At 43.8% G+C, this 126522-nt stretch overlaps 1 protein-coding gene across 1 annotated transcript; it reads right to left on the reverse strand.

Annotated features, from left to right (window-relative positions):
* Positions 1-6220: 6220 nt before the first annotated feature.
* Positions 6221-79283, reverse strand: UCK2 (uridine-cytidine kinase 2). The gene is made up of 7 exons (XM_068965653.1): positions 79185-79283; positions 22987-23146; positions 22100-22196; positions 15292-15434; positions 9905-10002; positions 7825-7873; positions 6221-6510 (listed from the first exon to the last, which is right to left on the reverse strand). The coding sequence occupies exons 1-7, from the start codon at positions 79281-79283 to the stop codon at positions 6371-6373; spliced, it is 786 nt and encodes a 261-aa protein (XP_068821754.1). The 3' UTR covers positions 6221-6370.
* Between the last annotated feature and the right edge of the window lie 47239 nt (positions 79284-126522).

Below are 126522 nucleotides of genomic sequence, written 5' to 3' on the forward strand. Positions count from 1 at the left end.
CAATACTTTGGCCACCTGATGCGAAGAGCTGACTCATTGGAAAAGACCCTGCTGCTGGGAAAGATTGAAGACAGAGAATGAGAAGGTTGGATGGCATCACCGACCCAATGGACATGAGTTTGGGTGGGCCCCGGGAGTTGGTGATGGACAAAGAGGCCTGGCGTGCTGTAATCCATGGGGTCACAAAGAGTCAGACACGACTGAGCGACTGAACTGAACTGAACTGAACCAAGTGATGATGGCAAACTTTGGGAAGCACCACAGTAGATTGAAGCAATAGAGAAACTGAGAAGTAGGAGCTGATGCTCCTGTCTCCCTAGTGAAGACTTTATTTAATAAAGACAGTCTAGACTTCTAGGCCCTGAAAGCTCTCATAAATAGCATTAGTCCAACAACCCAAGGCCATCCCCTATTGAGAAATGCGTTCTACCACTAGATGGCACACATGTGCCAGACAGCCTCATCCTACAGCTTGACCCACTTCCTAGCTTCCTCTGTAAAACTGGAACAGGACCACATTGCTTACATACTTTGCAGGACGGAAGACTGGTAACGTCCCAGGAGTTATCATCAAAGTCAGGAATTTCAGGAACTGAAAAGAGAGTACATGGTGCCCAGGGCACTCACTGATAAGAGGAATCTGGAAACATCCTCAACCCTAATGCCCTTGGTAAGAGCCTCTTGGGCCTGTCAGATAAAACCCCATGTGACACATGAGCCTGTAAGGAGAGGTTAGGCTGGCTTTCCCTGGTCCAGAGCAGTCAGCGCTCAACTGTGGTGAGCCCAAGGCCACTTCATCCTCACTCAGCAACACATTGTGGGCACCTCATTGTAAAAGGGCATGCCAAGCATAGATTGCCCTATGTGAAAAATGAGTTTATGTAACGCACAATTTCACATTCTCCCATGCGTTCATTCGAGGAGATATGTCTGGATAAATCTTCATTGTTGTTTTGTTGCTAAGTCGTGTCTGACTCTTTGTGACCCCATGGACTGCATACAGCCTTCCAGGCTCCTCTGTCCATGGGATTTCCCAGGCAAGAACACTGGAATGAGTTACCATTTTCTTCTCCAGGGGATCTTCCCAGCCCTGGGATCAAACCCAGGTCTCCTGCATTGACAGGTGAATTCTTTACCACTGGGCCACCAGGGAAGCCCCAGATAAATCTTTACTCCTGGCTCAAATTGATTCCACGGGCTAATTTGTTGTTTCAGTTCACGGTTTATTGAGAAGATAAACATGGAAAGTTTTAAACTGTTTTAAACTGCCCTCAGCACCAGATGATGACAGAAATCGATCCCTGTGGTTCCCGCCTCTCAAAGCTACTTTCCCACATCCTAGGTCTCCTTCCCCACCTCTCATCTGTAGATCTTTTATGCAGGTCCTAACAGGTTTCTTTCCATCTGAGTCGAGGTGGTTTGACTCAAGCAGCACTTACTCACTCATCAAACTGGTGAGTCCAGGCTGTGGAGCAGTAGGTGGCTCAGAGGACATTGTGACCGATGGGTGGGGAGGCAAAGAGAATGGCTCAGGAGCTTCACTGGCCTGCACCACTGCCCCTCCAGTTACAAGGAAGCAGAACTGAGTTCTGAGAAATGATTGAAGTCCCAAGCAAACCATCCAGCTCCAGACGTGGTACACAGGTCGGGGAGATGTGAGAGCAACGTGCAGAGAAAGCTGGATCTCAGCTAAAGTGACTGTAAAACCATGACTCACAAGGGCTTCATCTGCCTGCAGATAACCACCAAGCTTGATAATACACACCTATGTGTTACTTAAAAACACACCAGCCTTCTGAGATGGATTCCTCTCAAATTCAAGTTCTTTTAGACCCAAACTCCTCGGTGGGTTTGCCTCCGTCCTTGGGACATGCGGCTGGATATAGCAGGGCCGCTCTGCGCACAGATGAGGGTCATGCGGTACCTGGGGACAGCGGGTGAAGGGACGAAAGGGACACTGAGAAGGTGTGGAGCGAGGGGGGACTGGGGTGCTACAAAGAGGGCAGAAGCCAATCATTTTAATTATTTTAAGATCTCTGGTGGTGGGTGGCCTAGATCTTTTAATAACGAGGTCGATGGTTATCTGCGTTAATTGTATGACTATAAACTAAATAGGTATAGTCACTTAAGGTAATCACACACATGGATGTCTGTGTACTCAGCTTGAAGTTGTTCATTATAATGCCAACTTTCCTCCAGCCAATAAGGGTTTAGAATGTTTTGTTTTGGCTTTTATTATTAAAGTTGAGGAAGGGACGGCAAAGGGAGGGGATGGAGGGAAGACACTGCACAAACTGGGTGACCTCAGAGGAAGCAGAGCCAGTGAGAGCCAGAGAAGAGAAGCCTCCCAGGGACGCTGGCCTGGCTTTCAGGGATGGAGCAGAAGCGCATGCACGGAGGCCTGCGGCGCAGCGGAGGATGGGGAAGCTTAGCCACGACAGGCCGGTGCCCATATCCAGCCAGCGAAGGCCTAGAGCGCTACCCTCCCGTCGCCTGCTGGCCTCAGTCACTGCTCCGCCTGCACAAGCACCACATAGAAGGCAAGAGTGGGTTCTTTTCTGTTCAGTCTTTATTTACAGCAAAGTACAGAGTACGTGGTCATTTAAGTGAGTGCTAACAAGTAAGTGCAGGGCAGTAGAAGGAAAAGGGCAAAGTGCAAGCATCTGAAAGACAGAAAAAAAAGAGAAAAAAGGCCTACATCTCTATTTACCTACTCACCCTGTTCCTGAGGCAGGACCAGCCAGGCACTCACCACCTCTAAGGGTGGCCGGACACTGCCTTGAAGCCAGCCCACTGCCTGAGGAGGGCCGCAGAAGGTGCAGAGACCAAGCCCATGGCGGGGACTCAGCTCCAGACTCGCCCCGACGGTTTCCCGAGCATGCTCGTCTCACTCTCGTCTGCTGGGACACTGAGACTTTGCCCCTCTACCCTGAGGTCAGGGGGAAGCCAGCCCTTTCCCGAAGCCCAGCCCTGAGACCCAGAACCACCCTCGCCTGCCTCACGCACGTGGTCGTTGACAGGCAGGTGGGCGTCTCCAGGGTAGAGGAGAGCGTTTCCCTGCAAGAGGCTACTAGTTCCTGCCAGTGGCTCTGGGCCCTGGGGCAGGTCAAGGCTGCTGAGTCAGGGACGCCGCACAGCAGTGGCAAAGGAGGTGGCGCACCAACCAGCTGGGCTCCGGCCCCTCCTGCACACAAGCCTGACCCTGCAGCCTCACAAGAGGCTGGCATCCCACCCTAGGCACCACGACGAGCGTCCAAGCCAGCCCAGAGAGGCAGCAAGCCAAAGTCCCTGACCGTCCAGCAGCCAAGACCACAGTGGGTTGCTGCGGTTCACAGGCTCTGAAGCGTGAACTGGAGGCTTCTGCGGTACCCTTCACAGCCTGTTCTTCACAGACCATCGCCTCTCGAGGGCCCACCCTATCCACTCCAAAACCAATGATGCCTGAGGCAGCAACACTGCATCTTCCTTACACACACTCCTAGCTCTCTGCTCCTGTTGGTCCCAGGATGGCAGAAGTTCCATTATCATGAAGGCGTGTGGGACCAGGACTTCCCACAACACAGCGCCTGTCACCTAAGCACATGGTCCTTGGACAACACCTGTACAGCGGGAGAAGCAGGCGCCACCGGGCGTCTCTAAAGCCAAGAGACTCCCATGCATACGCAACCAACACTGCCCTACTCTGCTCCTGTGTGTTGCCTCCCCAGACAGCAAACAGTATCCATTTCTGGCCTAATAATTCTATCTGATGCTCCAGCAAAAACAGATCCAGTGGCTATTTAAATGCCAATTCCTGGATTTGCCACATAGAAAGTTCAGGTTCAGATAGATACCCAGTTGGCTAAATGCTGGGGTCCTCACAGGGCAGAGCTTCCTATCCCCTCCTTGCCCCAGACTTTCTGTGTCACAGAAACAGAGGAGTCATTAGCACGGCCAGCGAGGCCCCAGCCAAGAGGCCAAGATATCAAGGGGTGCGGCTTCCCTGGTGGCTCACACAGTATAGCGTCTGCCTGCAATGCAGAAGACCCAGGTTCAAACCCTAGGTCTGGAAAATCCCCTGCAAAAGGGAATGGCTACTCACTCCAGTAGCCCCACCTGGAGAACTCCATGGACAGAGGAGCCTGGTGGGCTACAGTCCATTGGATGGCAAAGAGTCAGACACGACTGAGGGACTAACACTTTGACTTTACCAAGAGGCAGGGCAGCCTGAGAAGTGTTTCCCACCAAGGACAGGGCTACTCAGAGACCCTGGAGGCTTGGTCCCAACACCACCAGTGGATGAAAAAGCAGCTAAGTCAAGGCTCAGAGATGAGAAGACTCCATCTTCCAAGGCAGTAGGATAGACAGCCAAGGCACTGAATGGTTTGGCACCTGGGAGCTTCAAGTAAAGTTGAGCGTGCTACCCACCCAGGGGCCAAGGCTCCCCGAGACAGGGAGCGGCTTCCCCTGAACACAGGCCCCAGCAAAGCAGCAGGCCCTTGGGTCCTCAGGATCCTAACCCAGGCCTGCCATCCACCCTTCACCTCAGAGCTACACAAGGCATGACTGGAAAGATAATCAATACTGGTTTGGAAATGCGCACTTCAGAACTCAGCCAACCCACCGGGCACTGGCCTTCAGAGCAGGCACCTTGGGGGCCTTCCCTTGCTCCGACTCAGCAGTTGCTACTCTCGGGGCCTGTAGTCCAGTCTCCTGAAAGTCTCGGGGTGGCAAAGCCCTGTTGCGGATTAGGTTTGACTTTTAGACACAGCCCAACAGAGTTAGTCAAATGGAGTCCAGAAAAGGGGAAGCAAACCGGGTGAGGCTGAGCCTGAGCCTACGGGAACAATTCGATGTGACTAGAGTTAATGGTGTTGGATTTATCAGAATGGCTCCAACGGGCTACAAAAGCAATGGAAAGAGAAGGGATTCCCAAAATGTTTCAGGCTGTGGCAGCCACAAAGGTGTAGCCTATCGAGCACTGAGATGGTCCACGCCGAGATTAGAAGGTTCTGGCTCTTCTGCAGTTAAAAGATGAGGCTTTAGGACACTATACTCACAGCTCCTCCATCTCATTAGGCCCCCTGCTTCCTCTGGCCCTCCCCACCAAGAATCTTCAGGAATCTGTACTGCTTCCAAAGAAGGAAGTTTCCACCAAGAGAGAGCCTCGGGGAAAGCTAGAATTCTCCACCCCAAATGCTTTCAGCCTAAGACTCCAACTTGTAATTTAAAAACGCTACTCTTCCTCCCTGCCTCTGTGCCCAGCTGCCAGGTGACGTGGCTGCACGGCAAATAAGGAAATCAGCGTGGCCGTGATACTGCCTGTCATGGCCCCTGCTGACTTCACCTTGCTGCAAATCCCTCAGGGTGGGGAACAGACGCTACAGCTCCCTATACAGCAGAGCTCTCTGGCTGCCCTGGGAGGGGCTGGCTGCCAGAAGAGGTCCTCAACCAAAGCCCAGGCTGCTAGGGTCCACTGTGCACCCCACTATCTGGGGAAAAGCCCGAGGACTATCATTGTGACCTCCCCAGAAGACGTCAGCATCTCAGACACTACGACAGGCATGGTCCTTCTTTCTCCACTCTGTCAGGAAGCAACTCCATCGCATCCCCACCAGGGAAGGAGAGCGAAGCCGCTCTGGTTTTCGGAAGCGGGTGAGTAAGGAAGGAAACAGCGAGCTGCCTGAGCAGCCGGAGGTGGGGTCGGGGCAAGAAGAAAACACAGAAGACTCGTTCCCCTCCGTGGGCTTCTTCCCTGAGTTTGATTTTTTAATTGAGGTCTTGCCTAATTTCAACTCAGAAAAAAAAAGAGAGAGAGAGAGAAGAAAAAATAAAAGAGGATATCTTATCCACATTATCCTAAAGCTCCAGCTCCAAGAAGGTAGCATCTGGCAGGGGAGGCGATCAAAGGTTCCAAACTCCACTTCCAATGAGTCGTGCAGACGCTGAGAGCCACAAGCCCCAAGCCTCCCTTCCACAGCCACCTGAGCCTGCCCCACAGGGCACACACCGGGTACCAGGTGTGAAACCCCAGGTCCAGCCCCCAACACACTCAAGGACAGGCCCTCCTGCAGAATACTTACGGCAAACAGCTGTACAGTATTTGTACATTTACACAAAAATAGATCCTTTTATATATATATATATATGTATTTATAACTGGTTACACGTTGGACTCATAATTAGGCATCACCAGTAGTAGTTGGCACAGTTTGTCATTTAAGCTCAGGGTCAGCTCCTGTTTCATTTCGTCGCTCCAAAGTACCAAAAAAAAAAAAAAAAAGGCATTTCATCTCCATGGTGTTTTCTTAAATACAGCAATGTCTTAGGAAACCACAAGTATAGATGCGCAGTGCCTCCTGCCCCCTCCTCCAGCCCTTTGGAGATGGGGTCAGTGCGGCCGGCTGCTCGACTCCGAGGCCTGCCTCTTGCGTGAAGGGGTGTAGCCGTTGAGATAGCCATTGGTCTGTCGTTTGGAGAGGCCCCCGTTCAGGATGTCCTGGATGTGCTGCACGATGAGGTTGATGGCCACTGTGGAGCAGAGAAGGGCAGAGTGTCAGGGGCACACAGGGGTAGGGGCAGGTCCGCGGGGCTGTTTGGGTGGAAGGCACACAGGAACCGGAGATGAAAAACTGCTCCAGGAAGCCGGCTCTGCTGCTTGTGGGCAAGTCACCCGACCTCCCCAGACCTCTATGGGGACTAATATGACCCCACAGCAGAGTTCTCAGAGTAGGATAACCCGGGACACAGTAAGCCCTGAATGTGAGGCTTCTTATCAGGATGCGATCAGAGGCAAGAACTGGATGGACGCAATCAACCCAAATTCTGTAGACGTGAGGACTGGCCTTTGTTCTGACACCATTCCACCAGGGAACCTACCAGCTCCCCACCCCAAAGACAGGGAACCCCACAGAAGGCCCTCTCCCCCAAAGACTGGACTCTCCTTCCTTAGCCTTAGAAACAAATCATATGCTTCAAGCACATGATCAATGTTAACATTGCCAAAAACAAGATAAACAAGTGCTTTCTGGGGTGATACCCCCAAGAACATGGCTCCCCCAGCATATTCTCCACGTTGTAGGAGCTGAAGCCAGTCATGAGGACACAAAGGCAAACCCAAGCTGAGGGCTGTTCTATAAAAACAACGGGCCTGTACTCCTCAAAAATGTAGTGTTCCAAAACACAATAAAGGCTGAGGAAGGTTAAAGGAGTCGGTATTAAGTGTCCTGGATGTGACGAGTGCACTGTGGCTTGAATGCACCTCTAGTTAGTCATTGCTGTGACTAACTCCCAAATGGCTCAGCAAAAAATTAACTTTTTAAACAGAGGAAAACTGAAATAAATTATAAAGAGAATAGGAAAACAGGGTCTTCTCCCAATTCAGCTCTGCCCCATTACGCCTAAATCCAGACAGTCCTACTTTCTAGCCAAGGCAAAGCTAATGCATGAATAAATGCACATGGTAAAAATCCTTTCCACCCCAGGAAAAGCCACCTTGAGCTTTCTAAATGAAATTAGGAAGGAACTCTGCTTTTACTAGAAATGGCCTTAGATACAAGGTGCCCAGGTATCACTGGGAACAACAGCAGAAGGTATGCACCGCCCTCCGATCACTGCCAGAGAAGCAAGAGCAAGTTCACGTCTGACCCCGCTTATGTACGTGCGTAAACACAGTGGCCTGTCCTTGACGCCGGGTGTGTAGATATGAACCCCCTTCCAGCTCAGAGCAGCAGCCAGGGCCTCCGCCACACCCACAGAGCCTTGTTTGGTTACCACGTCCTATCCAAAGTATAACTGACAGAGGGAGGAGTCATGCCCTATGCAAGGCGCCCCACGAGGACTCACCGAGATTATCTGCACCTCTAGGAATGATCACGTCAGCGTATTTCTTTGTCTGTGGAGAAAGATATTTATAACACATTAGATGGATTACAGTGCATTAAAGAGAGAAGATGGCCCAAGCCCTTCTCCAAGGGAATGTGGAGAAAGGGCCAGCCTTCGCCTACTAATCCCAGAGGGCAATAATCTGTTACTTCCAATGTAATATATTTTATCCACTTTATCGAATTTATAATAGATCAGCTTTTTCCTGAGTTCTCATTAACATTGAACACTTTTTCAGCTTACAACCTGCACAATGAACATGGTCTTGGAAACTAAATATATATCTGCCTCTTCACCATTATGAAAAGCCTTAATTCGTAAAACCCAAACTTATGAAGAAGCAGTTCACCTTGGACTTCAACAGTTTGTCTAGTCAGAAAAAGTGTAAGTCCCACTGATGACCATTTTCACTGGCTCTGTTATGACACAGCCTTAAAAAAAGAAAAAATAAAGTGCACAGTGTTTGGGTTTTTTAGTTTACTGAGACTTTGTGAACCATTTTACAAACTACTGTGTCCTGGTGAGGCTGTGTAAACAATGCCTTAGGACATGGGTCTTCACCCTGCGCCGTGTCCATACTACAGCTGTGGAATGGCCAGAGGCCCAGCGTGAACTAGGCAGACAATGTATCAGGCCCAAGCTCACACACAGTGGGCTGCTCTTTCCTAAGCTGAGTGGCTGCACAGTGGGAACTAGCAGAAACAACCTAGAAAATACTTACTTAAAATTCTGAGTTCCACTACAACAAGTTAAACGGCAGAAAGTTGGCAGTAAACTGTAATCTATGTCCAAAAAGAATACTTTGTATTCTTATTATTAAGCTAGAAAGAGCAGAGAGGTCCTCAGATGGATGGGTAGAACTTCAGAGCGCTACAGCCACCTCTGCCTTCTCCTCAGAAACCTAATCCTGTGACCCAGGCCTCTCCAGGGAATGAGCAGGGCATCAGGGTTACTCAGGCTGACTCACACAGCCTGCCTGGTTCCGGATATGAAACAAAAGTCAAGTTGGTTTTGAAGCAAAACCTACTAACATACTTGAAGAAACAAAGACAGCTTGGGATCATATTTTTCCAGCACAGAAGAAAGAAGTTAATTATTAACATTAAGAGAAGTAGAGAAATCCCCACTCGACACTACTTCCCAATAGCCCTACATGAGCCAGTCTCCCTAAAGGCATCAGCCAAGATTAGGTGAAGACCCAGCCTCTCTCACACTCCCAGGACTGAACTCTGAATTCTTAAGGAATGAGAACATGGTTTAGCCAACCTGAAAAAGACGTATGATGAGGTATGAGTCTCCTGAGCTAAAATTCTTTCCAAAGCTAGGCTCTCTCCCATGCCTTCCTCTTTCACACCCCACCACTCCACCTCTTGTAACCCTGACAGCCTTCCCCAAACGTTCGCCTGACTTTCCTCAGGAAGCTGGGGTGCTTCCTAGGCTGAGGGCTGATTCACTAAAAGCTGAACACTGCCCAGTCTCTACCCTTCCTTCTGGGAAAGTCATCTCACTAGAGAGTTCCCAGCTCATGGGGAGGCCTGACGAGCCTGGGCAGAAGTACAGGAAGCCTGCTCCTCCATGGTACACCTCCCACAGGGGAACTTACATAGGGACCAATGACAAGCTCAAAATAGGGCTCAAAGGGGGTGGCAGAAGAGATTCAGAAGGGAAGACTCTGCAGCTGAGAGCTCATGCACCAACATGCCAACCACCACAAATCTTCTGAAGACCCAAGTAGTCAAGTCTATCCTTGGATACGATGCATCCTTAATAAAATGCCTCCCCATGAGCTCACCAAGCGAGAAGTATACAGCTTGCAGGAATATCGGACAGCAGGATCCTGCAGGGCCACCCCAAAAAAGAGTGGCGGGGCAGAGCCCCAGGGCAGGAGACAAAGCACCAGTGACTGCCTTTCTTAGGACTCGACAGAGGAGCAGCCAGAGGGGCGAGTGAGATCCTGGCTGGGGAGCTCAACTCAGAGACCTTTATTTGTTTCATTACATTTTAAACACTAAATTCAATGAAAAACAAGAACACAACTCACTGGCAAGCAGAATTCCTCAAAGGCAGGCTTGACGAATGTAATGTACTGAGATAAAATCTGCTCAAGGTCCCTCCCTCTTTCGCTGATGTCCCTTAATACTAGAAGAGAAGGAAAAACAAGAATCAAGAAAATGGTGCAGTCCGCCCTTCACGAGGCTGATCAGGATCATACAAGCTCCACGAGGACTCTGGATGAGTCACATGCCGGATTCCTGAGAGACTGGACCAACCGCCGGTCAGCAGCAGCTTTGGGGAAAAACAAGTTGCATTTTCAAGTCTTGCTACAGTCAAACTCAGCTTTGACAAAACACTCTCTGAAGCAAAAGGTTTCCGGGAAAGGCCATTAATCTTCTCATTTCAAGCAACACTTGCCCCAAATAAAACTTCATTGTGAACCCCCCCAAAAAGGTAGGACAGACTCATAACAGGAAGGAGACTAGGCCCAGAGAAATGGTGGGGCTTCCTGGCAAAAGGGGCAGGTTGCCAGAAGACGTCCTTTGCCCGTCCTCATCCCATTACCCTTGCACGCACTCACCTGTGTGCAGGCTGGCAACCCTCTGTGGATGTGCCACCACTGTCTGCCTGGTTCCCGGCCACACTGGGGCCCCTCCACCGGGTGGAAGTAGGGCAGAGGGCCCAGCTGCAGTCAGCCACACCTGCCCACCTCAAACACAGGAGACCACTAAGCAAAAGATGAGAAGACTATGGTGTCAGAAACCATGGCCAGAGCTGTGAAGCAGCCCAGAGGGACCCAAACTTATCATCTTCCACCTTCTTCCTCCTCCGGGTGGGGGGTGCTTTTAACAGAGTCTTTTGTCAAAGCACAGAAAAGGGTCCAGAATCCTGGTTCTGCCACTGTACACTAGCCTCCCTGGGCCTGAGTTTCTCCCAAACTCAGCAAGTGAGTTCGATTCCCATATCAAAAGCAACCCCTTCCTTCAAATGTTTTCAATCATGACTATTAAAATCTTTCCCTCCAACCCCAGAAGGGTATTAATTTATCTACAATCATTTGCAGTGGACCCTTGGCTCCTCTCAATCACTTGTCAAGTAATCGTTTCAGTATGGGATGAAACTCACTGTAAACAAACACAGGGAATACTTGTGAGTGCATTTCTGGAAAGTTGTGTCTGTAAATAATTCTGTGGACATGTATGCACGCACACAGGAACACACGCACGTGGGGAGGGGCGGGAAACAGAGCTTCTCTGGTTACAGTCCAGGCTGGTGTGAAGTCTGTAAGATCAGAAGGCTGGAAAACTGTCAGGAAGACCCCATTTCAGAAACCCAGGTAATACACTGCTACCACCACTGACTTCCAGCTCCGCGATTCACAAGGGTCTTCCCCCCATGAGCCCTGCTAATAAAATGGTTGGTTGGTCCCTAACTTGTCAGGATTTGCCTCACAAACCCAGCTGCCTGCATGCCCAGCCCAGCCAGGAAATGGTCTTCTCGGGCATTTGGACATGGGGCCCTGCTCCAGCTGCTGCCGCTGCTCTGCCAGGGACACTCAGCGGCCAAGTAGGAGTTCCAACAGCTGCCACGTGGCCAAGCCCTATGGGCCTCCAGAGTGCGGGCCTGTGGGCCAAGGGGCTAAGCTCGCCAAGACACACAGCCCGTGTGGCCTCTAGCTCTTCACATGTCTCCAGATAAAGCCCAAAGGAAAAAGGAAGTCAGACCAAAAGGGCATCAGAGCTGGGGGGGAGCAGGGGGCAGGGGGGGAGCGGGGAAGCAAACACATGCCTGCACTTCAGCAACTTTGACTCAAAACCGTGCAAGAGCTTGATGCTGGATTTGTTTTGCAAGACATGCATTCCCCACAGCTGCTGACAGCCTCAGCGCCGTGGAAATCTCCATCCTCCCTCTAGGACACACACGCACAGACTCTCCCCTTTCACAGTGCTCTGCCGCTGCCCTCAGCCCACATCTGCAGCTCTCCTCTGCCTTGCGGACCTAGAGCATCACTTGTCATGTCACGGGAGTGAGGACCACGAGGGGAGAGACCGGGTGGAGCAGGTGAATCACACCCGCCTCTGCTCTGGAGCCCAAAGCTGCTTCTGGCCCCATCATCTAGAGCAACGGAGGCAAAACCTTCTCTATTTGAATCCTGACCCCATTAACTACTACCTTTGTGGCCTCAGACAAAAAGCTCATTTTCCTTAACTGTAAAGCAGAGACCACAATAGCACCTTGTCTCACAAAGCTGTCACTTAGGAAGACTGGAGATGTGCGTAAGATTCTTCAGCACCATGACTGGCACGTGGTGTGCTTTCAGTAAGCCTAAGAGACACGATCACGACGCTGACAGGACCTGAGGAAGCTCCAGGAGAGGGATGGCTCCCTGATAAAGCAGACCATCAGGAGGACACGAGCCGGGAACTCAGCTAAGCAGGCTGGACCCAGCGGGGGTGGGGGTGGAGTCCCAGAGAGCAGCCGGGAAGGAAGGGGTGGGGCTCCCGGGGGGAGGGGAGGGCAGACACATGGAAAGACAGGACGGCGAGGGGGAAACAGGCAGACGGGAGGAGACGTCCCGCAGCTTCCACGCTGGAACAGGAGACGGCAGTGGGCCAGAGGGCTGTCCAGACATGCGAACACACAAAACAGAAGGCTTCGTGCACCTCTGCTCCCAAGAGCCTCCCATCCAGTTACCACCTTAGACAGACGGGACCCCTCCTTGGGCCCAGGACACCTGGGGACCAGCTAGTTCACTACAGTGAAGTGCCCTCCTCCTCAGAGTCAGGAAGCGTAACCAAGCCAACCACTGAATCAGAACAAGGTCTTGGCACCATCCGGAAACTCCAGAGACTCAAAACCGTCTGTAACCCCGGCACACTTGCTGGGCCGGGCAGGTCATCTCAGAGCGCCCTGCAGGGTAAAGGGCAGGAAACTCCAGGCCTGCTCTTCCCTGCCTGCCTTCCACTCGGCCCTTCCAAATCAGCCTCTGCTGCTTCTGGTCAGCCAGAGCCAAGAACCAAATGCAGAAGGACCAGAATAAACACAGTTCCTCCACGGTTGTCAATTCCCTTTAAAGATCAGTTGAGCAGATGTGTTATTCTAGTAAAAGAACCAACTGCCTATGTCAAGGCTCAGCGAAGCCCTAATTCTATGTAAGCTGGAAAGAGGGCCGTGGCAGGCGGGCCTGAGGCCAGCGGTCCCAGGGCCCCACTGCAGGTCCTCTCTGATCCTGCCTCAAAGCTAGGCTACACTCACACAGAGGGGACAGCAGGCTTTGCTGGGAGGAGACCAATCCCCTAGACACCAAGGGGCCCCCTGGGAAGGAAGGAAGTCTTTCCAAAGGCTATGAGACTCCCTCCCTTCCACATGAGGGTCAACCTGGAGTGTGCCCGGGAGGATGTGACCCACAGACAGTAAGACCACGGCACTCACTCAAGTCCCCAGGAATGTCCTGCTCCACAGCTCCTGACCCTCCTTCCCTCTCCCTTACCCCCACCCTGCCCCAGCCCACAGAGCATGTTCTCCTGCCCTACAGAGACAGAGAGGGAGTTTGTAGAAACAGCATTTGGGAAGTCCCACTCGACCAGCAGAAGGGTAACTCGGCAGTAGGTGACATGACAGGATGGCAGATCTGAAAGAAGACAGTGAGCCGCCGCAGGGGCACCGGGGAAGGCGAGGGGTGCAGAGCTGGCCCCAAGGTGAGCCGCCGCAGGGGCGCCGGGGAAGGCAAGGGGTGCAGAACTGGCCCTGAGGTGAGCCGCCGCAGGGGCGCCGGGGAAGGCGAGGGGTGCAGAACTGGCCCTGAGGTGAGCCGCCGCAGGGGCGCCGGGGAAGGCGAGGGGTGCAGAACTGGCCCTGAGAAACCCTCGGAAAGGCCACCGTCACCTCAAGCCTCTCCTCCATCTCACGGGAGGATCCTGGGATGAGACCTATCTAATCCATCCCAGAATTATCCATCGAAAATCAGGCATGTCACACCACAAAATGTGGTTCCAATTTCCATATTGTTTGTACTTACGTCTCTCTCTCAGGCATCACGCCATCCCCTGGGACGTTAGTACCACCTGCTGGACTAATGGTATCAGCCCAGGTGTTACCAGCTCCCGAGGACATGTCTCCTGAGGTTCTGACAAGTCCTGACGGAACACTAGGGAAAACAGAACATCAGCTACCATCTCAAATGAAGCAGGTTTCTGATCTGCCACGGTGACATTTATCCACTAAAGCCACCACCAGGCATTGCCTCTCACAGCACAACTATCCTAGGAGTACTAACCAGTCATTACATGATCCACCAGTAGGAAAATAAGGTGCAAACAGGTTAAAACACAACCTACTCCAAGTCACACATCATCTAAACAGTGAAAAGTGAAAGAAACTAAGTGTTAGTCGCTCAGTTGTGTCCAACTCCTTGCGACCCCACGGACTGTAGCCTGCCAAGCTCTTCAGTCCATGAAACAAATTTGTTTCATGAACTGGAAAAGGGAAAACTTCACACACTTTGAGGCTGGAAGGCTTTGGGTTGGGGCTTACGAAATCTGAATCTGCCACTGACTTGCTCTGTGTCTAAGGGCTAAGCCTGGAGTATCCTGTGTCGCTCCTCCTCCACATGATGGGAAATCAAACCTTAGTCACCCTTCATCCCTCTCCTCAGTCACTTCCACCCCACTGCCTAGGCTGCGTCCTGTTGGCTCCAACTCTGCTGGGTTCCCCATCTCTCCTCAATGGTTCATGCCCCAAGATGCCACCCACAGACCTCAGGCCTCCCTGTCATCCAGATCAGAAAACAGTCCTAACCAGCCACAGTGTCTATTTTTGCAGCGAGCACCTTCTCGGGTTGCCTACGCCATCAGACCACCACATTCAAGTCCAGACCCCACTTCCCCCACAAGGCCTCCGGAGCTCTCTGCTCTGCGCCCCAGGGCTGAGTCCACGGGCCCCCGCCTCTCCAACGAGGCGGCCTCCGGAGCTCTCTGCTCTGCGCCCCAGGGTGAGTCCACAGGCTCCGCCTCCCTGCCAACAAGCACTTCAGTGTCTTCCGCACAGGCTCAAGGTGTTCAGAGGGAACAACCAACTGTGCTCCTGAACTGTCTGGACAGAGTGACCAAAGGTTCACAGAACTTTCTGGACAGCAAAGGGCAACCGGAATGGGGAGATGGGACCAGCTGCCCAGAGCTGCCAGCAGAGGTGTTCCTGCAAGATGTGCTATAGTGAGTCCCCATCTTGACTGGGACACCTATGGGGAAATCATAGGGAGCTAAGCACTTAGCCAAACTTCTCCCCAGCAAAAACAGAAGGTAAACTTCTTATTTCAGGTCTGTGACCTCATGAACCTTTAACAAAACAGTGAGTGAAACTAATCCCTTCTCAAACGTCACTGGGCCCCAGGGACATGAGGCCACCGATGTGCGGTCGGCAGCTTCTGGAACGCACCTCTGCGGGAGAGCCGGGTGTCCGCATCTGTGTCCACAAAAAGCTTCATCTGGAACAGGTCTCGCACCTCCTGGGAGTAGAAGGCCAGGATCCCTTCGAAGAGCACCACGTCTGCGGGGTAGACAGTGACTGTCTCCTCCTTCCTGCAAACCAGAGGTGGAAGAGGGGCTGGGACGGGTGGGAGCAGCAGGGGAGGGGGAGTCTGGAGTCCCAGCCCCTGGACTGGAAGGGTTTACGCATAGCCTCACAGAGCCCTGGGGCCACTATGCAGGCCCAAGAATGAGCGCCGTGCGGCTGGGCCAAGGCCTCCTGGAACCAGCTCTTGGGAGCTTTCACTGTAAAGCAGAAACAGTGGGCCTACATCCCTCTCCTTGGAATAAAAAAGCCTGCTGCTAAATGAAGAATAAAGACACACAAAAGGAGACGTGAGCACTTTCCCCCCTCACCCCGCCGGAGGCATCCCTAGGAACGCTCTGAGTCCTGGCATGTATGGAGCCTCACACTCTGAACTTTCAAAAACTCAGTTTTCTCCCAAGAAGCCCATCCCGTCCCCCTATGCTGAGGCAGCTGGGAGGAAGACAGAAGGGGCAGAGGGAAAGGTGGGGATAAGAAAGCTTTAGATAAGAGACTGGGAAGGGGAAGGGTCTCTGTGGGAGGAGGAAACAGCCCCAGACCTGCCTGGTTTGGCTCTCTTCCTCATCAGCAAAGCAGAGACACACATTACTCAGTCATCCATCTGCCCACGGGGTTGGGAAGCCCCAGGCAGAGAGATACTAATGTAAACATGACTTTTCAAAAGCTGGGGCAGTGAAAACAAGTGGAGGGGCCTGATGGGGCCTAGCTCTGCCCTGCCTCAACTCTCACTGCACTCTTTTATCTTTTGCTTCTGTCCTAAAACCACATTGCACCTCATTTCAAAATTCACTGGAAGTAAAGTAAGGATACCACTGAAGGTTTACCACTGACCCTGACTGGCAGAGCAGAAAACATTTGTGAAGAAAACCAAACATTTATTTCAAAAGCTCCTTAAGATGACAGGTTTTATTTGCGCAAACATAGGGAAGTCCGTCGCAGCTGCCTGCCAAGGAGGAACTTCCTCCCCATAAACATGCTTCAATTCTTTACTGGCTTGGTCCCCTGGGCTCGGGTCTAAATTCTAAGGGAGTACTGCTGGAGAGCTACCAAGGTGGCAGCACACGGAGCAGAAAAGACGGCAGGAAAGGGCCAGGTTAGAGCAGTCAGGAGACTCCAGAGCAGTGGTGTAACTCTTGATGCACAGAGAATCATCTGGGGAGCTTTTAAAAATATTTATTCCTGGACCCTACTCCCCTGGGCTTCTGATTTCATTAGTCTAGGGTGTAGCTAGGGCATCAGTACTTTTTAAAAGCTCCCCAGGTATTTCTTTCTTTCTTTTTTTTTTTTTAAGGCATGAAACTATTTATTTAACAGCAGAGGTTTGCAGTATATTGAGCAGATAAAAATACCAAGAGAAACTGCATCCACATTCATATTAGAGAGACTTCTAACTTCTTTATTTTAGAAACTGACAGATAAAGAAGGAAATGGAAAGTCTGAATAACACAATTAACAAAATGTGGTTTGAGCATACACATAACTTTGTACAAAACTTTAAAATACAACTGCAGCAGGCACAAAAATTAACTGTCAGGCCACAGTGGAATATGAATCAATTCCAAAAAGCAGAACTCACTTGTACTTTTGTTTTTTTATCTATCCTGTTTGGGATTGCAGGGCATGAATCCTATGGATTTGATTTCATTAGTTCTGGAAAAAAATTAAGCTAGTATCTCTTCAGATATTGCCTTTATTCTCTTCCCTTTCCTTCTGATTAAATATTTTTCAGGTCTGAACTACCTTCCACGTCTCTTAATCTTTTTTTTTTTTTTTTCTGTCTTTTTCTTTCTTCATCCATTAAGGCATTAATGCATTAATGGAGGATTTCTTCAGATCAATCCTCTATTGTCTGAATTGAGTTTTTCTTTCCACTTTGCTGCTAATACCTCTACTGAGTTTGAAAATTTTGCCACTGTGTTTCCCATTTCTAGAAGCAATTTCTTTTTTCATACTTATACATTATTTTTTTAAATTTACATTTGCTTCCCCCGATTTTATTAAGATATAAAGCACTGTATGAGTTTAAGGTATACATATAATGATTTGACTTACATTATGAAATGATAACCCTAATGGGGTTAGTGAGCATCCATCATCTCATATGAAACAAATATCAAAGAAATAGAAAAAATATTTTGTGATGAGAACTCTTAGGATGTACTCTTAACTGCTTTCACACAGAACGTACCTATACTGTGCTGTACATTACATCCCTAGTTCTTAGGTATCTTTACAAGCTGGAGCATGTACCTTTTGATTATCTTCATCTAATTCTCCCTCCTTCACAAACCCTATCTCCCCATTCCCCAACCCCCTATGGGGGTAGCAATAATCTGATCTCTTTTTCTATTAGTCAGTTTGTTTTTCTGCAGTATAATCAAGCTACAATACTGTGTCAGTGGCTAGCACACAACACAGTGATTTGACATTTCTACACATTTCAAAATCATTAAGTCTAGTTATCACCTGTCACCACACAAAGACATTGTTATTGAGTAAATTCCCCATACTGTACACTTCATATCCGTGATTCACTTATTTTGTAGCTGAAAATTGGCACCTCTTAATCTCCCTATTTCTTTTTCCCTACTCCCTTCACTTCTGGCAACCACCAGTTTGCTCTCTGTAGCTATGACTCTTGTCTCTGTTTTCTTGTCTGTTCATTTGTTTTGTTTTTAGAGTCTACATAATCCATAAAATCATACAGTATTTTCTTTGGCTGATTGGTTTCACTTGGCATAATACCCTCTAGGTCCACCAACCTTGTCACGAATGGCAAGATTTCAGTTAAAAAGCTTCCCCAGCTATGTCTGCAGCCAGGGTTGAGATATACCAGTCTCTGGGATAATGTCAGGTACTGGAAAACAGTGCCCACTGTGGTTCAGGATAAGGAGCCAAACTGGGCAGAATTCAGAAGCAAGATGGATAGAAAAAGAGATCAACAAGTGAGTGAAACAATGAGTCACTCTAGGCAGCTGCCCTGGGCCAAGAAGAGGGCGGAAAGGCTCTGCTGGGAAACAAAGAAAATGTGTTTTCCTGGGATTTCTAGGGTTCCATCTGCAAAACACACAGGCTGTGCTTACACAGACTGACACTGTCTGGCAGTGCTGATCAAGACTAAAAAGACTGTTGACTATTTCAATTCAGTCATCCTCTTCAATCCTGGGACAGGAAGGAGAACAGAACTGCCTGCCCCATGGGTGGTACCCCCGGAAGCTGGAATCAATCACTTCCCTACTCTCCGTGAAGGTCTAGGTGAGAGAAAACTTTGAAGCAGTTTAGAGCTAAATGCAACATTTATTGAGCTAGCCCAAGATGTGCCAGAAGGCACGTATGGTGCAATGTCCTGTTTAGGAGTCTGGAGATGGGCTGTGAGGTTCACATAAGAAACCTGGAGTATTAGAGTATTTGGGATAACCTAGCACAAGCTTCTCACTTGAGAATTATTCCTTACAGTGAAGAAGGGGAAGATCAGAGAACGGTATTTACAGAGAACAGGTGATTTCTCAGTTTCCGCCCAACATTCATTTGTAGGCACCACAAAAAACACAAGGGTGGAATGGGATCAGTTAACCCTGAGTGGCTGGGTCCCTCTCAAGTGGCTGGGGGACTGTTGAGGTCTTAGCTGGTCACAAAGCCTCACAGAAGAGTTGGACTCTGGGCCACTAAAGAACAGGATTTTGAAATAAAATATATGAGACCAGAATTAGGAGAAAAAAGTAAAACACGTCTGGATGTGCAACTCTGTGGGGTTTTTTGTTAATACATGACCTTGATGGAGCTCATGCCAAGAAGATACTCATCTTCACCTCCTGCACCTGGTCAGGCCCAGACTCCTCCCAGCTCCCCTCACTCCACTCCCTTCCATCGGGCCCTTATCGGTGTCTCACCTGGGCCACTCCAAGGGCTTCATAACCAGCACTGTGCATCCTCTTTCCCCGCTACTACATAATAGCCGTCTTTGGCTCCCTACTGCCAACACGTTTGTGCCCTGGCTCTGAGGTCTGTGCCCTTCCTGATCTAAGGCCTATCTACCTCCCAGCCTCCTCCACCTCCTGCCACTCTCCCCACATACCGACCCCCTTCCCTCCATACCCAACCCACTGCAATCTCCCACCAAGCTTGCCCCTGAAATGCCTCCCTACCCATCACCTTGGAGATCCCTTTCCCAATAACTTCTTATGCTTCTCAACGCACAGCTTAAGTACCACTTCCTATACGAGTGCCTGCTTCGACTACGCCAGCCTCCTTCCTCCTTTACATCCCTCCACAGGTCTGTGCCTAACCTGTCAGGCTGCAGGTTAATTCTGTAGCAGTGCCCCACCCCAGGTGGGCTTGACTGTCTCTTGTCAACCTGATGTCACCACCAATCTCTGCTAATGCTGCTGCTGCTGCTAAGTTGCTTCAGTCGTGTCCGACTCTGGATGACCCCATAGACGGCAGCCCACCAGGCTCCTCCACCCCTGGGATTCTCCAGGCAAGAACGCTGGAGTGGGTAGAAACTACAATTTCCAGAATCTCTTTCCCTAAGTGGTTCCAGCTACTTTGCCAAAGGAAAACTTAGAAGATGAAAGTGAAACAAAATCTAAAATTTTTAGGAGATCGTAACAGCTAGACAAGGAAACTGTGGACACTCCACATAGAGGCTGTGGGGACTTCCCTGGGGGGCCCAGGGGCTAAGACTCCACACTCTGAATGCCCCCCCCCGAATCCTTGGTCAGGGAACTAGATTCCACATTCTGTGACTAAGACCGGGTACAGCCAGGAAAAAAAAGGCTGTGGGCCCAGATGCAGCAGATTCACGGACTTGCCATGAACACAGTCTCTTTTCCAGTGGCCTAGTCTGCCGTCAGTGGGAACTCACTTCTCTGATTGTTCACCTGCAGCCTCCCAGATCTTCGCTCTCCCAGCCCCTCATTACTTATCTTAGTTCCAGTTTCTATCTAAACATCCCTCTAGTCCTGCACAGTCTGTAGAGGCAGATACAGGAGGGCTATTTTGTTCTTTGAATGTCAATAGAACCGGGTTCATAATAGGAAGTGCTTCCATAGATACCAGAGAGGTATGAAGGTGAGAACCAAAGCAGCTGGACTTTCCATCACAATGTCCTCCTCCAACCAAACCTCTGCCACACCCTCAAGTTCTGAGAAAGCTCCAGAGAGCAGCACAGAATGTGTGAGCTAAACTGCATTAAAAGCTGAGATGTGTCCTAAAGGAACACACAGGGAGATAAAGATTGGGCTTTTAAATGGAGAAACAGACATAGAGAATAGACTTATGGACATGGGGAGAGGGGAGGACAGGGCGAGACGTAGAGAGAGAGTAACATGGAAACTTACGTTACTGTATGTAAAACAGATAGCCAACGGGAATTGGCTGTATGTCTCAGGGAACTCAAACAGGGGCTCTGTATCAACCTAGAGAGGGGGGATAGGGAGGGAGGTTCAAGAGGGAGGGGACCTATGGCTGATTCGTGTTGATTCACACTGATGACAGAAAGCAACAGAATTCTGTAAAACAATTACTCTTCGATTAAAAAATAAATTAATTAAATAAGATCAGGTTTTTAATCATAGAAATACTTGGTAGTAACAGTTGCATGAGATCTAATTTCCCATTTAAGAAAAAAAAAAAATCAACTCAAGAGAGAACAAGATAAAGGAACTAGGAAAGAAAATGAAAAGTGGGAGGGAGAAACTCTCAAACACAGCCCCGAGCTGAAAAAGCACTTACTGAGCCATCACGAAGCCCAGGCTATGAAGCACTTTGGAGTGTCAGATGTGCCTGGGAGGCCCCGAAGTGAGCAGAGAGCCCTGGGCAGCTCTGAAGGAGCTCTAGGCCAGCAGGAGGGAAACCCTCCAGAAGCCCCTTTTCACCGCTCAGAGGGGAGGAGGCTGTGATGGAAGTCAACCCACTCCTCTACTGATCAGGAGCACTGCTGTTGCTCAGACGCTCAGTCAGGTCCAAATCTTGGCGGCACCACAGACTGCAGCACGCCAGGCTTCCCTGTCCGTCACTGCCTCCCAGAGTGTGCTCAAACCCATGTCCATTGAGTGGGTGAGGCCATCCAACCATCTCATCCCCTGTCGCTCCCTCTCCTCCTGCCCCAAATCTTTCCCAGCATCAGGCAGTCTTTTCCAATGAGTCAGCTCTTTGGATCATATGGCCAAACTATTGGAGCTTCAGCTTCAAACAGAAGCATGAAGACTGACAAATGGAAGGACAGATCTGCCCTGAGAAGCTCCCTAGAGGGTCTATCTAGTCCTGGAAACTTCAGGACTCTCCGAGCTCTCCACACAGCCCAGTCCACAGTGAACCAGAGAGCAGAAGTAACAGCTTCCTTGTTCTTCTTCTCGTTCTCCCTCCACCCTGGCCCCTCGCTTTTTATTCTAGGAGCAGCATCTCGGGCACGTGGATAAGGAGGAACGTGCAGTCCCTCACCTGAGCTCAAGTTCACAAATCCATCCTTCAGGGTAACAAAGCGGGATGAGCGCGATCGGACTGTTCCAGGAAGCACTCAGATGAATCCCTGAGCTGTGCGCCTGCGGACACCCTGGCGTCACTGCCCCACCGCAGACAGGCTGCTGCGGGCACCAGGCGGCGGGAGGGGCAGGAGGCTGGCACTTCTGAGGAGCAGCAGGCAGCGGTCCCCAGCCCGGAACAGCTCACTTACCGGGAATGGGAAACAAAGTCGTACACGGGGATCTGGACAGTTTTCCCTTCCGTGATCTCTTTGAGTGTCTTGAAGATGAGTTCATTGTCAAAGGCATCTGAAGGAAATCAAACTGTTAAGATGTCTGCTAACTGTAAAATGATTTCTCCTGCAATGATGAACAGGCATCCCTTTAAGCCTGTGTTCTACCCATATATGCGTAGATAAGCATCCCCTCTCCCCAAAAAAGTCTAATTTCAACCCAAAGCAGGATGCAAACTCTCTACATTTCAAACCAAAATGTGTGAGTTCTGAGAACTAGAAGTGAGTTCTTTTCTTTTGCCTTAATGTCCCATCCCTGGCCTGTATCTCTCGCCTCTCTCTAAACCCAGCATATGAAAGATAACCTCACGACTAGGTGAGGACAGCAGGCACTACGGCAGTTTTGACTCCTGCAACTGAAAGAACCCTAAACCAGCTTAAGAGGCAGTGTGCTGACCTAGGACTGACAGGGCAAAAACCACTGGACCTCAATCTCCCTTTCTGCCTTTGGGTGAGTTTAACACACAAGCCGTGCACACCCATGTGCCAGGTGGTAGCAGGAGGTGGGGGCCACAGGCTGTGTAGACCAGAGGAGGCAGGAGAACCAGCTGTTCTGGCCTGTGTTTGTTCCGCCCTGAGTCATGGGTTTCTCCAAGAGTCACCCTTGTTCAGACGCAGATTCGATCAGTATTTAAGGAGCCAAGCATTGCAGAAGCCTCTGTGGAAGCCCTTCTGTCCTATAAGCCCACAGCAAGCCTGCAAGGTACCTAACAGCCCTCCATTCAATGGCTAGGAAACAGACTCAGAGAGGTTAAGCCACTTCTTCCATCAACACCTCTACAGGCCCTTCCGATGGGCCAGCTCACCTGGGTGATCGAAGTTGAACTGGCCCTTCAGGGCTTTGGCCTTCTGCTCTGAAGTGAGGGCACGGTAGAAGCTGTCCTGGCTCAGGATGACCACCTGCTTCTGGCGATAGTCCACCTCGTTCTGCCCCAGAAGCTGCACGATCTTAGCACAGACGGAAGACTGCAGGGAGAGAAGAGAGCAGCTTAGACCACAGGGTGAGGCCAAGCCACCAAGCTGACTGTGTGCCCCGAGCAAGGGCCTTTGCAAAGAAGAATGCAAAGGCTACCACCGCGGATGATGCAGTAGGGGAAGGGAGGATACGTGTGCTGAGAAGGAATTCAGGGGCTTCCTTCCCCATTCCTTAACACAAATTACTATGCTGAAGTATCCACAGTGACGACGTGGGGACGAGGGCAGTAATCTCTACTTCTATTCATAAAGCCTTCCCCAAAGCCGCAAATAAAAGGTGATGCTATTTTATCCTTTACTTCCACCCTAGTATAGAGACACAAAAAAGACAACAGAAATTAGGGAAAGGGCACAGTGACGATGTGCTAATGGGCCAAAGGGCTGCTGGGTCATGAAATGACTGAGCATTTACACAACATCTCAGTCCTTACACATCTCTTTATATCAAAGGAATCTCAGGTTGGCAGTGAGGCCAAGGCCTTGGCTTCCATCCTTCTTCAGTCTTTTGCTCTGGTCTACAGCCACGGACCTCATGGTCCACACAGAACACCAGGCAACCTTTTCACAGATGTATGCCTCCACTTATGGAGCTGGAGACACAAACGTCACCAATACTAGAAACAGCAGGGCATCCTAACTAGGAGTAGGGACACCAGCTCCCAGTGAACTTGAACCTACATACTTGTAATACACATATCTGACTTCTTTCCTCTCCAATGAACGAACATACACTCTTAGAAAAGTATAAAAACAAGTGCATTCAAAAGAATGAGATAGTCGGGACTTCCCTAGCAGTCCAGTGGTTAAGATTTTGCCTTCCAGCGCAGGGAGTGTGTGTTTGATCCCTGGTCAGGGAGCTAAGATTCTATGCGCCTTGTGGCCAGGAAAAAAAAAAAAAAAAAAACACCATAAAACAGGAGCAACATTGTAAAAAATTCAATAAAGAATTTTAGGACTTCCTTGGTGGTCCAGTGGTCTGCCTGCCTCTTACCAGGTTCCATCCCTGGTCCAGGAAGATGCCACGTGCTGTGGAACAGCTAAGCCCATAGGCCGTAACTACTGAGCCGTGCACACGGCAACAAAGCCTCCCCGCTCACCACAGCCAGAGAAAGCCCAAACACAGCAGCAAAGACTCAGTGCAGCCAAATTTTTTTAAAAAATAAAACAAAAATTTTTTTAAGAATTTTTAAATGGTCCGCATCAATAAAGATCTTTTTAAAAATGAGATAGTGAAGGACTGTATTTATCAAATAACTGATTTCTTCCTCACTTGCTACAAAGATTAACTGAAAAGTAAGAATGTCTATATCACAGAACCTCTAGAAGAGGTAATGGAAGTGCCCTTATGGAACTGGCTGGCCTGATGACAAGCACAGTTTAAAGGTGAAAGAATGAGAGGATTCTTGGGCTCATCCTTCGAAGTCTTACAACTGAGACTATTTTACCAACTGATTTTAACAGGGAAAAACCAGGAAACTTTTAATTAAAAGTTACAATTCATATGAAGAATGTATTTGATTTGTCCAAGCACAAGGAAAACTCACTATTCCTTACTATTTCGCACAGTATGTCCTGTTGTGTAAGTTGTGAAACACACTGTTATTTTATAAGGATCTGCAGGAGAATAATATTTTGACTCCACTGTTAGTTATTAGAAAGTTATTTTACTTTTATGACATTTTTGCATATTAATACACAAATAAAACACCTAAACTACTTAGGATTTTTGGAACGACAGATGTGCCATAAAAACAATCATAGGAGGATATAAAGCTTGCATATGACTTAAACTAGATTCAAAAATGAAAAAGCTGTAACAGAACCAAAGGTTCTATGCAGTTAAAAACTTTTGAGTTTTTATACTTGTATAGATTCATAACTTCCTTTTCCTAGCTTCCATCTGCTTCTTCTACCATAAGGCTATGAGTGGGGAACGCTTACACCTGCAGTTTTCACTAGTAAATAGAATTCCTTCTAGAAGTCCAAAGAACTGGGGCTTTCCTGGTAGCTCAATGGTGAAGAATCCACCTGCCAACGCAGAAGACACAGATTTGATCCCTGATCTGGGGAGACTCCACATGCCTCAGAGCAACTAAGCCCGAGTGCTACAACTACTGAGCCTGTGCTCTAGAGCTCATATGCCTCAACTGCTGAGGCCCACGGGCCTCGAGCCCATGCCCTGCAACAGGAGAAGCCACTGCCATGAGAAGGCTGTGAGCAGCCCCCGCTGGCCACAACTAGAGAAGAGCCCACTCGGCAACCAAGGCCCAGCACAGCCAAAAGCAAACTCACGAATAAAAAATGTTTAAAAGAAAGTCAGCAGGAGGAAGTGAGATAAATTTGGAGTTTGGGTTAACATATACACACCACTGTATATGAAGTAGATAAACAATACGGATTTACAGTATAGCACAGGAAACTACCGTATCTTGCAAAACCTACAGAGGAAGAGAATCTGGAAACCAGAAGTATAACTGAATCACTTTGCTGCACACCTGAAGCTAACGCAACACTGTAAATCAACTATACTCCAAAAAAAGAAGAAGAAGGCAATCAGAAGTTTCAGGCAGGGCTCCCGTGGGGGCTCCTTCCTTCCTTCCTTGGAATAAGGTGGTAAAGAATCCACCCGACAATGCAAAATGCACAGGGTTCTGCCCCTGGTCCAGGAAGATCCCACGTGCAGCTGAGTCCCTGCGCCACAACTACTGAGCCTGTGCTCTAGAGCCCGGGAGCTGTGACTCTGGAGCCCACGTGCCGCAACTAGTGAAGCCTGCACGCCTACAGCCTGAGGTTCAGAACAAGAGTCGCCACGCAACTCCACTATAGGAGAGCAGCCTCACTTGCTAAAACTAGAGAAAAGCCTGTGCAGCAACAAGACCCAGCACAGCCAAAGACAAATAAGTAAACAAACGAAATTAGTTTTTTAAGTACAAAAAAAGAGAGAGAGAAAGAAAGTTCCAAGGCATAAGAAACCCTTCATCATTCAGGAGATAAACACCACCGCATCAACAAGCAAAGAAACACCAGCCTCTAAGTTAATCTACATTTTTCTAGTATTTTGTTCTCCCTGAAACATTTGTTAAAAATGGGCCCAAAATATCTAGATAACTGCTGAATCAGGGAGAGGGTCATTGTATTATTCTGTCTTCTGGCGCTTAGGTCTGAATCTTCACACAGTCAGAAGGAAGAAGTGCAACAGAGGACTTCTGCAATGAGTAAATGAGTCCCTCCTTTCATGTCTTTTTCACTTTCAATTTCCCTTTTCTCCAATCCTGCTGTCTTCAAAAGGATGAAATGGAGCTGCAAGGTGTCTTCTTCTCTTAGGAAAGGGTTTGAGACAGGAAAGAAATTAATGACTCGGGCTTGAGAAGAAGGCAAGCAATCATGAGCTTCTAGAATGCTAAAGATGGGAGACAGTACAACTGCTGTGGTGAGCTGCTGCTGCTGCTGCTGCTGCTGCTGCTGCTGCTGCTGCTGCTGCTGCTGCATCGCTTCAGTCGTGTCTGACTCTGTGCGACCCCAGAGACGGCAGCCCACCAGGCTCCCCCGTCCCCGGGATTCTCCAGGCAGGAACACTGGTGTGGGTTGCCATGTCCTTCTCCAATGCATGAAAGTGAAAAGAGAAAGTGAAGTCGCTCAATCATGTCTGACCCTCAAGGACCCCATGCACTGCAGCCTTCCAGGCTCCTCAGTCCATGGAATTTTCCAGGCAGGCGTACTGGAGTGGGGTGCCATTGCCTTCTCTGGTGGTGAGCTAAGACTTATTAATAACTATAGTTACAAAAACACAAGTACCATATGATGCCACTTACATGAGGTATCTAGAGTAGTCAGATTCATAGAAAGTAGAATGGAGACTGCCAAGGGCTCGGGGGAGTTGCATAATGGATATAATTTTTTATATGATGAAACAGTTCTGGAGATTGGGGCTCAAAGCAAATATACTTAACACTACTGAACTATATGCTTAAATATGATTTTTAAGACAGTAAATTTTATGCTATTAGGTTGGTGCAAAAGTAAATGTGGTTTTGCATTGCTGAACTTTGCTGTTTGATATTGGAATACATTCTTAAATGTGGTTATGTTATACATCATTTTAATGCACATTTCTCCATTTTCATGCAATAGGAATAAACAAACATTTCTTATTGGCAAATATGTGTTGATTATAATGGTTCCTATTTTCATTCATAACGATGTGTTTGAGCCTAGTTATAATGATTTAAAATTCACTTCCAAAACTGCAATTACATTTGTACCAACCTAATATGTATGTTTCATCACAATTAAAAATAATAACTGATATAAGAAGAATGTGCCTTTAGAGGCAGCTTCTTTCCATGTGCTAGTTGTGTGGTGTGTGCTCAGTTGTGTTGGAATCTCTGTGACCCCATGGACAGTAGCCTGCCAGGCTTCTCTGTCCATGGGATTTCCCAGGCAAGAATACTGGAGTGGGTTGCCATTTCCTCCTCCAGGGGACCTTCCCAACCTGGGGACGGAACCCAAGTCTCTTGTGCCTCCCTGCACTAGCAGGCGGATTCTTTACCACTGAGCCACCAGGGAAGCCCACACTGGGCTCAATATTTTTAAATCATTCCATTTCCCATCACAACTTTGTATGCTGGCCGTTATTATTATACCCACTCAGTGCAGACCGAGATGAAGAGAGGCACAGCCCAAGGCCAGCTGCAGGGGAGCCAGGACTCTCACCCAAGGAACCCCACTCTGGAGCCACTTACTCTCCTTCCAGCTAAACCTCACCAGCAAACTGGCACCGCTCATGGGGCTGGGAGGAAACTCAGTTACACATAATGCAATGTATCCTGAACAGATTCTGTCCCTGCCACTTTTAGCACACTATTTTAACTATTTTAAGGGGGAGGGAGGGCCAGTTTTGCAGGGACACAGTAACAAGTCAGCTTAGGGTTGCTGTCTGAATACAAAATTAAGATCAATATGGGGTTACTTTTAGAAAAAGAAAAAAGATTAAATGGAAGAATCAGTGAAGACAATTTACAATTTCTTCACTACTGTGCCATTTTGAAGATATCATCTCACTTAATTCTATTACAAAAGATATAGTTTTATCTTTTTTTTCCACCTTAATGAGGAAACTGAAGCTTAGAGATTTCAGTTAAGCAAAACAACTTGCTCAAGGGTCATGGAGCTGAATCTCAAGCCTAACTGCAGATCTTCTAACTGCAAAGGCACAATTCTTTTCACTATTCTAGAACTGAAGCAGCTTTGGCATCACCCCCAATATTCTATATACATTTACTCCACTTCCAGGGAACACGGAGGGGACTACTTAGAAATATAATACTGTTTAGTCACACTGTATCATTAAAGTCAACTTCCACAGAATTTCATGTAATTCAAGGCAGTCAAGTGATCTGTATATCAAAAAGAAGCTAAAAAGCACACACACACATGTTCAAAGTATTTAGTCTTAAGGATTGTGTTCAAAGAATCCAGCCAGTAATGCTGGGGGGCCTAGAAAATTCGTTTAAGAAAAGTCTATAGGATTAAGTCTCACAAACAGCTACGGTGATGGAGAACCAACCACTCACAATGCCTTTCAGATTCCTTCCTGTGCTGTAGTTTCTAGAACATGCCAACCCTGGACTTCATCATTAGGCCAGTGCTCAGATGTGCTGACCAGTGCGGCAGTCTCTCTTCCCAGAGACCCCTCTCACTTGGGAAGCCCCAGGAGAGCTCAGTCACCAGCGAACCAATGGACCCTTCCAGCTAGTGGTTTCCAACAGGGCGGATGTCCTCACTGGTTCCCATTTTGCTCCAAGCAGTACAGCGATTTCCTCAATTGACTCTCAGAAGAAAGGGCTCAGACAGCCTAGACACCATCTCAGTGTGACACTTCTAGTGTGTCTGAGTGTGTCTTCCAAGACCTTCCTTAAGATTCCCTTGCCCACCCCAATACTGCCCAGTGAGGAAAACAGAGCCGAGGAAGCACCAACCACCCCACCACACAGCCTGGAAGAAGCCCCAGCTGGTCAGCTCAGAGCAACTCAGGTCCGCACTGCAAAGGGCTTCAGGCTGGTATGTCCTCAGGCGACGGCGTAGGCGTCTCTCAAGGCCACCTTACAGGAGAGTGCGGGATGCCATCAAGCTGTCTGTGCTGCTCAGAGTAAGCGGCTTCATCAAAAGAGAGCTCAGGTGGAGGAAAATCTAGCAATGACACGGCCTGGGGCTTAAGACGGCCAGCCAGCCCCAGGTGAGGCACCTGTGGCATCTCTCCCTCCCAGCCCTTCAGGATGGGTTGTGGATATCAGTCAGTGCCTGCCCTGATGGCGCCATCCAGCAGCCAAGAGTGCAAGAATCTAACTCCTTCACTCAGGGACTGCGTGCAAGTTACCTCAATATATCTTGACAGAAGCTTTCCCTGTCACTATCACTAAGAAACACACAACTAACCTGTATGGTGTCCAGCATGCCCCCAGACATTACATCACTCCTTTGAAGGCAGGGATTCCTCTCCATGCAGTTCAGAAGCTCTAATTCACAAGTATGAGAAAACCAAAGCCCCAGTAATCTGCCCTGAGACAGAACAAAGCTCAAACCTGCTGACTCAATTCCTGGTCAAACCATCTATGCGGAAGCAATAGGGAGGCGCCACTCAATGCTTCCCGGGGAATATCTGTAAGGCCAACCAACCGTGGGGCCATGGATGATCCCAGAACCCATGCACTGCTAAGTTGGTTCTGCTAGCTCCCATACAGTTATCACCACCACACACAAACACAAACAGCTAAGATCTGAACCAGAAACTCACTAAGTTGCTATATAACAATAACTAAGAGCTCCTGGAGCACAGGAACCAGTTGTGACTCAGCTTTTATTCCAGGGCTTGGCAGGCTTTGGCACCTGGTGGGCTCACTCAAATGTGGTTAGATGAATGAACACAGGGACTGTCTGAACTGATATCCAGCAGAGTATCTTTTTCTTTTCCCTTCAGGTCTGGAGTTTCAAATATATAGCTTACCCTGTTCATCCTTACCATCAGTCTTGATTCCATCCTGTAGTACATAACATACTCAAACAGAGATAACTAGTTGTGTAACCAAATCTCAGTCTCTGAGTTTTAGCCGAGCACATGACCACATTTCCCAGCTTATAGCTTGTGATTGTGCTAAGTTCTGACCAAACAGACAAGTAGAGGTGTGAGGCAGAAGCTTCTGGAATCTCCTTAAAGGATAAGAGTCCCCTTTTGACTCTCTTCTTCCTGTTGGCTAGAAGAAGACTTGATGGCTGGAGCTCAAGCAGCCATTTGCTACAAGCATCCCCTCAGCCAAATAATTTCTTTGTTGTAAAAGGTGAGGTGGGAACATTTGCCTCAACCACTGTCCCAGACCACTGGGTACATTTCTGCCACCTGCCAGCCTCTCTCTGTGTATTTACCCTGATGTGTCAGAGTAACATCATCCCCATCTTTCAGCACCTTGCTTGTGCTGCAGCCCAAGCTCTCCACAGGGGAAGGCATGACTGGGAGGGGGGAAACCAGATTATAAATGGTACCAAATACAAAACTTCCCACGATATAAACTCTCATTTTTAATTCCTGATTCATGTTCGTACTAAAAAGGTAGTCCAGCCTAGAAAATCCCAGGTGTTTTCCCACCTGAGAAAAACTCTGGTTGATCAACAGTCACTGACATATTCCCAGGATTTTTCAATGAACTCTGAATCCAAGCTCTACTCCTAGCAAAGACATTTAAAATAATTCATTTCTAGGTTTGTAAAATTACATAGTTGGCTCTGTTCTCTTTGGAGTCATGAACCCCGACAGAGAAACTCCTTCAAAGAATACTTACTCGTGAAACTAAACTGGTTCAGAATCAACTGAGGGATGACGAACAATAGTGAACATACAAATGCCAGGGGCTGTTCTAAGGATTTTACATTTACTACGCTATTTAATCTGCAATTTTATGAGGTGCACGTTCTTCTTATGCCCATTTACGCAGAAGAAATGGAGGCACAGAGGAGTAGATTAAGTGACGTGGCCCAAGATCAGACACCAAGAGAACAGCTGAGCTGGTCCTCAAACTCATGCAGGCTAGCTTCAGGACGCCAGACCTCAACAACCACACACACCGCCTGCCTTGCCGCTGCATCAGAACGGGACGCAGACCTCTTCTCTTCATGAGAGACACCGTGACCCTACCACACAGGTGCAGCGGCCACAGTGTATAATATAGGAGCTACTGGGAACACACACTCTCAGTAAGGCTCTGTAATTTCCTCTCCTTGGGCTCTGCAAAGCACAGGCTTGCTGGACTTCCTTAGAAGTTAGTTTTCCTGAGAAATATTTTACTAGGAAAACAGTAAGACAAGTCACTTCTGACCCACACTTTGCTGTACATGTGAAAATAACACAAAATTGTAAAATAACTATGTTTCTATTTCCTATATCCTATTTCCTATTAGGAAATACAATATTTCCTACACTTTTCCTATATAGGGAAAACTATATATTTCCCTATTTTTCAACAGGAAAAAAAACAGGAGAGGGACTGCTGCCCATGGTCCTCATGCGAAGCCAAGCTCCACTTTAATCCACAGCCTGGTGGCAGGTATTAACCTACCATCCAACACGGGTGAAACAGCAGGCAAGAGACAGGGCCTCTGCTCAAGCAGTGATGCGGGCCTCACCGCTGGCCTACACTCATTCAGTACGAAACTGTGACTGACTTCAACCTCCTGTGCTGATTCTGAGCCTGAATATAAAACCTGTGGACACTTCTTTGTATTCCCCACAGGACATACACAAAAGACACCACCTCCACTCTCCCCTCCACCCCAAATTTGATGCATCTAGGCTGATTGCTGGCTTTGATGAATTTGCTCCTCATGAAGCCCTCTGCAAAAGGTAGAAGCCAAGAGGAGGAGTGCTGGAGGGTCAGCTCCCACTGCCTTGTGGATACACGTGAAGCTGGATCTCTTTCCTTCCCCTTTTACTTGAGGGGCAGGAGGTAAGCTAAGAGGGTAAAACCCAGACAACCGAACCCCCTGTTCGAGGGAAAAACGAGCACACCCTTGGACAAGGTGTACCAAAACCCACCCACTTGGTACAGTTTGGCTTACAAAGCAAGGATAATATGCCCGTTGCAAAAATTATGGCCCAAGACTTGAAGTCCTTCTGGAGAGAAGCACAAAAAGAAAGCCGACTCCCTTCTGTTCTTAGAAAAGTGAACGGATAAAGGCAAGCACAATGTGCCAGTGGGATCCCCGGCTGAATCTCTGCAAATTGAAGCCCACACATGAGTAAACATTTAACAAGGACTTAACAGCACAAGAGTGCTTTGTTGCACCAAGTATATTTGAGTTAACTCTTCCTTTCCAGCAGTCCTTATCCAAATCGTGGAAAACCGGAAGTTAGACTATCTGGCTCTCAAAAGATTGTTTTTTTCATTTTCTCTTTAAGTTTCCTCCAGCACCCGTGTCTAACTGCAGCACAGCAGGGGGAGGAAACCGAAAGTGTGTGCCAGACACCCACTTCCCCTTCTTTTTGGAAAGGCTCTTTCACTGTCCTCGAAAACCCAACTTCCCATTTATCCCTCACAGCCTCTGAAGAAAGGGGATCAAATCTTCTATTAGGAGATTCAACTTCCTCAAGTTGTCCTTTCCAGATTTTGACAGATTCATCATTCATCAGCCACCTCCTTGGCCCCAAAACTCCTCTGAAATCCAAATGCAAGTAAATAAATACAAGAATTGTTACAGACCATGTTACTCTGTAAAGGACTATAGTGAGGGGACTTCCCTGGTGGTCCAGGGATTAAGGATCCGCCTGCCAATGCAGGGGGCACGGGTTCGATCCCTGATCCAGGAAGACTCCACATGCAGCAGGGCAACTAAGCCTGGGGGCACAGCTACTAAAGCCTGTGCTCTAGAGCCGGTGCTCCAGGACAGCAGTCACCACAGTGAGGAGCTTGAACACCACAACCAGAAAGCAGCCCCTACTTGCCGCAACTAGGGAACGCCGGCATGGGCATTGAAGACCTAGCGCAGCCAAAAATAATTAATTAATTAATTTAAAAATTAAAAATAATTTTAAAAAAGAAATGTAAGTGGCTCACCTCCCCAGGAAAACAATTTGACACTTTCCTTAAAGACTAAACACGCATCTACTATATGATCTTGCAATTGTACTCCTTCCTGGGCATTTATCCCAGAGAAATGAAAACATGTTCACACAAAGACACGTACACATATGTTCACAGAAGCTTCAGTCCTAACAGTCAGAAATGGGAAATCACCCAGATGTTCTCCAGTAGGTGAACGCTTAAACAAACTGGTGTACCCACACCACACAGCACCACTGAATAATGAAAAGGAATGAACATCTACCCGAAGCAATCTCCAGAGAATTCTACTAGGGCGGAAAAAGGCAATCTCAAAAGGCTACAGAATGTATGCTTCCATTTACATTAACATTCTCTCAACGACAAAATTATGGAAATGGAGAAGAGGTTACTGGTTGACAGGGATGAGGGGATGAGGCGGAAGGGCAGTGGTGGGAGAAGGCAGGGATGGCTAATAACGAGCAACATGAAGGAGGGATCCTGTGGTGATGAAACATTCCGTGTTTTCACTTTATCCCTGTCAGTGCCCTGTAAGATACTACAAGATACCACCTACCACTGGGGAAACTGAGCAAAGGGCACGTGGGATCTGTTTCATTTTTTTAAAACTATCGTATGAATCTACAATTATCTCACACAGAAGTTTATTTATTAAAAAAAAAAAAATCAATGACCATCCATCTTTTGTGATTCAACTATTGCCAGGGGTTGAACTGTGATCCCCCAAAAGCTATGAGTATGTCCTAACCCCTGGAATCTCAGAATGTGACCTTATTTGGAATAAAGTTCTTTGCAAATGCAACTGAGACTGAGGCTCCCGAGATGACGCCATCCTTGGAACAGAGGAACCCTAAACCCAATGACAAGTGTCCTTGTAACAGAGCGAAAAGAAACAGAGGCGTGAGGGGGTGCCAGATGAAGATGAAGCTAGACTGGAGAGAGGACAGAAGCTAGAGACTGAGGAACTCCGCCAGAGCTAGGAGAGAAGCATGTGCCAGAGACTCCTGCAGAAGACCCAAGGCTCTAACATCTCCATTTTGGACTTCTGGCCTCCAGAAATACAAGAGGATAAATTCCCATTGTTTTAAACCACCGACTTTGTGATGATTTGTTACTGCAGCCCTAGGAAACTAATACATTTGACATTTTTCAATGACTGGGTTCAATTTCTCTCTTCTTTAAAAATCACAGAATATGAGCATGTTTTTAACTTCTATTTATGTTTATTCCTGGACATAATTTTTTCCGCCCACAGAGGATATAGGCCGTAAGGACATGTATCATTTCACTCAACAATCTTTTCTGCGGGGTTTTCCCTGGTATTTTATGTTTGTTCTAACTATAAACTATTACTAGGTGGGATATAGGAGTGTCCACTCATCAAATATCCTGGTTAATAATTATCATATGTGCTCAACAGGCTCAGTCAACTTTCAAAGGTTTCTTAAAAAAAGCCATACTGACTAACAGGCTAAATCTACTGTTTCCTTGGTAACTAAGAATTTGCTTTTGGATCTTGCAATGTGCTTCAGGGTCTTCAAAATGAGTAGTAATTACTAGGCTGAAGATATACAAAAAGTACCGTTTTGTATCTTGAGAGAAACACCCTAAGCTTCTGGCTTCTGAGCAGACAGATTAAAAAAAAAAAAAAAGGCCAAGATGGACAAAAACCACCCATTAACCACGAAGTTTTAAAAAGGTAGAAAATGGATATTTTGAATCAGGCTTGATTTCTGACTGTGCCACACCAGTTATGTTCAGAAAACACGACCTCTCAAGACGGGTAACTATCCTTGTGGTACACAGTGGGACTGACAGCCATTCTATAAGTGAGCTCTAGAGGTTATCAAGTTAATATACACAGCAGTGGCTAACAGAACAAACATGCTCAATAAAAATTATTCTTGTCTCTAAATTTCCTTAAACTTTCATTTACGTATATTTATAAAAATATGTTAAATGGATAACCAACAAGGACCTACTGTACAGCACAGGGGACTCAGCTCAATGTTATGTGGCAGCCTGGATGGGAGGGGAGTTTGGAGGAGAATGGATACATGTATATGTATCACTAAGTACCTGAAACTATCACAACATTATTCACTGGCTATACTTCAATATAAAATTAAAAGTTTTAAAAAATAAAAAACAAAATCTGAGCCGAAATTCTGGGTTATGTATTCTTTGCTTTTAGTTTTTAATCTTGGTGGGGTTTTTTCTGTTGTACTTACTTATTTCTATTACCCTTTCCAAGGCAGTTAGGTTTTTTTTAAGAGGCAATATCTATGGTACATAGTACAAGATCTAAAAGGTGTGACAGCAGAATGTGAATTTGCCTTTTTCCCACCCCATATCCAACCACCTTTGACTTCCTTGGAGCCACTGCTTTCAGTTTTCATATAGATCCTTTGATAGGTGGTCACGTCACATAAAAACGTAAGTGTGTACAATTCCTCACAAAAAACACCCAGTATACTGCAATGCTGTGTGTGCCTTCACTTACTCATGCATTCTGAAGACTTTCCCAGTGCATGTAAGGCCACTTCCTTTACAAGTACATCCATTCCACTGTAAGAAGGAACTGCAGCTAGTCTTCCACTGATAAGGATTTTAATTGTGCTCAACTTTTTCTAAAACAAGCACTCTGTATGGCCATATGTATATATCTGTGAGAAATGGGATATTTCCTGCCATACCAGTAAGCAAAGAATGTTACAGTCCGCAGCAATTACAGCCACAGATGGTGAGCCTGCGACCCGAGGGAACTCAGGAAGGAAAAAATACCTGCCATCCAGCAGTTATCAGACTGCTGCCACTACCTACAGCGAGTCCTGAGGAAACTGAAGACGTGAAAACAGGATAACTGAGGGACGTATCAGAGGAATGGCTTCAGTGAGCCCAGGTTCCTGCATCTTCCCATACACAGAAAAGCATTACCTCTGTTAACTTGGGATTCCTGGTTTTCTTTCACTAACAACCATCTCTGGGGACTGCCCTGGTGGTGCAGTGGAGAAGAATCTGCCGGCCAAGGCAGGGGACACAGGTTTGATCCCCGGTCCAGGAAGACTCCATAGACCAGCTAAGCCCACGCACCACAACCACTGATCCCGTGTTCCAGAGCCCAGGAGCCACAACCACTGATCCCGTGTTCCAGAGCCCAGGAGCGACAACCACTGATCCCGTGCTCCAGAGCCCAGGAGCCACAACCACGGCGCCCACGTGCTGTGCCACTGAGCCACAACCACTGAGCCCGTGTTCCAGAGCTCGAAAACCACAACTACTGAAGCCCACGCACGTAGCACCTACGCTCTGCAACGAGAGGAGCCACTTCAATGAGAAGCCTGTGCACTCCAAGAGGAGACCCTGCTCATCACAACGAGAGAAAGCCCAAGTGCAGCAACAAAGACCCAGTACAGCCAAAAATAAATAAGATTAAATCATCTTCTGATACTTTTTGCAACTCCGTTGTTGCAAAACTTCTATATAACATGGATCTTCTTTCGCTGCCTCAGCGCAGCTCTCTCAGGGTTACTTGAGATGCTGCTTCCCAGGCTCGAAGTCCTAAATATTCCCACAGGATAAAACAAAATATTCCCAAGGGATAAAATATAATATTCCCACAGGATAAAACATAACTCTTCAACTTTTAAGTTGTGAATACTTTTTTTAAGCCAACAACTGTCAGATAAATTTCTACTACTGGATCTGCTAGGGCAAAGAATCTGTATTTTACACATTTCCATACATAAGCCCAGATAGCGCCCACCATCAATGATGTACATACACCTATTTACTCATAGCTGAAATTCTAACTTAATCCTCTCTGCTGCTGCTAAGGCGCTTCAGTCCTGTCCGACTCTGTGCGACCCCATAGACAGCAGCCCACCAGGCTCCCCCGTCCCTGGGATTCTCCAGGCAAGAACACTGGAGTGGATTGCCATTTCCTTCTCCAATGCATGAAAGCAAAAGTAGTGACCCCCTCTCTACCTATTTAATTTACATTTCTATTTTATATGAGGCAAAGCATCATATGCCTTCTGTTTTTCTTTTTCTGAAACCTGTCTGTTGATATCTTCTCCTCACTCTCTGTTAAGGTGCTGGTCTTTTCTCATTGAAAAGCTCTTGATTTGCATTAAGAAAACGGACTCATTTCTCATTTGTATCACAAATATTCTTTCCAGTGAACTGCCTTTTTCCTTTAAAAAATGTGATGTCCCTTGAAGAAAATCTTTCTTTGTACAGTTAAATTGACTAGCTTTCTAAAAACTTTTTACCTTGTTCTACTTTAAAAAGTTGCATCTACGGGGATTCCCAGGTGGCTCAGTGGTAAAGAATCTGCCTGCAATGCAGGAGACGCCCATGACACCACTTCTATCCCTGGGTCAGGAAGATATTCTCACGCAGAAATGTAGAGTAAACTCTCCCAAATTTTCTTCTTCTCAGGTATCCTTTCTTTCTCTTCAACTCCCAAGATGGAACCAGCTCAAAGGAGGGCCACAAGAGGGCACCAGTCCAGCGGCTCTCTGAACCCTGAGGCTGCAGGCGGGACACCAGGGAACACCCAGGGCAACAACGGAAAGGAAATGAGATCTAACCAAGTGGGTTGTAAGGAACTTCCTGTGCACATACAAAGAGCTACAGAAAAACCTGCAGCTGTGTCCCTCTGGAATTCATCCTGAAAGAGACAGAGGATCTGTTTTCAACCCTCTGGCCCACAGCTGCACACATGATGAGATCAGACTTGAGCTGTGGCACAACTTTTAGGGCAAAAATCTGCAGCAGGTTTAGAGTCCATCATAGATCAAGGCCATGTGTAAAGTGATTTTTCTTTCAAACACAAAGTATGTTTTCTCACCTCACACAGGGTATTCCATAACAGTGTGAAATCCTGTTTCTTCTCTACTGGGTCAAACAGCTAATGTAAGTACAGACATCCTCACAAAAAAACCCCTCCACAAACTAATGGGGAATTTCAGGCCAAACAAACCTCCTATAAAGAACACATATATAACTTAAGATAGTAGATTAAGAAGCACATTAAATATCATGTATTATTTTGGGAGAAAATTGCTTTACAATATTGTGTTGGTTTCTGCCACACAACAATGCAAATCAGTCATAATTATATATATATATAATATATATTACATTATATATAATAATATATATTTTATATATATATATATATATATGCAAAAAGGAAAAATGGCTGTCTGAGAAGGCCTTACAAATAGCTGACAAAAGAAGAGAAGTGAAAGGCAAAGGAGAAAAGGAAAGATTTGAATGCAGAGTTCCAAAGAATAGCGAGGAGAGTAAAGAAAGCCTTCCTCAGGGATCACTGCAAAGAAATAGAGGAAAACAGAATGGGAAAGACTAGAGATCTCTTCAAGAAAATTAGAGATACCAAGAGAACATTTCATGCAAAGATGAGCACAATAAAGAAAAGAAATGGTATGGACCTAACAGAGGCAGAAGATATTAAGAAGAGGCAGCAAGAATACACGGAAGAACTATACGAAAAAGATCTTCATGACCCAGATAATCACGATGGTGTGATCACTCACCTAGAGCCGGACATCCTGGAATGTGAAGTCAAGTGGGCCTTAGGAAGCATCACTAGGAACAAAGCTAGTGGAGGTGATGGAATTCCAGTTGAGCTATTTCAAATCCTAAAAGATGATGCTGTGAAAATGCTGCACTCAATATGCCAGCAAATCTGGAAAACTCAGCAGTGGCCACAGGACTGGAAAAGGTCAGTTTTCATTCCAATCCCAAAGAAAGGCAATGCCAAAGAATACTCAAAGTACCACACAATTGCACTCATCTCACACGCTAGCAAAGGAATGCTCAAAATTCTCCAAGCCAGGCTTCAGCAATACGTGAACCATGAACTTCCAGATGTTCCAGCTGGTTTTAGAAAAGGCAGAGGAACCAGAGATCAGATTGCCAAGATCCGCTGGATCACTGAAAAAGCAAGACAGTTCCAGAAAAACATTTACTTCTGCTTTATTGACTATGCCTTTGACTGTGTGGATCACAACAAACTGGAAAATTCTGAAAGAGGTGAGAATACCTGAGCACCTTAGTGGCCTCTTGAGCAATTTTTATGCAGGTCAAGAAACAACAGTTAGAACTGGACATGAAACAACAGACTGGTTCCAAATCAAGAAAGGAGTATGTCAAGGCTGTATACTGTCACCCTGCTTATTTAACTTATGTGTACAGTACATTATGCGAAATGCCAGGCTGGATGAAGCACAAGCTGGAATCAGGACTGCTGGGAGAAATGTCAATAACCTCAGATATGCAAATGACACCACCCTTATGGCAGAAAGCAAAGAAAAACTAGCATCTCTTGATGAAAGTAAAAAGAGGAGAGTAAAAATGCTGGCTTAAAACTCAACATTCAGAAAATGAAGATCATGGCATCTGGTCCCATCATTTCATGGCAAATAGATGAGGAAACAATGGAAACAGGGACAGACTTTATATTTTTGGGCTCCAAAATCATTGCAGATGGTGACTGCAGCCATGAAATTAAAAGATGCTTGCTCCTTACTACAAAAGCTATGACCAATTTGCGTCCCCATTCCATCCCTGCAAATAGGTTCATCAATACTATTTTTCTAGATTCTATATGTATGTCTTGACACATATTTATTTTTCTTTCTGACTTACATCACTCTGTATAACAAGCTCTAGGTTCATCCACCTCACTAGAACTGACCACTGTTATTAAGCCCCACATCTTTCTTGCCCGTCCGTCTGCCGATGGACGTCTAGGTTGCTCTCATGTCCTAGCTCTTGGAAGCAGTGCTCCTGTGAACACTGGGGTGTGTGTGCTCAGTTGCTCGGTCTGACTCTCTGAGACCCCACGGACTGTAGCCCACGAGTCTGCTCTGTCCATGGGATTTTTCAGGCAAGAACACTGGAGTGGCTTTACATGTGTTTTTTCAATTATGGTTTTCTCAAAGTATATGCCCAGTAGTGGGATTGCTGGGTCATACGGTAGCTTCATTCCTAGTTTTTAAGGAACATCTATACTGTTCTTCATAGTGGCTGTATCAATTTACATTCCCACCAACAGTCCAAGAGCGGGGTCCCTTTTCTCTACATCCTCTCTAGGATTTACTGTCTGTAGATTGTTTTGATTATCGTCATTCTGACTGGCATGAAGTGATACCTCATTGTAGTTTTGATTTGCATTTCTCTAATAATTAGTGATGATAATCTCCCTTTCCCCCTTTCTCAATTGAAATAGCTCTTACAGATACCCAGGAAACTGCACAGCAGTCCCCTCAGGGAAGCCTCCTGGAGTGTGCTCCCTCACCATAATGCAGTGAGAGGCTTGAATCGCTTCCTCCCAGATCATTCCAACGGAACCTTCTTGCCAGATACCATGACTCAGTAACTCCTGTGAGTTGCAGCTAAGCATCTTCTTTCCCATGATAAAATTATCTTTCAACTAACTGTATTAAAATGAAGATGTAATCCTACCTTATACAATATACCAAAATTAACTCTACATGGACCCAAGGCCTAAACCTAAGATTTGAGACGACAAATCCCAAACCCTTTCAAGAAAACAAAGGAGGAAAGCATACTGACACTGGATTCGGCAAAGATTTTTCTGGATATGACACCAAAACCACAAGCAGCAAGAGAAAAAAAATAAGATGGACTTCATCAAAAGTAAAACCTTTTGAGCATCAAAGGACACTATCAACAGAATAAAAAAGCAGCCTAAGGAATGAGAGAAAATATTTGCAAATCACATATCTGATAAGAGACTGGTACCCAGAACACACAAAGAACTCTTACAACAACAACAAAAACCGATTAAAAAATGATCAAGAACTTTCCTAGTGGGCCAGTGGTTTAAGAATCCACCTGCCAATTCAAGGGACATGGGTTCAACCTGGTCCAGGAAGAAGCCACATGCTGAAGTTCCTCAACGACGGAAGCCTACACGCTCTAGGGTCCAAGGCCGTAACAAGAGCAGCCACCTTAGTGAGATTCCTGCGCATCACCGCAGTTAGAGAAAGTTTGCACCCAGCACCGAAGATCCAGCTCAGCCAAATAATAAACAAATAAATAAAACTGGGGGGGGGGGAGGGAGTGAGATATCAATAAAAAAATTTTATTAAAAAAAAAAAAGATCAAGAATCGAACAGAGACTTCTCCTAAGACTGTATGAGTGCCCAATAAGCGGGTGAAAAGATGTTCAACATGACTAATCATTAGGGAAATGCAAACCAATACCACAGCGATGCCTCTTCACACCGATTAGGAAGGCTATTAGCAGAAGAAAATAACAAGGGTTGACAAGGATATGGAGGCACTGGTGCCCTGTGCACTGCTGCAAAATGTAGCAAAGGACTGTGAAACAGTACAACCGCTGTGCAAGACAGCACAGTAATTTCTCAAAAAGTTAAGCACAGAATTGCCATAAGATCCAGCATTCCAGGTCTAAATATATACCCAGAAGAACTGAAAGCAAGGAACAGATATTTGAACAGATATTTGAACATTCATGTTCAAAGCAGCATTATTCACAATAGCCAAAACGTGAAAGCAATCACAGTATCTATCGATGGATGAACGGATACACAAAATGTGTTGCTATATTACTACACAATGGAGTATCTGTTTACCCTTAAGAAGGGAGGAAATTACGGCACATGCTACAACATGGATGAACCTTAATTCCTGGAGGAATTAAGCCAAATGAAACAAACCAATCACAAAGACAAATACCATATGATTCACTTATGACATACTTAGAGTAGTAGGTCCTCCATGGGCTGGAGGTAAGGGGAAATGAGGAGTTACTGTGAAACAGGCAGAGTTTTAAGCTGGAGAAGGTGAGAAAGCTCTGGAGATGAACGGTGGCAATGGCTGAACAACAAGGTGAATGTATGTAATGCCACAGAACTGTTCACTTCAAAACGCAAATATTCTGTTACATATATTTTACCACAATAAAAACTTATCTACTTATATTACTAATCTCTTATCACCAAACTACATAAATTATGGGCAAGGGTCTGAGCTCATTCATCTTTATACACCTATCCCAGTGCCAAGCCCTCAATAAAAGTATACTGAGTCAAAGTCACATTTCTCAAGTAGAGTCTAAAACCAGGATGTTTTCCAGGTTCAGAGTCCTGAAAGGTAGCCCCTGAAACCTTGATGCAGAAACGCACACACACACACACACACACACACACACACACACACACCCCATATCATATAACCCTTTTCTCAGTTACAGACATCACTTCTCTCACTAACAAATACTTAACAAAAAATAAAAATCAACAGCTTGCATTGCTATTTATCAACTTAAAGCCAAGCTCATGCATGCATGCTAAGTCGCTTCAGTGTCTGCCTCTTTGCGACCCTATGGACCATAGTCCGCCAGGCTCCTCTGACCATGGGATTCTCCAGGCAAGAATGCTGGAGTGGGTGGCCATGCCTCCTCCAGGGGATCTCCCCGACCCAGGGATCAAACCCCTGTCTCTTATGTCTCTTGCACTGGCAGGTGGGTTCTTTACCACTAGCGCCACTTGGGAAGCCCACTTAATTCCCAGTACATCCTTAAAACACAGCATTACTCTAATCTTGCAGAGTTAACATCCTCTTCCAGGAAGACTTGAAAGATTGCGCCTAGAAAGTGCCCTTGCCCCCTCCTCCTCCTCTTTTCCTTCTCCCTGCTCCCATACTAGCTACATACAGGTTTCTGCAACTCTTCCTCAGCTTGCCACACACCAAGTCCTATGAAGAAAGCCTGGATTACTGGAAAAGGATAGATCTTTCTGCTAAGGAGGTGGGAAGCAACAGGCTTGGTCTCAGACCTATATAAGAGCAAAAGTCTTGGCACCGAGTCCTGCCACCACTGTGGAAGTCAAGTCTGATGCGATGCATGCTCTATAATTAGTTATCATGGCCGCTGTTACCCGAGGTAACCACCCACTCACTTTTCCAAGTTCTTTCACAGGGACTTGGGTTATGAATTCATCTGTATCATTTGCTTTTTGATTCTGCATATAAGTGATATCATATGTCTTTCTTTGTCTGACTTACTCCACTTAATATGATAATCCTGCTATATTTAGAGTGGATAACAAGCAAGGACCTACTGTTAATCAGGAAACTCTGCCCAATATTCTATAACAACCTAAATGAGGAAATAATTTGAAAAAGAATAGATGCCTGTATGTATAATAAGTAAATAAAACAATATAGGTCTCTCTTTTCACATGAAAAAATAAGGAATATATAAATTAGGGTTGTTTTCAAGAAAGAACTTACCCCACTTTCAAGAAAGAACTTACCCCACCCCATCTCCAGAAAAATGCAAGAGCAAAAAATGCTAGAAACAAGAGTTTTCTCTAGCCCTTTCTTCTGAGGCGCTCACTGCTGCGCTCACCATGCCTGCCAGGAAAGCTTATACACTGCCGTCCCAGCAACACACTGCATCTGGGACCCAGCTGTCCTGAGAAAGTACTCACAGTGGCGCCAACAGCAAGCACTGAGGACCCTGTCCCAGTTTGCCAAGAGTGTGAAAAACGTTCATCCTTTTAACCTATAATTCAACCTGAAGGAATTTACCCTAAGGAAAAAATCAAAGTGGAATGCAAAACTTATAAAAATGTTCATGTTCATCATTGCAAAAAAGTTGATGACAACCTACTTAGTCAACAATGAGGGGGGTGGGTTTATTAAATAAATCCTGGAACACTGCACATACAATATAACACAGGTACCAAATCATGTCTGCAGAAAATAAATTTGGTAATATGGGAAAATTCTCAGGATATGTTAAGTTTTAAAAAGCTCTGTTTATCTCAATTTTGTCCAAAGCCAAAATAAGTTCCATGGACATATATATTAAATTCAGAAAGAAATGTAATAGTTTTAACAATGGTTAGGTGTGGGTGAAGCAAATACAAAACACTTTTCGTATTCCTTATACAATTTTACTTATTTTTATACACTAAATGATAAAGTTCGAGCAGAACCCATAAACGTAAAACGACATTTGTTTCTGAAATGTTACTTTTAAAAATCTATTTATTTTGGAAAGATTGCTAAAAGGAAAAGTTGTACACTCTGGTAAAGTTTACAATCCATTATCACTAGGACAGGTAGAGATGGAAAAAATCCTATGGTTTCCTATTCTCATTTGGCACCCTGAATCTGACCTTGAAAAAAGCCAAAGAATGCACAAAAACAGGAGGCAGACCCAGGACCCTGATATGTGGGGTCACTTACATTGGAAAAATAAAGGGGGAACTATTAAAAAATAAAAGACACAATTTTTTATAGTACAATGTAAGGTGGTTGCTGTATTTCACAAACACATGATGCAACTGACGTACACCATATAAGCTTTCTACAGGCACTCAGAACTTAGTGTTATTACAGACCAAACTGGTCTGCAAACCAGCAATTAGGAAGCATAAGATGATCTCTGTGATCCTACTACTAATACTCTGAATTTCTAAACACTGTTGGAAGTCATTCAGGCTGAGCCATACTACAATCGAGACCAAAACTAATTTCAAGCATGCTTTTTTAGCATCTGGTTCCAATGACTTCCCTTTAATCTACAAAAGGTCCTGGCTTGAAAAAAATGTTTCCTTCTTTACAAAATACCCTACAAGCAATCCCCAAACTGATACACACACACACACACACACACACACACACACACACACACACACACAGAGACACTGCCACCGAAACGTTCACTGGCTGTGCAAAAGTAAAACACATTTTTCCATATGAATGAGTGAAGACTGTGTTCCCAGTACAGTTTCTACTGTCATTTACCACATACTGATGATCTGTCTACAAACAGGAAAAAGCACTACTGCTGCAATTCTACGTAAGTGAAGAAGCTGGCGCCTGCTGGTGCCTGAGGGCGCAGACCCATGCTTCTGGGGCTTTGCTCTTCACGCCTCTCACAGAAAAGGGCCAACGTGACTGGTTCTCCAATACTCAGTCTGGCCATATGTCTCCAGAGGTCCCTACTCCAAACCTCTCTGCCTTACTAGTTTTCTGTGTGTCCCCAGAGATGAGCCCTCAAGCGCATAAACCCCTCTCAGGGTCAATCTGCAAAGCACATCTCTAGTACAGGAGGGAGCGCCCTCTAGATGGAGGTCCCAATGGCCATGCAGTTCTTTCCTCAAGGCCCAAAGGCTCACACATAATTACATGTTTTCCAAGTTCCAGATCTGGCTGAGGGCAGCTGAGAACCAGACAGTAAAATTATTTCTAAGTAGCCAAATGCCTAGCAAGGTCCCGGATTTAGATAAAACTCTGCTTTTTCTACACAGGGAAATCCTCAATTATAGTTATTTACTCTTTCTTTTTACCCACAAAACTGAGAAGCTTCCCTTCCAGATTTCAGTTCAAAGGGACAGTAACAATTGCTGAGTGCCTCTGTGTGCCACTATTTTACTCTCACTTAAGTCTGTAAGTGTCTTATCAAGGCCACTGGCAATGAGGCGGCCCATGACCTGAAACTCAACCCCATCTGGTGGCTCTCAAGTCTGAGGGGGGCAGAGTCGGTGCCAGGAGCCCCAGCCAGCTGAGTGTACTATTAAGGTAGTTAAAAAAAAAAAAAAAAAAAAACCAGCTGACACAAGTCTCAGACTGCAGCAGCTCCATTCACTAACTGCTCCTGATGCAAACAAAGAGTGCTGGGGATTTTCTTCCCTAAAATTAAGTTTTCCCAAAGTGTTGGTACTTACCTGGGTTTCTCTGAAATGTTCCAACCTCGAGGTTTGGGGGAGGGGGGTGCTGGGGTTTTTACTCCGGAGGACCTCATACTCCTACTAGGCAGCACAAGGCACCACTCCCTGAGCAGCGGTGATGCGGCCAGACTCGAGTCCTGCGTTCACTCAGCTGCACCTGCTCACAGTTGCAGCACGCTAACCTTCGCTCTTGCCTATGGCACATGAAATCTTCAGTTGGGGCATAGGGGGTCTAGTCTCCTGACCAGGGATCGAACACGGTCCCCCCGCACTGAGAGGACAGTCTTAGTCACTGACCAGCAGGGAAGTCTCGGCCCTACAGGGGCCGTCGGATGCGGACGCAGCCCTCCTGGCCCTGGCTGCCTTCGCACAGGCAACCGCAAGCTTCCCTGAGTATTAGTGAAGCAGCGAGAAGAGACACTAGAGAGACAGGTGACAGGACGAACGCCTGAGGATTACACCGTCAGAGATCACCCAGTAGGAAGGGAAGACAGAGCGAGAGACTACGCGTGAATACAGAGACCAAGAATAGCACACGCCCCAGCATCTGGTAAGGATTTCTACCAAGGCTGACAAGAGGACTTTATGGCTTTCTCTTCTATAAGCAAGAGCTTTCAAGGGGCAACCATTAAAGAATAAAAAAAATGAGGAGGGTCTCTATCAGAACTCCTCTCTCTCGAGGGCCATTCAATAATTATCAATCAGTTTAATGAAAATGATAACATAATCTACTAAAATTTAAAAGTAGGTTCAGGAAATTGGGATGTATGTGAGGCAGAAGAGCACAGCGAGGACAAAACAGGCTTGCTTACAGACCTGAGTTTGAATCCGGATGTGGATGGCTGACCTTGAGCAAAAGCGTTCACTTTCTTTAGCCTCAGTTTCTTCATCCACAAGATGGCCAGGTAGGAGCCACCTATCTTATAGGAATGTATAAGCATCCAATAAACCAGAGCTAATTCATTTTACGGGTGATAAGACACAAACTATACTTGACAAGTTCCTTTCTTTTTTTTTTTTTTTAAACAAAAGGAGTTTTAAGCACTTACTCTGCCTGGTAAAGTATGGGGCATTTATGGAAAATCATGTAGAGCTTATCATCACAATCCCAAGGATATTAACAAGGGATATTGGATAAGATTCGATTTTTGGATAAGATTAAGAATTTACATGAACATCATGTGTAACTGTAGGGAGGTGAGCTAGAGACCTCTGGTCATAGTCCTTTTAATAACACTGAGAAGACTTTAACAGAGCAAAAGACAGCTCAATGGTGGTGGTGTGACAGCCTTAACAACTTCAGGAAGGAGGGGGACAAAGGTAGGGGGAAAGAAAGACTCAGAAGTGGATCCTGAAAGGCAGGTGGTGCAAACCTGGAGTTAAGGTACAGAAGGCTTCAGAGGAAAGTCCAGTGCTCCCGCAGTACTGGCGAGGTTTTCCTACTGTGATGTGATGGTGATGTGAGCTGACCCAAACCTGGGAGTGACGAATCCAGACAGCCCTGGCCCCACACAGCAACCTACATGGAGGCTGGGAGGAGGGGGCTGGGAGAGCTACTGTCAAAGGCAAGGCAAGGTGGGCAGGGAAGGCAGAGTGTTCACAAGAGAGGGTGAGGGACCTTCCACCCAGATTTGAGTTTGGAAAGGACTTTCTCCTTCACTCCAGTTGATCCTGCTAACAGGTGCAATTTGGGTCTGAAATGCAGGGGGAGGTTTGTATATAGAAATTTATATAGATTTCATTACAGTCCTCCAATCACTGTATCATAAATGTCACAACCCAGTGAACTGCCTTCTCTTTCTCAGTCTTCAAACCAAATGGCAGGGAGTTAGCACCAACATCACTATAAACTTGTAGAACAGGATTTGCAATGGACACTGCTAGTTCAGCAGATTCTGTGATATGTCCAGACACTTCTGCTTCGAGGCCTGGTGTAACCTTCCTGGATGTGGCCGTTCCCTCCAGGGACAAGTTCCCAGGCCTATCAGAGCAGCTGCTGCTGGCTCATTCATCTGGCAGCAAAAACCAGCTAACGTAGGCAAGGCCGCCAAGGGGGCAGACTGAGGAACCGCAGCCACCTTCTGCACGACACCCAGGGCCGCACTGCCAGACCCGCCTGCGGCAGGCACAGGGCGTGTGGGAGAGGTGTACAGACCCAAGAGCGAAGCCCTGGGTCCACCCCGAACTGGCTGAGCAACTTCAGGCAGGCTGCTTAACCTCGCTGAGTCTCCACTCCCTCCCCTAAAACAGAGGACCAGAACCTCCCATCTCAGGATAAAAGTGAATGGGCAGCTTTTCATCCTTAGGGGCACCCTGCATGCTGCCTGGAAAGCTCCACGAAGCTGGTGGTGGCCCCTATACCAGCCTCATGCACACACCTCGCGTGCCTATCCTAAGATTTTTTTGCGATGGTCTGGAAAACAAACCTTCTCCAGTCCTCCGACCATTCACCTTCCTCACTTTCTCAGAGTGCTGATTTTAGAGGCCAAGATCCTCAGAACTCCCCCCTGTACCGCTCTCCCCAACCCCTAGGGGCCACACACACACAGGGACAGAGCTGGCCTGCTGAGAGGGTGTCCAGTGTGTTAGTCATTCAGTCGTGTCTGATTCTTTGCAACCCCATGGACCATAGCCCGCTAGGCTCCTCTGTCCATGGAATTCTCCAGGCAAGAGTACTGGAGTGGGTTGCCTTTCCCTTCAACAGGGGATCTTCCCTACTCACGGATCAAACCTGGGTCTCCTGGCTTGCGGGGGGATTCTTTACCATCTGAGTCACCAGAGAAGCCCTGGAGTAACCCTTGAATGTGGGAGACTGACACTGACAGTCCAAGAAAAGGGCTGGGAGAGGGGGACTACAAAAGGAGAGAGGAAAGGGAGACAGAAGGACAGTCAGACAACAGCCAGAGCAGCAGGTAAAGGACATGTGGGGTGCACTGGAATGGGACATCACTCGGCACACAGAGCTGCCAAGCTGGCGCTGACCGGCGGCTCCCGCCTCTCGCTCCTGCCGCGTACCGGGCATGAGCACACGCTGCTGTTCCCAGCCCTCCAGTTCCGTCTGCAACACCACCCTGCAGGTGTCCCCGCAGCGTTCCAATCTGGCAGACTCACTCATCTTTCCTCCTTCAGCTCAGCCATCATCCCCGCCTTCTCCAGCTCCCCAGCCCTGCACTGACGTCTCCCTGTGGGTGTTTCCAACATACTGTGCGCTCCACACCATGTCACTTACCAAACTGCACTGCCTGCCATCACTTGCGTTTTATCCGTCTTACTCATCTTTGCTGGCCAGATACAAGGGACTCAATAGGCTCCCAAATGGCTGAATAAACCGACGACTCAGGTGGCACTCAGTAAGTATCATAGCTTGCCTCCTGCTCTGTAAACCTATAGCTGATTCATGTTGATATCTGACAGAAAACAAAAGTCTATAAAGCAATAATCCTTTAATTAAAAAAAATAAATCCCTAGGTGAGCCCAAAGCTGAAGAGTTAGGAAGGTTAACAGTTAAATCACCACCTAGGCAATTAAATCAAGAGTGGAATGGTTAAAAAGAAGAAAAGTTTTTTATAAACTCAATGCCTTTAAAGATCATTACAAGTTACACAGGGGAAAAAAGTTGAAAAAAGACAACAAACAAAACTCACCTAACACCTAAAATGCCAGGTGTTAGGGACACAACACATTGTTGGCTGAAAAAAAGTATTGGATGGCGCCTAGTGCTATAAGGTGCCTACTCCTCTTATGGACCCTGATTAGCTTAGTAGAAACCAGGCTTCAAAGGCAAGATTCAAGTGCTAGCTATGCCATTTACTGGCTGAGCAAGCTTCTGAACCTTAGTTTTATCATCTGTTGTAAGCAGGACAGGGTACCTATTTTACAGACAATTTAAAACACTGTTTAGAACACATAATGGGGCTTCCCAGGTGGCGCTATTGGTGAGAAGAAAAAAAAAATCCGCCTGCCAAGGCAGGAGACATGAGACACCGGTTCGGTTCCTGGGTCAGGAAGATCCCCTGGGGGAGGGCATGTCAACCCACTCCAGTCTTCTTGCCGTGGATGAGGAGCCTGGCAGGCTACAGTCCACAGAGTCACACCAGTAAGACACAGCTGAATTGACTCACCGTGCACGCAGAACATATAATATAGAATACCCCATACACTAAAAACACCTATGCATTACCATGGAGAGTTCGTTAGGATTTAAAAACATTTTCATATTTCATATTTTATTTTCATTGACTCCTGGGTGCCACAGAGTAGATTCCTTTCCCCTTTATAGAGATGCTCAAACATCTGGGAATTCAGTCAACCTGCACCACAGCATACCAGAGGCTAAGCAGAGTGCAGATTCAGAGCATTTTGACCTCTCTGCTCTGTGGATCTTCCCAGGAAGCAGAGTTCCAAGCCTCTCCCAACAAGGCTGGCTCTGGGAGGCTGCACAACGCCCTCTCCCACCCCCGCTGCCCAACTCGGCCCTCACCACATTCCATGTTCTACATTATGGGGCGGGGGTGGTGGGGGGGTTCCTGCCTCCACACACCAGTCTCAGACCCCAGCACATCACCCAAAGCAAGTCTCAAACAGCACATGTTCTACCACCCTGCAGGTGTTCAGACATCTTCAGAAATCCTGGGGTGTGCAATTCCGCTGACAGAGGTCACTTGGGCCCCAGTCAGGACAGAAAATGCAAAGACTGGCAAGTGACTGAGCCCATATGTGAGCACAGTTCTACTTCCCCCCACAGCGGATCCTGCGCCGACTGAAGGCATTCAACTGTGAGCTGTTCTGAAACAAGATGCAGGAAGTATGACCTGCTGCTGTATGTAAGTGCCTTATATGAGGTCATCTTTGCTGCCAAGTAAATGGAGATTCAGAGGGACTAGAAACAGGCATCTATGGAATGAGTTCAGAAAGCCTGACTCACTGGAGCTCACCTTTACACGCTGAGGCCCACGATTTGTGGAAAGAGGTTCTGAAGAGAGCTAGCTAGACCCTACATCATTCCAGAGATAAAGACCTAGCAAACTATTACTTACTTTTCAAACCCAGTTAAAATCTTTTCAACTATATCTTTCTAAAGGAGGCTCCAATAAGTGCTGAGAATCTGTAGGAAAAACAGAAGTATAAAGAAAAGAATTTGGGGGCTAAAATAAAGCAAGTAAGGTATTATTTACAGACTCAAAAAGATATGGCACAGCCAAAAAAAAAGAAAAAAAGTATGGTGAAGTAAGAGCTATGGATGCAGGGAGCTTGCTTCAGGGTGAAGAGCTGAACAAAAATCAGAACATCAACAGAGCATAATACAGATTTCTTTTTTTTTTTTTAATCTATAAAGATTCAAAAAACATCTTAAAAAAAGAAAGGAGGCCGAGTTAGCAATGTACAGTTGAAGAGGCTGGGGGAGGGGACATACAGCTACACCAGCTGCAACGGCCACAGGGCCTCACACCACCAGTCAGTTCTCTGGTGGCCCCTGGAGCTCCCAGACTCAGGACTGGGACCCAGATATTCACATGACATGTAACTCACACAACGGAAGGGGCAACTGAGAGAAAAGAAACTAGCGCCAGGGCCCTGGGAGGGGCACAGCCTGGGGAACCAGAGTCTTCAAGTGGGAGACCTCGCTTCGATATTTTAGAGATGTCTGACTCAAAATCACAAGAGCTGTACTGGCTTGAGTTTGATTCTCATCATCCTCTAAGAGGACTTTTCAGAATGTCCCACTTAAGCCAGACTGTACCGGGTTTCCAGTTTGGGCACTGAAGTTTTCCCTAAAATCCACACTCAGATCCAGGAAAACAAAAACCAGCGGCACAAAACAAAAGCTTCCGTACAAACATTCAAAAGGAAAGTAAGACAAAGGAAAGAGCCTGAGAATCTGCGTGCTTATGAAGCCAGGAGACAAAAAAATAAACCAGAGAGAACCATCCTCACAATGCTTCCCCCAGGGGCTGGCAGGATGACCTAATCTCAGAGATACAGTGTGCTGGGTCAGCTCCAAAAGTGAGACACATCACAGAGGGAACAGAATCTTGGGTTTACCTTCCCAACAACTTGGTACTACATGACCTGGAAGGGACTTTAAGGGCTAAATTCCTAAGGAAGGAAAGCGTCTGTTTGGGGATATGCAGCAATCTCTGATTCTTTTCCTGGCTTTCCATACTGTTTCTGGGTCATGGCAGTCACACCTCTCACCTGTTAACCCAGTCCATCTCTCTGAATAATGACTGTTCGTTATTATACCTATTTGATATGGAATAGGGCTTCCCTGGTGGCTCAATTGTTAAAAAAAAAAATCTGCCTGCAATGTAGATGAGATTCAGTCCTTAGGTCGGGAAGATCCCCTGGGGAAGGAAACAGTAATCCACTCCAGTATCCTTGCCTGGGAAATCCCATGGACAGAGAAGTGTGGTGGGTTATATTCCATGGGATCACCAGGACTCAGATGCAACTTAACAACTAAATCACCACCAGCACCACGATATAAAAAATGACCAACCAACTTACAGACCCTTATGATTTACTAGTAACTATTCAGAAAAACCTGGTAAAGGCTGGATGAAAAATGTGGAGGAAGGCATCACCCCAAGAACAGAAGGGCAAGAACTACTGTGAACCCACACCTACTGTGTAGCCCGCTGCTACTCACTCCAAGAGACATGCTTTTCCAGCTAAAACCAGCTTTTCCTGTGTTTACAAACCCTCACTACAATCACCCAACAAAACTGGTCACTAACCTCCAACACAAAAAGGTTAGAGCTAAAGATGGGACAAGCAGAAAGGAATCTCGTGTTTCTCTCTCAACGCTGACCTGACCATTCTATATAAAACAGTAATTAGTAAGACCACTGGCTTCCTCCTGTCTCCACCTTACCACCCCCATGGCCCTGCCCCTTCCCCTCCACATCTCAGAGGCCAGGATCCCTTTAGGACTACTTCATTAACTGCAACTCCAGAGAAAACTTCTGCTTTGGTTGCGGTTTTCCCCCACTCCTTTCCTAGATCCAGAACCCACAATTTCACCATGTGCTATACACGGTGCTGTACAAAGAGAATGTTTTGTCTGCAGCTGGGATTCTCAGAGCAGAGGCACCACACTGCCTGACCTCCTCTGTCTGGTTCGCTGGTAAACACTTGAGATCCACAAGACCACAACTCCAGCTTTGTCCTTATCCTACGCCCCTGCCCCCACGCTGGGCAAACTGTACCAAGTAAATCAACACGGACATTCCTTCTATGAGAATCTGCCTAGCCATTCTGTTGAGCACACTTTGGAGACTCAGCTTTTCCCCACTATCATTCGTATTTCCTTTTCATAATCATCTTACTTGTCTGTCTTTTCCCACACTGGGCTCATTTCATTCGACATCCACCTAGGCAGTCCCAACTTGTATTGTGGCAGTCCCAACTTGTATTGTACAAGTCCCAACTTGTATAATACAAGTCCCAACTTGTATAATACAGGCAGGCCCACTGTATTTTCTGAAGCCTAAGGCTAAGGTAGCTAGTAACAAGAGCTGACAGACCCACAGACATCCATGTCTGCTCCAAGTTCCCAGTCTATCTAAAGCCCAACATTTTTTCTTAAAGTTTAACCTCTACCAACTTCTTCTCAGATTCCAGTATGGTAATACAAACAAATGAAGTAAAACTAAACAGCAGAGGAGAAAATTAAGCAAGTCACAAAATAATTCTAACAGCCAGCAACCATTTGACAACCTTTAACTTAATAAGCAAGAGCAACTGACAATAACCTACCCATTATTTTTCACCTCAGAATCAGTTCAGTTCAGTCACTCAGTCGTGTCCGATCTTTGCCACCCCATGAATCGCAGCACGCCAGGCCTCCCTGTCCATCACCAACTCCCGGAGTTCACTCAGACTCCCGTCCATCGAGTCAGCCATGCCATCCAGCCATCTCATCCTCTGTCGTCCCCTTCTCCTCCTGCCCCCAATCCCTCCCAGCATCAAAGTCTTTTCCAATGAGTCAACTCTTCGCATGAGGTGGCCAGAGTACTGGAGCTTCAGCTTTAGCATCATTCCTTCCAAAGAAATCCCAGGGCTGATCTCCTTCAGAAAGGACTGGTTGGATCTCCTTGCAATCCAAGAGACCCTCAAGAGTCTTCTCCAACAAAACAGTTCAAAAGCATCAATTCTTCAGCGCTCAGCCTTCTTCACAGTCCAACTCTCACATCCATACATGACCACTGGAAAAACCATAGCCTTGACTAGACGGACCTTAGTCGGCAAAGTAATGTCTCTGCTTTTGAATATGCTATCTAGGTTGGTCACAACTTTTCTTCCAAGGAGTAAGCGTCTTTTAATTTCATGGCCGCAGTCACCATCTGCAGTGATTTTGGAGCCCCAAAAAATGAAGTCTGACACTGTTTCCACTGTTTCCCCATCTATTTCCCAGGACGTGATGGGACCGGATGCCATGATCTTCGTTTTCTGAAGGTTGAGCTTTAAGCCAACTTTTTCACTCTCCTCTTTCACTTTCATCAAGAGGCTTTTTAGCTCCTCTTCACTTTCTGCCATAAGGGTAGTATCATCTGTATATCTGAGGTTATTGATATTTCTCCCGGCAGTCTTGATTCCAGCTTGTGCTTCTTCCAGCCCAGCGTTTCTCATGATGTACTCTGCATGTAAGTTAAATAAACAGGGTGACAATACAGCCTTGACGTACTCCTTTTCCTATTTGGAACCAGTCTGTTGTTCCATGTCCAGTTCTAACTGTTGCTTCCTGACCTGCATATAGGTTTCTCAAGAGGCAGGTCAGGTGGTCTGGTATTCCCATCTCTGTAAGAATTTTCCACAGTTGATTGTGATCCACACAATCAAAGGCTTTGGCATAGTCAATAAAGCAGAAATAGATGTTTTTCTGGAACTCTCTTGCTTTTTCCATGATCCAGTGGATGTTGGCAATCTGATCTCTCGTTCCTCTGCCTTTTCTAAAACCAGCTGGAACATCTGGAATATGTTCATGGTTTACGTATTGCTGAAGCCTGGCTTGGAGATTTTGAGCATTCCTTTACTAGCGTGTGAGATGAGTGCAACTGTGCAGTAGTTTGAGCATTCTTTGGCATTGCCTTTTTTTGGGATTGGAATGAAAACTGACCTTTTCCAGTCCTGTGGCCACTGCTGAGTCTTCCAAATTTGCTGGCATATTGAGTGCAGCACTTTCACAGCATCATCTTTCAAGATTTGAAATAGCTCAATTGGAATTCCATCACCTCTACTAGCTTTGTTTATAGTGATGCTTTCTAAGGCCCACTTGACTTCACATTCCAGGATGTCCGGCTCTAGGTGAGTGATCACACCATCGTGATTATCTGGGTCATGAAGATCTTTTTTGTACAGTTCTTCTGTGTATTCTTGCTGCCTCTTCTTAATATCTTCTGCTTCTGTTAGGTCCATACCATTTCTGTCCTTTATCAAGCCCATCTTTGCATGAAATGTCCCCTTGGTATCTCTAATTTTCTTGAAGAGATCTCTAGTCTTTCCGATTCTGTTGTTTTCCTCTATTTCTTTGCCTTCTTCACTGAGGAAGGCTTTCTTATCTCTTCTTGCTATTCTTTGGAACTCTGCTTTCAGATGCTTATATCTTTCCTTTTCTCCTTTGCTTTTCGCTTCTCCGCTTTTCACAGCTATTTGTTAGGCCTCCCCAGACAGCCATTTTGCTTTTTTGCATTTCTTTTCCATGGGGATGGTCTTGATCCCTGTCTCCTGTACAATGTCACGAATCTCATTCCATAGTTCATCAGGCACTCTATCTATCAGATCTAGTCCCTTAAATCTATTTCTCACTTCCACTGTATAATCATAAGGGATTTGATTTAGGTCATACCTGAATGGTCTAGTGGTTTTCCCTACTTTCTTCAATTTAAGTCTGAATTTGGCAATAAGGAGTTCATGATCTGAGCCACAGTCAGCTCCTGGTCTTGTTTTTGTTGACTGTATAGAGCTTCTCCATCTTTGGCTGCAAAGAATATAATCAATCTGATTTCGGTGTTGACCATCTGGTGATGTCCACATGTAGAGCCTTCTCTTGTGTTGTTGGAAGAGGGTGTTGGTCAGGGGCAGCTGCCGGGAGGAGCAACCCCACGTCCAAGGAGCAGTGGCTTCACGGGTGCAGGAGGGCCTAGAGGAGCTATTCCATGTTGAAGGTCAGGAGGGATGGCGGTGAAGAGATACCCCTCATCCAAGGTAAGAGAAACCCAAGTAGGACAGTAGGTGTTACAAGAGGGCATCAGAGGGCAGACACACTGAAACCATACTCACAGAAAACTAGTCAATCTAATCACACTAGGACCACAGCCTTGTCTAACTAAATGAAACTAAGCCATCCCTGTGGGGCCACCCAAGACGGGCGGGTCATGGTGGGAAGGTCTGACACAGTGTTGTCCACTGGAGAAGGGAATGGCAAACCACTTCAGTATTCTTGCCTTGAGAACCCCATGAACAGTATGAAAAGGCAAAATGATAGGATACTGAAAGAGGAACTCCCCAGGTCAGTAGGTGCCCAAAATGCTACTAGAGATCAGTGGAGAAATAACTCCAGAAAGAAGGAAGGGATGGAGCCAAAGCAAAAACAATACCCAGTTGTGGATGGGACTGGTGATAGAAGCAAGGTCCGATGCTGTAAAGAGCAATATGGCATAGGAACCTGGAATGTCAGGTCCATGAATCAAGGCAAATTGGAAGTGGTCAAACAGGAGATGGCAAGAGTAAACATCAACATTCTAGGAATCAGCGAACTAAAATGGATTGGAATGGGTGAACTTAACTCAGATGAGCATTATATCTCCTACAGCAGGCAGGAATCCCTTAGAAGAAATGGAGTAGCCATCAAGGTCAACAAGAGTCCGAAATGCAGTACTTGGATGCAATCTCAAAACCAACAGAATGATCTCTGTTCGTTTCCAAGGCAAACCATTCAATATCACAGTAATCCAAGCCTATGCCCCAACCAGTAATGCTGAAGAAGCTGAAGTTGAACGGTTCTATGAAGACCTACAAGACCTTTTAGAACTAACACCTAAAAAAGATGTTCTTTTCATTATAGAGGACTGGAATGCAAAAGTAGGAAGTCAAGAAACACCTGGAGTAACAGGCAAGTTTGGCCTTGGAATTCGGAATGAAGCAGGGCAAAGGCTAATAGAGTTTTGCCAAGAGAACACACTGGTCATAGCAAACAACTCAGCATAGCACTCGAAAAATCTGGTAACACCCAACACTCTCAAACACGATCCCACAACTCAGTATGAACAAAGTCTATATGATCATAATAATACAAAACTCTAAATGTCGCTCTAACCAAAATGATACACTTAACTATATTAGAAGAGACATAGGGAAAGTTTAAGTGTTAGCTAAAACCTCACCATCTACAAGAGGAAGTCAATAAAGCACGCTTAATATTGAGAGGAGAGAAAAGCTGAAAATATCAGTGAAAATGTGATTTTTTGAAACAGCAAAATAATCAAAGGAATTGGAAGTGCTTGTCTCTGGGGAGATGGGATGGAGTGGAAGAAGGACTTATTTGGGAATATAACCTTTGCTGAAGGGGTAGTTATCCTCACTGTCATCGTCACCATCACCTTCTTAAGAGCTAACATTTATTGGCTGTTTACTATATACCAGGTAACATTTCAGTGGCTTTGTCTATATTATTACTGCATGTGTTATTTCACCTCTTTTGAGAGGTACTATTTTGGTGCCCATTTTACAGATGAGAAAAATGAGGCATAGCAAGCAACTCTGCCCAAGACCACTGCACTAGGGAGTAGCAGAGCTGAGGCAGGACTATTTGTCTTATATATCAAACACATTTATTTTTTAACTTTTACCACAGTAATATACAGGTTAAATTTTCAATCAGATACCTGCACACAAGCAGCAGCATATGGAAATAAAAATAGCCAGTTAAATATGAGGGTGTGTGCTATTTCCAGTGTACATGACAGAAGGCTCAGATGGGGAGAAAAGCAGGCATGACACTGCTATCACACCAAAATGGTTAGTTAATCTGAACAGGTGCCCCCTGTACACAGGCTGAGTCCACATGTTCCCTCAATCAGTGAGAACCTCTGTGCCCTAATGAGGAAAAGTCCAAACGACCCTCTCTGAAGTTTTACTCACACACACCTCATTTTCTCAGATTAGGAAATATACTTCTAATCTCTAAATGAAGTCAGTCTCCAGGATCCCTGTCGCCAGAGAATGAGAGTGTGTTAATTCCTATATCAAAAAGGGCTTTTTGTGTCCTCACACTTGATTCTGGGATAGAAAGCTCCTCCAGCAAAATATGCACACAAGATGCTACAGAGTTTAAGAAATTGATGGTCTTCTGGCAGCTGACCCCATGCTAACCTAAGAGTCCCTATCCCACAGGGAAACCCTCTGCTCCCACTGGAGGGGAACAGAAGGAAAGATGATAATCACTTCTCAAACATTATTATAACATGTTATTACACAAAGAAAAAATAACTTTAATTTTTTAAAAATGTATTTGGCTGTTCTGGGTCTTAGTTGCAGCATGCAAGATCTTCACTCTTTGTTGCAGCAGGCAGGCTCTCAGTTGTGGCATGCGGGATCTAGTTCCCTAAGCAGGAATCCAACACTGGCCCCCTGCATTGGGAGTGTGGAGTCTTAGCCACTGGAGCACTAGGGAAGTTCTACAAAGAAAATTTTAAGCAGTCTTTTTTTCTCATCAGCACAACTATAGGAACTGGGAAAAGATCAGAGTCAGTAACCAACACACTCAAACCTCCAAGTATGTATGCATGCTAAGTTGTTTCAGTCGTGCCCGACTCTTGACCCCATGGACTATAGCCCGCCAGGCTCCTTTGTCCATGGGATTTTCCAGGCAAGAGTACTAGAGTGGGTTGCTGTGCCCTTCTCCAGGGGATCTTCCCGACCCAGGGATCAAACCTGCATCTCTTACATCTCCTGCATTGGCAGGGGGTTCTTTACCACTAGCGCCATCTGGGAAGCCCCTTTCAAGTAGGCATACCCTCAGAATTTAGCACCATTAATTTTCTTTACAGGAATGACAACTCCCAGCAAGAATCAACAGAAAACAGGTGACAGCAGCCATCCGGAGGAGCACGCCTATCCCCAGGATATTGCTGATGAGGCTAAACTGTCTCCCACATCTTAAGGAGACTAACATTTAGATAATATAAAATAATATCAGTCCTGTCTATTCTTGCATAGCTAAGACAATGTCACATCTTGAGGGACAGAGTCCCCAAGTGGTCATGGAGGAATAGAAATGTTTCCCAAGACGGTAATGTTTATGTAAAAGGACTTTATCTATGAATAAGTGTATGCTTATAATTGAAAAGAAAAAGCTTTTTGAGGAAAACAACCAAACTGCACTGTAGAAGGGTGCTGAAAAAATACTTCATTCTTACTTTTTGTTTGGTATATTTCATGTTCATTCCATGCACCAGTGCAGAGCATCATGCTGGGAGCTGCAAGAAGCAAGCCGCCTGCCCTATAGAGCTTACACTGAGACTCAGCAGAGCAGAGTAGGGTTTAGGACACTGGGGTCAGGGGTGTGTGCATGTGTGTATGTGTGAGAGAGAGAGACACTGGAGTCAGGGGTGTGTGTGTGTGTGAGAGAGAGATACTGGAGTCAGTGTGCATGTGTGCACACGTGCACACGGCTCAGTAATGTCTGACTCTTTGCAACCCCATAAACTGTAACCCACCAGGCTCCTCTGTCTATGGTATTTTCCAGGCAAGAATACTGGAGTGGGTTGCCATTTCCAACTCTAGTAGGAATCTTCCCAACCCAGGGAACAAACCCTCATCTCTTACATCTGCATTGGCAGGTGGATTCTTTACCACTGAGCCACCAGACACCCTGCTTGGATTTAAATATCATTCCCACCATATACTGTTTATGCACTTAAGACTTACTTAACTACTCTGTAATATAAGCTCCTCACCTGGAAATCAGGGATAATTACAGTAACTTACCTTTCAGGGCTCTTAAAAGGATTAAAGGAGTTAATACATATATGATACTTGGAACACACAGTCAGTGCTCAGAAAAATATTCCCTATTATTTTTAAGTGTTTTGAAAAGAAATAGATAAGAAACACACATACAAATAATTTCAGGTAGTATTAAGTGATACAAGGAAAATAAAATAAGGTAGAATAGAGTGACTGCAGGCACTCCAACATGTCATGTCAATGTCTTACACGAGCATGTGTTACTTTTGATTAAGAGAAAAAGAAGTGGCAAAAGATAAAAGTTTATTCTTTCTAACAAATAAATTATAAGACTGTGCCACCCTCAAAATACTTGAGCCCAACAATTTGAAACTGAAATATCCACCTAAGAGCACAGAGAAAAGTAATGGGTTTTTCCTATAAATACAGAGTTCATTTAAAGCTGACTTTCTTTTCCACAGTCATGTATAGTAACTTTGACATGCACTAGTAGCTCTTAGATCCATGAAATCAGTTTTGCACACTAGTCCTATGTTCCAAAACCTCAGAGCACAGTCCATCTGCCGTCCCAATGCGTGCTCTTCTCCCTCCACACAGCTCAACACTCATGTGCCAGGCAGAGCAGGGGGTCAGCCAGATGCAGTGTCAACAAGCATGGCTCCTGCTGGTACAGGACCTACCAACATTAGTCTAACATTCAGCTCTGCAGAGAGCAAGTACCGTGAAGATCAACCAAGAATTATATATACATACATAAGACAAACTTTTCAGACCTCAAATTCTGATGTTAGAATGAAAAAAAAAGTTATCCAGATAAATCCATACAATAACTTAATGTTATACTCATGGCCAAAAAGGGGGGAGAAAAAAAAGAAACTCATTATGTTCACTCAAGTATTTTGAGTACCTGTGATCTCCTAGGCACAGATAGGTTAATAGAGATGAAAGACATTGCTCAGTCTGCTGGTGGCCGGTGGTTCAAGATGATGGAGCAGAAGAACACGTGCTCATCGTCTCTGCAAGTACCAAAACTGCAACTAGCTGCTGAACCACCATCAACAGGAGGATGCTGGAACCCACCAAAAAAAGATACCCCACGTCCAAGGACAGTCACGATAAAATCAAATGCCGTACACATCAGGTAGGTGACCCACAAACTGGAGAACAATAATACCTAAGACATTCTCCTATTGTGAAGGTTCTGAGCCTGAGAATCCGGCAAGGGGACCGGGAACCCCAGAGAACCGGACTTTGAAGGCCAGTGGGACTTGATTACAGGTTTTCCACAGGACAGGGGACCGCGATCAGCATGCTAGAGGGAGGAGAACGCAGGATAGGAACCTCGATTCGGAGCACAGAAGACAGAGAACACCTCCCTTTGAAGAGATCAGACAAAAGCGGAGGGGACAACAGAAGCAGCCACACATCCAGAAATATGGAGGTGAGCTCTCTTGAGATCTGGGAACTGGAAGCTGATGACTCGGTAGGAAAGGACAGGCCTGGTCTATGGAGAGACACAAAGTAAGCCTGGAGAGACTAAGCCATAGCTTAGGTGGGAGGCAATCCTGTCAGCAAGACTGAAGGCAAAGAGCCACACACCAAGAATTGTGGGGGAGTGACAAGCATGACCCCCTCCTGGAAACCGGAAAAGGTCAGTTTTCATTCCAATCTCAAAGAGAGGCAATGTCAAAAAATGTTAAAACCAGCACACAAGTGCACTCATCTCACAAGCTAGCAAAGTTAGGCTGAAAATTCTCCAAGCTAGGCTTCAACAGTACATGAACCAAGAACTTCCAGACGTTCAAGCTGGATTTAGAAAAGGCAGAGATCAAATTGTCAACGTCTGTTGGATCATAGAAAAGGCAAGAGAGTTCCAGAAAAACATCTACTTCTGCTTCATTGACTACGCTAAAGCCATTGACTGTGCGGATCAAAATAAACTGTGGAAAAATCAAGAGATGGGAATACCAGACCACCTGACCTGCCTCCTGAGAAATCTGTATACAGGTCAAGAAACAATTAGAACCAGACATGGAACAACGGACTGATTCAAAATCCGGAAAGGAGTACATTAAGGTGGTTTATTGTCACCCTCCTTATTTAACTTATATGCAGAGTACAACATGCAAAATGCCAGGCTGGAGGAAGCACAAGCTGGAAGAGTGACAGGAGAAATATCAACAACCTCAGAAATGCAGATGACAGCACCCTTGGCAGAAAGCAAAGAAGAACTAAAGAGCCTCTTGATAAAAGTGAGAGAGGAGAGTGAAAACGCTGACTTAAAACTAAACATTCAGAAAATTAAGATCATGGCATCTGGTCCCATCACTTCATGGCAAACAGATGGGGAAACAATGGAAATAGGGACAGACTTTATTTTTCTGGGCTCCAAAATCACTGTAGATGGTAACTGCAGCCATGAGATTAAAAGACACTTGCACCTTGGAAGAAAAGCTATGACAAACCTAGAGAGCATATTAAAAAGCAGAGACACTACTTTGCTCACAAAGGTCCGTCTTAGTCAAAGCTATGGTTTTTCCAGTGGTCACATATGGATGTGAGAGTTGGACCATGAAGAAAGCTGAGTGCCAAAGAACTGATGCTTTTGAACTGTGGTGTTGGAGAAGACTCTTGAGAGTCCCTTGGACTTCAACGAGATCAAATAAGTCAATCCTAAAGGAAATTAGTCCTGAATATTCATTGGAAGGACTGATCCTGACTAATACTTTGGCCACCTGATGCAAAAAACTGATTCCTTAGAAGAGACCCTGATGTTGGGACAGACTGAGGGCAGGAGGAGATGGGGACAACAGAGGATGAGATGGTTGGATGGCATCACCAACTCGATGGCTATAAATTTGAGCAAGCTCCGGGAGTTGATGATGGAAAGGGAAGCCTGGTGTGCTGCAGTCCGTGGGGTCACAAAGGGTTGGACAAGACTGAGCGACTGAACTGAACTGAGACATGACCCCTCCAGCAACAATGTGGAGAATGTTTTGAAAAAAGTCCCAGATTGGCTGCTGGGGCATCTGCCACTGGAGAGTTACCCAAGCAAGAAACGATAGGTGCAGGGGAGGAGCTATGCAGTACTTAGCCGCTCAGTTGTGTCTGCTTCGTTGTGACCCCGTGGACTGTAGCCTACAAAGCTTCTCTGTCTGTGGGGGTTCTCCAGACAAGAATGCTGAAGTGGGTTGCCATACCCTCCATGAGATCTTCCCAACCCAGGGATCAAACCCAGGTCTCCTGCATTACAGGCAGATTCTTTACCACCCGAGCTACCAGAGAAGCCTGCAGGGAAGGAGGGGAGGGGGGTAAATCCAAGAGAAATTCAGCAAGTGGAACTGCTGGGACCCTGGGAGTCTGGACGGATGTAAGGGAATGGAGGAGGCTGGAGAGTGAGAGACAGGACACACGGTTGCTGCCCCTTGCATTTATGTGGAGAGAAAATACTTGTAGTACAGCACCTGTGACTGGAAGCAGATGAGGTTAGGTACTAGGGTCTAGTTCTGAATAAATTTAGTTCAGGACCATCAGTGGACAATGCCCAGGAGACAGCTGCATAAGTGGGAAAGGAACCCAGGAACAGGCTCAGGGCAAGAAATCACTTGGGAATCACCGACAAATGGAGGATACAGAATATGCAGAGGGTGAAAACCAGTGAGCCAAGAGGGGGTTCTAAGGCATAACACACGCACAGGCAGAAAAAACCCTCAGAGGTGACTGAGGAAGAGCAGTGGCACAAGGAGAAAACAAGCGAGCCTAAACAAGTGAAATCAAAAGACTTCCCAGAGAAAACGGTCATTGTCAATGTTACAGAAAAGTAAACTAAGGAATCAATAGCTTGAATGGGCTTAGGGACTAGGTGACTGCTGGCGACTTTAGCAAGAAAAGCTTTACCATAGCCATTAACACTCTCCAGCTCCTCTGAACCTCTAACAGTACTTACTGACGGTACTATTTACTTGGCACTTGTCACACCTTCAATAACCAGACTAAGTCCTTTCTCTGCAAGAGGCTAGAATGGATAACCTACATTCCAGGATCCTGGAATCTAGAGGTCAGGTCTTGGATGGACTGAGGTATCAAGCTGAGTGAAATAAATCTGACAGAAAAAGACATATATCCTCTGTTACCACTTATGTGCAGAATCTGAAAAATGAAATGTGAGTGAATATAACAACAACAGCAGCAAAAAATAGACTCATAGGTATGGAGGACAAAATAGTGGTTACCAGTAAGGGAGGAGGGGCAAGACAGGGATAGAAGATTAAAAGGTACCTACTACTATGTATAAGATAAATAAGCTACAAGGATATATTGTACAGAACAGGGATTATAGCCAATATTTTATAGTAACTATAAATGAGAGTATCATCTACCAAAAACTTGAATTGCTATGCTGTGTACCTGAAACTAATATAATATTGTAAATCAACTATATCTCAAGAAAAACCAAAAGTTTTAAAGATATGGGAAAAGAAAATCAGAGGTCTAACAGCTGACTACAAGACGGTGAATGCCACCGGAGAGGAGTGCAGGGAGTATTTTTAGTTGGGTTGAGAAGACATTTACTAAACAACTGCCACGTGTTTCGGCGCTAGGTCAGCACTGGTGAGTAAGACCTCGACACGTAAGCCCACTGAGGCCAAGGGCTTTATCTAATCACTGCTGTATTCATAGCATTTAACCGCATACCTGGCACTGTGTCAAAAGTTAATAAATGTTTACAGAATGAACCAGTGAATGGAAACATGAGCTTTTCTCTTGGGGGAAGACAGTCTTGAAAGCTGCGGTAGCGTATTTACATACGTGTGTCTCCTATGCAACGCCAAGTTCCTAGATTCCAACCCTACAGCTATCAAATACTGCCTTGCCTCTAACAGGCAATCAAAACACAGCTGGGACGAGGGGTAGCGATAACAAGGAGCATGAGGACCTACACAGGTGTAGTCAATTTGTCATAATTCAGTGAACCTCACACCTGTAATTTACACACATTCCTGTGTGTTCTATTTTTAATTAAAAGGGCTTTCAAAGAAAGTAACGTTGAAAAATTGCTTCCCTCTCCCACCCCTGCTGCTGCTGCTAAGTCACTTCAGTCGTGTCCAACTCTGTTCGACCGCATAGACAGCCGTCCACCAGGCTCCCCCGTCCCTGGGATTCTCCAGGCAAGAACACTGGAGTGGGCTGCCATTTCCTTCTCCAATGCATGAAAGTGAAATGTGAAAGTGAAGTCGCTCAGTTGTGTCTGACTCTTAGCGACTCCATGGACTGCAGCCTACCAGACTCCTCCGCCCATGGGATTTTCCAGGCAAGAGTACTGGAGTGGGGTGTCATTGCCTTCTCCGGCTCCCATCCCTAACTACCCTTTATAAAACAAGTTCACTTCTTCAAAAAACGGACCACCACAGGAATTTCCTGGCAGTCCAGTGGTTAAGAATCCTCACTTCCATTGCCGAGCGTGCAGGCTCCATCCTGGTTGGGGAACTAAAATCCTGCAAATTTGGGCCAAACCAAAAAAAGAAAAGAAAGTAAAAGGTTCACCTTAACAACTACAGAAAAAGAAAGGCCAATATCTGACTAGTCATGGCCTTATCAGCATAGAAGACAGGTCGCGGTCTCAAGGAACCAGCGTCACAGTGAGCAAGTGGAATCACACACCAGCGCTATCGTTGCCGCCAAGCCCGGACAGCACCAGGCTCATGTGCCACGGTGCCGTGCTGTCGGAAGGGGCAGCACGACGGCCAAGAGCCTGCAGTGCCAGCACAGCTGCCGCGGAGCGTGAGCCGCAGTGCAGGCAGGCGACGTGCCGCCGCAAACCTCCTGCCATGCTTCTGCGCCTTCTCGTGGGATTCTAGCAACTCTCCAAACTAGACACCATTTCCTTCTCACAGACGTAGAAAGGGGTTCAGAAGAAACAGGTGAAGAGTGATAGACCTGGGGTCTTAACACAAGCATGCTGACTTCAAAGGCCATGGAGCTATCTGGAGCTACAGGAGTTCTACTTCAATGCTTGCTGGAAGGAGAGACATCACAAAGGTTTGATTCTATCACATCAACAAGACCCGCAAAAGGAGCCTTGTGGCAGGTTGGGGATTTAGCCTTTCTCAGATGTCCAAAACACAAACTTCCCCCCTTTAAGAATGATGTCTCCTGATCTTGTCCCTCCAGAACCCAAATGGTCCATCCAGCACAGCCTCTGGCTTACGTCATCCAGAGGCAGACAAGGAGGGCTCCCCTTGCATCACCTTGCTGACTGCCTCTTATTCAACTACGATGTATCACTCAAGAGTCTGATCCCTATGCTTTCAAACGCTTACTTTCTCAACAGAGCGGGCAGAGGAAAATGAAACCAGTGACTAATCAAAATGGCATGCTTTACAATCCCAATGTCCACTGGCAGATGAGTAGATATAGGTGCTGTGTGTGTATATATATAAGTATATACACACACATAGACACACAGTGGAATACTACTCAGTCATAGCAGAATAATGCCACTTGCAGCAACATGGACGGACCCAGACATTAGCCTACTAAGTGAAATAAACCAGAAAGATAGAGACAAACATCACATGATATCGCTTCTATGTGGAATCTAAAATAGAACATAAGCAAATTTATCAACGAAGCAGAAACAGGCTTACAGATATAGATAACGAGATTGTGGTGGCAGAGGTGGGAAGGTAAGGATGGACTGGGAGTTTGGGATTAGTAGACGCAAACTATTATAACAGAATGGATAAACAACAGGTCTGACTGTATAGCACAGGGAACTATATTCAATATTCTGTGATAAACCATAATGGAAAAGAATATGAAAAAGAATGTATGTGTGTGTTGTCTGTATGTCGTCACGAAGTCATGTCCGACTCTCTGCGACCCCATGGGCTGTAGCCCGCCAGGCTCCTCTGTCCATAGGATTCTCCAGGCAAGAGTACTGGAGTGGGTTGCCACTTCCTTCTCCAGGGGATCTTCCTGACTCAGGGACTGAGCCCGAGTCTCCTGCTTGGCAGACAGATTCTCTACCAGAGCCACCGGGGAAGCCCATATATGTCTGTATGCATTATCTGTATATATCACGGAGTCATTTCGCTGTACAGCAGAAATAGATGCAACACTGTAATCAACTACACTTCAATAAAAAATGTTTCTTAAAAAAAATCAACAGATCCCCAGGAGATTCAGCCCACCCGAAACAGCAGTCTCCTCACCAAATGCAACTTTCGTAGAAATTCTGGAGACGGTGCCCACAGACAACCAATACACCACACAACAGAGACAGACCCTCCAAAAACCTCCACTAAAACAAAGGGTGATCACGTCACAGCTGCTCTGACAAACGCCAGGCTGGTTTCAAAGGACCTGTTGGTAGAGGTGCCAGCTTGTGAGCCACACAGACCGGCAGGCAACCTGTGGCCCAGGGGTCTCTGCCCTGGGTTCCCAGTTCTGTTCCTGCTCAGAACTACTTCTTAGTATCAGCCCTATCATAAATTTACTAGAATAATAAAGACCATAACTGTTTCAGTTTACAAAGTATCTGCACTTCTTTTGTCAAAAAAAAGAAAACATTTTAAATGGCAACATCTCAGATCTCAACCTGGCTGTTTCACAGCAGAAACTCAAGTAATACATATAATCATCTGTGTTGATGAGAACACTAATAACCCCAACGGGATAACACAAAATTACACATACGGCTACAGGCCGTGTCTCTCATGTCAAATCTATTTCAGAATGTTGCCTACAGGCCGCCCTAAATTCAGAAGAACCTAAAGAGCCACCTACAGTGTTTTCTCATCCTATGGCTCTACTCAGCACGTCACCAACTCCACTCCATGCTACAAAAGGCCTACATTCAGATGGATCCAAGGTGCCTAAAGCAAAGATAGTTTTTCTCAAAAGACGATGCATCTGCCTCCCTCTAAGATAATAACTGTGGTTTAAAAGATCTAGCGTTCTAGCATTTCTTGAGTTTAAGATCTAGTTTATATCAACAAGCATTTCATTAAACAAAATTAGGAGGCATTGCTAGTAAGACTTGACAGTAAAGTACTAAGGTTGATTATATATATTTTTTTAAATTAAACAAGGCTTCCCTTGTGGCTCAGCTGGTAAAGAATCCGCCTGCAATGCAGAAGACCTGGGTTTGATCCCTGGGTTAGGAAGATCCCCTGGAGAAGGGAAAGGCTACCCACTCCAGTATTCTGGCCTGGAGAATTCCACGGACTGTATAGTCTGTGAGGTCACAAAGAGTCGGACACAACTGAGCAACTTTCCTTCCTTCCTTCCTTCTTAAGTAGGCACCTAAGCCATCTACCATGTACAATGATGCTGAGCTGAGCAATGAGCCTACCATCCAATCCTAGTGAAGAGATGCCCAAGAAGAGGAAGCACAGATGTCACCAGCAAAGGAACAATGATCTCCTAGCAACAGCCAAAGCAACTGGGTTAAGGGCTGAAAACTAGCATTAGAAGGGCTAACTGAGCAAGGGACTGGAAAAACCCAGTTCAGGTGGAAAATACACATGGCCCCAGGACCTGCTGGCCTGGAAAAATTGAGTTTCAGGTGGATGCCGGCAAGTGGCGAGAGACATCAATCAGTCTTTCAGAACCCCAACAAAAGATTACAGATGCTTATGCAGGTTCGGAGTTGAGGATTCGAGAAGTACCTCGTCTGGGTGATCACTGGTAAGAAAACAAGGATACTCAAGGCAAGTTGCAGAACTGTGAAATGCTACGGTCTGACAGGACCCTCGAACATAGCTAAGAAGTAACTGGCAAAGCTGGACTGGAGCCCAAGTTTCCTGAATCAGTGACCAGGATGGGTGACTTGAAATACTAGTGCTGAACTGAATAACCTAATTAGGGGGCAACAAACCCTTTTACAGTCCGGAGGTTTCCAGATTTCTGCTCTCAACAAAATTAAAGGGAGCTAAGTGTTGAGTTGGTTGATTCATAAAGACACATCAGGTTGCGACAATTTAAATAATTTTGATAATTTAAAGGATTACAAACTAAGTGGCCGGGGCAGGAATACAGTCACAGATGTGGAGAATGGATCTATGGGCAGGGGTGTGGGGTGAGTTGAGAGCAGCCCTGGCATCTATACACCACCATGTGCCCACACACAGCGAGTAGGGAGCTGCTGCACAGCGTGCGGGGCTCAGCTCTGCGTTCCGTGGGACCTAGAAGGCTGGGACGCTGCGGGGAAAGCAAGGAGGCGGCTCAAGAGGAAGGGAATATATGTATACGTACGGGGCATTTCTGTTGTTGTACAGCAGAAACTGACACAACAGTGTAAAGCAACTATATTCCAGCTAAAAATAAAAATAGTAAGTGAACCTGATATAACAAAAGTTCTTCTGATCCTATCTACTTCTGTCAACAAGGTTTCTCAAATTTACATCTACGCAAATGAAAAACCTTATTCTTGCATGAAGTAGTAATCATTCCCCAGTACATGAAATAATTCAGTGTTGCAGCTCCATTTGTCTCAAGTTGCTTTCCAACATAATTCTACCTTTCATGTTTAATTACCTATCCAAAACGTATGCCTACTTGTTCTGATTAATTTATGTTAATAACCATACTGACACAAACCAAAAGAAATTAACACTGAAGAGACTTATGAGGATAGAAAATAAAAAATCATTCCCATCACTCCACATTTTTGTTGCAGAAAGATGACAGAATGATCAATAAAAGATTTTCAAGTATAAAAATAAATTAACATGTTTGTGGAGGAAGTGGAACTGAAATATCATTTCAAGGAGAAAAAAATGAAAAATTTACATTTTTGATTCAATGAAAAGCTTAGTCATGTATTTTTTAAATGGATGACAATAGGTCAGCTTATAACAGTATTTAGAGCCCACTAGATTCATTTTAGAAGAATGAGATAATTGTTGCTTTAAAACATCAACATTTACAATATATCAAAAATTACATGATTTGCTACTCTACTTATGTGATGAAAAATCATGTGATGGGGATAAAGAATTCTCCAAAATTCTCTTAGCAGAAATGTATGCAAACATTTAAAGGCCATAGTCCAAAATCACAGGTCAACAGTCTTAGCATCCCAGTACCCTACAAGCTCCCTGTGCCAACGTGCACAGGGCAGGGACAGAGCTCACCCTCCATCTAGGAAGAGATGACTCTAGAGACACCTGCAGAACTCTGGACTTCCTTCAAGACAGGCAGGCAAACAGAGGATGTTTGCTGAGATATGAAGCAACAGCTCTTCAGCTGAGGGGAGGGAAGAAATGGGGACGGGAGGGGAGATATCAGACCAGACAGCATACTTACAGACTGATTAAAGTGATTAAAGAAAAGAAGCACAGCTCAACTTCAAGGACACATACAAATATTCTTATGCTTCCATGTGCGTACTAGACAAAAAGTCGTACCTTACTGAAGCTCTAGACAAAGGTGCCACAAGTCATACAAAAGGCCAAGTGGCAGAATCTTCTGTCACCATTACTGTGAAAATGAATGCTCAGCCAAAATGAATGTGGGACCACACAGGATAGGACTAAAACGCACTGCTGGACACACCAGGGCACTCAAGGCTACTATGTAGGGCTCTCAAGGTTACTATAGGAAGTATGAGTGGTTCAGAGATACTCTTGACACTTTTCCTGCAGTTTCACACGGGGTATCCATGTGAAAATAACTGCGTTTTATTAATAAAAGAACCACTTCCCTGGTGGTGCAGTGACTTAGGAATCCAGGTTTGATCTCTAGTCAGGAAACTAAGATTCCATTCGCCTCTGAACTCCTAGTGGCTGAGATGATAAAGAGTCTGCCTGCAATGTGGGAGACCCAACTTCAGTCCCTGGGCCGGAAAGATCTTCTGGAGAAGGAAATGGCAACCCACTCCAGTATTCCTGCCTGGAAAGTCCCATGGACGGAGGAGCCTGGTGGGCTACAGTCCATAGGGTCACAAAGAGTCTAACACGACTGAGTGACTTCACTCTCTCTCTCTCTCTGAACACCTCAGTCTGTGCACCCCCATGCACCGCAAGGAAGATCTTGCATGCTGCAACTAAGATCCAAGGCAGCCAAATAAATAAATTTTAAAAAATTTTTCTTAAAAAAAAAAAAAAAGGAACCCTATGCTCTGAAAAGATCATTTTTAATAGCCAGGTGCCAATGCAAATTGATCTTTTTTAGTATTATTATCCTCTTCCATCATCATTCAAAACTCTCAAAGCATACATGATGCGTTTTAGAACCAATGTCCCCAGGACGTCCCTGTGAGGACTCTGTGCTTCCACTGTAGGGGGCCTGTGTTCATTCCCTGGCAGGGGAGCTAAGGTCCAACAGGCCACACAGCATGGATGAAAGACAAAATAGAAGCAATGCCCTCATACCTAATCAGAGTTCTGCTTACACGAGGCCTGAAAGTCCACCGTTTTATACAATTCTTCATAGTTCTCAGGTTAAACAGTGCACTGATGGTACTGCTGTGACTGTAAATGCTTTGCTTTCGGAGTCAACTCTCCTGTTAGACTTTACTGAATGCTGATGAGTCTGCTCTGTTAACACCTGATGACCTTTATACCTCTTACTTTGTCTTTCAGAAAGTCTGTCTTTTGGGACTCCCCTGGCAGTCCACTGGCTAAGACTCTGTCTCTCAATGCTGGGGCCCTGGGTTTGATCCCTGGTTGGGGAACTAGATCCCACGCCACAGCTAAGACCCTGTGCAGCCAAATAAATAAATAAAAATAAATATTAAAAAAAAGAAAGTCTGTCTTTTCTTTATTATCTTCATGTAAATTTTTCAGTGCATTTGAAAATATTTCACTTTCAAAAGAAGTTTTTGATTTGCTGTTGAAAGAAAATGAATACATGTATTAAAATCAAATTAAATATTAAAAATAATACTTTGAAAATGTTCCCATTGTTAGGTAACTTAGTTGCCAAAAACTACGCGTGCAACTATAAAACTCATAAATAGAAAGCTGTAAACGCCTGTAAATAATTCCAATGAGGGTTTTCAGTGGGTTTTGAATCCACTAGTTAAAAAAAATAAATAAATGGAGCACCTTGGTTTGCAAAAACAGCTGATGGACAACAAAGAAGATGAAAATTTCCTAGCTATAACTGGGGGATGGGACTCTCATAACTAGATAAATACTACAAATGATGAGTTTCTTGTACCTGGATCATTTTGGGCAATAACTTTTTCAAATACAGTCATTAAATCAAGATTTGAGAGACTTATTAACAGAAGCAAAACTTCAGCCTTATATCATCACTAAGAGTAATATCACCAAGATCATGAATCATCACATTTAAGTAAGGTTTTTAAAAATCAAACATTCAGTAAGAATCAAAAGGCTTTAAAGAAGCCACATTTTTAAGTGTATATCTCATCTTTCCTATCATTCCATAATCCCTATTTTTGTTTTGAATTCTATTAATTATACTGACAGGATTTACATATTCAGGTACATGATACTTCATAACAACATAATCAAATTCTTTAATGATAAATCAGTTTAATGATAAAAAGTTTGCTGGACAAGAAAGCACATACATATATACATACACACACACAGATTATTCCCTCAAACTTTAAAAAATTGAGACACATGTCTAAAAAATCTTAGGGATATTAAGCAAATCCAACAGCACCATCTCTACAACCTGTCTCCATCACAAGACCTCATGAGAATAAGACTCAATGAAGAAATAGTATCAATGAAAAGACACAATCAAAAAATGGGAGGAAGAAAAAGATAAACTATTAAAAAATGTTTGAGACAAAAAAAAAAAAATGGGTAGAAAACCTAAACAGATGTCTCTCCAAAGATACAGAAACAGCCAACAGGCACGTGAAAAGATGTTGTTCAACATTGCTAATTATCAGAGAAATGTATATCAAAATGGCCATCATAAAAAAGTCTGCAAATAACAAGCGCTGGGAAGGGCATGGGGAAAGGGGAACCCTCCTACACTATCGGTGGGTACTTAAAAAAATAGTTTTTAAATAGTATTAGGCAGAAGACCTAAGCAAATGCTATAGGCATGGTGAGCTGGAGCTAGGTGACCAGACAGCGTGCATCAGGAACACACTTCAAAGACTTTCCAACAGGAAATAAAGGAGGCAACAGCAAGCAGCATGCCCTGCTGTCTGGGCTTCATTCTAATAGGCACGTGCTAGACGCGCTAGCGCAATGAACAAGAGGGGAATTTCAGCCAGAGCAAACAGCAAATGTGAAGAGCCCCGGGTGTTGGGGGCAGGGGGCCTGATGGACCAAGACAGGAGCGTGGCCAGAATCAAGAGCAAAGAGAAGAGCGGCAGGAGAGCAGCAGGGCCAGATCACGCCAGGCCTGTCCCGCAGCAGCTTGGGGCAGTACAAAGCAGACAATGTCAGCTCTGTTTCTCACAGCAGGACTTCAGTCCCATGGTTCTGGAAGCACCTGATGGAGGGACGGTATGGACTAAGTGATCTGGTTGGATAGGGATGGCTGCTGAGGTTCCAAAAACCCAGGTCCAGGGAGCATTCCAGGGCACTGCAAAAGCAGATGCTGACTCATGGTCAAGCCAAGCTGACAGCTCCCACCTCTGAAGGGACTGTGATGTCCTCTCTTGGGCTGTATTATTCATACACTGTCCAACCGACCTGCCTTAAAATAAATACCTCTGAGGTCTAGTCTCTGCTGGCAAAGAAAGTCCAAAACAGGAGTAGGTTTAGTAAAGGAAAAACCTGGATTCCTATCCAGCTTCTGTCACTGACTACATGACCTCTCCCATTGTTACCCATCAATGGGGAAGATACCTGCCCCACTTCAAAGGGAAGAGACAATCAAATGCTTTAATGCTAAACTGGCTGGCTGGTAAAAGCTGTTTAAGCAGTTTTACACTATACTGACAGAGACGTTCTCTCATATTTTCTTACTTCCTGAGTTCCTCTCAAGTCCAAGCGCTTGATACAGTATTCTGCACAGTGACATTCAGCAAATATCCATTTAGCACACATTAAATAAATACTAGACTCTGAATAAGCAATACCAATGAGTTAGGGTTCAGGTGGGCTTTTTATTGTCTATCATTGCAACACAAATAGGACAATTAAATATGGTTTCAACTGTGGCTTCAAAAGCCTATTTCAAATAGTCATGAATGAAAAGAATAAAAGGGTAATTATAAACTATGGTTTGCCTAACTCAGTCCAACAAATGCTGAATGACAATGCTGTATAAAACACTGCAACGGGCATTAAAGCAAAAATAAATGAGTTGCTCTTACAGAACTTTTATTATAGTGAGGGAAGCAGTCAACAAATAACCCCAGCAATTGGGGGCTTCCCTGGTGGCTCAATGGTAAAGAATCTGCCTGCTAATGCAGGACATATGGGTTAGATCCCTGACTTTGGAAGATCTTATGGAGAAAGAAATGGCAACCCACTCCAGTATTCTTGGGGTTCCCAACTGGTGCTAGTGGTAAAGAAGCCGCCTGCCAATGCAGTAGGCATAAAAGACAAGACTTCGATCCCTGGGTCAGGAAGATCCCTTGGAAAAGGGAATGGCAACCCACTCCAGTATTCTTGCCTGGAGAATTTCAGGGACAGAGGAGCCTACAGTTCACAGGGTCTCCCAGAGTCATGCACAACTTAGCAACTAAACAGCAATGGCAAAATGTGGTGAAACTACAGAGCATTAGAGAGAAAAAAAATAATGCTGATTAAGGATATGGATAACAAGGTTCCCTGGAGGAAGTATTAACCTAACTGAACCCTTAAAAGGACTATAGGCCATTCCAGAGAAAAGACCAGGAGCAAAAGTAGAACTGAAAGCAAGGGAGGTTCAAAAGGGTGAGGATATATGCATACCTATGGCTGATTCGTGTTGAGCTTTGACAAAAAACAGCAAAGTTCTGTAAAGCAATTATCCTCCAATAAATAAATAATGAATTTTTTTAAAAAAAGTATAACTGAAAGCAGCTCCACAGATGTGTGGTGTATATTTGGGTGTGGGGAAGCAGGACAAGGGTAGAAAAATAAACAGTCTGGGGCCACATCTTGAGGGCAGGGAACTGTGCAATGTGCTGAAATACCTGACTTGTAGTCTGGGTGATGGAGACGCATTCAAGGTTTCCCAAAGGAAGAGTGACCCAGTCAGAGCTAAGCTAAAGAAGACCTCTCTGAGGAAGTGCAGAAAAAGAAACTATTTTAACCGGCCAAAGAAGAAGCCACAGGGCATTAAACAGCTAAAGTGAAGAGAACAGGGAATGGCAGCTAAAGTCAAGGGTATATATGCAGGTAAAGAAATTTAAACTGTCATTTTTCCCACCAACCATGGTTACTTGTTGCTCTCTAGACCTGTCCTTTAAGAGGAAATATGAAAATCTGGTCTTCAACAAACATCCAGATTACTTTCTCAACCCACCACAATTTTAGATGAGTTTTTAGCAGTGATTTGTCATGTCGACCCAGTAAAGCTTACTCTGGAGTTCTAATTCATCTTCATTTGTAAAACAAACTTTTAAAATGTGATATATGGAGCAGCAATCACTATTTTTGCCTTCCACAACCAAAATAATTTAGGCTAAGATAAAATACTTGCAACTCAGGGCAGCCACAACACTTAGACAAATTAGAGCTCTCCAGAGAAGCTCAACAGGGAGTTGTTTTCTCTTATAAAGCAGGGGAGAGAGCAGTGAAGATCTATACTATGTGGCCAAGGTGCATTTCCATTTCCTTTTGGGTCAAGTACCTCTGAAACCATTCTGTAGCCATTTCCAAGTAGCCCCTTTCCAGGTTGAAGGTGTAAACTTGTGTTCTCCAGGCATGCCTTAGTCAAGTCTTCTGAAACAAGAACAGTGACTAGGACATAGCAGTACCTATCTAGTTCTGGCTCCACCACTAAATATATGATCTGAATTCATTATTTTCCTCATCCATCAGTGATGAGATGAAGTGCTGGACTCCAGGACCTCTGAGGTTTCTTCTAGCTCTAAAAGATGCCCTTGGACCCTTTCAGTTCAGTTCAGTTCAGTCGCTCAGTCATGTCCGACCCCATGAATCGCAGCACGCCAGGCCTACTTGTCCATCACCAACTCCTGGAGTTCACTCAAACTCACATCCATCGAGTCAGTGATGCCATCCAGCCATCTCATCCTCGGTCGTCCCCTTCTCCTCCTGCCCCCAATCCCTCCCAGCATCAGAGTCTTTTCCAATGAGTCAACTCTTTGCATGAGGTGGCCAAAGTACTAGAGTTTCAGCTTTAGCATCATTCCTTCCAAAGAAACCCCAGGATTTATCTCCTTGAGGATGGACTGGTTGGATCTCCTTGCAGTCCAAGGGACTCTCAAGAGTCTTCTCCAACACCACACTTCAAAAGCATCAATTCTTCGGTGCTCAGCCTTCTTCACAGTCCAACTCTCACATCCATACATGACCACTGGAAAAACCATAGCCTTGACTAGACGGACCTTTGTTGGCAAAGTAATGTCTCTGCTTTTCAATATGCTATCCAGGTTGGACCCTTTGCCTTCTCCCAAATTCCTTTAACAAGCCCAGAGCAAACACCCAGGAAGCAGAGTATCAACCTGGCTTCCAGAGCCTCCTGTACTAAAATGTTCAGGCTTGAGACTCCCAAACGAGGTCCAATCTGTTGATAGGGACCATCCTTTAAACAAAAACAAACCCCCCACCCCTGGCAAAAACAAAAATTCAAACTCCTTGGAAGAAAGATGCTAAAGACTGGATTATAGAATCACGACATAATTGCCACAAACTGACTACAACACAAAATTTTCAAAGTCCAGTGCTCCTTGGGGCTTTTTTAGTAACAAAAAAATTATAAAATAACTCTAAGCAATGACAAACTACTTGTGATTGCCCAAAAGGTACAACATGCTTTAAAAACTGCATGAGGGACTTTCCTGGCAGTCCGATGGTTAAGACTCCACATGCTGCCAATGCAGGGAGTGCATGCTTGATCTCTACTGAGGGAACTAAAAGCCCACATGCCACTTGACACAGCCAAAGATTTAAAACTGTGTGAAAACAGACCCTTTTTGGGGAGTATCTTCTTCCTTGATTAGAAACAGGGACAAAAGAGAGCTCGCTTAAGAGCCCTATTACTAGCTCCTACCTGACGCCTTACCAAAATAGCACTTACATGTATACTGATATCGACTGAGAACAGGCGATCGTTCAGGAACACAAAAATAAGAAGGGAGTTATTTCATCTTTCAGGATCTCAACTTCTACCTCTGTAGTAACTATTTAGTTGATTACCAAGGTCATTTTGTTTCTAAATGCTACACTCAAATGTCAGTTTGTCTCCCTACCCCTAGGAGGGCTGGATCTCAGGTCAATATTTGAGTCCAACTATACCCCACGTCGGCTTCCCTGATGGCTCAGACGGTAGAGAATCTGCCTTCAATGCAGGAGACCCCGGTTCGATCCCTGGGTTGGAAAAATCCCTGGAGAAGGGAATGCCAACCCACTCCAGTATTCTTGCCTGGAGAGTTCCATGGACAGAGGAGCCTGGCGGCCTCCAATCCACGGAGTCGCAAAGAGTCGGACACGACTGAGCGACTAACACACGCACACGCGCACACACACACACACACACACACACGCCTGGTATTGTGGTAGGAGCGCTACAGTCCATGGAGTCACAACACGACTGAGCGACACGCACACACACGCCAGGTATTGTGCTAGGAGCGCTGGGAATACAGCCATCAACAACAAAAAAGGAGCCGCGCGACACGAATACGCTCGGGGGGGTGGGGGGTGGGGTGCTGGTTCTAATGTAACAGTTAAACTTCCTAAAAGAACTGGCATCCTGGTTTGGCTTTGGCTTAACATGGAAAAAATTTCAAAATTAAAAAAGGCATTCAACCAGGGGCAAATTAAACATAAACTTCTGGGCCCTAAAGCAGGCAGATTTCCTAACGCTGGGAGCCACGGACGAGATTAACTAATCAATAAAGAAGTTCCACAGCGCCAGCTGCCGCTTCTGGGCCCCACGCGCCGAACTAGTCCAGACCTGGAGGGAAACGTGTAAAACCAAAATGGAGGAGGGGCTCCGGCAGAGTCAGATCCGGAGCGAAAACCTCGTGGCTCTCCTCTCATGGCGCCAACCAGCCTTCCTGCTCCGCTCTCCCCAACCCTAGGAGGCATCATCTCGCCTCGCCAGACGCAGCGCGCAGCACCCATGTCTCGCAGGCTCCCCTTGAGCCCGTGCGCAGAATCAACTTGGAGATTGTTAAACAGTAGGGGAAACAAGTAGCCACCTTAAAGGAAGGGGAGCAAAGAAAGAAACCTCTGTGAGGACTCCACCCTTCCCCACCTGCAGAAAAAGCCGGGGGTAAAGCTAGGAAAGCATATCCCTAGCTTTGCTGATCAAACAATAAAGCAGGCTGCTAAAGGGGTCAGACACCTAGAGGATGACCACTTTCCGCGGATCCGAGACGCCTGCGGCCCCAGACATCTAAGAGCCCGGGGCCAGTACAACTTTCTCATTGAAGCTGACCGCGTTTCCTCTTAAAACCAGAGAGGGAGAGAGAGAAAAGCCCTGGGTATGATCATTACATTGATGTCACCTCGCTTATTTTGGCTCTTATTTGGATTTTCCCCGGAAACCCCTGCAATCCCCGGCCCCAGCATCCAGTCCAAGCGGGGCTCCTCTTCTTCCTCTGGACGCTGCCTCGTGCTTTCTCGCAGCCGTCCGGGTAGGGCTGCGCGGCTCGCTCCGCCCTTGGCACCCGGGCTGCGCCGCTGGGCGAGCGCATCAACGCCAGGACAGGGGAAGACGGGTGTACCGCGGGGGTCGTAGAGGACCCTGCTTAAAGCCCTCTCCCCCACGTCGGACTTGCAAAACAATAAGCATCCGTTTTCTCTGCCCCTCCCCCACAGGACCCCGGCCACGAGTCACTGCCGCCCGGGGAGCGTGCCAGCCCTGCGATCGGTAGCCGGGGTACCTCTGGAACCTTGGTGGCCCGGCTCCCCGCCCGCCCGTCCCCCGCAGCGGCGTCCGTAGTCCGCGCAGGGAGGACTCGGCACTGGAGCGCTGCCAGGAGCGGAGGCGCGCGGGCCACGCGGTGGCTGCAGCAACTGACACGGCCCGCGGCCGCCGGCCACATGCGCCGCCGCGGGGCCGGGACCCGGGAGGGGAACAGAAGGGAGGGGGAGAGAGCGCGGCCCCAGGGCCTCGCTGTACCTTGCCGCTGGCCGTGCCCCCGCTGACGCCGATCAGGAAGGGCTCGCCGCCGTTGGGCTGCTGGTGGTTCTGCAGGGTCTGCTCGCTATCCCCGGCCATGGCTCGCGCGGCCCCTCCTCCCGCTGCCTGTGCGAACCGACGCACGCTCCCCGCCCGCGCCCGCGCCGGGCTCCCTCTGCTTCCCGCAGCCGCCACTGGGCGCTGCCCAGGCCGAGGCTGCCGCCGCTCCCAGCTCGGAGCCCGGTGCTGCCTTTCCCTAAGGAGCGCAGAGCCTTCCTCTGCCCGCTGCGGCCGTCCCGGTTTACATCCCAGGCAGAGGTCAGCGTGATGCTGCTGCTCCAATCCGGGCGGGCAGCGCACTGCTATTCGCCGAGGCGGCGGCGAGGCGTCTGGCCCCCGCCTCCGCCCCTCCCGGGCCCGGCCGCCACCGCCCGAGGTCTCTGGGAAAGGTGTGAGCCCGACCCTCCTCCCTACCCACCCGGTTAACCCTATCAACGACGACGGCCTGCCCAGGACCAAGGGAGAAGAATGGAGCCTTCTGCGTGTTTTAATTGGGTATGCCCCCACCTATTTCTAAAGGGATAAAAAGCTAAAAGGGCAGATCAAATAATAGAGGGGATGGATGCCTCAGGTTTGAGAAGCAAAGTCAGAACAAGCTTGGAAGAGTAAGATGAAACAAAGAGTTAATGTCATTTCTCCATTATCCAGACTAAAAACTTGTGTTCTGAAAATGAATTTTTTTTTCCCCTCCCGTTTGCCAAAATAATATTTCAGTCTCTGGCTTTAAATGTTTCCTCTCTTGGAAATCTCCAAACACCATCCTCTAACTTAACAGGCGACTTTCCGTAGCCCTTCTTCCGAAAGAAAGGCAATTTGAGGGGGCTCTGAGGAACGCCCTCCCTCCCGACATCAACGCCCCTTCTAACCATAGTTTGAAATCCCAAACACGGAGGTTCCTGAGGCGTTAAGGCTGTGGAAACGTTAAAACTATGCATGTCGATTTATTAATACCTTTAAGTGAAGTGGTTTAGGTGGACAGTTAGGCACTTGGTTACAAAAGACAGTAGCTGCTGGTGGCCAAGAGTGGGGCCACCTCTGGAACCAGATTTCTGTATTCGCTGCAGTTCCCTGAGCAAGTCACTCAAGCTCCCTTGCTCAATGTTCTCATCTGTTAAATGGGAATAAGGGCAATTACATGCTAGGATTATTGTATTAAAATGAACTTTCATATTTACAGTATTTAACAGAGGGCGTGACACAGGTTCAAGCCTTTCTATAAAGGCGCTGTGAGAAAAGGCCCCGAAAGGGCTGAAACTGGAGAAGCAGCCTTTGCTGAAGCACAGGAAAGAGAGGGAGGACCAGACGAGCCACTTCCAACCTCTGCTCCTGTGAGCGCGGGGCTGCCATCCCTGAGCTCCAGGCCCTGCCATCTAAAGGAGAACTCAAGTCTGTTGCATTCTCTTTCAAAACTTAGTAAATTATCTTAAATTCAGAATCACTTTGAAAAAATTACTAAAGAAAACTAAGAGTATTTGGAAAAAACAGATATTCTTTTCATTTTTTAAATATTTAAGGTTACCATCCCCAACCAAACTCCACAGAAGCTCAGACAAGAACCTAAGCTGGGGAGAGGAGCTTCTTGGAATCCAGAGGCAGGCATTTGGGAGAGGTTAGCAAGAAGGCTTATCAGATTGCTGAGGGGTGTGTGGTTACGTGCTGCTTCTCCAGAAGTTCTTCCCTCAGTGAAAAGGTAACAATCTTTTAGGGTTATGGCAGAGCTTGTCAGAGCCGAGAAAGGCCAACTGGAATTTGGAACTTGATGGACTCATAGCTAAGGGGATATTAGGTTATTGAGAGGAAGAAGAATAATGAAACAATGCCACATTTTCCATGAACTTTTCCCAAATTCCCATCTTCTTTCTCATTCCAATAACTTTTTTCTACAACACTGTAATCATACAAATTTTCAAACTTAAAGTTGAAAGATTTTACAGTAAAGACTGATATAGCCACCACCTAGATTCTCCTGTTAACATTGTGTTATACTTGCTGTATCACATCTATACATTGTACCTTTTGTTTCCCTTTCTTAAAGTGACTTACTACAAACTGGCTTACACATTTCTTGCTTTGTGTTTGTTTTCTGTCCCTAGCACCTAAAACAGTTTCTGACACATAGCCTTAGGGAGTAAAGAGACACCATATCTCATTTCTACATTCTTAAGGCCCACAGAACAGAATAACTGAGGGTAGGAGGCACTCACACAATACATGTTTGTTGAATATTGGATGAATGAATGAACAAATATGAAAGAGGTAAGAAAATGTGCTGTGCTGTGCTTAGTCGCTCGGTTGTGTCCAACTCTTTGTGACCCCATGGACTGTGGCCTGCCAGGCTCCTCTGTCCATGGGGATTCTCCAGGCAAGAATACTGGAGTGGATTGCCATGCCCTCCTCCAGGGGATCTTCCCAACCCAGGGATCGAACCCAGGTCTCCCACATTGCAGGCAGATTCTTTACCAGCTGAGCTACCAGGGAAGCTCAAATACCAAGTAAATATCACTTCCACCATTTTGGAAGAAAATGTATTTTTCCCTAGATTGCATTTATGTGGTTACTATTATTTCTCAGTGTTTTGTTTTCCTGTCATTCCAAGTAACTGTCTACCTCTAATCCTAGTATGTGCATCTGTTAACTAGTGGAACTAACTCCTTAACTGAGCTAACTCATTACACTTATCTGCACCCTGTTTAATAATAATAATATTTCACATGAGTTAATATACATAAAAGTGCTCTGAAAAAAACAAAAGCTCTCTATAAAGGCCTAATCCAGCTGTTCTCTGTACTCCCTGTTTTCACTTTGCTATTTTCCTTTTTTCTGTTTGTCCCTAGGGCAGGCTTACCTACACAGAAGGAAGTTCCCCTGTCCATTTAAATTATTAAGAATATTCTCAGCACTGGTGGCCTCAACAAGGACTTCTGCATCTCTGCTCTCTATAAAGCACGGTAGGCTGTCTATGCTATCCCCTGTGCTGTGTCATCCTCTCTTGGGAGCCTGGTCACCAAATCCCACAGCTTAGGATGTTGAAATCACGTTTGAGCCTCCTGCAGCAATTACACTGCAGATTCTGGATTAAGTGATTTCCAGATGCCCTCCTTCCCCTCCCACTAAGAAGAAAAAAAAAAAAAAATCAAATGTTTTCAGTAAAATCCAGAGCTAGAACAGATGCACAGGAATACATTTTCTTGGTATCTGTGAGAATCTTCTTATATGTACAGAGATTCAGTCTGATCAAGTTCTGGCCTAGTTAACATTTGGGAGTGAAATCAGCATGAATGTGCAACTACAGCTGTAGCCAAAGAAGGAAAGGACTTGCTGCTGACAGCCTCAGCCTCGCTTCTACCCTTAAAGTAGCGACAGCTCTGAGCTAGACGAGCAGCCTTACATCTCGCCTCCAGTTGACAAATGCTACCCCCAGGTGCTTCACACACCATAGCTAATTCTCTAATTGCTTGTCACATTTCCCAACCAGAAAAAAACATTCTCACACTTTAGTATGTCTTCTGCAGCATGTTAGTTCCCCGTTATGCCTTTCCATTTACCTCCTCTCTTTCATTAATCAACAGTTACTTTGACAGGTCATAAGTACTGATCTGAGAAGATGACCATCTGATATGAAAGCTCCCTCAACATCTGGCTCTGTAATCTTCAGTTCAGTTCAGTCGCTCAGTTGTGTCCAGCTCTTTGCGACCCTATGGACTCCAGCACGCTAGGCTTCCCTGTCCATCACCAAATCCCAGAGCTTGCTCAAACTCATGGCCACCGAGTCAGTGATGCCATCCAACCATCGTATCGTCTGTGATCTTAATCAGTCACATTCTCAGATAGATACTGTTAGGCAGCAGGACATAGCAGTCTTAGAGCAGCATCAGCAGCCTCTGAAGGCAAATCCATGGTCCCCACCCCAGAAGTGGTAAACCTGAAACTTCATGGGCCAGGCAATTTGTCTCTCATGAACTGTACACATGATTCAAGTGCTTGCCAAAGTTTGAGCACTCCTGATTTAGTGGAAAGAAGACAGTGTGAGCTCTAGTTAGAAAAGCACAGTTTACATCCTTGCTTTGTTACTTACTCATTTTATAACCTTCAGCAAGTTACTTTCTATACACCTCAGTTTCTTTACCTGTTAAATGGTACCTGGCTCATAGGATGGTTGTAAAAAATAATAAAAACATTATCAGTATACATATAACGGTTGTTAAGTTGGTATCATTTCTCTTTCCCTCCTGTTTCTGTCACAAGTCTCTAACTATTGCAAGAGTCACGCCATTAGAAATTAGGAGTTCCAAAGGTAAGGACTTCTAATCCCTGTGGACACTTTAAACTAAAATGAAAAAGATAACGTCCAAAATAGGGAACCCCACATGTAGTGCTTGCCTGCAGTTGGAGAAGTTGCGGATAAAGGGAGACTGGCGGCTAATGGGCCTGGGATCTCTTTTCAGAGTAAAGGGAATGCTCTGAAATTGTCTGGTGGTTGTGCAACTTTTGCATAAGAACCTTTTAATCATATAAGTTAGTGAATTATATGGTATGTAAGTTGTATCTCAGTAGAGAGCAGTTTCAAAAAATAGGTCTCAACCTGCAGGGGAAAGAGGTTTTTCAGAATTGGTAACAGAAATGACATAGGCACAGGGGAAAAAAAAAGACAATGATAGGGGATTTTGTAACCTATAAAACAGTGCCCAAATGCAAGTCATTAATTTTTTTATATTCAGTATACTGATTTTTCCACATATGCCCTTCCCCTTCCTCAGAAAGATGATAGTCATACAAGGGCCCTTAAACTTTAGTTGGCCCAACTTCAGAAATCCCACATGCCCCCAGAATTCTTCCCAGACTTTGAGAAAGTTAACATACAGATTTTAGTCCTATAGTGATTTATTTTCTCTCCCTACCTCATAACATGATTTGTTAGTGTGATTCTATGAAAATGAAGTTAGGAGTTCAGTTGTCTTGCCCAGCAAGCTTCCAGCATCCTTGTTTTGTTCACACTCTGTGTTCTAAGCCATTTACCTTTATTCTGTTCCCAGTTCTTATCCCAGACCTGTATCTGACCCTGTGCTTCTTTTCCTATCACCAGACTACCACCTTGTCCATCTCACTTTTCTGCAGTGACTTCCTTCACCTTCCTCAATTAGCTCCAAGGTCACTTTCTCTGTAAATAATCTACTCTTACCCCTCCCCCTTCACCCTAGGGCTGATGCTTTGTTCATTACACCATAATCGACATTATGGCTGGTGATGTACAGTGCTGGGACTAGGGTGACACAAGGGTGTCAAAATGTAAGGAGGCTCTGACTCTCGGATGGAGCAAGTGCTAGAGTAGCTGTGCTGTGCTTAGTTGGTCAGTCGTGTCCAACTCTTTGCAGCCCCATGGACTGCAGCCCACCAGGTTCCTCTGTCCATGGGGATTCTCCAGGCAAGAATACTGGAGTGGGTTGCCATGCCTTCCTCCAGGAGACCTTCCCGACCCAAGGATCAAACCCAGGTCTCCTGCATTGCGGGCAGATTCTTTCCTGTCTTGAGCCACCAGGGAAACTAATGTAGGGTGGGCCTTAAAAAGGAGTCTTCCATATGTGTTTGTTCTAAATGTTTTCTTTGTCTCTCTCCAGTTCCAGCCCTAGTAATTGTCAACAGGAGAAGCAGAAGATGGTACAGCTGATGGCATCAACCTCAGAGGAATAGCTACATTTAGTTTGGTGGCTTGTCTTTTATTTAGACTGATGGCCAAGGATGGCAGGTCTGACTGTCCTGGAGGTGATGCTGAGGTGCCAATTTGTGTTGGAGGCTAAATGAGATTGCAGATTTAGCAGATTACTTTTTGCTTGGGGTTCAAATGGTATGTTGCTGAAAAGTTACTTCGGTATCTCAAAGCAAACTCTCCTCAGATCATTAGGAGAGAAAATTAATTCAACTCTGCTTCATAATGAAATTACAGCTGTTCCTTGTGGCAGAGAGGCCTAAAGGTTTGAGTGGTAGAACCTAGTGTTTCAGAAATATTTTCAGTCAGAGACTGAGAAAACTAAAAAAAAGCAACAGATTCCCCAGGAACACACACACACACTCACAAGTAGAATTTTGGGTGTGTAATTTACTTAGGTCTGACACAGCCTGCTGGCCAGGGGAGGTGGTGGGGGTGAGGGCAGCTTCAGAGAAGGGCACCCACTGCCAGCACAGTGGAAGTGTTAGCTCTCTTTAAGGAATATGGGTCACCTCTGCCAGCACAGAGGCCCCAGGGGCATGGTGGTTTGCAAAGACAGTATCCTCAAAGGCACCTATCCAGATGTCCCCACCCATATCTTAGGATCTTAGGTTTTTGCCACCAAGACCCTGACATCTTGCTACCAGTCCTGCCTTGGCTGACCAATACAAGCTCAGTTTTGAGCGCTAAGCCTATAACAATTAGGTATTGAGCCGGCTGAAATGACACGCACTATCCCAACTCGCTGGCGGTAGGGACATTAGCTGGGCCTCTCAGTCAGTTATGTTGCTTGCAGGCTGAGTTCTTTGAGGTGCTTCTCGTGGTCACCATATATGGAGAGCAAAGTCTTAAAATCTCTGATTAAAATTGTTGAATTATCAATTTTCCCTTTCAGTTATGTCACTTTTTGCTGCATGTATTTTAGGACTCTTTTGTTAACTGTGTATACATTTATGAGGGGTCACATCCATTATGAAATGTCCCTGCTTATCTCTCAGAATATTCTATGTCCTAAAGCCAATTCTGTCTGACATTAATAAGCCACTCCACCTCTCTTATGATTACTGACTGCATGGTATACGGGTTTCCATCTTTTAATTTTACCTTATTTGTATCTGTGAATCTAACGTGTATGTCTTATGAACTGTATATACTTGGATCTTGCTTTTTTATGTAGCCTGACAGTCTGTAGTAGATCTAACAGTATAGTATAATAAGTCTGCTAGTCTCCTCTCAGTTTTTGCTTATCTGATAATATCTTTATTTCAACTTGCTTTTCAAAGAATGGTTTTATTGGATATAGAATTCTTGGTTAAGAGCATGGTACTTTTTCCCCAGCCCTTTTAATATGTCATTCTGCTGTCCTTCTGGACTTCATTATTTCTAGTGAGAAGTTAGCTATTGTTGTCCCCCTATAATGATGAGTCATTTTCTCTTGCTGCTTTCAAGATTTTTCTCTTTGCCTTTGGTTTTCAGAAAATGTCGAGGTGTGGTTCTCTTTTATCCTGTTGAAATTTCATTGAGTTTTAGGATTTGTAAGTTAAGGTTTTTCATTAAATTTCGGATGTTTTTTGGCCAGTTTCTTGAAATATGTTTTCTACTCCTTTCTCCCTCTGCATTTTGGGACTCCCATTAAAGTTGAAACACTTGACTCCAAGGTTTCTAAGACTCTTTAATTTTCTTCAATCCTTTTTTTCTCTGTCCTTAGGTGTGGACAATTTCTATTAGTCTGTCTTCAATTTCACCAATTATTTCTCCTGTCATCTCCGATCTGCTGTTGAAACCATGTAATCAATTTTTCACTTGAGTTACTATACTTTTCAAATCTAGGATTTCCATTTGGTTCTTTGTAATACTATTTTCCTATTGAGATTTGCTTTGTGTTGATTCATTGTTAGCATTTCTAAAGTTCAGTTCAGTTCAGTTCAGTTCAGTCGCTCAGTCGTGTCCAACTCTTTGCGACCCCATGAATCGCAGCACGCCAGGCCTCCCTGTCCATCACCAACTCCCGCAGTTCACTCAGACTCACGTCCATCGAGTCAGCCATGCCATCCAGCCATCTCATCATCGGTCGTCCCCTTCTCCTCCTGCCCCCAATCCCTCCCAGCATCAGAGTCTTTTCCAATGAGTCAACTCTTCACATGAGGTGGCCAAAGTACTGGAATTTCAGCTTTAGCATCATTCCTTCCAAAGAAATCCCAGGGCTATCTCCTTCAGAATGGACTGGTTGGATCTCCTTGCAGTCCAAGGGACTCTCAAGAGTCTTCTCCAACACCACAGTTCAAACGCATCAATTCTTCGGCGCTCAGCCTTCTTCACAGTCCAACTCTCACATCCATATGTGACCACAGAAAAAACCATAGCCTTGACTAGACAGAACTTAGTTGGCAAAGTAATGTCTCTGCTTTTGAATATACTATCTAAGTTGGTCATAACTTTTCTCCCAAGGAGTAAGCGTCTTTTAATTTCATGGCTGCAGTCACCATCTGCAGTGATTTTGGAGCCCCCCAAAATAAAGTCTGACACTGTTTCCACTGTTTCCCCATCTATTTCCCATGACGTGATGGGACCGGATGCCATGATCTTCATTTTCTGAATGTAGAGCTTTAAGCCAACTTTTTCACTCTCCTCTTTCACTTTCATCAAGAGGCTTTTTAGCTCCTCTTCACTTTCTGCCATAAGGGTGGTGTCATCTGCATATCTGAGGTCATTGATATTTCTCCCGGCAATCTTGATTCCAGCTTGTGTTTCTTCCAGTCCAGCGTTTCTCATGATGTAATCTGCAGAGAAGTTAAATAAGCAGGGTGACAATATACAGCCTTGACGTACTCCTTTTCCTATTTGGAACCAGTCTGGTGTTCCATGTCCAGTTCTAACTGTTGCTTCCTGACCTGCATACAGATTTCTCAAGAGACAGGTCAGGTGGCATGGTATTCCCATCTCTTTCAGAATTTTCCACAGTTTATTGTGATCCACAGTCAAAGGCTTTGGCAGTTATTTGAACATATTTATAGTGGCTGCCTTGGAGTGTTTCCCTGCTAAAAGTAAAAGCTGGGTCTGTTCCGAGTTTCTTCTCCTTTTTGTTTTTTTGTTTGTTTGTTTTTCTTGTATATGGGTATAACTTTCCTAGGTTTTTTTGCATGTCTAGTAATTTTTGATTTAAAAAAACTGGAAATTTTAGATAATATTTTAGCTACTCTGAGTTCCATTTTATATTTTTGATGGTTATTGGGTTTTTCATATTTTGTTTAATAAGACGCTTAAAGTGCAGACTCTGTTTTCCTGATGTACAGCCTCCAGTCTCTGCTGTCATATTGATTTTTAATTAATTGGTTTTTTTACTTTTGGCCTAATTCCGTGGCATGTGAGACCTTAGTTCCCCGACCAGGGACCAAACCCACACTTCATGCATTGGAAGACATAGTCTTAACCACTGTGCTGCTGGGAAAGACCCTCTGCTGGTTTACTTTTGTTTGTTAGTTTGCTGTGTTTGCTTAGCCTGGCTCCCTAGTGATTCCCTCTGTGACTAATTGCTTAGTGGTCAGTCAATGCTTTGGGCAGAGGTTGTGCTCAAATACCTTGAGCCAGTTAGGCTTTCACCCTCTGCTGATTGATATGTGTGGATTAGGGAATGCCTTCAAAGCTTCAGCCTGGACTCAAGTCTCCCTCATCTTTTAGTTTTTGCTGGATCCTCCAAGGTCTGTTGGATCTCCTTTATACATGTGTAGTGTCCCAGTCAGCCAAGGAGGTGAGCAACTTATCTCAGCTCTTCTATGCCTGCTTCAATTCCAGGATCGCCCTGTTAAATTTCTGGCTGCTTCACCACTTGCTCCGAACCTGAACCTTATCTTCAAGCTGGCAGGGATGCTTGAAGCATTTTCCCTTGTGTCCAACTAAAGTGAAAGTGAAGTCGCTCAGTCATGTCCGACTCTTTGCGACCCCATGGACTGTAGCCTACCAGGCTCCTCCGTCCGTGGGATTTTCCAGGCAAGAGTACTGGAGAGGGTTGCCATTTCCTTCTCCAGGGGATCTTCCCGACCCAAGGGTCAAACCCAGGTATCCCGCATAGCAGGCAGATGCTTTACTTTCTGAGCCACCAGGGAAGCCCTGACTAAGTCCAGCTAAGTCCACTACTTGTTACTGGAGAGATCGTAGGACTATGGTCCCTACACTGAATAGGGTCTGACTCCTCTTGCTGATATGAGATTCTCTTGCAAAACTGAAAACTGTCCAGTGAAATAAAACATAGCAAGATAAAATTCCAGGCTCTGAAACTTTATTCAGGGAATTCTACCAAACATTCAAAGGAGAGTTAATACCAAGATTTCACAAACTACCAGAGAGAAAAAAAAAAAGATGGAACATTTAACAACTCATTTTATGAGACCAGCAAGAAATTTAACACCAAAGCCTGACAACACAGGACAAGAATGGAAAATTAAAGGGTTTTCATATAAGCATATTCTCTCCTATAAGTGTAGTAAGTAAAAATCCTAAATATAAATCACAGTTTTAAACATGCATGCTCCTAAGTTGCTTCAGTTGTGTCTGACTCTGTGAGACCCTGTGGACTGTAGCCCTCCAGGCTCCTCTGTCCATGAGATTCTCCAGGCAAGAATACTGGAGTGGGTCGCCAGGCCCTCCTCCAAGGGATCTTCCTGACCCAGGGATCAAACCTTGTATCTCTTAATGTCTCCTGCATTGGCAGCCACTAACGCTACCTGGGAAGCCCAATTTTAAATATATCAACACATAGTCTATCACAAACAAGTTTATTTTTTAAATGTAAGGCTAGATTAATATTGGAAAGATCTATACGTTCAATGTTCTAGATTTGGCTCAAAAACGATGTGCAGAGAGCAGTGTATATTTAGATATGGATAAATCCTGCAATAAGAAGAGGTAGTGTCCTTCATTACCTATCTCTATGAAATGAACTCTTTCTTTAATATCCTGCAGCAGTATTTCCCCAAATATTTGCCTTGGAACAGTAGTTTTGGGAGGAAAAGAGGTATTGGAAATCAGTAAGTTTGGAAAAACCTGTGTACTATCCTCTGTTCCCACTTAAACTTCTAGGCGGGAGTGACAGGGCATATTAGCATATTAAACACCCTGAGAAATACTGCAATAAACAAACTTACTTATGTTTGTTGAAGCCAGTGCTTTACCAAAGTGCAGAATCCTTTTCTTGGTATGCCTATTACTAAAAGGCAGAGCCAATATTTTGTGGAGCTCAAAGTGCTAGTAACCAAGAGTCCATACAGCAAATTATCTCTTATAAAGAACAGTATTTTGCTAGCTTGAAAGAGGTCCTAAGAGACCTATTTACACTGAGAAAGATATTTATTTACTTCAGCTATTAGATATCACATATTTAATGTTGTTACTAGTATTCATTATAATTGTTTTCTAGCTTAGGTTATAGGTATTTAGTGTATAAAAATCAAACAATGAAGAAAATTTTTATATAGAATATTGAAGTTCTCTAATTCCCTCCCTTAGAGATAATTGTTATTATCAGTTTAATGTTATTAGTTTTTAATATTCACATTTTTTGCAAAGCTTTTTTTAGAATAATTGCTCACTAGCAGAAGAGTTCATCAGTTTCTGCTAATGAAAAATAGACATATCAATACCTCTACAAATAAATATGAAAATATCAGTTTTAAAAATATGTACAAAGGAGTTCTCTGGTGGTCCAGTGGTTAAGACTCTGCCTTGAGATGTGGGGAACGCAGGTTTGATCCCTGATCTAAGAACTAAAATCCCACATATTGCAGAGCAACTAAGCCTGGACACCACAACTGTGGGAGCCCACGCTCCACAATGAAAGATCCCGCATGATGCAGCCAAGATCCCACATGCCACAGCTGAGACCTGATGCAGCCAAATGCATATATATACACAAAATATGCACAAAAGAGGAACACTAAAAGTACAGGGACTTTCCTTGTGATCCAGCAGCTAAGACTCCACACTCCCAACGCATGGGGCCCAGGTTCTATTCCTGGCTGGGGAACGAGATCCCACATGCCAAAATGAAAACTGAAGATCCTGCATGCCACAACTAAGACCCAGTACAGCCAAATAAATAAAAATAAATATTTTAAAATGTTAAAGGTAAAAGGAAAGATAAAAGAAGGAAAAAACCCTCAGGAAAGGAAACCGGAACACTATGACATCAGATTAACTTTAAGGAAGAAATGGAACACACCAAAGATGGGAAACAAACTGGGATAATTTATTTATTTTTGGATACACAAAACACTTTTTTGAATGTTTCGACAGTTTCATAACAAACAGTTTTCACTATGGCTATTACAAATCAAGGCATACTTACACAGGAAAGCATTCACAGGCATAAAATTAGTCTATGCAGACAAGAGAAAATGGATAAAAGACATCAGTAGTTGACAGTTATGACTGATGGAGAGAAGGTGTCGCTCATTCACAATAATCCAGGATTTGGAATGAAATGAAGGTCAACAGAGGAAGAACTCTAAGTCAGTGTCGGCCTGTTGGCAGCTGGAGCATCACTGTTGCCAAGGGAGACAACTAGGCACTCATTGTCCCTTCTCCACTGGTGACGTTTCCAGGGATCAGGCGGGAGTCGAAATGACAAGAGAAAGGGCTTTGTAAATAAGGCCACAGAAATTATCATACTGCTCAGTCTTTTGGATCATCCAATTCATTGCCATATCTGACAGTGGCATCCAGGCCTGTTTTGTGGAAGGGTCTCATTTTCTTCTGTGCTGCAACTTCAGAAGTTTCAGGTCCAGTCCCCATATTTATTTTCCTTTGACATCTCAGGTTGAAATGTCAGAACGTTTATTTCCTATTCCTCCAGCTGTCAGATTAGTTTCATGTTCCCCTGCGGTTCTTCTCTAGCTTTAGCGTACCTTTCCTCCGGTGTGGCCACAGAACTATGTACAGTATTCTGGAGGTGACCTCTTCTGTTTCTTTTACAATGCCCTTCCTAATGGCCTCACATTGGTGTTGCTCTCTGTGGCCAAAGAACCGTGCTACTCTGGACTAGCATGTTCAAAGAACAAAAGGATTGCCTCTGACACCCCGCTAGCTTGCTTGCCTTGCTTTAGGTGGAAAAGAGATCTAGACAAACAAATCAGGAGACCTGGCACATAGACTGGTATTATCAGTAATGAGCTATGTCACCTTGTAAGTTATTTAAATTTTATTGGTTATCATTTATTCACATATTAAATGAAAGGATTGACTTTTAGATGCTCTTTAGTTCCCTCCCAGCACTGAATTTATATAATTATGATATGTAGCTTGAGCTTCCCTGGTGGCTCAGACGGTAAAGCGTCTGCCTGCAGTGCGGGAGACCCGGGTTTGATCCCTGGGTTGGGAAGATCCCCTGGAGAAGGAAATGGCAACCCGCTCCAGTACTCTTGCCTGGAAAATTCCATGGACTGAGGAGCCTGGTGGGCTACAGTTCATGGGCTCGCAAAGAGTCAGACACAATTGAGCAAGCTTATCATTATTCTCTACATTGTTATACCTCATAGGAATTTTTAGTAGTATATTTGTATTTTGGCATTTCATTTACTGCAGTTGGCTAGTGTCAACTACAAATGTAAATATATCACCTTAAAACCTCAAATCTTAATGTAACATATAATTCTGCATCAGTGTGTAAGGAACCATATCCAGAGTGCATTTCAAAACCCCCACCCTTTATTTTCTTGTTCTAAATTACAATTCTAACGGCCATCATCAAAAAAATCTACAAAAAATAAATTGTGGAAAGTGTGTGGAAAAGACTTACACTGTTTGTGGGAATATAAATTGGTTCAGCCACTATGGAGAACAGTATGGTGGTCTTAAAAAAACGAAAATAAGCTGTCATATAATGCACTCCTGGGCATGTATCTGGAGAAAACCATAATTCAAAAAGATATATGCACCCCAGTATTCACTGCAGCACTATTTCCAATAGCCAGGACATGGAAGCAACCTAAATGTCCATCAATAGTGGAATGGATACAAAAGATGTAATACACATATACAATGGAATATTACTCAGTCATAAAAAGGGGAATGAAATTGGGTCATTTGCAGAGGTGGCAGATGGATCTAGAGAGTGTCATACAGAGTGAAGTAAGCCAGATAAAGACAACTATCATCTGATACTGCTTATCTGTGGAATCTAAAAAAATTTATGGTTATGGTGGGGAGGAGGGAAGCAAAGAGATAAATTGAGAGATCAGGACTGACATATACACTTTCAGTTCAGTCACTCAGTCGTGTCCAACTCTGCAACCCCATAGACTGCGGCACGCCAGGCTTCCCCATCCATCACGATCTCCCAGAGCTTGCTCAAACTCATGTCCATCGAGTTGGTGATGCCATCCAACCATCTCATCCTCTGTTGTCCCCTTCTCCTCCTGCCTTCAATCTTTCCCAGTATCAGGGTCTTTTCCAACGAGTCAGTTCTGTGCCAAAATATTGGGGCTTCAGCTTCAGCATCAGAACTAAAGAGCCTCTTTATGAAAGTGAAAGAGGAGAGTGAAAAAGTTAGCTTAAAATTCAATATTCAAAAAACTAAGATCACGGCATCCAGTCCCATCACTCCATAGCAAATAAATGGAGAAACAATGGAAACAGTAAGAATCTTTATTTGGGGGGGCCTCCAAAATCACTGCAGATGGTGATTGCAGCCATGAAATTAAAAGACACTCACTCCTTAGAAGAAAAGGTATGACCAACCTAGACAGCATATTAAAAAGAGATATTACTTTGCCAGCAAAGGTCTGTGTAGTCAAAGCTATGGTTTTTCCAGTAGCCATATATAGATGTGAGAGTTGGACTATAAAGAAAGCTGAGCACCAAAGAATTGATGCCTTTGAACTGTGGTGTTGGAGAAGACTCTTGGAAGTCCCTTGGACTGCAAGGAGATCAAACCAGTCAGTCCTAAAGGAAATCAGTCCTGAATATTCACTGGAAGGACTGATGCTGAAGCTGAAGCTCCAATACTTTGGCCACCTGATGTGAAGAATGACTCATTGGAAAGGACTCTGATGCTGGGAAAGATTGAAGGCAGGAGGAGAAGGGGACAACAGAGGATGAGATGCTTGGATGGCATCACCGACTCGATGTACATGAGTTTGAGCAAGCTCTGGGAGATCGTGATGGACAGGGAGGCCTGGCGTGCTGCAATCCATGCAGTTGCAAAGAGTTGGACATGACTGAGCGACTGAACTGAATAACTGATTCAATCTGCTGTACACCTAAAACTAACCGCCCAATGTTGTAAATCAACTATACTCTAATAAAATGTTTTTTAAAAATCACAACTCCATTCATTTATACATTCTTTTTTTTTTTAATGTTAAGTTCCTATAATTTGCCAGTAAGATAGATATTATTTCTGTTCTTATTGAGCTTACAATCTAAAGACTGGTACAGGTACTTGAATAAGCCATGACAAGAAAATGTGATCCTATGGAAAACACTAGGGAATATTTAGCAGAGACATCTAACCACGTCCCAAAGCAACCTCAGTTTTTTAAAATAACCTTTGACTTCACTATTTGAAACTTTGAACATTTAAACAAATTACATCTGAAGCTCTCTCTTTTTTTTTTTTTTAGTTACACACTTAGTTGCTCTGTGGCATGTGGGATCTTTCTGGATCAGGGATCAAACCCATGTCTCCTGCATTGGCAGGCAGGTTCTTAACCACTGAGCTACCAGGGAAGGCCCCAGTTCTCCTTTATTTAAGATAAGATAATTTAAGTAATAACATTAGAAATTCTCCTTTCCCTAAAAAAATAAGTACATTCAGACACCTCCATATCAATAACACCTGACAACCCAGGAGAATATTTTCCAAATGGCTTTAATAGTAGCTTATTTATTAGTTGATAAACAACCCTGCAATTTTTCTAAGTTTCTAAGTACTGTGCAAAAGTGGCCCGCCATAGGTGAAAAAAATCCAATATAATTTATCCATTGTGTATAGAAATGTTTCAGTTGTATTCTACATGGGATGCCCTACAAATCAGTGTAATACATTTGTTACAAAGGAACATAATTGGCCAACACAGACAAGTCTTTTGTGTATTAAGACTGTAAAGCTTCACTGTTATTATTGCTGAGTATTTTTAATATTAAATGTAATAGTTTTGACTTTTATTATTTCTCCATTATAAAAGTAATATAGAATTATAGTCAAATTAGAAACTCTTAAGTGAGTATAAAGAAAACAATCGCCCTTAAGGTCCCAGTCAGATATAACTCACATTAACAGTTTAGTGTATAACCTGCTAGGTGGTTTTTCCCCTTTCTTTTCTTTACTTTTTAAAATGGACTTCAACTGTACAAATTTGAAATAATCAAAACCCTTACTTTGTAACACATTCTCATCATTGACTCTCTTTATTATTTATCTAATAAGCTAATAAATATTTGCCACTATATGCAAGACCTACAGTGAGCTGTGCTATGCTCAGTCGTGTCTGACTCTCTGCAATACCATGGACGGTAGCCCGCCAGGCTCCTCTGCTCATGGGATTTCCCAGGTAAGAATACTGGAATGGGTTGCCATTTCCTTCTCCAGGGGATCTTCCTGACCCAGGGACTGAATCCATGTCTCTGATGTCTCCTGCCCTGGCAGGCGGATTCTTTACCACTGCACCACCAGGGAAGCTCAAGATCTAGAACAGAGACAACCAATGACAAGTTATTGTCAATATTCTAGATGTTTTTCTATGCATTATATGTATGTAGAACTTTTTTTAAAGTGGTCCTTTCTAGCCAAGATCTCATCAGTCTAGTATCCACAATTAAGAGATTGAAGCGAGAAGCAAAGATGGTCTTAACACATTTTTACCAATGAACTACTAGCATACCAATGAACAGATTATAAACTCTCAATGTAACCAATAAACATTTCTATCATTTGAAGTATTGAACAGTATTCCACTGCACAAATTTGTTACAATTTATTTAACAGTCTTTTTTTTAACATTTAGATACTCTGTTTTTTAAATTAGGTAAGAATGTGAAAACATCCTTAAATATGCTTCTTGACTCATATCTTGGCCCATATCTTGACCCATCTATCTGATTATTTCCACTTGTTGGATCAAAGGGTATGCACATTTTCAGGGCCTTTGATACAACCTGCTAAATTGCTTTTAAAGTTTAAACTAATTTAGCTTCCAGTGATCTCACTAGGAAAGTAAGGTTCCAGATGCCAGAAAACCTCAGGCAGCTGGAAGTTGGTGGTATAAATACAACAATCAGACCTGAGGATGGGTAGGGCACTGACAAAGTATACTATGCTTTAGGAAGAAATCATATATGCAACATTTAATTAGAATATTCTAGCATATTTTTAGGTTATATATGCAAGAATACTGTAAAATCCATGATGGAAAAAAAGCAACATAAACAAAACTTTGTGTGGCCAGAGGTCTAGTTCAGTTCAGTCACTCAGTTGTGTCCGACTCTTTGCGACCCCACAAATCACAGCACGCCAGGCCTCCCAGTCCATCACCAACTGCTGGAGTTCACTCAAACTCATGTCCATCAATTCAGTGATGCCATCCAGCCATCTCATCCTCTATCGTCCCCTTCTCCTCCTGCCCCCAATCCCTCCCAGCATCAGAGTCTTTTCCAATGAGTCAACTCTTCACATGAGGTGGCCAAAGTATTGGAGTTTCAGCTTCAGCATCAGTCCTTCCAATGAAATCCCAGGACTGATCTCCTTTCGAATGGACTGGCTGGATCTCCTTGCAGTCCAAGGGACTCTCAAGAGTCTTCACCAACACCACAGTTCAAACGCATCAATTCTTCGGTGCTCAGCTTTCTTCACAGTCCAACCCTCACATCCATACATGACCACTGGAAAAACCATAGCCTTGACTAGACAGACCTTTGTTGGCAAAGTAATGTCTCTGGTTTTTAACATGCTGCCTAGGCTGGTCATAACTTTTCTTCCAAGGAGTAAGCATCTTTTAATTTCATGGCTGCAGTCACCATCTGCAGTGATTTTGGAGCCCAAGAAAATAAAGTCTGACACTGTTTCCGCTGTTTCCCCATCTATCTGCCATGAAGTGATGGGACCAGATGCCATGATCTTAGTTTTCTGAATGTTGAGCTTTAAACCAACTTTTTCACTCTCAGTCAACACCAAAATCAGATTGATTATATTCTTTGCAGCCAAAGATGGAGAAGCTCTATACAGTCAACAAAAACAATACCAGGAGCTGACTGTGGCTCAGATCATGAACTCCTTATTGCCAAATTCAGACTTAAATTGAAGAAAGTAGGGAAAACCACTAGACCATTCAGGTATGATCTAAATCAAATTCCTTTATGATTATACAGTGGAAGTGAGAAATAGATTTAAGGGACTAGATCTGATAGACTGGCTGATGAACTATGGACAGAGGTTCGTGACATTGTACAGGAGACAGGGATCAAGACCATCCCCATGGAAAAGAAATGCAAAAAGGCAAAAGGGCTGTCTGAGGAGGCCTTACAAATAGCTGTGAAAAGAAGAGAAGCGAAAAGCAGAGGACAAAAGGAAAGATATAAGCATCTGAAAGCAGAGTTCCAAAGAATAGCAAGGAGAGATAAGAAAACCTTCCTCAGAGATCAATGCAAAGAAATAGAGGAAAACAACAGAATGGGAAAGACTAGAGATCTCTTCAAGAAAATTAGAGATACCAAGGAAACATTTCATGCAAAGATGGGCTTGATAAAGGACAGAAATGATATGGACCTAACAGAAGCAGAAGATATTAAGAAGACGTGGCAAGAATACACAGAATAACTGTACCGAAAAGATCTTCACGACCCAGATAATCATGATGGTGTGATCACTCACCTAGAGCCAGATGTCCAGGAAAGTGAAGTCAAGTGGGCCTTAGGAAGCATCACTACAAACAAAGCTAGTGGAGGTGATGGAATTCCAGTTGAGCTATTTCAAATCCTGAAAGATGATGCTGTGAAAGTGCTGCACTCAATATGCCAGCAAATTGGGAAAACTCAGCAGTGGCCACAGGACTGGAAAACAGGTCAGTTTTCATTCCAATCCCAAAGAAAGGCCAGAGGTCTAAGTTTCTTTCAAAAACCAAATTATATGATGAATAAGTAGAAATATTTTTTTAAAATAAAAAATATAACTATTAAATCCTATCCAATTTTTATATGTCTGTAACCAGTCCTGGGTGTTCATTGGAAGGACTGATTCTGAGGCTGAAACTCCAGTACTTTGGCCACCTCATGCGAAGAGTTGACTCATTGGAAAAGACCCTGATACTGGGAGAGGTTGGGGGCAGGAAGAGAAGAGGACGACAGAGGATGAGATGGCTGGACAGCATCACCGACTTGATGGACATGAGTTTGGGTGAACTCCAGGAGTTGGTGATGGACAGGGAGGCCTGGTGTGCTGCGGTTCATGGGTCGCAAAGAGTCGGACACGTCTGAGCGACTGAACTGAACTGAACCCTTAGGCCAACTTGAAATGTTCAATAGGTAAAGCTTCAGGCAAATGAAGACCTAGAAAAAATATTTTTTAAACCCTTACATGCTTCTATATATACATGTAACAAACTCATATTAAATATTTTTCTAACATGAATTTAGTAATTTAGCAATAATCCCACATCATTCCAGTCCTCCTGCTTACCATTTATTTTGGTTTTAGAAATGGTAAAAAATTCATCAAGTTATATATATATATATATATATATATATATATAAAACATGCACATATGTTTATATATTCACAAAGTAAAAAAATAAGCAATAAAAAGTATACAATGAAAAATAAATCTTATGTGTATTCCTAATGTTACTATCCAAACACAGTCACTCTGAATGGTTTCTTACATATCCTTAAGACTGTCTAAGCAGATATCAAACACACAGACAAAAAATATGTGTGTGTATTCTCTCTCCAATTAAAAAAAAAAACATATGCTACAAACTACTGTATCTTAGAGACTATTCCATATTACTACAGAGGTATCTGCCTCATAAAAAAATTTTTTTTTTATTGAAAGCACAGAATAAAACATTTTCAGGGCTTAGGGGAAATTACTTTTGAGGAAGGCTCAGTAGATACCCTGAGATTACTGTAATAAGCAAAAGTTGAAGGAGACATTCATTTATTCATTCCTTCACTTACTCATTCACCATGATTCGAATATTTAACAGCTATGGGGAACTTACTGGGTATTAGGAGTATAAAAATGAATTAGAAATCATTTCTACCTTCTAGGAGTCATAGGCTATTAGGAAATATACCCATATAAACAATTCAGCAATCGTAATACCATATGATATGATGTTATGCTATACACTGGCAACACAAAGAAGTAATTAACTGTATTTGTACCAGGAACAAATGTTAAGCATTCATGGGTATTATCTCATATAAAACTTACCACAACCCTATTACATGCCTGCAGGGGTTCTTTATTAGTCAAGGCTTTATTAAAAGTCCAGTTGAGAGATTGAGCAAAAGTTGCCTTGCTATATATTTACCAGTAAATCAATCACTTATAAAATTAGTCATTAGATATCCTTCCTTACATAACATCTTTCTGTTCCTATTAGCCTGTTTGAAAATTCACTCCAAACTGTTTGCAAAATGAAATTGCGAATTTCTTGCAAAAGATGTAGGACTTTCATGAAGTCTTGGAAAGTAATAGCGGAGAATTGCTCAGATTACAAGCAAAACCACAGATGAAAATAAGAATGTTGTGGAAGTATCCTAGTTAATAATTGAAGAAGAGAAATTCCAAAAGGGTAGTGGCATTTCACAAAAAAATGATTTGAATGGAAAAGAAAAGTAAAATATCTGTTTTATGTATCATGGTGGTGGTGGTGGTGGTTTAGTCACTAAGTCTTGTCCGACTCTTGCGACCCCATGGACTGTAGCCCACCAGGCTCCTCTGTCCATGGGATTTTTCAGGTAACCTAAGGCAAACCCTATAGCAGGTATACAAAAGATAACAGTGGTACCAATAAGCACAGGACTATGGAAAATCACCAAATCAAAAGGAAGAGAGCAAGAAAAGAAGAAGAAAGGAACAAAGAAATTACAAACAGCCAGAAAACAATTAACAAAATGCCAACAGTAAGTCCATACCTAAACCAATAATTACTTTAAATATAAAAGAATAATTATCTAATGAAAAGACATAGAATGTCTTGGGACTTCCCTGGCAGTCCAGTGGTTAAGACTCCATGCTTCCACTGCAGGGGCCACAGGTTTCATTGCTGGTTGGGGAACTAAGATCCCACATGCTACCCCCTAAAGACATAGAGTGTCTGAATGGATTAAAAAAACAAGACCCAACTATATGCTGCCTATAAGAGACTCACTGAAGCTCTAAGGAAACAGACTAAAAGTGAAGAGATGGGAAAATGTATTATTTGTAAATGGAAACCAAAAGAAAGCAGGAGTAAGCTATACTTCCCCTGGAGGAGGAAATGGCAAGCCATTCCAGTATTCTTGCCTGAAAAATCCTCATGGACAGAGGAGCCCAGCAGGCTACAATCCATGAGGTCACAGAGTCAGGCACGACTGAGCAACTGAGCACAAGCACAAAGCTCTATTTCAATCAGATAAAACAGGCTTTAAGGCAAAGACGTATAAGAAGAAAAAAGGAAGGTGATTATATAGTGATAAAGGGGTCAATCAAAAACAGGATGTAATATTTGTAAATATTTATGCATCCAAAATAGGAGGAGCACCTAAATATATAAAGCAAATACTATCAGACCTGAAAGAAATAACAACATAATAATAGCAAAACAATCCTTTTCAACAATGGATAGGTAATCCAGACAGAAAGTCAATAAGGCAACACTGCATTTCCTACATTAGACCAGATGACTTTACTGATGAATTCTACCAAACATTTAAAGGAGAATTAATACCAATCCTTCTCAAACCTTTCCAAAAAACAGAAAAAGAGGGAACACTTCCAAATTCATTTAATGAGGCTAACATTACCCTGATACCAAAATCAGACAAAGATGCTACAAGAAAAGAAAATTACAAATCAATATCCCTGATAAACATACATGCAAAAATCCTCAACAAAATACTGGCAAATCAAATTTAACAATATACTAACAGGACCATATACAATAATGAAATGAGATTTATTCCAGGGATGTAAGGGTGACTCATAATCTGCAAATCTATCAATTTGATATATCTCATTAACAAAATGAAGGATAAACATTATATGATCATGTAGAAAAAGCATTTACAAAATTCAACATCTATTCATGATAAAAAACTTCAAACAAAGTCCGTATGGAAGGAATGTACTTCAACAAAGTAAAGGTCATTAAGATAAACTTCCAGCTAACATCATACTTGATGGCAAAAAGCTGAAAAGTTTTACTTTAAGATCAGAAACAAGCAAAGGATGCCTACTCTTGTTACTTTAACTCAACATAGTACTGGAAGTCCCAGCCAGAGCAATTAGGCAAGAAAAAGAAAGAAAAGGCATTCAGATTGGAAAGGAACATGTAAAATTGTCTTTACTTGCAGATGACATAATATTATATATAGAAACCCTCAAGGACTCTAACAAAAACTGATAGAATTAATAAATGAATTCACCAAAGTTGCAGGATACAAACTCATATGCAAGCATTAATTGTATTAAAAACACTGACAATGAGCTACACAAAATGGAAAATAACAAAACAACATGACTTAGTTTCATCAAAAGAAATAAAATATCCAGGAATAAATTTAACCAAAGGAAAAAAAGTCTGTATACTAAAAACTATAAAATATTGATGAAAGAAATAAATGGAAAGTTATTCTGTGCTTACAGATTGGGACAATTAATATTCTTAAAATGTTCTTTATACTACCTAAAGAAATCTCAAATTCAGTGCAATCCCTACAGAATTCCAATGACATTTTTTGTAGAAATAGAATGAATAATTCTAAAATTCATATGTAATCACAAAAGACCCAAACAGCCAATGCAAACTTGAGAAAGAACAAAGCTGTAAGTATTACATATTCTGATTTTAAACTATATTACAAAAGTATAGTAATCTAAACAGTATGGTTTTGTTATAAAAATAGACACATAGCTCAAAGGGACAGAATAGAGCCCAGAAATAAATTCATGCATATTTGGTTAATTAACTTATAACAAAGGAGCCAAGAATATACAATGGGGAAAAATAGTCTCTTCAATAAATGGTGTTGGGAAAGCTGGACAAGAATGAAATGAATGAATGAAATTGGATAAGAATGAAACTGGACCCCTATCTAACATTATACACCAAAATGAATTCAGAATGGATTAAAGACTAGAGTGTAAGACCAGAAATCATAAAGTTCCTAGCAAAAAGCATAGGGAGTAAGCACTTTGACATCAGTCTTGGTGATGATTTTTTGGATTTGTCACCAAAAGCAGAAGTAACAAAAGCAAAAATAAACAAGTGAGACTACATCTAACCAAAAAACTTCTGTACTGCAAAGGAAACAAGCAGTATAAGCAGTATAAGCCCACTTATAGAATGTGAGAAAATATTTGCAAATCATACATTTGATAAGGAATTAATATCCAAAATATATAAAGAACACACAATTCAACAAAAAACTATCAAACAATCCAATTAAAAAGTATATAGAAGAACTGAATAGATAATTTTCTAAAGACACAAAAAAGGCAAGTATATAAAAAGGTGTTCAATATCAGTAATCATCAGGGAAATGCAAATAGAAACCACAATGAAATATCACCTTACACTTGGTAAAATGGTTATCAAACCAACAAGTGGTGGTGAGGATGCAGAGAAATGAGAACATTTGTGCACTGTGGGTGGGACTGCAAATTTGTGCAGCCAGTAATATGGAGGTTGCTCAAACAGTAAAACTAGAACTACCATATGACCTACCCATTCTACCTCTGGATATATATCCAAATGAAATCAAAATAGGATATCAAAGATACGCCTGTTGACTTATACGTCATTCCAGCATTATTCACAGTAGTCAAAATATGGAAACAGCCTGTGTCCATAAATAGATGAAAGAATAAAGAATGGATAAAGAATATGTAGCATGGACTTTCCTGGTAGTCCAGTGGTAAGAATCTGCCTGCCAATGCAGGGGACATGGGTTCGATCCTTGGTATGGGAAGATTCCAGACACAGCAACTAAGTCTGTGGGCCACAACCATTGAGCCCAAGCTCTAGAGCCTGCGGACGGTAACTACAGAAGCCTGTGCACCTAAAGCCCATGCTCCACAGCGAGAAGCCACTGCAGGGAGAAGCCCATGCATAGCAACTTACAGAGCAGCACCAACTCGCCCCAACTAGAGCAAGCCCTCAGGCAGCAAGGAAGACCCAGCACAGCCTAAATAAGTAAGTTTTACACACACAGACACACAGTTCAGTTCTGTCACTCAGTCCTGTCCAACTCTACGCACTGCCGCACATCAAGCTTCCCTGTCCATCACCAACTCCCGGAGCTTGCACAAACTCACACACATCAAGTCAGTGATGCCACCCAACCATCTCATCTTCTATCGTCACCTTCTCCTCCTGCCCTCAATCTTTCCCAGCATCAGGGTCTTTTCCAATGAGTCAGTTCTTCGCATCAGGTGGCCAAAATATTGAAGCTTCAGCATCAGCCCTTCCAATGAAGATTCAGGACTGATTTCCTTTAGGACTGACTGGTTTGATCTCCTTGCAGTCCAAGGGACTCTCAAGAGTCTTCTCCAACACCACAGTTCAAAAGCATCAATTCTTTGGCGCTCAGCTTTCTATTTGGTCTATCTCTCATATCCATACATGACTACACAGTGAACTATTACTCAGTTGTGAGAAAGAAGGAAATCATTTTATTCGTGACAATATGGGTAGACTTTGAGGACATTGTGCTAAGTGAAACCTATCAGACAGAAAAAGACAAATAATGTATTGTTATCACTTATCTCTGGGTTGGGAAGATCCTCTGGAGAAGGAAATGGCTACCCACTGCAGTATTCTTGCCTGGGAAATCCCATGGACAGAGGAGCCTGGCAGGCTACAGTCCACACGGTCACAAAGAGTTAGATGTGACTGTTTTCCAAACACCATCTGCTCCCTCTATGTCTCATGTATCACTTATATGTGGAATCTTTAAAAAAAAAAAAAAAAGACAAACACGGAGAAGCTGAGTAAAGAAAAGTTGTTGCCAGGGCCTGAGGGTGGGGAGAATAGAGAGAGGTTAGTAAAAGTATACCAACTTTTAGCTATAAGATTAATAAAGTCTGAGGATCAAACATAAAACATGGTGACTATAGCTGGTAGCTGGTTTAAAATAAAAACTTCAAGTAAATTTTAAAATCTAATTGGCTTTATTTAATATAAGGCAATTCATGAATTGGATAGGATCCCATCTAGCAACTAATGGGCTTCCCAGGTGGTGCAGTGGTAAAGAATCTGCTGGCCAAGCAGGAGTCGCAAGAGATGCAGGCTTGATCCCTAGATTGGGAAGGTGCCCTGGAGAAGGAAATGGCAACCCATTACAGTATTCTTGCCTGGAAAATTCCATGGACAGAGTCTGGCAGGCTACAGTCCACAGGGTCACAAAGCGTCAGATACGACTGAACACCAGCACAGACCTGGCTCTGGCTGCCTCTTGAACATCATCTCTCCCAAGTGGGGCGGGGTTATTCTGAAGGATACAGTGCAAGAAAAGAAGAAAAAGAAGCCATCTAGCAACTAAGAGTGCTTTGAGGAGTTGTATGAAATGGAGGGTTACAAGGCAGCAGGCAGCCTTGGAGGGTTATAGGCAGCAGGAGAGTGGGGCAAGAAGGTATTAGCAAAAGAACAGAAAAGATTGTCTCCCTCCAGGCCACCTTTTTGGGTGGCTGGGAGAGGAAACAGCAGAAGTCTTTATCTTGTACTATCAGACCAACTGTTTTAAAGGTCACATTTCTGTGGAATGCTAAAATTGCAATTACAGACATACTTCAGAGATATTGTGTGCTCAGTTCCAGACCACCACAATAAAGCAAATATTGCAATAAAGTGAGTCACAAGAAACTTTTATTTATACAGTGTACATAAAAGTTAGGTTTACGCTATACCATAGGAAAAGGAGTGCATCAAGGCTGTATATTGTCACCCTGCTTATTTAACTTATATGCAGAGTACATCATGAGAAACGCTGGACTGGAAGAAACACAAGCTGGAATCAAGATTGCCTGGAGAAATATCAATCACCTCAGATATGCAGATGATACCACCCTTATGGCAGAAAGTGAAGAGGAACTAAAAAGCCTCTTGATGAAAGTGAAAGAGGAGAGTGAAAAAGTTGGCTTAAAGATCAACATTCAGAAAACGAAGATCATGGCATCCGGGCCCATCATTTCATGGGAAATAGATGGGGAAACAGTGGAAACAGTGTCAGACTTTATTTCTGGGGGCTCCAAAATCACTGCAGATGGTGACTGCAGCCATGAAATTAAAAGACGCTTACTCGGAAGAAAAGTTATGACCAACCTAGATAGCATATTCAAAAGCAGAGACATTACTTAGCCGACTAAGGTCCGTCTAGTCAAGGCTATGGTTTTTCCAGTGGTCATGTATGGATGTGAGAGTTGGACTGTGAAGAAGGCTGAGCACCGAAGAATTGATGCTTTTGAACTGTGTGTTGGAGAGGACTCTTGAGAGTCCCTTGGACTGCAAGGAGATCCAACCAGTCCATTGTGAAGGAGATCAGCCCTGGGATTTCTTTGGAGGGAATGATGCTAAAGCTGAAACTCCAGTACTTTGGCCACCTCATGCGAAGAGTTGACTCAATGGAAAAGACTCTGATGCTGGGAGGAATTGGGGGCAGGAGGAGAAGGGGACGACAGAGGATGAGACGGCTGGATGGCATCACTGACTCAATGGACGTGAGCTGAGTGAACTCCGGGAGTTGGTGATGGACAGGGAGGCCTGGCGTGCTGCGATTCATGGGGTCGCAAAGAGTCGGACACGAATGAGTGACTGAACTGAACTGAACTGATAGTCTATTAAGGGCTTTCCTAGTGGCTCAGATGGTAAAGAATCTGCCTGCAATGAGGGAGACCTGGGTTCGATCCGAATTGGGAAGATCCCCTGGAGGAGGGCATGGCAACCCACTCCAGTATTCTTACCTGGAGAATCCCTATGAACAGAGGAGCCTGGTGGCTACAGTCTATGGAGTCACAGAGTCAGACACGACTGAGTGACTAAGCACATAGTCTGTTAAACGTGCAATAACATTATGTCTAAAAAAAATATGTATCTGTGTTATTCATTCAATCATGTCCAGCTCTTTGCAACCCCATGAACTATAGCCCACCAGGCTCCTCTGTCCATGGAATTCTTCAGGCAAGAATACTGGAGTGGGTAGCCATTCCCTTTTCCAGGGAATCTTCCTTACCCAGGGATCAAACCTGGGTCTTCTGTATGCAGGCAGATTCGTCACCATCTGAGCCACTGGGGACACAAGGTTTCCACAAACCAATTGTCAAAATCAAAGCACAATAACATAAAGTGCAACAAAATGACATAGGTATGCCTGTTTCAAATTAAAGAGAAACACTCAACATAAAAGTTGTGAGTTGACTTTTATTCAGGGACTTTACAGAGAACTATTGCCCAGGAGATAGCCTCTCGGTAATTCTGCGGGGACTACTCCAAAGACATAGGGGAGGAGCCATTATATATATGATTTGGGGGGCCTGAGAAATAAATACATGTTGACAAACATATTTCAGGTAAAAGATGACTGCTAATTACAAAGAACAGATATCTCAAGTTAATAATTTTCTGTGTATGGGAAGTTTCAAGAATTGAGGGTCATTAAAATTCTTCCTTAAATATGGATCTTATTATCTACAGGCCCAAAGCAGAAAATGTTTTATGCTGTTTCCCTCACTCCATTTCAAATCCCCTTCAAAGAGTGCACAGATGGCGGGCAACGTCGGTGAGTTGCAACTTAACCCTTTCATAAATGGGGTGATGAGCCACGATCTTTGTTCTCTTTGTTCACACTTAAAAGTCTTGGATTGCTGCCTTGGGGAAAAATGACTCCATTTTGGGGCTTTTTAACTTGATGCTGTATTGCATAAACAAAATTTGCTTTGAAAGTAGAATTTAAATGTTCTCAACACACACATGCACACAAAAAATATGTGAAGTGATGGATATGTTAACTATCTAGATGGAGGGAATCATTCAAAATGTGCATATATATCAAATCACTACAATGTACACTTTAAATATCTTATGATTTCATTTGTCAATGATACCTCAATAAAGGTGAAAGTCTTTTGAAAAGTAAAATATCTTTCAAAAATGACCCTCTGGGGACACAGCAGCAAACTTGGGCAGGTATTCCTTTTCCAGACTAGCTGTAAAAATCCCATAGTAGAAAGAAGGATGTTGACAGGTTCCAGAATTTTACATAATTGCTCTAAGAAAAGCCTAGGGGAGAAAAAATTGTGTTATCAGTTCTTGAACAGGAAGAAATGACAATCTGAATATGTAAGAGGGCCAGTATCATGAAAGTAGATATTCTAGGAAAGAATTGTGATTTTTTTCTTTCCTTCTCACATTGTTTACTCAAAATGGTTCCCTAAAAGTTGATTTGAATAATTTTATCACATAATGCCAAATTCCTTTCAATGCTGTTGTACAATTTTGCATTGCCATCAGCAATATATGATAGTATTTGATAATTCACAGCCATGCTAATAGAATGTGCTGTCAAATTCTTAGATTTCTGATGGATGAGATTTGAGAAATGGTGTTCAATATTGTTTTACACTTTCTCTTATTGGGAGTAAGCGTGACTATCCTTTCATTTGTTTAAAAGATATTATCTTTTTTTATGAACTGTGTATTGTGATTTTTGTCCATTTTCCTGTCATGGTTTGGCTCTCATTTTCTCAGTTTTTTATTTAAATCAACCCTTTGTCTGTGGTACAGCGGCAATTATTTTCTTTTAGTTTTCATTTGTCTTTTGCTATGTCTGTAGCACAAGTTTTTTTTTAATCCTTAAGTACTTAAAATGTATCACTCTTTTAACTATCATTTCTTCTGATATGGCTTAATAGTTAAGAACAGATTTCTCCTCTCTAGTTCAAAAGAAATTCATCTCGGTTTCTTCTGGGGTTTGTATGTTTTCATATTTTTTCATTTTAGATCTCAAACCTATTTTGCTAATAATGCTTTCAAGTCTTTTATAGTCTTACTGATTTTCTATCTACTTGTAGCAAACTATAACTGTAGACTTATCTATTTTTCTTTTCTAGACCGTCAGCTTTTATTTCATGTATTTTGAAGCTCTGACAACTGCATAAACATCGAAGACTGTTATGTCTTTATATTGAAATGATCTTTCTGTTATTATGAAATGTCTTCTTTACCCCTGGTAATATACTTGTCCTAAAGTTCACTTTGTCTCATATTAATACAGTTCACCCTTCTTAAGAGTAATGTTTGCATATTTTTTAACATGAATTTAAGAATATATTATTCTTCCATATATATATTTGTGTTAATATATTTCATTGGTTCTTTTTTAAGCCAGTATGAAAATCTCTGAAAGTTCACAGTTCACGTACTGTTGAAGCCTGGCTTGGAGAATTTGGAGCATTACGTTGCTAGCATGTGAGATGAGTGCAATTGTGCCATAGTTTGAGCATTCGTTGACATTGCTTTTCTTTGGAACTGGAATGAACACTGACCTTTTCCAGTCCTGTGGCCACTGCTGAGTTTTTCAAATTTGCTGGGTGTATTCAGTGCAGCACTTTCACAGCACCATCTTTTAGGATTTTAAATAGTTCAACTGGAATTCCATCACATCCACTAGCTTTTTTGTAGTGGAGCAAGTACCTTCTAATTTCATGGCTGCAGTCACCATCTGCAGTGATTTTGGAGCCCAAGAAGAGAAAATCTGTCACTGCTTTATTTATGAAAATCAGTATATTTACTGGGTTTATTATTTCTGGCACCTTCATTCCTTTGTATAAATCCAGCTTTTAATCTTGTATCATTTTCCTTCCACCTGGAGTAATACTTCTTTTACTGTAGTACAATATGTTAGTGCCCATTTATCTCAGATTTGTCTGAAAATATCTTTATCTTACCTTAATTTTGAAGAATATTTTTGTTACAGGAAAAATCAGTTATTTTCAGTATATTAAAACTATTCTATCATCTGACTTGCTTAGGTTCTGAGAAAGTTGCTGTCACTTTATTTTTGTTTCTTTGTGTATAATATGTGTATTTTTGTTCCTCTTATTGCTTTTCAATTTTCTCTGTTATCAGTGCTTTTCAGCAATGCAACTGTAATGTGCCTTGATGTGCCTTTTTCTTTAACTAATCCTATTTGGCATTAGTTGAGACTCTTGGATCTAGGGACGTAGTTAAAAACGTATTAAACAGTGTTATATCTTAATTGCAAGAAGCTAGGAAAGACTGAATATGCTAAACAGAGACATGGAAGATATAGGAAAAAAGATCACAAATCACACTCATAGAAATGAAACACACAGTTTTAAAAGTGACAGTGTATCAGGTATTACAGAAGACTGATTAGTGAATTTAATGCACTAGAAAACATCCCAAATGAAACACAGAGAAGAGATGAAATCCACCACAAACTCCTTTAAGTTTCTGAGAAGTAATAGGTGAACTTATTGAATAAAAATGAGATGAGCTACAATGTGATGAAAGATGTGAGAAAGATTCTACAAAGGGAATGGAATAAGGGTGTAGCAAATGAGATTAAAAAGATTGCAAAGAGCATACAATACCAAGCTGAGTTTATAAAACAAGATTTTTATGGATATATTTTCCCATTACCACACTAGAAACACCAAAATAATTTTTGCCATTTCTCGTTTCTCTATTCCCTAAGCCATGCTAAGTTAGTCCCATGAATAACCTTCCTGGTTTCTAGTAGTCATCATTCTTTTCACTGACACCCTAGTTCTGTCTCTTTTTTTGTCTGTCTAGATGTCAGTATGGTCTTCAAAGTAATCTGCCTTCCATTCTGAATTGTGTTGCGAAATTCTTTTTCCTAAGGCACCAGTTTAATCATATCACTTTTTGGGTTTTTTTTGCTCTAAAATCTTCAAAGGTTCTGCTGTCTTCTGAATAAAAATTTGGACTATGTTTCACCTGCAATTCAAAGTCCTACTTATTTCTCTAGCTTTTTATAAGTCTTATGGTATACCTGTACTAAATTATCTGGAAATAATTCTAACAAACTTTCATTTTATTGCCTCTTACTTTGTCATTAATGAAAAGTTACTGAGAACATTCAATGTAGTATTTTTGAAAAAATATATTTATTTATTTACTAATTGGGGGCAGGAGGAGAAGGGGACGACAGAGGATGAGATGGCTGGCATCATTGACTCGATGGACATGAGTCTGAGTGAACTCAGGGAGTTGGTGATGGACAGGGAGGCCTGGTGTGCTGCGATTCATGGGGTCACAAAGAGTCGGACATGACTGAGTGACTGAACTGAACTGAATGGCTGTGACAGGTCTCAGCTGCAGCACACTGGATATTCGATCTTGTTGCAACATGCAGGATCTTTTAGTTGTAGCATTTGAACTCTTAGTTGCAACATGTGGGATATAGTTCCCTGACCAGGGATTGAATCTGGGCCCCCTGTGTTGGGAGCATGGAGTCTTCACTACTGGACCACCAGGGAAGTCCCTACAACGTGACATTAATCTAAATGCCAGGGATAAAGTTACTTTCTTTCAACCTAGTTTCATGGAAATCTGATCAACTTCATACAAATCCATATAATGAAGTTGCTGAACTTTCAAAGTTGAAGATCAGACCTAGATAAAAGTAAAATCACTATGGTACATTCATTTAGGAAGTTTTATGTGAAATAGCCAACTGGCCTCTATGTTGAAAACATTATGGAATGAATTATTTGCATGAGATTCAAGAGAGAACCCTGAGACAGAAAAATGTATGAGAATCATATTGAAATGAATGAAAAAGTTTTACTTTGTCCCATATAGAACAATTTCCCTCTGTCTGGGAAAGGATGAATGACCTATATCACAAGAATGGAAAGTTAAAATTTCCCTGTGCTTTGGTGGAATGCTTTTGTGTGTAGAATATGTATTTCATCTCTTTGACAAATATTTTTGTGTATCTAGTAATATGCCCTATACTAAATGCATAGGTCAGTGAGATCCTAAAAATGACCTGGACTCAGAGAAATGAAGCTATGAACATTAATAGGATTGTTTATCGTATTTATGTTTCTCCATGAATAAAACCCATGACTTTTTGGCAGCAAAGTGAATTACTAAGGTGGGTATGAGTCTAAGTAGTGAGTGCGAGTGAATTATTGGCCAACAGTCTATTATAGGAATACTGAGTAAGTGTGACAATGTGTATTTGTAAAGAGAAAAGTCACCTCATATTTTAGTCTTCTATTAAGATGGCCCAGACTCACATATCAGAACAGGAACGTGGATTACTTTAGGTATTCAAGTATTTTCAAAGGTCTCTTCTAATTTTTAGGATTATAGAAGATTATTGTCAAAACTGATTTTTTTGTATTTTCCTCTCTTAAAAGGCTACCCAGACACTCTACGTCACGCTTGTCAAAATAAAGGTTAAAATTCTGAGACTGGGCTTCCCTGTGGTTCAGTGGTTAAGAACCCAGTTGCCAATGGGGACCCAGGTTTGAGCCATGGTCTGGGAAGATCCCACATGCCATGGGGCAAGTAAGCCAGTGCACCACAAGTACTGAGGCAACGTGCCCAGAGCCCAAGCTCTGTATCAAGAGAAGCCACTGTGATAAGAAGCCCACACACCCCAGTGAAACTGAGTCGTGCCCCCTCACCTCAACTAGAGAAAGCCTGCACGCAGTGACAAGGACTCAGTGCAGCCAAAATAAATAAATAAAAAAAATAAAAACATTCAGAGACTGTAATTCTATATTTTTCTTTGTTAAAAGACCCCAAGAATTGTATGAGCTTTAGCACTCTCTCTCTCTCTCTCTCTATATATATATATATATATATAAATAAATAAAAATAAAAACATTCAGAGACATTTACCATGAAATTAATGGAAGAAACTTAAGCTCTTGAGATCCTCACTTGCACTGGTTCCTTTTAAATAAGGAAGTAAGTATTCACTTTTGAAGAAGTGAATACTACTGGAATTCTATATTTTTCTTTGTTAAAAGACCCCAAGAATTGTATAAGCTTTAGCATGCTCTCTCTCTCTCTCTCTCTCTATATATATATATATATATAAATAAATAAATAAAAATAAAAAGATTCAGAGACATTTACCATGAAATTAATGGAAGAAACTTAAGCTCTTGAGATCCTCACTTGCACTGGTTCCTTTTAAATAAGTAAGTAAGTATTCAGTTTTGAAGCAGTGAATACTACTGTAATTCTATATTTTTCTTTGTTAAAAGACCCCAAGAATTGTATAAGCTTTAGCGCGCTCTCTCTCAGAGAGAGCTTCCCTTGTGGCTCAACTGGTAAAGATTCCGCCCACAATGTGGGAGACCTGGGTTTGATCCCTGACTTGGGAAGATACCTTGGAGAACGGAAAGGCTACCTACTCCAGTATTCTGGCCTTGAGAGTTCTATGGACTGTATAACCCATGGGGTCGCAAAGAGTCAGAGACTCCTGAGTGACTTTCACTTCCCTAGGTCTCAGTATACCTAGAAATGCCTCTGGTATAAACCTCAGAATTCTTACAACTCTTATGGCCAAGTTGAGAAACCTCCCAATGACCACCAGGGAGCCGACATCCGATGCAAAAGCAAGAGAGTTTTTATTACCAAGCTTGAGCTGGGGCTCCCACCGTTACCGACGCAGCGGCTAAGGAGAGGAGCCCCGAACTCTGGGTTACATTGCTTATATAGGGCACTCTCACGCGAAAAATTCGAAAAACGGGAGTTTCCGGGTTGGGAGACGTCTAATTGGTTACCTTCTGTGGAAGGGTTAAGTGTTGGGTTCTGACTGGTTTTCATTTCCCGGGCTGGCCACAGGTTCTGATTGATTCCCATTTCCCAGGCTTAATTCAAATTTCCCGGGCAGGTCATAAGTCCTGAATGTAAAGTCAGGAGATTCTGATCTGGGATCTGACTGGCTCGCAGGTAGTGGGGTGAGGTCAGGGGATTTCCAAAGACTCTTTCCTCAGAACTCTAAAATGGAGTCTTTTTTTAACAAAATGGGGTGGCTTAGGTTCTTCACAACCTTAGAATTCTTGTTCACCTCATTATTTAATTCTAAGAATTAATATTTCATCCTTCAAAACTCTCTTGGATTTTTCTTCTCTTTCTTGTCAGTTTTTGCTGATCACTATGCAATTTAGTTCAGGGCATCTTCACTTGAAAAACTGTATCATGATGATAGCCTCATAGTTGGTTTTACTGACTGCAACTCTCCTCCAAATAAATCTATCCTTTGTAAAGCTGGCAGACTAATCTTCTTAAAAAGAAACAGATTATTTTGCAAAATTCCCATCCAAACTCAAGATATTTTGGTGTCTTTCCACTATCACAGCTCTTTTACACTTGAGATATTTAAATGCTCAGGCAAAAGGGTGGCAGTCAATCAGAGGGTACTTGAAGCCACATAAGAAATGTGAAACTTTTCTAGAGTATCATTTTTACTTGATAGCAAGTAATTTAAAAGATTACTCCCTCCTCCTTTTCTTCAACAATATCAAGCAGATATAGAGTTAAATGTAAAAAGAAAAAATACTTTTAAGCTCAGATGCAGAGAATTAGATTTACTATTATTCTTGGCTCCTGACACATTCTCACCAATTGTTCCTTCAAGGCTGGAGCCTTCATTCATTCTGTCAACTACAAATTGGCACTCACCAAGAGCAACACCAATGCCTGAACAACAAGGCATTTGCCATCTGCCTCTACTGAGATTGAACCCCATGCTGCTGTAGCTGTTGACCTTCAACAACCCCTGAGGGAGTTCAGGGTGGAGTGAGGCGCTCTGTGCTCCAGGGAATCTGGTGGGACAGGTCTCTAGATAGTTGGATGTTTTTAGGACGATTTTATGATCTCAATCCTTGCATCTCCTCATATCTAGAGAAGCACTAAATCCCTTCATGGTGACATCAGACACTCATGATTAACAAAAAACCTTTTGTAAATTGAGGGCTTCATGGTATTGAACTCCCCCTTCACCCAAACCTTATGTATTGACTTTCCCCCGCTGCCACTTTGGAACAGTCTCTCAGAGCTATCTGTCACGTGAGAGTATGTTCCTTGGTTCTTTGTCTCGTCACAACAAAGATTTGGAGCAACAGACATTAAAGCTCTCGGCGCGTCACAGGTCTCAGGTCTTGGACAAAACATGTTATAGCTCTTAGGCAAATCAGTGTTACAGCTCTATTTTATTTAGAAGATGGCAGGAGAATCCATCCTCGAAGCGTGAGGGCATGCCAACCCAAAGACTTGAAGGGAAGAGAGTGGAGGAGTGCATGGGGGAGGGGGGAGAGAGAGAGAGGGAGAGAGAAAGAGCTCACGCACGCACGTGGGAGAGAAAGAGCGAGAGAAAGCACTTTGGCTCCTCTTTTTATATGTTTTTTTTCCTCCACCTGGGCCTGCCCTATGCAAATTGGGCTTAGCCAGGAGTGCTGTTTGTTCTACCTGAAGTCTTCACTCTGGTCCTCGGACCTTCTTTTGTTCTATTTTTGCGGGCTTTTCCCGTCCTTGTCTTTTAGCCACCACCATTTTGGACTCCTTTTCCCTATTCTACCTACCTAACATATCTGAGATGCTGTGTCCCAGGCTGCAGTCGTCTTTTTGCCCCAAATAAAACTTAACTCATAACTCTCAAGTTGTATATCTTTTTTTTAGTCAACAATTCTTTCATTTAAAATAATACGACAGGACTTTCTTGGTGGTCCAATGATTAGGAATCCACCTACCAATGCAGGGGCATGGGTTTAATCCCGGGTTCTGGGAAATTTCCACTTGCTGAGAGGCAACTAAGCCTCTGTACCACAACTAGTGAAGTCTGTGTGCCATAGAACCTGTGCTCTACAACAAGAGAAGCCACCACACTGAGAAGCCCACTCACTGCAGCTAGTGAGTAGCCCCCAGTCAAAGCAATGAGAATGCCCATGCACAGCAATGAAGATCCAGTGTAGCCAAAAATTAATTGATAAAAAAAAAATACCCATGAAATTACCAAAGTAAAAACTAGAACATGAATTTACATTTACACTCACCTCTTTGACCTTCTATTGCATCATCCAGTCGCTCTATCATGTCCGACTCTTTGCGACCCCATGGACTGTAGCTTACCAGGCTCCTCTGTCCATGGAATTTTCCAAGCAAGAGTACTGGAGTGGGTTGCCATTTCCTTATCCAGGGGATCGTCCCGACCCAGGGATTGAACCCAGGTCTCCCACATTGCAGGCAGACGCTTTACCATCTGAGCCACCGGGGGAAGCCCCCCTATTCAAGGTACCACTATCTAAATCATCATTCTCCAAGATGGCAGAGTAGAAGGACAAGCACTTATCTCCTCCTGTGAGAGCACCAAAATCACAATTAGCTGTTGAACATTCAACAGAAGGACTGTGGAACAAACCAAAAAAAGATGTGATGTGAAAGTCGCTCAGTCATGTCCAACTCTTTGTGACCCCATGGACTATACAGTCCACGGAATTCTCCATACCGGAATACTGGAGTGGGTAGCCGTTCCCTTCTCCAGGGGCTCCTTCCAACCCAGGAATAGAACCAGGGTCTCCTGCATTGTAGGGGATTCTTTATCAACTGAGCTATCAGTGAAGCCAACCACCCCCCCACCACCCGCCCAAAAAAAAGGTAAAAAGACAAAGAAGAAGCCACAGTGAGATGGTAGGAGGGATACAACTGCAATAAAATCAAATCTCATACCCACAAAGTGGGTGACACAAACTGGAGAACAATAATACCAAAGAAGTTCTCCCATAGTTGTAAAGGTTCTGAACCCCACAGCAGGCTTCCCAGCCTGGGGATCCAACAAAGGGACTGGGAATCCCCACGGAATCCCCACCTTGAAGGCCAGCAGAATTTGACTATAAGACTTCCACAGGACTGGGAAAAACAGAGACTCCATTCTTGGAGGGCACAAACAAAATCTTGCACACACCAAGACCCGGAAGAAAGGAGCAGTTACCCCCCAGGAGACTGAACTAAAATAATCTGCTAGTGTTGAACCATCTCCTGTGGAGGTGTGGATCAGCAGGAGCCACCACAGGGATGCAGGGAGTGGCAGCACCTGTCTGGGAATGTCCTAGTTGGAGGTTCCTCTTGGAGGTTGCCATTAATCCTACCTTAGATCCCTGGGCTAGGTTGCCTCAGGCCAGACAACTACCAGGAGGGAGTATGACCCCACTCATCAAGCAGATAATTGGATTAAAGCTTAACTGAGCAAGGCCCTGCCCACCAGAGCAAGATCCAGTTTTTCCCACCACCAGTCCCTCCCATCAAGAAGCTTACACAAGCCTCTTAGCCTCCTCCATCAGAGGGCAGACAGAAGAAGCAAGAAAAACCACAGTCCCACAAAAAATCACATTACAGAAAGTTAATGAGGATGGAAGAGCAGAAAGTTATGCCCCAGATGAAGGGACAAGATAAAACCCCAGAAAAAACAATGAAAAAAACAACTTCAACAACTAAAAAACAACTAAATTCAGGATCTCAGGAAAATAGAGATGAATAATACACTAAAAGGAATAAATAGAATTACTGAGGCAGAAGAATGAATAAATGACCTTGAGAACAGGATGGTGGAAATCACTGCTGCAGAACAGAATATAGAGAAAAGAAGAATAAGAAATGAAGACACCCTGAGAGACATCTGAGACAACATTAAGTGCACCAACATTCACATTATAGGGGTCCCAGAAGGTGAAGAGAGAGACAAAGGACTTGAGAAAATATTTGAAGAGATAATAGATGAAAATTTCCCTAACATGGGAAAGGAAATAGTCAAAAAAGTTGCAGAAGTCAACAGTCAACAGTCACAGGCAGGAAATACCCAAAGAGGAACACACCAAGACACATAGTAAGCAAACTGACAAAAAGACAAAGATAAAATATTAAAAGCAACAAGGGAAAAGTGACAAATACCAGGGAACTCCCATCAGGCTATCAGCTGATTTCTCAACAGAAACTCTATAAGCCACAAGGGAATGGCATGATACATTTAAACCAATTAAAGGGAAGAATCTACAACCAAGACTACTATACCCAATAAGACTCTCCTTCAGATTTGATGGAGAAATCAAAAGCTTTTCAGACAAGCAAAAGTTAAGAGAATTTAGCACCACCAAACCAGCTTTACAACAAATGATAAAGGAACTTCTCTAGGCAGGAAACACAAAAGAAGGGAAAGACCTACAGAAAATAAACCCCAAACAATTAAGAAAATGGGAATAGATCATACATATAGATAATTACCTTAAATGTAAATGGATTAAATGCACCAACCAAAAGAGACTGGCTGGGCGTATATAGAATGTATATTAGATATATATGTGTGCATGCTAAGTCACTTCAGTCATGTTCCATTCTTTGCAACCCTACAGACTGTAACCCACCAGGCTTCTCTGTCCATGAGACTTTCTAGGCAAGAATACTGGAGTAGACTGCCATCCTCTCCTCCAGGGGATCATCCTAATTCAGGGATTGAACCCACTTTTCTTATGTCTCTTACACTGGCAGGCAGGTTCTTCACCACTAGCACCACCTAGGAAGCCCCGGCAGTTATATGTGCATGTATGCAATTTCACTTACCACATCACTTGCTTGACCCCCAAACTGTGTTCAGTTCAGTTCAGTCGCTCAGTTGTGTCTGACTCTTTGTGACTCCATGAGTCACAGCATGCCAGGCCTCCCTGTCCCTCACCAGCTCCCGGAGTTCACTCAGACTCACGTCCCATCGAGTCAGTCATGCCATCCAGCCATCTCATCCTCTGTCATCCCCTTCTCCTCCTGCCCCCAATCCCTCCCAGCATCAGAGTCTTTTCCAATAAGTCAACTCTTCACATGAGGTGGCCAAAGTACTGGAATTTCAGCTTTAGCATCATTCCCTCCAAAGAAATCCCAGGGCTGATCTCCTTCAGAATGGACTGGTTTGTTCTCCTGGCAGTCCAAGGGACTCTCAAGAGTCTTCTCCAACACCACAGTTCAAAAGCATCAATTCTTCGGCGCTCAGCTTTCTTCACAGTCCAACTCTCACATCCATACATGACCACTGGAAAAACTATAGCCTTGACTAGACAGACCTTTGTTGGCAAAGTAATATCTCTGCTTTTGAATATGCTATCTAGGTTGGTCATAACTTTTCTTCCAAGGAATAAGGGTCTTTTAATTTCATGGCTGCAGTCACCATCTGCAATGATTTTGGAGCCCCCAAAAATAAAGTCTGACACTGTTTCCACTGTTTCCCCATCTATTTCCCATGAAGTGATGGGACCAGATGCCATGATCTTCGTTTTCTGAATGTTGAGCTTTAAGCCAACTTTTTCACTCTCCACTTTCACTTTCTTTTTTTCCACTTTCACTTTCATCAAGAGGCTTTTTAGTTTCTCTTCACTTTCTGTCATAAGGGTGGTATCATCTGCATATCTGAGGTGATTGATATTCCTCCCGGCAATCTTGATTCCAGCTTGTGTTTCTTTCAGCCCAGCATTTCTCATGATGTACTCTGCATAGAAATTAAATAAGCAGGGTGACAAAATACAGCCTTGATGTACTCCTTTTCCTATTTGGAACCAGTCTGTTGTTCCATGTCCAGTTCTAACTGTTGCTTCCTGACCTGCATATAGGTTTCTCAAGAGGCAGGTTAGGTGGTCTGGTATTCCCATCTCTTTCAGAATTTTCTACAGTTGATTGTGATCCACACAGTCAAAGGCTTTGGCATAGTCAATATAGCAGACATAGATGTTTTTCTGGAACTCTCTTGCTTTTTCCATGATCCAGAGGATGTTGGCAATTTGATCTCTGGTTCCTCTGCCTTTTCTAAAACCAACTTGAACATCTTTGGAAGTTCACAGTTCATGTATTGCTAAAACCTGGCTTGGAGAATTTTGAGCATTACTTTACTAGCATGTGAGATGAGTGCAATTGTGCAGTAGTTTGAACATTCTTTGGCATTGCCTTTCTTTGGGATTGGACGTTTTATACTGTTAGGTTAATCATGTTCCCATCACGGCTTACAATGTAACGATCTTTTACTTTTTGTCTACTGATTGTGAAAACTGATAAATATTTTTTACTATTATGATTATGTAACTATTACTCACTTAATATTATTGTAGCATGACTGGTCAACAGAAAAATAATAGAACTCTGTATCACCAAAACTACTATTTAATAGAAAAACCTGTAATCACTTTTTAAAATCCTGATGCATATTCTAGTTATCTTGGAATTTTTTAAAAAATACAAACACCCAGGTATTGTTTTACTTTCTCCAGAGCTCCAGGTATCTTTCTAATGAGCATCCATGTTTAAAAACAACTGTACTAAAAAAAAAAAAAAAAAGATAAAATACTCAAAAAAAAATAATTAGAAACAACTGTACTATATGATGATCTTTTACTTTATCTAGTTTATTTCACTTTTTCTATTTCATATTCAGTGCTCCCATTTCAGTTAGTTTGTTTTCCAACTTCTCCATATCCTTTTTTTTTTTTTTTTGGGATGTCTTTTCTCAAGCCTTTATCAAGCACGGTAGCTTGAGATATATATATATATATATATGTCTATTTTGTATATATATTTTCAGTTCAGTTCAGTCACTCAGTTGTGTCTAACTCTGCGAACCAGTGGAATGCAGCACATACATATAATATGTATAATGTATATATATTTCAGAGAACTTATGAAATTTTGCCTAATTGAAACATTAATGACATTTTGATTCCACTTATTTGACTTAGTATGAATAGAATGCTAGATTTCTAATTAAAATAATATGCAACAGGCAATAAAGCTTTACTGTATAGCACAGGGAACTCTAGTCAATATCTTGTAATAACCTATAATGGAAAATAATCTCAAAAATATATGTGTATATGTATAACCTTGCTGTCCATCTGAAACACTGTAGGTCAACTATACTTTAAAAACATGTATATATTAAAAACAATCATTTTCTTGCTTTTCTTTTTATTATCACCTATATATATGTATATATACATATATATTCCTAAATAGTGTTGGGTGGGGAACTTAGAAGTTATTAACATTACAAAGTCTACTTCACGCTGTATATAATTCTTACATTCTTTTCACTCAATGTTGTATTGCTAGGATTAATTTTGGCATGCTTGTGTGCATGCTCAATTACTTCAGTTGTGTCCAACTCTTTGCAACTGGGATTCTTCAGGCAAGAATATTGGAGTGGGTTGCAATGCCCTCCTCCAGAGAATCTTTCTGACCCAGGAATCAAACCTGCGTCTCCTGCATTGCAGATTTTTTACCTACTGAGCCAAGTGGAAAGCCCATAATTAAGGACTATAACTGTAGTACTATATAATCTAGAGTATATATCCTAATTTATCTATCCTCTATTTATATATGGGCATTTGGGTTGTTTTTAGATTTTGATATTAAAGAGAATACTCATATGAACAATCTCGTACATATCCTGGTACTTGTTCAAGTTTCTTTTGGGTATACACCTAGGAGCAAAATGGTAGGTCATGGGGTACGTAAATGTTTATCTCTACAGGGTAATAACAAAAACTTTTGAAGGGGGCAGTACCAATTTACACTCCCACAAGGATCAAAAGATTCTGCTGATCCATATCCTCTAGATATGGTCCAAATTAACAAAATCTTTTAAAATTTATGGTACCATATGTACTATATCAAGCCTACCTTTTTAACTGTGTCCAAGGGTAAAGTTCCCCTTCATGGATAACAGCTTTGACATGTTGAAGAGGCTTGCATAATGCAATGAAGCTACGAGCCATGCTGTGCAGGGCCACCCAAGACAAATGGGTTATAGTGAAGAGTTCTGACAAATCATGGTCTACTGGAAGAGGAAATGGCAACCCACTCCAATATTCTTGCCATGAGAACCCCACTGATAGTATGAAAAGGCAAAAAGATATGACAATGGAGCAATTACTTATAGCTCCAGAAAGAATGAAGTGGCTAAAAAAAACACAAAAGCCAAAAACCATGAAGCAGATACACTGAGTTGTGGATGTGTCTGAAGTGGATACAACACTCAGTTGTGGATGTGTCTGGTGGTGAAAGTAAATTCCAGTGCTATAAAGAACAATACTGCATAGGAACCTACAATGTTAGGTCCATGAATCAAGGTAAATTGGAATGGTCAAGCAGATGACAAGACTGAGCACTGACATCTTAGGAATCAGTAAAGTAAAATGGATGGGAATGGGCAAATTTAATTCAGATGATCATTATGTATACTACTATGTGTAAGAATCCCTTAGAAGGAATGGCGTAACCCTCTTAGTCAACAAGAGTCCAATTCATTCATATTGCTGTACAACAATCAGCCACCACATACATCTTCAGAACTTTTCATCTTCCCAAACTGAAATTCTGTGCCTATTAAACAATAACTCTTGTCTCTCTCCTCTTCCCAGTCCTGATCATCCACCATTCTACTTTCTAGGTCTATGGACTGACAATGCTAAGTACCTCATAGTGGAATCACACAGTATTTATCCTTTTGTGACTGGGTTATTTCACTCAGCATAATGTCTTCAAGGCTCATCTCTGTTGTAGCATGTATTAGATTGTTCTTTTTAAGACTTAATAATTTTATATATACTGGTTCCAAATAGGAAAAGGAGTACGTCAAGGCTGTATATTGTCACCCTGCTTATTTAACTTCTATGCAGAGTACATCATGAGAAACGCTGGGCTGGAAGAAACACAAGCTGCAATCAAGATTGCCGGGAGAAATATCAATAATCTCAGATATGCAGATTACACCACCCTTATGGCAGAAAGCGAAAAGGAGCTAAAAAGCCTCTTGATGAACGTGAAAGAGGAGAGTGAAAAAGTTGGCTTAAAGCTCAGCCTTCAGAAAACGATCACGGCATCTGGTCCCATCACTTCATGGGAAATAGATGGGGAAACAGTGTCAGACTTTATTTTTTGGGGCTCCAAAATCATTGCAGATGGTGACTGCAGCCATGAAATTAAAAGACCCTTATTCCTTGGAAGAAAAGTTATGACCAACCTAGATAGCATATTCAAAAGCAGAGACATTACTTTGCCAACAAAGGTCCGTCTAGTCAAGGCTATGATTTTTCCAGTGGTCATGTATGGATGTGAGAGTTGGACTGTGAAGAAAGCTGAGCACCGAAGAATTGATGCTTTTGAACTGTGGTGTTGGAGAAGACCTTGAGAGTCCCTTGGACTGCAAGGAGAACAAACCAGTCCATTCTGAAGGAGATCAGCCCTGGGATTTCTTTGGAGGGAATGATGCTAAAGCTGAAATTCCAGTACTTTGGCCACCTCATGTGAAGAGTTGACTTATTGGAAAAGACTCTGATGCTGGGAGGGATTGGGGGCAGGAGGAGAAGGGGACGACAGAGGATGAGATGGCTAGATGGCATGACTGACTCGATGGGACGTGAGTCTGAGTGAACTCCGGGAGTTGGTGATGGACAGGGAGGCCTGGCGTGCTGTGATTCATGGGGTCACAAAGAGTTGGACATGACTAAGCGACTGAACTGAACTGAACTGATACTTATATATATATAAGGGAAGTGCAAGTATATATGTAAGTATAAGGGAAGAAGAGAAAACTGGAGTTTGGGTGAAAGAACTGCATAGATTCAGTTTGGAATATCTACATGAAAATGCCTAGTTGGCAGTTAGATACTAGGTCTGAGAATCAGAAAAGAAATTTCAGCTACCAGCAGATAGATGGTAACTGAAGCTATTGAAGAAAGCAAGGTCACCAGGAAAATGAATAGAATGAGAAAAAGCTAGTCTAAGGATTATGGATTATGTGCTAGGTGGTTTAATAAGACCAATAATAGTAACAGTTAACATTTACTATGAACTTTCTATGAGCCAAGTACCATTTTAAATATTTTACTCACATAATTAAAAAAAAAAAAACCATTTGGACTTAGGTGCTATTATTATTATGTCATTTAAGGAAACCAAGGGCCAGTGCAGTGAAATAATTTGCCTAAAAGTGCACATCTACTTGAGTGGTGAAGCTAAGGCTTTAAGACAGGTAGCCTGACTCCAGAACTTTGCCCCTAACCTTATATAAACCTTATAGTAATTCTGCAAAGTAGATATTTTCACCTCTATTTCACATATTAAAAAAAAAAAAAAGGCTCAGAGAAATTAAATTCACTTCCTAGAATAATACAGGTTGCATGAAGTAAGGTTACAATTTAAACCTCAAGACCATATTCTTTCATACCTCAGTTAAGAGAAGTGATTTAATTTCTCTCATAATCTTTTATAATGCTGAGCCTAGTAGTAAATATAATTATTACTACTAATCATGTAAGAACATTGAAGTTTAGCTCCCACTTACCTTTCACAGAAAGTTACTTGAGGTTGTACCACAACATAAAAAAAAAAAAGTATAAACTAAGGCAGAAGATGTTGGTTCAGGAAAAAGTGACTCCTATCCTAGCGAAGAGTGAGAGGAAGTCCCAGGACATAAGCCTTGTAATAGTCATAGAAATTAAGAGCAGGACAGTGACTTTTTGGAGTGGTCTTCAGGGACAAAACTTTGAAACCTAAAAATTAGTACAACCGAGTGCTTAAAGACATGATAAAGGAATCTGGTAGCATGCAATAAAGATGTCACTGAATTGCCTCTAGCACTTTTCTTCAGCAAGAGGGTCACATCATTGCCCTAGAGAGGGCTTACCAGGTGGCACTGGTGGTAAAGAATCCACCTGCCGATGCAATAGATATGAAAGACAAGAGTTCGACCCCTGGTCAGGAAGATACCCTGGAGAAGGGAATGGCAACCTACTTTCATATTCTTGCCTGGAGAATTCCACGGACAGAGGAGTCTGTCAGGCTCCTATGTATCCATTTGGTAGCAAAGAGCTGGACATGACTCAGCAACTAACACACACAGAGAAGGAAATGTTATCCTGACAGTAGACAGTTTTGTAGTAAATATTAACTGAGGAATAATTTAAATGCTTTTTATTACATTTTAACACCTTTGGATGAGATGCATCTTACAATCATGGTTTTCTTAGTTATTTTCTTTCTTAGTAGTACATAAAATAGCATGTTGGATTTGATCAAATGCGTGTGCCACAGTTTTAGATGTTTTATAATATACTCTAATTTAATCTTCATAATTGTTTCATGTAGTTGATGCTATTAGTATTATACAGGTAAGGAAATTGAGGCTCAAAGATGTTAATATGTTCAAGGACTGCTGTCAAGTGGAAAAGCAAGTACTGCAAACCAGGTATGGGAAATTCCCTGGTGGGTCGGTGATTAGGACTCAGTGCTTTAACTGCCGGGCCCCAGGTTCGATCAGCAAGTCTTGTGGCGTGATGGCAAAAAAAAAAAAAAAGAAAGAAAAAAAGACAGAAAGGAAACCAAGAGAGAAAACCAAGTTTAACTTCAAAGGTCATGCTCTGTTGTACCTCAACATTTACCATGGGTGATACAAAGCTCCACGTTGAATAGTTCAAATGGGATGAAGCTTTTCCAGCTATTCCAGAAAGAGCCAATCTTGCCCTCATCTGTGCTCGTAACATTTTATGAACATCTCTGTGGATGTAAAATGTCACTTGCCATATCAGCAAACACATGATGCTGCTGCCATCAAGCCATCAGCCACTATTCAGGCCTGAGGGAGCTCAGGAAAGAGACAAACAGGCTGCCCACCACCTCGCTGTCAGCCACTGCAGTGGTGCACCCTGAGGGGATTCAGGAAGGAGTTTAAAAAAAAAAAAAGAAAAAAAACAGGACACTGAACCTAGATAGTTAAGGTGCATATCGAAAGAGTAACTTCAATAAGCCCAGACTCTTGCATCTTCCCATATATGGCTAAATTCATTAACTTGAGATGTCTGGTTTTTCTTTAATTAGCAGTGATCACTCGACTTCCAACCTGGTTTTTGTTGTAAAAACTCCTCCTGGCTCCTCCCATAGCCCTTTGGAGCAGTCCCTCAGAGCTCCTTGGCTGCCTTCAGGGCTTAAGGCCTCAGAAAGACTTCTGAACAAAACCTTAACTCCCAACTTTGAGGTTGTAAGGTGGTTGTTTTTGTTGTTTTTTTTTTTCAATCAACATCTCTCTTACATCTTATTATAACATGTAACTTCCAAGGAAGTCAGAAATAGTATCTTGATAATTACCGTTTCCAATCACTGTAGTGTCTGCCAGTGATCCTCACACAGGTAGAAGCTCAATGTCGTTAAAAGGAAACAGGACGTCTGCCACTAAGTCTAAAGAGGAGACAAGAAATGCATATATAAGAAACAAAGGCCAAATTTCCCGTTGGCCTTTCCGTTGTTACAGGGAAATTATAAATAAAGTGCATTGCTGTTTAGGAGAAAAGAACAAAGAATAGAAAGTACAAGTTAAGGGGAGATACTCCAGCCAGCTTCCTGATTTTCATACACACTCACACAGACATAATCAGTCTGGAAAAGCTGAAAAGGCTGAAACTAAGCTGCTGAGACAACTTTCTTCAACCATTTTTCCTGTATTGCAGGTGGATTCTTTACTTTCTGAGCCACCAGGGAAGCCCTTTAATGAGTTACCAGCATTTATAGATTAGAACATTTAAAATTTCACATAACTCAGGATTTGGGGATTTTCTTGAGAAATGGGAAGATACTGGAAACTGGGTGCTCATTCTCCAAGGTAAATTGGTTACACGCATCAATGATTCCTTTCATACCAAGTTCGTGCTCCCTTACTCATCGTAGTACCTCCCACCATTTTCTTAAGCCCACCCTGTGTAATGGTGTTTATTTGAGTGTACTTATCAGTTCAGTTCAGTCGCTCAGTCACGTCCAACTCTTTGCGACCCCATGAACTGCAGCACACCAAGCCTCCCTGTCCATCACCAATTCCCGGAGTCCACCCAAACCCATGTCCATTGAGTCGGTGATGCCAACCATCTCATTCTCCGTCGTTCCCTTCTCCTCCTGCCCTCAGTGTTTCCCAGCATCAGGGTCTTTTCAAATGAGTCAGCTCTTCGCATCAGGTGACCAAAGTATTGGAGTTTCATGAGTATATGTATGACCACCTCCTAAGACATGCCGCTCACTGCTCTATTACACACCAGGTATTTTCAAGGACTGTGTCTTTGCCTTTCTTCAAAACACTGCCTCCTCTAAGACACTGCTTCCTTTCCTTTCATTAGCTCCCTCTGACCACCTGCTGAACCAGGTCACCGCAGCATTCTGATCGCACTTCTGTAAAAGTTCTAATCACATCGTATGCACAAGTGTCTCTCCTTTGCTAGGATGGGAGTGCCTGGAAGCCAGCGGCCCGGGGCTCATTGATGTTCGCGCCTCCAGCCCCAAATCCGTGACCTGGAACCTAAACAG

The sequence above is a fragment of the Capricornis sumatraensis genome, chromosome 2 (assembly GCF_032405125.1).
Source record: "Capricornis sumatraensis isolate serow.1 chromosome 2, serow.2, whole genome shotgun sequence".
Taxonomy (NCBI): domain Eukaryota; kingdom Metazoa; phylum Chordata; class Mammalia; order Artiodactyla; family Bovidae; genus Capricornis; species Capricornis sumatraensis.

Coding starts and splice junctions, on each gene's coding strand:
- UCK2 (XM_068965653.1), bottom strand. CDS start 79,283: ATGGCCGGGGATAGCGAGCAGACCCTGCAGAACCACCAGCAGCCCAAC. Junction 23,147..79,184: donor GGGGCACGGCCAGCGGCAAG/GTACAGCGAGGC, acceptor CTCTCCCTGCAG/TCTTCCGTCTGTGCTAAGAT. Junction 10,003..15,291: donor CACCCGGCTCTCCCGCAGAG/GTGCGTTCCAGA, acceptor CTTCTCTTCTAG/TATTAAGGGACATCAGCGAA.